Raw genomic sequence first — 144,179 nt, 5'->3', positions numbered from 1 at the left:
TAATAATGATAATAAAATGCGAAGTCAGCGTACGTTGTCGTGTGCGTCGAGTTATCGTTAAATATGTATTAGTAGAATGACCAGAGGAACAGGATAGTGACTGCGGAGACGGGATTTGCGGAGTCGTATTCCTTTATGGTCATGCAGCCTATCGTGGTTTGTGTAGTTAGAGGGATATGCGCTCAACCTCGTTTGTTACGAAACCGTATAAAGGCGTGATAAAAATACCAATACATATGATTATCGATGACGGCGGGTGAGACTGACTTGGATGTGACGAACAAGAGTGTATCTTTGAGAGACTAGCTCTAAACTCTATGTTCTGGTGTACAATGCAATGGGAATAGAAAATTAATAGCAGTAATCGAATAATATTTATGGGTAACGGATGATGCAGCATTCAGCTATACATGTGAATGAATAGATAATATGAACATAATCATTACAAATCGGCTGGTAATGCGGCGTCAAACACGACGGTTGCTGCGTACCAATGAGATGAATAGACATTAGTTGCGTCGAGAACATAAGTTTCTACTATCGGGAGTATGACTCCAAACTTATGTCTATGATAGAGTGTAATATTAGACCGAAAACGACATGAAAAAAATTGGAAAGAACTCACTTGAATCAGGAATAATTTACGTCATTGGATAATAAAAATAATCCAGTGAGTTTCGAATATCATAACGTGTAATGTTCATATAATTATAATTTGTTCGATTAGTGCTTCGACTGCGTAAATGCCATAGTTTAACGTTAATACGAACAAAAATAATAATTCCACATTAGTTGATGATATGAAATTATTGTAATAATGAGCATATAGAGGTTATTCGAATCATAACAGAATATGTCGTCGACGGTCCCATTTTTGGTTTGTGTTTGCTCGTTGCGGTCGCCAATTATGTAGTGAGTTCGTACGCAGAGGTTGTCGATTCTTGTCCGTGTTCGTTCGGCGAGGCATCCAATTATGTTGCGTGTTCGTAAGTCGGGCTAACCAGTTATGTAGTGTCGTAAATCTGATTCTGTCTATACTCGTATATAATAAATGACTTTATTCCGCGTTGGTGAACAACGGAGTTAAATAAGTCAAATACGAGAATGGAATTAGGATACATATATTTTCTACAGTCATTGATTTGGCCAGAGAATCAGAGTGATGAAGCGAACGAAGCAAAAATCACGCGCAATGGAGATGGCTGGGAAGCCAACTCGATTTAAGCAAGCGTTAGTCAACATTTATAGTCAGGCAAAAATGAGTGACAGACATATGATGAATAAGATACGAAGTGTACACACATATACGCTCATATAAAAGTATAGCCAAGGTTAATAAGCAAATGATTAACAAGATCAAAATATGACTCATGACAGGCGAATTGGCTTGGCCAGTAGCTAGGATAAAGTATATGGGCTTAACAAATAAACTGATACTACAATACAACCCCACCCACACACACACTGGACATTGTGACCATTATTGAACTCTATGTCTTTGGTCTGCTAAATGAGCTTGATATGGGTAGACCCATGACACTCAACGAAATGTATCATAGGTTACTAAAGAAATTAACAAATTTTGTCACAGTTCCCTCAAGCACGTGTTTTAATCTATTCGTAACCCGGGGTCAATTACCAAAAAACAAGAAGAATGCAAAAGTACGTCCTGTTTTCAAATCAGGTACTAAACATTAACCTGAGGACTATCGATCTGTAAGCCTAACCAGCGTGATTTTTACAACCAAGCTGGTCTCCCTGTACGATGCTCGACTGGCTAAAATAAACCTATTTCCATTGTCATACAGAAAAATGAAATGTGACTTTATCACAGCTTTTAAGTTAATTGGTGATAAATTTGCAACTGATATACCCTCAATTTTCTTATCTTCAGAAACAAAGAATTCACAAGGACATTTCGAGGAAGTTCACAAACCCATAACAAATTACTTGTCAACTTCTTGAATCATCATCGAGAGGAAGTCATTTCTTTAACACGTGATTGAAGCTCCATCTGTCGACCTTTTCAAAAGAAAGTTAGATCAACTGAGAGACCGCCATTGCCAGAACTAACACAGTGAACCTAGCCTCCTGGTATTTCTCAACTGAATCTGGATTAACGCGACTTGAGATGGGATATTCATGAATGAGATAGTTAAACACTAATAAAAGACAGGGTTTAAAATTTTAGTAGATAAATAACTTCAATATATTTAAAAGGAGAACCACTACCTGAACAATTCAAAGATAATTAAAAACAGTTCACATTCGTTGTGTACCGAGACCATGAACAACTGGTAATACTTTGGCGCTGTATCCTACTTTTGCGCTACAAGCGGTTAGCACGACCATCCTTATCATAATTTACCAGCAATATTAACAACACGGTAAGATAAGAACGATATTCGGTTTAAAATTGTTGATTGATTAATTGGACCAACTCATTTGATTAGTCAGTTGCATCTAGTTGGGCTGAGAATTTATATCCATCTCATCGTGAAATTTACTCCGACATCAGTTCCAGTCAAGTGGTCGAGTTGCTCATTACATCACCAAACATTTAGGAGATTACTTTTGTCGTTTTCGAATTTCAGGAAAATCGTATACCTAAGTAACGTTCGACCTAATAATAGCATTGTGTAAATTCTCTAAGCAATATGTCACTCACATATTTGGCTTAGTATTTCTTAATCCATTTGATTGACACAGTGTGCAGTCTCATTTTGATAAGAATTCTTATATCATAGTACGCATTTGGACTAAAAATATATACTTCTATGTATGACTGTACACAGTCGCTTAACTTGAGATTATAATGACAGTATAATTCTGCATCTTATTTAGATTATCCAGAATTCATACGACCTAAAACCACATGAACCTATATCAAACTTGCATAAAAGTCTAAGTCGCTCAAGTGTGTGTATATATACTCATTAAATTTCTCCTCCTTTTCTATTACAAGTCACTAGCTGTGGTGTAGGATTTCATCCATTTGACGCGGCAGCGTCTGTGCTATGAATTCATGATAAAGTCAAGAACCCCCCCCTAGTCGTGACCACATGACCTCAGTGTTTCTGGTGTAGACGCTTATATTAGGATCGAAGTTTCGTTTGCGCGCCACATCGCAATGATTGTTATCAAATTGCCGTAATTACGTGTAAGCTCTGCAGTGTTCGTTTCAGATCATTGTCTTCGATTCTGCATAATGTCTGGCGATAAGAGGACACCGGTTTATTCACGACGTATCGGACATGTATTCCTTGAATACTTCCACCATAAATACTGAAAAAACTGGAAAAAAGTCGGAGGAATCGGCACTATTCTGCTTTGACAGTCACACTTCAACTTTCTTGCATTAGTTCCATCTATTTCCACTATTTTCTCCCTACCAAGCAGAAGGTTTAAATTTAGGGTGATTTTAAAACATGTCCCGCAAATACCGTGACTATTATATTCCTTAAACACCAGTTACTTCATCTGAAAGCGTGACTAGTGTAACCGCTGTGAGGAATCGCATTGTTGTTTAGCAGCTTATCTAAACCATATTCATCTTTATAGTAAATCGAATTTGTAAAACCGATCTTATTAGACGGAATGACTAGCAAAACTTTCGAAACCTTGTGTGATGTCTGTGCTTACCCTACTTTATAGTAGCGTTCAATGAGCACTCCACTAGTACTTGGACTAAAATTTTCACTGATGCACGTATTGAAGAAAATAGCATCAAGAAATTCTTCTATGTACAAGCCATTAAAGGTATCATCTTATTGGGTTTCTCATATCCCTTAAACTTCGAGCTGCCTAAATGACTGCGATCGAAGACATTGTGGTGGTGGCCAATGAGAAACTTGGTTAAATAACGTTGAGTTAAAATTTGTGGAGAATATCAGATCCAACATTTCTCGTGTATTACTTCCAGCGGGACTGGATTATATTTTTAAAGTGCTCGTTTACAGATGGTGTTTAGACAACTGGATTTCGTTTATTTATTCACTACTGATAATTTTGTTAACATTTTGTGACTCCTCATTGCTTTATATAAAGTTATTTTACTTTCTCATATATTTAGATACCTTATTGTGACAGGGTTACGGGTCTGTCTTAAGTATGGCGGAGAATCTTAGTACTATTCTTTCTGAAATCACCACTTGCAAATCACCAAAAGAAGCTACGGAAAAGTTTGTTATAAAATAAAATAAATATTTTGATTTACTTGCAGGTTTTCAAACTTGCTGAAATCTCTTCCTCAGTCTTCCGATAGTTTACTAGCTGATATAACTACAATTGTCAACACAAGTAGTAACACTTTACCTATTATTGGTTACAGTTTCTCAGGATATGGTGACAGTTATAGCGGCCAGGAAGTTTTGTGATGAACTTATAAACTTTGTGAATCAAGTTCCTGATAATTCTTTAGCGATTAGTGCATTGCAAATCCTACTTTCTCGAATGCAGTCAAGAAATATTGCTTTTGAGTCTCAAGTAAATTTTATTTTGCAACTTAAAAATAATTGCAGTTGGTTGAACTACGTGATTCACTTTCTAAGCGATTAGAAGCCGTAGGAAACCTTCGTGAAGCCGCTACTGTTTTGTCTGATATACCATTAGAGAGTGGACAACGGTAAGTGATTTTTGTTCATCCAATTTTTTGAATAGTTTGATTTTTAATGTAGATGCTTATTTCCCTGAACTTAACTGTTATTTATAAAGGGATGGGCTGCGGGTTTATTATTTCTGGTTCTTTGTGGAAAACAGATAAATGTATGAATATAAATTCATTCAAACTTGCTTTGTAGTTAATCTAAATTGGTCAGGTGATACGGTGTAGTAAGATGCAATATTAAAGACGGCAGCTTTTATGTTTGTTTGAACGATGAACTTAATATTTTGTATACATAAACCGCTATTCACAAGAAGATTGCACTGTTTGTATCTTTCCTACCCTTGTTTTGTACATACAGGAGTTTAAATCGTAGTTTCTCACTACTGTCAATTTATGATGATTTCATTAATTTCGAAACCGATTGCTTTTGATTACAAGTTTTTAGCTTTCCTAGCTTTCATATTTGTACGTTATCTTACTAGGATATTGTTATTTAACTTGTTTCCGATCTAAAGTACCTCGAGTGGTGAACGGCAAACTGTCCACTATCTCCATTTTTGTTCATTTTCATCATAGACCTACTGTTGGGAATAACTTTCTCGTTGACTGAATTTTCGGGGATTGATCTCCTACCAGGAGGTTCACTTATCGACTTAGAATACGCAGATGACATAGTCCTACTTGGTGAGGATGCTGATAAAATAGTCTTTTAGTAGCATTGAGCAACAATGCTAGGATGTTCAGGATATATTTCTTCCCCTCTAAATGCGAACTTTTGCTTCAGGACTGACCTGCGTCAACACCTGAATTAAGGATAGAGAGTGAAGTAGTCGAACATGTCGACAACTTCACTTATCTTGGAAGTCTGATCCGCCCTAATAGATTGATGTCTGACAAAATCTCCGCATGGATTCAAAAAGCTCGTTTGGCTTTTGCCAACTTACATCACCTATGGCGAAGACGAGATATCCGTCTATCAATTAAAGAACGAGTATACTGCACAGCAGTTCGTTCTGTTCTATTTTACGGCTGAGAAAAGTGGCCATTAAAAGTAGAAGATACTCTTAAGTTACTAGTATTTGATCACAAATGTCTCAGAAATATTGCTTGCATCTGCTCGGATCATCGGGTAAGTAATAGTGAGGTCAGACACAAGGTATTAGGAAATGATGGTAAATCATTTGATGAGGTCATGAATCTTCATCGACTGAGGTGGTTGGGCCATGTGTTACGCATGCTCAGCTACCGACCACAACTGCGTGGAATACTAACTAGTGTTGGAGACGGTTGGGAGTTAGGGGTGGCCAAACCAAGACGTGGCATCAGTCCGTAAAGTCATTAACTTCCGGCTTGAGCCATGTTGGTAGATGCAGACTACTTGGTTGGGGTCCGCGTGACTATCGTAACCATTGGTTGGGGACTGTTTCATTGCCCAGAATCGGTCACAATGGCGTAAGTGTATACACTCTTTTTCTTTCTTTAAACCGTGAGATTTTAATTGCTGTATACTTTTCTTTCTACTAACTGATTCTACCTCCCTGTATCATATCGTTATATGAAATCCCTTTTCCTTGCCATTGAAGTAACTGCTTCTATGAATTCGGTCTTTATCTTCGTGTACTAATGAGGTATGACAACTTGAACTGATGCATATGTATACCCGGTTCTACTTTGTAACTGACTGACCATTTATTTACACACAATTACCACTAGACTTTAACTCCTGACTCTTCGGCCAGAAAATTGCTACGCCTTTCGCTATTGATTATTCTTTTTTTAACTTCTATTTTGTTATCTGAAATTGTAGCTAATCTACAAATTTCCAGAATCGAATCCCATCAAACTAAGATCTGTCTCAGAACCTAAATTATTAGATCCATTTATGAAAAACAGGTGGTTTACAACGACTAAATGCAATATGCGAAGTTTTTTTTGAGTTTTCATGTACTTAAAAAACCCGCTTAACTACTCTTTATTTTCAAAAATTCATTGCAAAGGCATTTAGTTATGAAATTCACCAGATATAATTGTATCAAACCCAATCGTGTTGTGTATTAGTTTACCAGCAGAATATTGAATACGATTAGTATATGTGCATTTGAATTATTTTATTGTTTTCTCAACAAACTGCCTTTAATTCTTTCTGTGAAAGTCAACCATTTCTTTTGAGTGATTTTCTTCTCAAAGCATCCACTTTAGCTTCTATGTAAATTCACGTGCACAGCTAGAAGAGAAAACGTAATTTTTTTTATAAATGATAACCACCAATTCTACACTCAAATTTTAGAGTCGATTCATTTCGTTCACTCTCAATCATTTAAAGCAATAGTATTTAATAACATAATATCGATGTATAATACAATGTTTGATCCTGCAAATCAAATATATTTTGCGGTTTGTACGTAAGTACTTTGTTTGTTTAACATCCTAATGAACTGCTGTACATTTTAAATACATCGATTGATGGTTTTTTCAATGAACACTGAAGTCGCCATCTAGTACGTTATTAATATTTTTCAGCATGTTAACATTTCATTCGGTGTAAATTTTTTTCTGATAAACTCTACCATGACATCTATCAATTCTAACCATTTGTGTTTTTCGAATTGACATTTTAAATAGAGTCTATGGAGTAAATTATAAATTGGATATCTATTTGAGAATAGCAGAATATTTCTTAAAAATTCATGAAATTCAAGAAGCTGAAGTTTTTGTAAATCGGGCATCTTTGCTGCAACCAGAATGTCAGAATCAACAACTGTTGGTTCGATACAAGGTGAGCTTAGAAATTAATTTATATGACTATCCTTACAATAACAATATAATCAAGTTTTGTTTTAAAGAATTCCTTAGTATTCTGTGAAATTTAGAGTCTTACTCTAGAAAAGGATGTTATTTGTTAAATACAATTTCGTTTCCTGCTAGTAGTGTATTCTAATAATGTCAATTAAGTTACAGTGGCTTGTAAAATTTAAATAATAATAAATAAAGTTTTTCTAAACTCTTGAAAAGTATCATTCACTGGGTTGAGCCTTTAGTTGTTCGGACTTAGCTTCAAACCCATTCCACTTGTCTAAACAAGGGTAGTCAAATAATATATGAAGGGATCGAACCTGTGTCTTAATTTTCAGGAATTTTTGATTTCTCAAATAAAACAACTGAGAAACATTATTGTATATAATAATCTATCCTCAGAGATTGGTTGTCAGGTTATTCGACTCCGTCATTCTCGAACTTAATTTTTCACTAAATAGGTATTTTTTACTGCAAACATAATAGTAGCGTCTAACATGAACTTACGAATGACATATCTCTACGTCCCACTTCGTCTACCACACATTCTGTTGAATATATTTAGGTTGTTATACCTCCAGCAATTCGCTACTTGAAGATGTGATTGATCGGTAAACTTACTTACTTGCTCCTGTCACGCCTCGTGGAAAAGCATAGGCCACCCACCAGCATTCTCCATCCAACTCTGTCTTGGACAATCCTTTTCAGCTGCTTCCACTTGCTATTCATCCTTTTCATGTCTGCTTTCGATTCCCGGTGCAGTGTTCTTTGGTTTTGCTCTTTTCCATTTCGATTCAGGATTCCAAGTAAGGACTTGCTTCGTGATACAGTTTGGTGGTTTCCATAATGTATGTCCTATCCACTTCCACCGTCTTTTCCTAAATCCCTCTTTGAGATGGAAGCTGATTTGTTTCATCCCAGAGTAAGCTGTTACTGATGGTATCCGGCCAAGGGACATAAACTACCTTGCGTAAGCGATTGTTTATAAATATTCGTACTTTTGATGATGATTGTAGTAGTTCTCCAAGTTTTAGCTCCGTACAGTAGAACTGTCTTGATGTTCGTACTGAAGATTGTGACTTTGATATTGGTTGACAGTTATTTTGAGTCCTATGTTCTTCGACTGTATGAATGACGCTCTTGATTTGCCAATCCTCGCCTTTACCTCTGCATCGGGTCCTCCTTGTACATTTATGATGCTGTCCAGGTACGTTTAATTCTCCACATCTTCCAAAGCTTCTTCGTTAAGTTTAATTAGGTTGGTGTTCTCTATGTTGCATTTGAGGATCTCACTTTTTCCCTTGAGGCCTACTGATGCAAAGGCTACCACTACTACACTGTTTGTCTTGACCTGCATTTGTTGATGTGTATGGAATAGAAGGACCACGTCATCTGTGAAGTTCAAATCGTCTAGTTGCATCCAAGCTGTCCATCGTATTATGTGCTTCCCGTTAGATTTGGAGGTTCTCATAGTCCAGTCAACCACCAGAAGAAAGAGGAGAGTAGACAACCTTTCCTGACTCCGGTCCTTATTTGGAATGCATCTATCAGCTGTCCTCCATACACAACTTTGCACTGTAGTCTGTCGTATGAATTCCGTATGATATTGATGATTTTTTCAGGTACACCATAATGTCAAAGACGTTTTCATAAGGTCCTCCTATCCACACTGTCAAACGCCTTCTCATGGTTAATGAAGTTGATATATAGTGACGAGTTCCATTCAACTGATTGTTCAACGATGATTCGTAGTGTCGCGATTTGATCTGTGCACGACCGATGCTTATGGAATCCAGCCTGTTGATATGGAATGTGGACGTCTACTGAATCTTTCATCCGGTTCAGCAACATTCTGTTGAAAACCTTTCCTGGTACCGATAGTAGTGTGATGCCTGTGTACTTTTCACATTTGCACAGATCTCCTTTCTTCGGTATCTTGATGAGTCTTCCTTCTTTCCAGTCTGTCTGTGGCACTTGTTTTTCCTCCTAAATCCTCCTGAAAAGAAGGTGAAGCATGTTTGCAGTTGCTTCTCTGTCTGACTTGAGTGCTTCAGCTGGTATATTGTCAGGTCTTACTGCCTTCCCATTCTTGAATTGTCTGATGGCTGGCCATCCTGATTTCTTCGATCGTTGGTGGAGTGACATCTATAGGAATGTCTGTGTGTGCTGCTTCGATATCCAGTGGATTCAATGGTGGTGACCTATTCAAGAGTTCCCCATCTGTTCCTCTGTTTTTGAATCTCAGTGATTGTCTTGCTCTCCGTGTGTTCGACTGGTCTCTCTGGTTTACTATATTTGCCTGTCAGTTTCTTCGTCGTGTCATGTAGTTGTTTCATATTTTCTGCTGTTGTAGCATTTTTCTCTGTTGTTACCAGTTCTTCCACATATTTCTGCTTGTCAGCTCTGATGCTCATCATCTGTGTAGTGTGATCCAGTGATACCCGTGTAGCGTTGTGTATAGGTTTGTGTGGGAATATTGAGCCACCTATAACCATTTCGCTGAATGCACGTAAATTTGCAAATCTCTCGCCATTCTCGTTCCTTTCTCTTAGTCCATGTCGTCCCATGATATAACCGTTGTTGTCCATACCGACTTGGGCGTTTGGATCTATCAGGATGATCAGGTCCTTTCCTGAGCACTTCTCCATGATCGATTGCAGCCTCTCGTAAAACTGATCTTTTTCGTCGTCATTGCTATCATTCGTGGGTGCATAACATCGGATAACATTCATTGTGATTCCCCCCTTCTTTATATTGATGGATGCTTTGATGATCCTGGATCCGCGAGATTCTCATCTTGTGTGATTTTTATGCTTCTTTGGATAGCATCAGAGCCCCCAAATGCCCTGGTACGGCCGAGAGTGGGGAGAGTCTACTCTCCCTCTCGAAATGCTCTCACATGGCCAGCGAATATATAGCCTCTGCCAGGGAAGTCCTACTCACTGCCTTCTCGTGGCAGGGGTGTTGTTTACGAAAGTGAGAGGACGAAAAGCGAATGTCCGGCGCTTTAACCGGGTTGGTGGACACGGAGGGTCCACCTAGGGGAGTTGGAAAACCCTGATTCCAAACCAATGGTGCACATGGGCTCCAGTATCCTGATGGAACGAATGGCGGACGAACCTGTCATTGGTCAACGGCTACCATGGGACTGCATCTCCTCACGATGCTCCACTGCCTTGTGGATCAGACCTTTTAGTCAAAGGCTCGGGGTGTGGCCCCCTAAGAAAACCACCTGCTTCGGTTTGGGCACCCGGGCAGTATCACAGCCCACACACAAATAAATGAAATGATGAACTCTATTGACGATACTATCCCTGCTCATACTAAAAGCAAGACAATTTACATTATTATTATTATTACCTTTATTATTATTATTATTATTATTATTATTATTATTTACCATATCGCTAATTCACCCCCTTTTATCCCCAATTTGTGTAACCTTACTTTTCGACTTATGCAGCAGCTCGCTCTTGGTGGAAAATCTGTCCTATCTAAACGATCTCCAGTCACTGTCAGGTTGAAAGTGAATGCTTCCACCGATTATGAATACTGAAGCAGTCTTTCTGAAACCACGTACGCCGTTCAAGCTGGCTTCCTTCAACGTTCGCACACTAATGCATATCAGACAACAGATAGGGCTGGCTATGTCTTTGGAAGGTCTTAATGTTGATGTTTGTTGTCTATCCGAGACCCGTATTCAAGACTCTAGTGAAGTACTACAAATCCGCTCTCCATCTGTCGCCTCGAAAAGCTTGTTCCACGTGCGCTTATCCGGGGACCCTGTGGCATCTTCGTCTGGTCTTGTTGGCGTTGGTGTCGCACTAAGCGCTAGGGCTGAGGCAGCACTAATCGATTGGATCCCCATTAACAGTCGGTTATGTGCTGTTAGATTAGAAAGTTCCATCAAAGTGAGAAGAAATCGGCGTGAGAAACGGTGTCTTTTCGTCATCTCCGCCTATGCCCCGACAGATTGCAGCCCGGATGCAATCAAGGATGAGTTTTACCATCAGTTAACAGTTCTTCTCCAGAAAGCGCGTTCGACAGATATTGTAATACTAGCCGGAGACTTGAATGCACAGGTCGGGCGTCTAGGCACAGAAGAAAGTCGTTTAGGTGGCCGATGGGGACTTGTTGGTCGCAGGACAGATAACGGGGACCGTTTGCCGCAACTGTGCACAGACCACAACCTATTTCTGGCCAGCACTAACTTCCGGCACAGTCATCGCCGGTGTGCCACCTGGCGTCCTCCCTCTGCATCCCAAGCCTGGACTCAGATTGATCACATCGCGATCAGCTACCGCTGGCGTGGTTGTGTACAAGACTGCCGCTCCTTTTGGAGTACCTATCTGGAGTCTGATCATGCCCTGGTCTGCGCCAATCTCACCTTACTTTTCAGTGGCCGAAGGATTGACCACCACCAACGGATTGATGTTAGTAAACTGGCTGCAACATCTGTTGCAAGTAAGTATGGAGCGGAGTTAGCCTCTAGGCTAGCTACCATCCCACCGAAAAGTATAGATGAGCATTGGTTGCTTCTTCACGACGCCATGAAAATGGCGAGTAAAGCCGCTTGCGGCTTCGCGAAACGTCCCGCTTACAAGCACTGGGTTTCTTCTGGCTCCTTACAACTGATGGAAGCCCGTCGGTCTACTCCGGGTGACCGTGAGTTTGACCACAAACGAAGGCTGTTACGTAATGAAATTGGGCAAAGCTTGCGTAAGGACCGGGAAGCCTGGTGGTCGGAGCGTGCTAATGAGATGGAAGAAGCAGCTGCATCTGGTAACTGCCGGAAGCTCTTCCAACTCATCCGAGCCACTGGCAGCAAGAAGTCTGGTGTGAGTGAAACAATCTACGAGGATGACGGGATGCCAATCACTAACATCTCTCGACGTCTTGGACGATGGGCGGAATTTTTCGAAGGGCAGTTCAACTGGCCTGCTGCTCCTGCAACATCAACCAGTTTGTCCTGCCCCCCATGGCCGGTGACGACTGATCCACCAAACGAGGCGGAAGTCCGCAAGGAACTCCAACTCTTAAAACGTTACAAATCACCGGGCCCAGATGACTTACCTCCGGCTCTTTTTAAAGATGGTGGTGACCTTCTGACTAATGAATTGACTGTGTTGTTTGGAAAGGTTTGGAAGCAAGAAAGTGTTCCAACATCATGGAATGAGTCGATAGTCGTCCCTATCTTTAAAAAGGGTTCACGTTGTTCCTGCAATAACTATCGGGGGATAAGTCTACTTTCGATTGCGTCCAAACTATTGGCTTCTGTCATTCTTCGTAGGTTGTTTAAAACCCGAGAACGATTGACTCGCGAGGAGCAGGCTGGTTTTCGTTCTGGTCGAGGATGCATTGACCACATCTTCACCCTCCGCCAAATGTTAGAACACCGTCATACTTATCGCAGGCCAACAATCGTAGTGTTTCTTGATATCAGGGCGGCCTTCGATTCGTTGGACAGGACTGTTCTCTGGGATTGTCTATTGAAGAAGGGTGTGCCTGAGAAGTTCATTAACATCTTAAAGGCCCTGTATACGAACACCTCAGGCAGAGTGAGGGCATACAACCACCTTTCTCCCTTGTTCCATTCGAGCAGTGGGGTTAGGCAGGGTTGCCCGATCTCACCATTCCTCTTCAACTTTGCCATCGACGACATCCTGGAGACAGCTCTGATGGATGTAAGTAATGGCGGTGTGGATATGTTGCCTGGAGAACGACTTCTCGACCTCGAGTATGCGGATGATATTGTCTTACTGTGCGATAATGCCTAAGGCATGCAATCCGCACTTAATCAGTTGGCAATCAGTGTCCGCAGGTACGGCATGTGCTTTGCACCCTCCAAGTGCAAAGTACTCCTACAAGACTGGCAGGATTCTCATCCTGTACTCACCCTGGATGGTGAGCAGATTGAAGTAGTTGAGAAGTTCGTGTATCTAGGTAGCTACATAAGTACTGGTGGGGGCGTGAGTGATGAGATTGATGCACGTATAAGGAAAGCCAGAGCGGCTTATGCCAATCTGGGCCATCTTTCGCGCCTTCGTGATGTTAGTCTGGCTGTAAAAGGTCGGATCTACAACGCGTCGGTGAGAGCAGTTTTGCTCTATGCTTGTGAAACCTGGCCTCTCCGAGTTGAGTATGTTAGACGACTCTCTGTGTTCGATCATCGTTGTCTCCGAAGGATTGCTGACATCCAGTGGCAACACCATGTTAGTAATGCAGAGGTTTGGCATCGTGTGTTCGGGCGCAGAGATGATAATTCAATTGGTGTCACCATCTTGAAACACCGACTTCGGTGGCTTGGACATGTTTTACGAATGTCGTCCCAGAGACTTCCACGTCGTGCATTATTTGCCGACCCTGGGACTGGTTGGAAAAAGCGGAGAGGAGGTCAGTGTATGACATGGTGTCGTGGCATGAAAGAGAGCTGCAAAGGGCTAGCTTCTGTTGGTCCTTCACGACTCCCTGGCTGGGGTCCGAGAGATGGTGCAACACAGTGGCTAGAGACGTTATCAGATATGGCTCAGAATAGAAGCCAGTGGCGATCCTGCTGCAACCTTCTTTTACTTTCTACATAAAGAATGGTTCTAACTTTCTTAACTGAGAGAGCTCTTCTGGTTGTACATTTCAGTCCGCCTTATCTTTTCATCCCTTCTCTTCCTACTTTCATTATTTTGTGTGGCGCATATGTACCTGGTGCCCTTTTGTACCAATATATATGTGTTTAAATAAATAAATAATAAATAAATAGCATCAGAGCAACTCCCTGAGTGTGCGGAGCATTTTCTTCTTCATAACCATAGCACAGTATCATCTCTCCCATATCTATCCTTTCCTGTTCAGCTTAATGGTTTTCACTGATTCCGATCACCGTTAAGTTGTATCTCCTCATTTCCTCAGCTATTTGATTAGTCTTTTCGGTCTCCCACATTGTCCGGGCATTCCATGTACCTATATTAATTGTCTCACTGCTGGTTGTTAGAGGGGGCATCGCTCTCGTTACTTTCGAAGAATTTCCGCTTTCACCATGAGGCGTCATAATTCTTCTGAAAAAAGATCCTTCAACTGGGAGGACAGAGTTTAAGTAGCTTAAATTGTTTATTCTGTTTAGCGTTTTTTCAATGTTGTTTTCTACAGGGTGGGGTTGCTGACCCAATTCCAAACCCTCCTCCTTTGTGTGGGCTTGGGACCGACAGTAACCCTAGATGAGCTACAAGCGGGGTTGATTGATTAGTAGTCATGTTTTAATTCAACCTTTTACTATATATTTGATACACTGAGAGAAAATCAACTGATGGTAATGTAAACTAAGAAAAAATCATACAAAATTGTAGAATTAGTATATATGTTTTAATATATTCAATATGTTTTTCATTGTCTACTAGATCGTTTATTCCCCTTATTGTTATTTAAAATTTTAGATAGCCTATGCACATTTATTAGATTTAAAGCAAAAATTTCTTGAAGCTGGTCAACGTTATGCTGAACTATCTATAAGATTTCCATGGCTTGATGATTCCGAGCGTTTGGCCTTTATAGAACGAGCGTTAGCAGCTGCTCTACTTTCTAGTGCTGGTCAACAACGTTCTAGGTTATTAGCTACTTTATATAAAGATGAACGGTGCCAAACTTTCGATGCCTATCCAATTTTAGAAAATATGTAAGTTCACTATTCAGTGTTTATATTAAATATTATGTTGATTATTAAGCAAGAATGAATAATTGATATAGATATCTGATGAAGTTTAAAAACTTTTCTTATCAATTAAACACTGGCTACACCTTTTTACTCACACGGGATAATCATACTAACAGTCAGTTAATTTTTCATCTTGTTTAGCTGATTTAAAAGACTTTTAAATTAAGAAAAACACCGAATGTTATTCGGATAGTGTGTTTCTTTTAGTTAAAGAATGATTATTTTAACATTCATAATTCAAGCTTGTTGTGTGCTGGGGATACTAGATCGCCAGAAATCACTTGGTAAACGTCTTATTTTTGGAATTTAAATTTCCCATCTTCGAGCTAAAATCGCCCAATTTTACCTTCAGACTGTATTTCCCACTTGGAAGGACCCTACATGTTATTGGTTCTTTGCCTCTTTTAATACGCTATTTTGTGACGTTTCCCAAGGACCTTTTTATATTGTATATATACGCTTGAGTTGTGTGCTTGGTTTGTTCGTGCTTATGGCTGCTTGTGGGATATGCCTTTCCTTCATCTGGTCTTCTCCCTCGAGTTAGCAGGGCTCTGGAGCCCCTAAATGCCCTGGTACGGCCGAGGGTGCGGGGATTCGGTTCCCTCTCAAATTGTTCTCACATGGCCACACGTATACAGTCACTGCTAGGAAAGTCCTAATCACTGTCTTCTCGTGGCGGGGATGTTTTTTTACGAACTTGAGGGCGGAAAGCGAGTGTCCGACGCTTTACTTGGGTTGGTGGACACCGAGAGTCCGTTTAGGAGAGTTGGAAAACCCTGATTCCAAACCAACGGTGCACATGGGCTGCATAATCCTGAGGGAAGGTTGGCATATGAACCTATTGTTTTTCACCGGCTACCATGGGACTGCATCTCACTACGTTGCTCCACTGCCTTATGGAGTCGACCTTTAGATCAAATGCTCCAGGTGTGACCCCTAAGAAAACAACCGGCTTCGGTTTTGGCACCCAGGTAGTATCAAATCCATCACGCAAATCACTATTAATTAATACTGGCCTCATAGTTATTGTGTGGCGCATATGTATTTGATGCCCCCTTGTACCATTGTTTATGTGTTCACATAAAAATATATAAGCAGGGTTGGGACGCGTCGGTATAACTTCACTTGTCTTGTCGTTGTGTTGCCGATCCTTCGTTCCATTCTCTTATTTAAGTGATCTCGTAATCTCTTCAAACATAGCATTGTGGTCGAAGTTCATTCCAAATCATATAAACAGTTTTCGGTGGGAAAATTCGTGAATATTATCATAAGCTGCTATTTATTTGTTTGTGAACCACTGCATTGCATTGTGTGCACCTAAAAACCACCAACGCTGTTGGAGTGTATGACTGATTTGATATAGCGACTGGTAACCTATATTAGGTTCACTATGATTTATCTCCTATCCCGACTAACAGTTGGAAAGTAAACCAAGACTTATAAACACTGAAGAGGTTCGTTAACCACTGCTATGGATAGTAATTACAATCGATTTTCAAGGGATTTGTTTGTTGAGGATCAACCAGTAGGACTAAAAATTTCTAAAGGTAATTTTCGTTTTTTTGACGAGTAGTCCAAAGTCTTCATTCTTAGCAAATTTTAGTTAGTTGTTTGGAAAACAAGGCATTTCTAAGCGGTATCTTGTATTCTACTATTCAAGAAATAACTTGGTTCTTACCGACGTATGCAGATAACAGCTGTCACTGTTTCATCCCTAATTTATTAAGCAGTGGGCTAAAATCGAAAGTAGTTTTTCTGTTGTACCTGGTGGTTTTTTCCCCTAATCGATCTTTCAGTCTGGATAATTTAATGTTACATTGTCTTTCAAAGTCACTCGGAGACTGACTATATACGAACATCTTGTGAAGTAATATTGCTTTTTTTCTGAATGCATACTGTTGGTGTTGTTGCCCTTCATTTTGTTAGATTGCCATTCAATATCTATCCACTTAGATGTAGTCGAGAATATCAGTTTTGTTAAAATAAAGTTGATGTTGAAACACTGACAAATGTGATAGGCTAGTCGTTGCCAAAATATAACACGTGGTAGTTTTTTTTTAAAAGAAAGTTTCCACAACAGGTTAAAATTAGGTGGAGAACCACATAAACTCAAAGGATATGGGACAGTCTATAAACAAATTACCATAAATACCAAATTGATTTATGACCAGGTTGTTTATAAAAGTCTTTAGTTCTCATTTAACCGGAAGTGAAACTCAATAAATCGCTCACTATTATATTTAGTTGTTTACAGAATCATCCTATTTTAAATTAGTTTGCACAAGTATCCAGCATATGCAACAGTTGATAATGTTGACGATGGAAATAATATCGTTTAAAAAGCTGTTTATAGATTTAGCAATGAACACTTATTTTTCAAAATAATAAACTAGTTCAAACAACAATTAGGAAGTTTGTAATTAACTGAGTCCTTATATTGTGTTAACACTTCCTGTTATAATATGATGAAATGAATTTCTGATTATCTTTTATCTGAAGGAGTAGTGTAATGCACTTTCTTCCTCTCTAAATCGATCTATTCCCAGTTGTATTTAGTAGTGATCCGGATTTTGTTATGCTTGAACTCGATAGTTAGATGTATCTTATTCCTAATGTGGATCAGTATTCACAGCAAAATGCGTACCTAGCAGTCATCCGTTCATACTACAAAAAAATTTTGAACTAAGTTATCGAGCTGTAACAGTCACCTTTAATGATTCGTGTTACTAGCATTGTGTATAATATTAGTTTGATATTCTTTGAATGAAAAATAGTAATTGGTAGCTTAGTAATAATGCATTCTTGAAGATATAGATCTTTGGTTCAATTTTTTGTAAGAATACTACTTCATTGACGTGTAGTAGACGACCAGCTCCCAAATGGGTTAAATATGTCCTAGTGGTTGCTAAGTATCATGCAATTCCCTTTTTGGTATGTATTTAAAAAGCTTATTCCTTTCTTTTGCTCACTTAAGGAATAAATAGAGTGTCTACCAAAAGCTGAGTATATTGTGTACTGGTCTGCTGTTTTCATAATTTTGAAACGTGACCTCTGAGAGTAAAACATGTGTGGGTTTCTAGTATATGATCTTAGATGTTTTTAAAGTACCCTATTTTTATTGTAAAACGAAGTGTATATGCCAAAAAAGCCAAATTAATTCACTTCTGTTAAAATCGCAACCTTAAATCGACATGTGCTTGTGTAAATTTTATATTGCATGACAATGTTCCACAATATCCATTGTTAAAATAATTTGTTCGTTTATTTATTGAATTATATTCAGGTTTATGGGACGTTTAATTAATCGTTCATCACTCTCCAGTTTGGAGCCTTTACTTAAGAAATATTATCCTCATTTATTACAATCTTCAATACAAGATGTTTCAGGAGTAACTACCAGCATTCAAGATCAGTCGGGGACATTGTCATCTACCACTTCATCTTCTGTACAAAAACTGCTTGAACGAGCTTTGATTGAACATAACATGTTAGCCGCCAGTTTAATCTATAATAATATCAGTTTGGAGAATTTAGGTCTTCTTTTGGAAATATCTGCAAATGAGGTAGGTAATTCAAAATTATTTTTAATATCATTTTCTGTATCATTATTGTTATTTAAAAATAGTTTCTGTAAATTTTAAAAGCTAAAGAGATGTAAAAGTGTTTACGTGATAGTCATTCATTTATTTAACTGTTGTAATGCTCTTCATTCGAAGTAGTTGGTTTTTTTCAATATACAATCCCTCACCTGTGACTTCAACATCTAATCCATGACCCAGTTGTACTGCATCAAAACGTTTCATGCTGATGAGTTACTGTTGACTGAAATAGGTTCATACACAATTTAATATCCTAGATCTTATATTTACGATAGGCATAAAACCAGGGTTTCCTAACCTTCCTAGGTGTACTCTTCGTATTCAGGAAAGCACTTTTAATACCAAACATCTTACTTTACCATGTGTAAAACACCATTACCATGTAAGTACAATAAATCAAATTTTTCCTGCAAAGTCTAAAATGTATATATTAAAGAAAAAGAAAACTTTACTCACTGTTGATTGAATTGCAGTATTGTATATTGTTACTTATCTAATCGATCTTAAATACAAGAAAAAAAACTTTTCAAAGGATATCTGAAGTAACCAATCATTACAAATTAAATTTTTCCTCCAACATTATTTGTATTCTTGTAAATTTTACAATAAAGATTGTCTTTGTAATGATTTTCAAATCAATTATTGCAAAATAATATAACAGCTTATGGTTTAGTTGACGACAAATACTAGTGTTTGCGTGGTTGAATTCTGTGTATGGTGTCACCCTGGTGGTGTATTAAAAAGTTTTTTTTTAATCCATAAAGTATAGTTAATTCTAGGCTCATGATAAAATTGTGGAACGTATTAAATATTCATTTTCGTGGCTAAAGTTTTATCTGATTAATTCTTGTTTCAATCTATCACAGTAATAATAATATTCCAACCGATAATAACATCCATAATTTTGTATCCACTGAATTGTAACTGTGTGTTTAATTTATTAGTTTTCCCATCCAGAAAGTTAGTTGGGTGAAATATCTTATGAACAACTTCAGTATTTGAATGTAAGACAATAAAGCATTAGGGTAATCCAATACAGATTTTCCTACCAATGATTATACATGATGCCTAATGATATTTGTTACAGAAACATGAGATTATTGTCTTTTAAATGTGTTTTTGTGACTATCTCTTGTTGTAGTCCATGGAATGTGTGCATTCTTTTCCTGACAGTTTAAATAGAATGATCTAATCGATCTAAGTTCTCTTATATTCCAAGAAATTGAAAATTTGTCTCATCCACGATTATGTAGCACATCATGTTTAGAAAGAAATTGATCCATATGCAAAACTGATTTAAATCAAATGTAGTTCAGTGAAACAATAAACAAACTCGACATAAACTGTTCACCTTCGAAGTTTGTTCAAGTAAACTCTTTAAATCAATTGTTTTTTTTGGCAGAAAGAGTAGTTTTTATTATTTTTTATCGAAAAACCACGTATTTGTCTAATTTTTTCATTTTAGGCTGAATCTATCGCCTCGCAAATGATTAGTGAAGGAAGATTAATTGGTAAACTTGATCAAATTGATGGTGTTATTCATTTTGAAAGTAAGTTTGTAGTTATTTGGTCATTTGAATATAATAAATATTTACTTTATGCTTAATTGTAAATTTTGGTTCGTTGTTTTGTTCTCATCCTTTTGAGGATGTTTCTATCAGTGTCTAAAATTCGGACAACCTTTATGTTGTCCAAAAACAAAGAATATTTGGGCGAACAATTGATTTCACTAACTTCATCATCAGGCTCTACAGTTTTATGTCCATAATTATTGTGATATTTTACAAAATAAGCCATGAATTAGTGAATTTGACAATGTTTTGTGTTAAAAAAGGTGAACTTTTGCATCTGTTACGACATAAATAGTTGTAAGTCAGGAGGATCATTTAATAAAGGTCAGAATGATTCGCAATAAAGTGTCAAGTTATGATCAATATAATAATGATACAATAAATAGTGTGAATAAAATGCATGGTAGGAGAATTTTGTCTTGTTAACTGAGGTAATAATAATAATGACGTTGTGCGAATATGTAATAGGAAATGTGTTGTCAAGAAAATTGCGCATTGGGAAAGATAAATGTGTAGACCAAGTAAGATAAAACCATAAAAAGGATTGGGAAGGGGGATATGAGGTTTATAATATTAAGTTTAGGTATCTGGTTATGCAGGTATGGACCAAGATAAACATATAAACCGAATAAACCTCTTCTGGATACATAATGGTGATTTCTGGTTTAACCTTTCATTTATATACATCTACTATCAATTTAACAATAAGTTAATTATAAATCGTCGAACTCATGTTTTTATTACGCCATACGCTCATTTCGTTATTCTTTTTATATATTTCAGACAGAGATCCTGGTGTTTCATCTTGGAGTATGCATATTCAAAGTTTATGTACAGCTGTCAATCGTATAGTTGAAGATATTGAAGCTGCACATCCTGATTGGGTTCATTCCCACTTGAATTCCAGAATGGTTATAGATCCACCAGTATGAAATAATAAAACATATTGTTTATCTTTTGTCCTAAAACCCATTACTAATTTCCCTTTATTTTTAAAAAATATAATTATCGTAAATTTATTGAAATTTGTGTTCTACTTTGGTCCTTTATTTTATCCGATCAGATACCGCTGTTTAAGGTTAATTTATTATGCCCGCTCATTTTTATTTCTGACTTAAAATGCGAAACTAGCTTTCTAAAAAAACACCAAGTGAATTAGGAGCTCTCATGAAATGTATATGGTACGATCCCCATGTTAGTTATTTGACGTTAGCTTCATTTGAAAAATTAATTTTCTAGCCCGTATTTGTTGTTTATTGATAACAAATGGTCATTTGTAAGTGTAATGTTATTAAAAGCATCATAACTCCAGATATGAAACATTTTCAACAGTGCAAGATAAATTTTAAGAAAAATTACTGGTTGTTCAACAGGACGAAGTAATTTTAGCAGCACAATCATTCATCAGCCCCTAAAGCTACTAAACATATATTAATATTCATTGAGAAACATTAGTTTTGGGTCATTGTGGAAATCGCTCATAAGTTAGATGTGAAATTTTCAACGATTAAAATAAGTTTCCCACTAAACTACAGGTTTGTTTATAAAAGCATCAACAGTAGGTTATAAAATGCGACGAAATTTGTTTATAAATAACAGGTTGAATAGCCATTTGGCAAATATGAATGTAGAGAATGAAATAAAATAAAGTAGGTAGAACTTGAAAACATGATAAATTTAGAGACTGAACAATTAACTTTTTCATTAAATCTCTAGCTCGAACGAGGGACTTTCTAAATCCTTTGTTTCGCACAAATTACAACATTACAATCTAGCAGTGTTATTTAACTTCGAAATAGTTTTGAAAAAACGGCTAGTTGAACTTTATGACCAGCTTAAACTTCCGTTGTGATAGTCAAATACCGCTCTTGGAATAGGCACTATCCATCCAACTAATAAAACTGGTTTTACTTTAGTAATTGACCTGGTATGCAAACTTTCAGTCTATCCTTTAATTGGCGTCAGTCAAATAATAGTGATAAAGTGCAATCGACCAGTTATCGAAATTCAGTTTTTCCTCACAGACCTGGTAAGTAGGGCTTTCGTAGCCTCTTTCAAAATGTTATCCCTAAATCCGACACAAGTATAGTCTTCAGTGACTGAGAGTCCATCAATTCTTTCGAGACTTTTCCAATAAAACTACAATAAAAAACATTTACAGTTTGTTGACAAACCTATTCATTTACCCGTAATCCTCTGATCATTTTAAGTCACAATGATCCCAACATTCGGAAATTCGTATTTTGCTTGGTAGATCAGTATCTGGTCTACTGCTCAGAAGAACATCCAAAAATTGCAAGTTCTACACTTATCTTCAGTCGCAAAATAAACTTTACTAACTGGTAGTCATAGTGTAGTGAACAGAATACTAGTTGGGACAATCGAATGTATTTTAGCACGAATTACCACTATCTCACTAAATTCTGATGATCATACAGTCAGCAGTTAATTTGAACAACACATGGGAACAGTTAATTTGAGAAATAACAATCAATTGTCTCAATCCTAACTGTTCCTTCTGCAAATATTAGTCCGTCTTCTCTGATTTCATTGTTCATGCATTTTCGTACCGATTGCACTTCATTCCTGTTCGTTCCTTATCGATCTACCAATATACATTCTATGTCTGACCATCACTATATACTACTTGTGTGGATATAAGTAGACCACACCACAATAGGCCTGTCAACTTTGCTACTAATGTGTAAGATGGTAATTGTATCACTACTATTATAAACATATATCACAATAATATGGTATTATGAAGATTACTCATGCAACGAGCTTTCAGTTATCCAGTGGTGAACCTCTTCGTTAAATCATGTTTTTCAGTTAGACTCATTCAGAGTTTCAGATTTAAGGAGGAATTCTTTAAAACAGACCGTTTATGACTTTACAAAGTAGTAACTTTTGAAGATTATTTCTGTCCGCGGTAAATTTTTGAGGTATGACATAACGTTGAAAACCGGCCTTTAGATGTATTAGCTGAATTGAATCAAATGAGTCGAGTGTGATTCTTCTTACTGTTTGAGAAAACGTCTGTGGTGAAAAGCTTGGACCAGATTGCCAGGTGAAACGGATTTACTTCGAATTCATTCGCTGAGATTTTACAAATATATTATTCCTATTTAATGTCATTAATTCGATGTTCTTAATTTAATGTTTGAATCTAATTAGCACTTAAAGAAACGGAATTATGGTTTCGTTCCGGTCAAGTACCATGATTAAGTCATTTAATTACACATCAGTCTTACCATCTTCGTATATCATTATCAATGTTATATAGTTTCCACCTTTTTAATTTAACAAAAACTTTCTAACTTTATGATTATTTTACGTCACAATATGTTTAGACCACTGAGACTGGAATTCAATGATCTAAATTTCCAACCTTAATTATTATTCTCATTATCAATGATTGTTTTTATGAATAACTTCCATTTTATCATGGTACATCTATAATTTCCTCCTGGTAATTGTTGACAATTCTAATAATGATGATAATCATAATACGGTTGCCGTTGTATTCAACAGTGATCTAACCGTATATATATAAAAATATGAACGAAAAGACTCATTAATTTATTAGTCTAAATATACGTAGTTTAGTTCTTCTTTGTCACCGACTAGATCTGAAATAAAATTCAAAAATAAAGAAAGGAAATGAATGATTCCCTTTTTTTTCTCTCACGAAAAATAGTCTCATGTAATAAAAGCAAAAATAATGAGAAAGAATTTCCATCAGAGAAGTCATTAAAATACTAGTTTAGCAGAAATAATAAAGCTGAAAAGTGGCTGAGTGAAAAGATTGAGAAAATAACTTTACTGTTTATCATACAGAATATTTTTTGACCATATCGTCTAGTCGTTACTGAAAGTTTGGGTTTAATACAAAATTATTGTTACTATGCCTTTTAAAAATCTTTATCCCAACCGGTTGTATCTTCTGGAGGCAATTCTTCTTCTTCTGAATAACTGTCAAAGTTTGATAAATCTGTCGGTGAGGAAATCTGAAGGTTTACAGAGAAACAAACAGTAATTGTATCGCTATACAAAAAAATTTGTAATAAAAGTATATGAATAAATTGTTTTTCATGCTAAACTAGCAAATTAGTTGTATAAACTGTAAAGAATAGTTCATTGTGAGGGTAATATCAGCCACAGAACTATTAAAAACTGCACGAGAATTGTGACAATCGTCACTGTGAACATTTTTTTGATAGTGATGCCGCATAGTCAGTTGACTGAAGTTAAAGATGTGCAACATGGGATTCTGATCCATTGATCTAAACCTGATGCATTCATTATATCTTTGGCGTATTTGTAGGTCCACTACTGTCAAATATTCTCACACCAGGATTAAACAACTTTCCAATGCTTTTTAATTTCCGAGCGTTCTTCGGCTTTTGCCGTTAAATTAATTGGTCGATTCACTAATATTTTAGGGTTTTAGGCAGTTAGAAAGAAACTCAAATAGTCTTCAGACTAAGTGAATTGTATAATTTGCTTTACGATTAATGTATCACTTGTAAGACAACTAACATTCAAATAGTACAGTATGTAGTTTAGTAGTATAAATTATTATAATTAAATGCAGAACCTGTAAATCATTTCGATCAATTATGTGAAGGATGACCACCCAAAGAAACGTATTAGTTTAAAGCTATGCTTTAAGATTAAATTTTGTTCTTGGGTTTTAAAATTACCCGATAGAATGTCACAAATGAACATTTAGTGTTTCATTTTAGTAAGATAACTTTTGATGACCTCACGATTCATCGGACTATCATTGTTTATTTACGAATTATCTCTTCTAAAGATAACTTAGTGAGTTGTTACATTTCACCGTATTCTATAAATATTATCATTTATGAGAAATATTTACTGAAAAGTATCGTACACATGAAACTTTTAGCAAAAGCAACAGAAGACAAGAAAACAATCTAAATACAGTTTGACAATCCATACGGCCTGTGATAATTCAAATTCATATTTAACATAATACTATTGAAAACTAATGAAAAACGTTTATTCTAACAAATGTAGCTGTGATGCCTTTCTTTTAACACTATCGAAGACTGATTTCTTACAGTTGTTGAGTACTAAATGATCCTTAAAAGCTGTGAAAGTTCAAACAATTGTTTTGGTTTATATTGCTTGTTCATAATTTGAAGTTTGTGATTTTGAATTGTAGAAGGATTGACAATTTTGTATATATGTAACCGATTATTATTATTACTATACATATCTTGATCATTTGTAGGTCAAGATATTAACTGATAGTGTAAAGCTCAGATGGTAAGTCCTTCCTAAATGATAACAAAGTCACTTCAAATTTAAACAAAGACATACCTATGATTATTTTCAAAAAATAATATTTTGAAATTCTTCAGTGGAACTTTCCTTACCTAGATCTAAATATACTCTTTGACCTCAACTCAAAGGTATCATGAATTGACATCCTGCTCATTTAGTGTCATATAAAGCATTTTTCCTGAATGTATTACTTATAAAAAAAGTATCAAAATTTGTCATACGCAAATGAACTCACTTTTGGTGTAATAGGAACCTGAATAGTTCTAGCAATAAGCCCGTTCCAGTCGAATCCTTCAAACCATGCATGATTTTTCACTTCTATTATTCCTGATTTTCGAGCACCGAGTCGCTGGGCTGGAGCGTCTCTACAACAATAAGTGAACTGATATATTGTTACAGTTGAATAATTAGTTTTCTAATATGTATATATACATATATATAGTTATGTTCTAATCGCCCTGTCAATTATCACTTGACAAAATCTCCAATCAGCATACCAATTTATATGACCTTATTCTTGTGCTAATCCGGTGACACGTCAACCAGCACTAGCAGCCTTGAGTCAATTCTGAATCCTCATTGGTTCTTTACGCCTAGCCCTGCCTGTCCAGTCAAGGACACAATCTCAGCTTTCAGTGTGTGTATCATGTATTTCAGACATAAACAAGCAAACCAGACCGCATCACACCATGAAATAGAAAATAACAGTTATACACGATCAAGTCAAAAGTGGCCGTGAGTGTGAGAGAGTGTAACTAATAAATCAGGAATAAGTTAAGAAATGTAAATAATATTGCGATCGCCACTAGGTCAAATGTAAGCAATACCAATACATATGGAATTACTACACCACTGTATTCCACCTTCCTCTTCTTCATTTAAAATTTTAAAACATTTCCAAGATATATTTAAAAACAATCTGGTTCTTCATAAATAGTTTAACAATTCAATTAGTCTTCTAAATTCCTAGAACGACTAGGGTGGCCAAATCAATAATCCCCTCATGAAACAAATCTTGAAATCTTCATCGTATAGAATTGCACGCTGACTAAATATCTGACAATATATATTCACATCTAAACGTGAATTATTTATCAGTTAATAAATAAATAAATAATCATGGATACAATTAGAGTTACGTAATAACTAATAGATATTTACTTTTACTCATTGTCTTATACAAAACTATTACGTATATACCGACTAAAATGAACCACAACAGTATTAAAAGAACATTCTTTTTTACCTGCATAACTTTTTAATAAGGCACTGTGCATTTCTTGTAATAGATTTTGGAAATTCAATTGTATTAATTCCTTTAAGTATAATATTGTATATTTTCATCGGGTCGGATGAAGTAAATGGAGGTCTACAATATATGAATTAACATAAAGTACTAATTATCATAATAATAATAATGACAGATAGTTTATTTTCTTTCAATATACATTTTATCAATGAAACTCTCAGAGTTGGTTCGTCATTGGAAAAGTATTTTGATTAAATGTCTTGATATCATTTGTCACTTAATTATGCAATATGAAGAATTGTTGTTTAAAACTTCATTTTCAACGTAGTTATATTGTTTATTTAGTAAACTATTATGTTTGAATTATATAAATTTTGTCACAAGGGGGTTTTGTAGAGACTTTAGTGATTTTATAATTGAATTCATGAGTCAGTTGAAGCTAGACCATCAAGGAAAACCTGGAAGCACTTGAAGGCTGTTTCCTCTTAGTATGAGACTCCTTATCAGTGTATACCCACGATCCACATGAGACCGATAGACCCTGGGTTCGAGTCCTGAGAGGAGGGATCGTGGATGGGCACTTCTGAGGAGTCCCATATTAAGACGAAACGACCGTCCAGTGCTTCCCTGTTTTCAATGGTAATCTAGCTTCAATTGACTCGTGAATTCGACCATAAAATTTTAAAAATTTGTTATTTAATAATGTGACATCATGTCGTCGGAATAGTTTGTAGTACAGTAGCATTTTTACCACTCTCGATATCTTGTTCTGATTATAATTTAAAGAGATATTACAGAGAGAATAGTATTTGTAAAACTCTTAGTGATTGAACATAAAATAAATCGAACGTTTTGTCTACCATTTCGGTCCAAGCGTTTTCAAAGAAAAATGAAAGTCTCTGGATCACACTGCTGAGGGAAATACTGGATTTATGTTCAATCATCAGTATGAGATTATGTAGATTATTATGTTTTTGATTGAGATCATGAACCGATAACCGATAATTACCAAGTTCTCACTAGTGACTAGCTTCGTAAGGAAATGCTCGGAGTTCTAATGAGAAGTCGTGACCAGTGGAGCTAAGCCGTGTCAGGTTAAGACAGGTATCTACCTCAGTACAGTAAAAGATGGGCACGTAATGTCTTGAACTGAATGAAGTTAGATATTAACGCCATTGGAGCTGATTCAGTGATCTAGAGGTTCAACGTTCACGAGTGAGACCTAAGGTCCCGAGTTCGAGTCCCGCATGTGGGGTCCCAGATATGTACTGCCGAGGAGTCTTATGCTAGGACGAAACGGCCGTTCAATGCTTCCAGGTTTTCAATGGTGGTCTAACATCAATCGGTTTATGTCTAATCGTTGAGATTTCTACAAACACAATTTCTTCTTTACTATATTTGCTAATTTGATAGAAATTTTAATAGTAAACGAAATTAACTTCAAATATATCTACTATACGAAGAATGAACAAAATGGTTGTGGTTTCATTTACACATGAGAAAACATGTAATCATATTTTGCAGCTTAAATTCCCAATACTACAAATTGTTTGTGTTAAGATTTTGAGACTATTTTTTCAATACGTTTGTATATAGAGAAATATAATCTCTTTCAAGTTTTCCGAACTCTGTCTCTTAGTAAGAACCGCTGTATAGTTTATTACAGTACGTTTCAAATATTCTTACTTCAAAGAATATATACTTTCGGTAATGTTTGATTTTAATTTTCAGTGAGACTTAATAATTTTGAATGAATTCAAATTTGAACACTCTTTAGAATGAGACAACGTTTTTATAATGGTACTCAATAAAATTGAATGAAACAATAAAAGTAATTGTGAATTCAACTTCACACAACCAAAAGTATTAGATGAAATAATAAATCTCTTCTTTGACTTACGTTCCAGTTAGTAATTCAAACATTAAAATACCAAGTGCCCAAAAATCAACAGTGAAATCATGTCCTTTATTCAGAATCACTTCAGGTGCTACATATTCTGGAGTTCCACAAAATGTCCATGTTTTATTGCCGTATCCGATTCGTTTTGCAAAACCGAAATCAGTCTGAATTTAAAAAATCATTCAATTAAGTTACACAATTCTGAAAATAAGTGTACATTTAATATTAACATTCAAGCTTACATATGCCTTTGTACAGCAAAAACCCAGCTATTCAGAGCTTTATTGCCTTCAGTTAAATACGGTTAATTTCTAAAATACATATTCAAATGCCAATAATTCAAACTCAAATTAAATTTAAACCTTTATCAGATAAAACTCGTATAGTTAACGATCATCAGCTTTTGTGCTTGCATGTCAAATCCAAGATTTAAACAGCCATCTATTGCTAAATTTCCACATGGAAGACGAAAATAGTCAAATAAATAATTGGCTGTTGACACATTTTTCATCAAGACTTGATCACAGTCCAACTTTAATCATCCTAAATTGACGAACAAATCATTCTATGGGGTTTATTCATACGAAAGTGGTCGTTTGAGTACTTTAGCTATAAAGCTAATTTTCAGAAATCGGATTGCAAGATCGTACTGCCGACCCTAGTAAGCTGTTTCCAACCGAAAAGCGGCATTTTTAGGGCCCGAAATGAATAGAAAGTCCACTTGATCCACAGACTGCCAACCCCGTTGTTAGTAAGTTAATTTAACGATAAACGTTTAAAAGCTATCCTAATTGACTGACTGATCACAACAACACTTCCTGATCAAACCAGTAAAAAATGAATTAAGAGCAATCAAGGATTGTCAACAGGCTACATACTTTTAATAGCCTTTAATTTAATTACTTTAAAATGCTAAATAGGCTTACAATCATTATTAACAAACGAGATCAATGATTGTAAGTTGATTATCAACTACAATCAGTTATACAATACTCAAGTGGAATAATAATTACTTTATTAATTAAAATAGTCATCTTTGAAATAAGTAGTTAGAAAATGCTAAAATTAAAACAAGAAGTGTATTTTGCATAATGATGGTCTTAGAACGGAGAGATCATTTCTTTTTAATCAATTACGATAGATTAAATGTAGAAAAAGTTAAACAATTTGAAAGATTTTATTGTTACATTTATTATGCATATACAGTTGGCTACGGTATAAAAAAGTTAGTAAACTGTAGTGGCTTTGCTTCGTTAATCCATCATCTTTGTAAGTGTTATTATGTAAATCCCAACAGTGTTTGAAATCGAAAGGCAATAAGAAGCGACAACCACGGTTTATTAGCGGACAGCACAGATAACACAGTTATACGCATATCTAGCGAATTTGAGCAGAAAGGCGAATGTGTGTATGCAAGCAAATATAGAGGAGAATCTATGGTCAAATGGAATAAGGTGCAGCGAGGCAAGGCAAAAACTAATAATAGGATTCGATTACACAAATACATGGGGAAGAGAATGATTCATCGAGCGATATTTAAGATACCAACATTTAAGCTAGAGAGAGCTATGTGCGTAGTCTATCACATGTGATCACGCCTACTCGTTTATACAGACAAGATAGTGACCATAATAGTACAAAGAAATATGAGAATTATTACTGCTTGAATAACTCTGTTTGTTAAGTTAATAAAATGTCTTGACCGAAATTAACCATAATCGAAGTTGACTGTAGGATAGTTGTTATAATATTTGATTAATCCAAATAAATCCCGTTGATTATGATAGTAAGGTTTATACTCATCTATTTGTTTCTCACATAACGATGAATCAATAGACGAAATGAACTACTTCTCATATTTTCGATTTTATACATTATATGCACAACACAGTATATTGTAGATCAACCTGATGAAGTTATTTACAACCATAATGAAAACTTCATAACCATCTCATTCGAGAAAGAGGAAGAAACACTATCAGAATCAACCAAACATGTACACAATATACACATTATGCATAACTTTCCATGTCCAAAATGTATGTAGGAATGTTTATATGAATATATATATTTTTTCAAATCAAAAGTAAAAATTCCTCCTATTAATAATTAATTCTATATATCAAACTAAATAAAATGATAACCATACACTAGCCAGATTATTTTACTGATATAGAGTAGGAATTCACTTGGTATTGTTTGTTTAAATCTTCCCATTGTTATTTAGGACTGCAATTGATCAGTCTCTTATTGGCATATGTGCATACTGTGTGTATTGCCTCGATATAGCCTTAATTCACAAGCATTATAAGCAAAGATGGACAATAGCTAGCAGTGGAATCCATTGCTAACCACTATCCATTGTTATAATAAATTAAATAATTTAATTTATGAAATTTCTTTATTGAATTGTAATTGAATAGAATTATTTGATAGAACATTTTTTGGTTGTTTTTCTTTTGGATCAGAACATATTTCTATTTGTTTACAAGAAAAAAGAAACTCTTCTACAATGTTTCCTATGTATTCTGTTAACGTTCAGAGTTCAACTCTGTGTGTATATGATAAATAATCATTCCTACTGTTTCATCATAAACTAAATTTTAATGTGTTTTTAATTACTATGTAGCGATTTCAATAATCCCTAGTTTTTTTCCAGTTATTTAATATTTTGCTTAAGTATACAATTTATAGTCCACCTAGAAGATGTCAATAATATATTCAGTTTTTTAAGAAAAATAAGTCTGCTGAGAAACAGTTTGATGTTGTATGAATTACTGTAACTTTGTAAGCAAAGATGGAAAGTAGCTTGTAGTGAAATCCAGAACGCGCGTTTCGTCCTATTCGAGACTCTTCAGCTGGATGTACCTGCACTCCATTGCATAAGCAGGTGGCTATCAGGACTCAGTAGCTAAATGGATAACGAGATGGCGTTTGAAGCGAAAGGTACTAGGTTCGAGTCACAGAGTGAACATCAACTCTGAGATGTTGGTACATCCAGCTGACGATTACCAAAGAGGACGAAACGCGCGTCATCGATTCCACTGCTAGCCACTATCAATCATTGCTTATAAAGCTTGTGACCTAAGGCACTATCAAAGCAGTCCACACAGGATGCACATATGCCAACAAGAGACTGATGAATAGCAGTCTTAAATAACAATAGGAAGATACAAGTAAATAACATCAAGTGAATTTATTTTAATTTTATTCTACTGAAAATTTATAGCTTACAACCATATCAGGTTGAAGTATACTACTAAGAAAAGTATTTCAGCAGCTAAAACAAAACTCAGTTTTGTCCTTGCTAGCAAAAGAAAATTAAAATCATAGTTTACATAGAGGATTAACCTTGCCTAGACAACCATTGAAAATAAGCAAACACTAAACAACCTTTATATCCAATATGAGAAACATTAGCAGCAGTTTATGTGATCTTTTAGTTAATCACTCTTCTCGAGGTCTGAATACGTTGCGTTCCATTAATAGTAGAGTGATAGATGCCCATTAGTGAGGAGTCACATTTTGGGATGAAACAGGTTAACTTATGATGCAACCTATAAAACTCAACAATCTTTACAATCAACTAAGATTATTCAGGTTTTGTAAATGACTTGTCGTTTATAGGAATAAATTTATCATTCATGTGATCAATATCAATACGAAACCATTGGAAGAAAATGTAAGAGTTTTGAAACTTTGTACCCAGTTTATGGTCAAATAACATATATTGAATTATATGAGTATAGATCAGAAGGGATTTTGTGGAGAATTTAGTATTTTCATAGTTGAAATCATGAGTCAATTGAAGTTGGGCCACCATGGAAAACCTGGAAGCACTGGACGGCCGTTTCGTCCTATTATGGGACTCCTCAGTAGTGCGCATCCACGATCCCGCACTCGCAAGATTCGAACCCAGGACCTACCAGTATCGAGCCGGAGCCCTTAACCGATAGACCACTGAGCCGGCATCCAACGGTGTTAATATCTAACTTCAACCAATCCACGATTTTGAGCGACCGTTCACTAATTGTCTTCAGTGAGTTGATATCTCTACAACAGACTTGGTAGAACTCCACTGGTCACTGCTTCCCACTAGAACTCAAGGAAATATCTCTTGAAGTCAGTCACTAGTGAGCATATGATTATAGATCAGAGGGGGTTTTGTGGAGAATTTAATATTTTCATAGTTGAAATCATGAGTCAATCATGAGTTGGATGCCAGCTCAGTAGTCTATCGGTTAAATGCTCTGGTGTGAGACTGGTAGGTCCTGGGTTCGAATCTCGCGAGTGCGGGATCGTGGATGCGCACTGCTGAGGAGTCCCATAATAGGACGAAACGGCCGTCCAGTGCTTCCAGGTTTTCCATGGTGGCCCAACTTCAATTGACTCATGATGTCAATTATATGAGTATGTCAGATGCATAACAGACAACATGAAATAATTAAATAATTATGATTAGAAGTAAATAAATAATACTCATCATACTGGTGTCGAATAAGAAATTTTCAATCTATTCATCTTGTAATGTTGACTATGTAAATGGGAAATAAGAGTGATTAGTTAATGAGCTTTATTTTGTAAGTGTAATTAATTTTTAGTTAGCCTTATGATCTGATTCCCAATTTGGTCGTATGAATGGTCGATTGTCAAAATATTCATCTTGTCTGTCCTCGTATGTAATACATGACTTAATCCGCGCTGGTAATAACGGAGTTAAATAAGTCAAATACGAGAATGGATTTTATATATATATATATATATATATATATATATATATATATGGACAGGAAATCAGAAGTATGAAGCGAATAGAAGAAATCGAAACGAAAATGACACGCATTGGAGATGGCAGGTACGTCAACTTGCTTTAATAAAGCGTTAATCAATATTCATAGCCAGATAAAAATAAATTACAGGCATGTGATGAATAAGATAAAAAGTGTACACACACACGCTCATATAAAAATAGTCAGGGTTGATAAGTGAATAACTAACAAGGTGTAAATGTGCCTCATGATGGGTAGGTAAATTGGCTTGTCCTGAAGCTATAATAAGGTATATGGGCTTAACATATCAACCGACAACACAATTTCTTGAGAAGAAAATTCTTAATGTAAAGACATCCTTCTCATACCTCATTGTCGACATATTCATCATATTTAATGATAAAGTATTTTAAGTGAATCAGTGACACTGTTATGGGATTGCCACTTGATCCAGCAAATGATCATATGATCAATCTAAAGAACACTATCGTCTTAACAGCAATTAATAGATTTGATTTATGTAATAAATAAATGTATGAAATCATCGTCTAAGACATAAATAGTGAACAGTACACTAGATTAGTTCAAACATCGCAGTTCTGTAATACATTAGTGTATATTTTGAGATGGTGGAAACATTTGTAGCTCAGGTAGATGACTTTGGGTGCAGTTTCATTCTCTGAGCAGAGAGAACAAAACTCCATCATAAATGAGGGTATATTTATCAGTCGAGAAATAAATGATGTCTTATCAGCCTCAAGAATAAGTTCTCCAAGAGAATCGCAGAATATTATCTTGTTTGACTAACAAAAGATAAATGGCAATTAATCAACATCTTGACTTTTAAATATACATTGTCAACTCTAACATCATTAAAAATTACCACTAATGTTAGCGAAGAAGAGGTTGATAAGAATATAGATGAGGAACTAGTATGATGTAAATTTCTAGTTATTGATCACTATAGCATTGAATTCTGTGTTTTAGTGAATAAATATCTATATTTTCAAATTGTTATACTTTTTATCCCTCTAACTAACTCTCTACACCTTTTAGGTTGCCATTACCACATGTTCATTTCTTCAATTCTCTCTAAGTGGAAAATTAAGTTATACACTTGAGATATTCACCATAGTGTTTTTTACTACCTTACCTTTAGTAAATACTTGAAATTTTCATTCAATGTTTTTCTAACTGGAGAGTCATTTATTATAGAATATTATATAAATACTAATATACAACTCTTATTATTCTACCTGAAACTAATTATTATACATTGCTCCAAACATTTTAAGTAATTGACTATAAGGATAGACCACATTCAATCTACACTAGACTTAATCATGTACGAAAAATTAGGTTCACTAGTAGTATATTCATCATGTATATTTACATAGTTCTATATATATTTTTTTAACCAATATTACACTTCTATTATTCAAAATGTTGAAAGAGACATGTTGCTAACATGTCATATATATGTAAAACACTGTGATCTTGGAATAATACAAACTAGTTAAGTTTGTAGGGTTCTAATTTTTGGATTCATGTTATTTTATTAATGAAGTAAATATTTGTACAACTTCTTAATTTACACAAACAATACTACTTATTTTTAACTATATGATTCAGTGTTCTAAATGGTTATTTTTAAAATAAAGTGAAAATTTTACTCATGCATATACTGATGTATATATAATAGAGAATATATGTTAAGTTAATTTTTTGCCTTGAAAGATAAACGCAGTAGATGGAATATCGTTTAGTATTTATTACCATATTGTTCAAGAGGTATTTCCTGGAGTTCTAGTGAGAAGCAGTGATCAGTGAAGTTCAACCGGGTCTGTTGTGAGATGGTAACTTACCGAAGACAATGGTGGATGGGTGTTCAATTTCGTGGATTGATTGAAGTTAGACATTAACACAGTATGATACCGGCTCAGTGGTTTAGTGGTTAAGCAGTCGCGCACGAGACCGATAGGTCCTGAGTTCGAATCTCGAGGGGCGGGATGGTGGATGCGCACTACTGACGAGTCCCACAACAGGACGAAACGCTTATCCAGTGCTCCCAAGTTTTCTATGATGGTCTAGCCTCATATGACTCATGAATTCAACTATAAATTTACAAAAATCTTCACAAAACCCCTTCTGGTTATTTTTAATACTTAATATAAATAGAAAATGATATGCATGAAAGTCACAGTGTCAATATAATGGTTAATAAAGCAACAAGTCATCTGAAAATGAACTCTTTCTGTCTCTTTCTCACACGGCCACAAACTTTTATTCAAAAGAAAACACCGATGGTTTTAATGTTGTAAACAAGTAAAACTGACCAATGTCCACTTATCTTTATTATTATTATTATTTCTTAAATATAAATAAAATAAATTTTAAAACTTTACTATAATAACCAAATTGTTCACCTTATTATTATTATTATTATATTTTTTGGCAATTCCCTAGTGAATAATAAATCAAATATATAAACAGATACTTTGTTACTCTCAGTTTATCATAGAAACTTTTTTTTCTAATGTTGATTTTGATTGAATGTACCAAGAGAGAAAAAAAAATTAAGTTTGGTGTATCCATTGAAGCTGATCATTATAAACTATATGATATTTAAAATTAAATTATAAAAAAAAAGAATCAATCCACAGGAATTCCTTATCATAAAAATTATAAAAACAAGTAGGTAAACAAATGAATTTGATTTTACTTTCATAATGAATATTCAAATGAGGTGGTGTTGTTTGTTTGTTTGGTTGTTTGGTTGTTTGTTTGTTTGTTTACAATTCGATGTAGTTTATGTGATGTGTCTATTTGATGTTAACAAAAAGTTTTTTTTTAATTTTTTTTATTTTACATTGTTTACTGGGTAACAATTTTCTTTTTTTTTCTTTGAAATTCCATATCTCATTCATTATTTAGATTTATTTGTCATAAGGTAAAGTTGAATCTATTTTTGATTTTGGGTCAGGTCAAGCAAACTAGATTCTGACATGTTTAAATACTTGTCTAAGTAATCATAATTTGAATACTAATATGGAACTATGTTCAAGAAGATGAAACTGCTTTATTCTTCTTTTTTTTTCTGTAATTAATAACAATAGTCTAATAGGTGTTTAACATCACTGAGATACTAATCAAAATTGATAAACAGTTACTTTAATCTTCCTTTAAATTGACTATTTCAGAGGCCGGAAAAATGACATAAATCACAGGATAATAACCTACTTTGTATAAATTAAATAATACGAAATACTTTTGAGTCAGAATGTAAATAATTTCATACATAACCAATTTTTGTCAGTATGGGGATTTATGGAGATTGTAGTATTTTCACGGTTCAATTCTTGAGTTGATTTAAGCTAGACTACCACTAAAAATCTGGAAGCTTTAGACGATCGTTTTGTCCTAGTATAAGACTCTTCAGAAGTGTTCTTTAAGATGGGTTTCATGGAGTTCTAATGGGAATCTCTGACTAATGGAGTCCAATCCGTGTCGGATGTGAAACAGTTATCTACTTCAGACAATGAATGAAGGCTTGTGCAAGATTATGGATCGATTGAAGTTAGACATTAACACCGTTGGATGCTGGCTCAAAGGTCTAGAGGTTAAGCGTTTGCACGCGAGACCGAAGGTCAAGTCGAGCCTGCAGGGTCGTGGATGTGTACTGTTAAGGAGTTCCATACTACAAAGAAACTGCCGTCTAGTGCTTCCGAGTTTTCGATGGTGGTCTAGCTTAAATCGACTCGTGAGTTCAACTATTATTATTATTTGGTCTTTAATTTTTGGCATATCTAGTTTAGTGGATTACAGTGATAACAGATTCATAACATATAGATAACTAACAAGCATAAGAAAGCATCGAATGAGTATTTCATTGCTAGTGTTTAACGCCATATGAGATGAAAGGCTAAACATCTAGAGCTTACAGAAAGTATATTTTCAAAATATTTCTTGTTAATGCAATGGTTCTATGTCAATTATTACTAACTGAGCCTGGGACTTTAGTCGCTAACATTTTATTGTTTATTAAGAGAGTATCAGTAACGTAATCCTCATTGTGTTAATAATTTTATTTCGTACAAATATCAATAAAAAGATCGTGGATCTAGCTTTCTATAAAACAGAATTCATGGGACGCTATATTCTTCATTTGAAATTTAGAAATATGTTTGAAATCAAAATTTGTAACATCAATAATAATGTGAAATGACTAAGGTAAAATTCAGTTATCATCTCAGTTAATATCGTTTACACTCGTTTAGCATTTTTGTTCCTTGGTACGATCATTATATCATTGCCTTTATTTTGATGCAGTTATTTATTCTCTAATAATTTCTATCAAATAGATCGGTGATTAGTTGGACTGAACCATCCTACTATTTATCTCGCTGAATACCACTACATAACATTTTATGATATTTAATGACTTAGTATTAGCAATGTTCTTTTAATCCATGTTAACCTAGAAATCTCTTCAAAGATATGTATACCTTGACTTTGATCTTCGATTGAAATGCAACAAATATATACACAAAACAAATCACTCGGGTACACTAGAATTTACATCGTAAATGCAAACAAGTGACCATCTTGATATGCAGCTCGGTACAGAGTGAAGTGAACCATGTTATCTTGCCTATACCGAGTAATTTGACGCTAGACGGTATTCTGCATGAAAAACATCAATAATTTGTACTATCAAAATAATCAATCCAAACCAGATCATTAGATGCTGAGAAATTTTCTAACCAAAATAGCCAAATGTAAGGCAACTAGTAAGATGATGTAATAATTTAAAAGTAAAAGCATCCTAGTTACACTGTCGAGATGTTATGATTACGGCTATAATAGTCATTTCAGTTATATGGAACACCTGGTAGCGAAAATTAGAAAACACTGATTATGTGAACTTACCATTTTGCAGAAACCTTGACTGTCTAACAGTAAATTTTCCGGTTTTAAATCACGATAAACAATTCCTCTTCTATGCAAATAATTTAATGCTTCAACTACACATGCTGAATAAAATCTTGCTGTCGAATCATCAAAAGCTGTAGAATTACGTAACAGTGTCCACAGTTCACCACCTAGACAAACTTCTAATAAAATGTACAAATAACGTTGATCTTTATAAGTTCGGTATAATCTGAAAAATAACAAAAAAAATTTAATGAAGTTATAAAATACTTAAGTTATTATCAAAATATTGTGATATACGAATTTACATCAACATTCTATGCTTCAACTATATGATGAGTTATAAAACTCAGATAAAGCATGTACACCAATTGCTTTCAGTTATCGTCAGCACAAAGAATGGATCGCTACCAAAATCCTCGTCAAAATTCAAGGAAGGAAGATTAAGAAGACAGCAAGTAACAACAGTCGAACAAGAACAGAGAAGGTCAAGACAAAAGCTGAATATACAGTAGCAAACAAGCAAATGATAAACATCATTAGAAATGGCGAGCAGAAATACGTGGGAGAACTAGAAACAACAGCGGAAAATGCTGTAACAGAAAGAAATATGAAGCATTTATATGACACAAAGAAAAAGACTAGCAGGCAAATATAATAAACCAGAGAGACCAGTCAAACACACGGAGATTCGCTGAGATTCTAGAACAGAGTAAAAGATGGAGAACGCTCGAATAGGTCACCACCATTGAATCCACTGGATATCGAAGCAGCACACACAGACATTCCTATAAATTTCACTCCACCAACGATCGAAGAAATCAGGATGGCCAGCCATCAGACAATTCAAGAATGGGAAAGCAGTAAGACCTGACAATATACCAGCTGAAGCACTCAAGTCAGACAGAGAAGCAACTGCAAACATGCTTCACCTTCTTTTCAGGAGGATTTAGGAGGAAAAACAAGTGCCACAGACAGACTGGAAAGAAGGAAGACTCATCAAGATACCGAAGAAAGGAGATCTGTGCAAATGTGAAAAGTACACAGGCATCACACTACTATCGGTACCAGGAAAGGTTTTCAACAGAATGTTGCTGAACCGGATGAAAGATTCAGTAGACGTCCACATTCCATATCAACAGGCTGGATTCCATAAGCATCGGTCGTGCACAGATCAAATCGCGACACTACGAATCATCGTTGAACAATCAGTTGAATGGAACTCGTCACTATATATCAACTTCATTAACCATGAGAAGGCGTTTGACAGTGTGGATAGGAGGACCTTATGAAAACGTCTTTGACATTATGGTGTACCTGAAAAAATCATCAATATCATACGGAATTCATACGACAGACTACAGTGCAAAGTTGTGTATGGAGGACAGCTGATAGATGCATTCCAAATAAGGACCGGAGTCAGGAAAGGTTGTCTACTCTCCTCTTTCTTCTGGTGGTTGACTGGACTATGAGAACCTCCAAATCTAACGGGAAGCACATAATACTATATATATATATATATGCTTTCCAAACGAAAAGTTATCACAATGCCTAATATAATTTGATAGGAGCTAAACTTCAAGTTATTGTAGTCACTTGTTAGCTTTATAATTTTTTATTCGGTTCATTCTTCTTTGTAACTTATTCTTCAGATTTATGTGACAGATAATTAAGTTGTCTTCGCGAAGATACTAATTTATTTTATTAACTAATCTATGAGTACAAACCATTTCGAAATTACAAAAACCACAAACATAATTAATCCACATAACTGTATTGAATTATGACAGTACTTTAATTATTAATAAAAACACACGTCTAAATCATGACAAAATATTGTAAACTTTATGCCAAACAATTATAATATGGCTGACTTCATGAGTAAACGCATGCTAGACCACTATCGAAAATCTGGAAGCACTAGACGGTGGTTTCTTTTTAGTATGGAACTCCTCAGCAGTTCACATCGACGACCCTGCAAGCTCGACTCCAATCCAGAACCTTCGGTCTCGCGTGCAAACACTTAACCATTAAACCTATGAGCCAGCGTCCAACAGTGTTAATATCTAACTCCAATCTATCCTTGATCTTTTTGAAGAGTCTCATACTAAGACAAAACGGCCGTCTAGTGCTTCTAGGTCTTCGATAGTTATCTAGTTTATATTGACTCATGGATTTATTAATTAAAACGACTGCAATCACCACAAACGTCCATCATAATACTTATATTATAATTAGCGTCTTTCATGTGTGACAAATATTGAAGTGGATCTTAAAAATGAATGCTCACTCGATATTCATTGTATACTATAGGTTGTCAATCATATTGGTAAGTCTTTTCTTAGACACGTAGCTATTTTCAGACTTACTTTTATTTCTCTAAATTTTAGCTATTTCCTGAAAGCATCAGATTCATTTCTAAAAATAGTAATCATAAATATTTGTTATGCCACCTATATTGGCAAAGCTACGCTTACATTATGAGATGATATTTAAGAAAACTGACTTAATTTTATGATTTATGAAAAAGCCATATCTACACAATTACTACTTACATATGGGTATTAATGAAAATAAATGATTAGGCTAACATGAAACTTGGTTTTAATGCTTATTTATCATATACCTTTGTAATATTTCATATCCTATTAATCGAAGAACTTACGAAAACTTTACTCATACTCTAAACTGAGTAGGATTTACAAACTTCAAGAAACTTATTGTTCGTTGACAGATAACTTCTTAACTTTCCAAGCATAGTTATATTTTGAACTTAGCTTGTATGTATCTCGGGATAAAGTACAGATGTAGAATGATTTCATCGCGTTTTAAACTGTAATAGTTGCAACATGTTTATTTGAGAGATAGTCTTTAACCATTAAAATTCAGCTCTGACCACAGTTCCCTTTTGCTTGAGAGTTTAAATCAATACAACAAGTAGTAACCTTCTATATTTAACTGGTTTTTATCTTGCTTTCTATCTTTCATATATACATGATAGCAGTAATCTAATACTCAAATAAACTTAATCAACGCTAGTCTTGTGTAGTTCTTGCCTCAAAATACTATAGTATAAGTTTATATCTTTCCGCTCATATTTATAGGATGAATAGATATGGAAAGTGTATTCATTCACAAACCATATTAAAGGTACACATCTATAAGGAGTCATGAAATTCAACATATGTAAAGGAATGTACTGGTAAAAGCTATCATTTTATTTTGGATGGTAAAATTTATATTCATAGTAGTCAGCTTTTTTATTTGTGTTTACTGCTTATGAATCATAGAAGCTTCATTTCCAATTATCAGTAATTGTAAATATAACAACAAATAACTTCCGTAGTAAACGATATCTGATAATTCCTTGCCATGATCACATAACTATTGATTTGGATCGTCATTCACAAAGTAGACACTTTCAGTAACTTCTTAATTATTCTATGGATTTAAGTAGTACACATATATTAACATGCATATTTGAAAATAAACCAATATTGAATTTAAGTTTTCTGATTTCTCTATATTACCGAATATGTTGAACGAAATTGTAGTGAAATTTAATGAAGAAAGGAAAACAGTGCAATACATTTCTTTCGCAAACTAAAAACTATAGCGATAACATACCATAAAACAAATGCGGGACTTTTCAAATGGGCCCAAGTAAATTTTGATTAGAAGGAAAACACAAAAAGCAGGTAATTCTAAGTACAATAAGTATTCATACCAAACATCAAGAATACAATGATGTGTACATATTGAAAGTACAGTAAACTAGAAAATAATTTGTTTCTTAGTTATAATGATAACAATCTTCAAATGTTTAAAGCAATTAGTCCCTTTGATAAATTTCGATAATATAATAAGAAGACGAAGATTATCAGAACTATGTGATATAGTAGCGCAATACATTTCGAACAATCTGATCATATATATACTTGTTAAGAACATTTATATATAAAAATAAAAGGTCAACGAGACAGGAAATGGGGGGGGGTAAGAAGAGACCAGCATAATAGTAATGATAATAATAATGATCATGTGAAAACAATTTGAAACCTAATCACTCTGGATAATAAGCTAATATTACCAGGGTAGGTTTAAGGAGAGAACAAACTGTTTTTGAATACACAAAGATGGTTTGAATTTTCGTATGGCTAAGGCTTCAATAAACCTTGGTATACGCTCTTTTACACTTTTATACAACACCACAAAAGCTGAGTTAAGATCAATCTTATGTCCTGTTTCGATTGTGTTTGGCAATAGAGGATGATGGATGTTTATCCTCTACTCTCATCGGGTCATTTGATTCTATTTTTTTATGCAACCATTTTGGTACATGTTCACACACCCTAATTTTCAGATGGTTGATAACATAATTTTTTTTTCATTGGTTCTAAATAATCTGAAATGCGAAGCTTGTCAACTTCAAATTTACTCTTGTTTATTAATTGTAAAAATATCATTATCTTGTTTTTGATTCTATTATGCCTTCATAAAGTCTACAATGACCGGTAAAAACCTAATGTCAAATAACTAGAACAAATGTAACCATTTATAAGAACTCTCGTCTAAATTAGAGCGAATAGTTTCACAGTATTTGAGCTCCGAGTTGATGTAAGACATTAAAATAATTCCTTGAAAAAGCTTGGACCAGATTGCCAGGCGAAACGTTGGATTTACTACAAATTCATTCGCTGAGATTTTACAAATATATATTATTCCTATTTAATGTAACCATTGTTCATTGAATGTATATATATATATATATATATATTGCTTTCAACGGAATTTCAGGTACAAGTTACGTCAGTAAAACCATCAATATTCTATAAAAAAAACTGGAAAGTTGATTGTGACAGATAATCACTATTAGAATTTATTGTAATTAATCTCATGAGTAAGATTAAAAAGAATTTATGGTTTAAAGATTATTCAACAAGAATCAACCTATTTCGACTTACAAAAATAGCATCATTCTTCATCGCATTCTATAAATGTTGGTAATCCAAGAATACATCATTCAACAAATATAACTAGTAAATCTAAAAATCCTCATAGTTTTAGACATTGTACATCATTTTCACGTTTCAAACCGCGAACTAATCTTAGATAGACCGTCAATGAAAACTTGGAAGCACTAGGTGACCATTTAGTTTTAATATTGAATGCTCAGTCGCGAGCCTCCACGACTCCACACTCAGGAATCAAACTCTGGCGTGCTAACACTATCTATCAATGTTATAAATGCTATAAAAGCTTAAGTCTTAACCCATGCTTGGGAAGCATTAGGTATAAGTTGAATTTGTTTTTTGAAAACATATTACTCATATACCAATAATATCAATTAGCCATTCAAGACCATTATGAATAACAATAATATGTTGTTTATAACAAAGCTGGTTCACATTATTTAATAAGCATGAATAATACTTTATAACATGGGTGTGCAACAGAGATACTAACCCAGTATAGTAAGAAAGATTACATTCAGTGAAACCGTACAACAGAATAGGGATTGAGATATGTCAACTAGGTATTGAGTCAATTTTTGTGATAGAACTGTACGATAGATCCTAGTTATTATAAAATGCCTGAAACGGAGTGTACTGGACAAACTGTGACCCTGACGAAAGCATATATGGTCGAAATAGGGTGAAAGTTCAACCATTGAGTGTTACAAACGTGGTAATTATTTTAGTGTAGGTAGTGCCTCAGGCTCTCCATCCGAGTGAGGTGGGATTACAAGACATCTTATAGAAGTGAGTACAAGATAACGGATAGTTTCTACAGCATATTGTATCGTTTAAGCGACGACTTATTAAGGTATCTGTCAACTTTAAATAATTCTGTGAAGGAAATATTCACTGTTTGAGAAATATCAAGTACATCATTGAACTATAATAAAAACGTTTCTGCTGCAGAAAATACAACATTGATTCCCTCCATTTGTACAACAGAGGATATAAATATAAGTGATATCTAAAGTGTTAGATTTCTTGATTGTTATCAAGTACCAAACGAGTTACACTTAATATGAGTACAAATCATGTTTCATTTGTTTTACAATTTTGTAATATTCAACTATGATCAAATATTTTCTTTGTTAATCAGCTATTATGTATATCAGAAGGGGTTTTGTGGATATTATAGTAATTTTGATAGTTGAGATCATGAATCAATTGAAGGAGTCCCATAATACGACGAAACGGCCGTCCAGTGCTTCCAGGTTTTCCATAGTTGTCTAGCTTCAATTGATTCATGATCTCAACTATTCTGTATAGTTTGTTATAAATTCATTTGAGTTATTTATATAAACAAGTTTTGACTTTCGTCAGTAATCATCATACTATCGATTCATTGTATTCCTCTGTTTTCTAAAATCCATCTTATAATAATTTTAAACTTTCGTCAAATAATATGATATATAACCTCTTTCAGTATGAACTTTCATTCTCAACATAACGTGTGTTAAAATATAAACATATTCACGTGTTATCAGAATGGGTGGTTTGTAGAGATTGTAATAGTTTTTAATATTTGAATTAATGGGTCGATGTATGCTAAACCACCATCGAAAACCTGAAAACATTGGATAGTCTTATCGTTCTAGTATGAAACGCCTCAACAGTACACATCCACGATCCTGCAAGCGGGACTCGAACCCAGAAACTTCAGTCTCGCACGACAATGCTTAATCTCTAATCCACTGACGGTGTTAAACTCTAACTTCAGCCAAACCATGATATTGCACCGTCATCTTGTCTTCAGTGAGTAACTACCTCACAATAATGCTTCCAGGTTTTCCATAGTGATCTAATGATAATGAAACTACTTGTAATCAATACAAACCTCAAGTTGATATTAATGCTAGAATATTTAAATCATAGAAGAAAAACAACCCTTTAAATGTCAATCTAAATAGATCTTTAACAAAAATAATGTTAATTTATAGGTTTAAAGAAAACTTACTAGTTAAACTACAAACATTGAAAAACTATTTCATTCACTTGTTAGAAAAACACTCATATATATATAATTATATCTATATACTACTTATTATTGATACTTAAATAGATAAAAGATATTAATACTTGTATTTAAAAGTATTGTACATAAATAACAGAAAGTTTTTTAATTTAACTAATTAAATTAAAGATAAGAATAATTTATTTAGTTGGTTGGTTGGTTGAAAGGGGAAAAAGTCAACCAACCTGTCAATCTTGGTTTTGTTTTTTTCTAGTTTTTCTTCTTATTTTTATGTTTTGTATTTGTTTACAAGTTTCTTTATCTTTCTGTTGTTGATTAGTGAAATTTTTGAATAACAAATAAAAATTAGTTAGAATGCTTGTTTTTACTCCTTTTAACTTTTGATAGAAACAACAAACAAACAAACAATAAACAAATGGAAACTTATAAAACAAAATGAGGATGGAAATGTTTGTTGCTACTTATTTCATTTTTACTAAGTAACTATGAAAAATTTAGAAATTCAATGTTTTTATAATATTATTTAAAGGTTTCTTTTTCAAAAAAATTTATCAGAAGGGGTTTTGTGGATATTATAGTTATTTTAACAGTTGAGATCATGAATCAATTGAAGCTAGACCACCATGGAAAACGTGGAAACAATAGACGACCGTTTCGTCCTGTTGTAGGACTCCTCAGCAGTGCGTATCCACGATCCCGCCTCACGACATTCGAACCCAGGACCTATCAGTCTCGCGCGTGAGTGCTCAACCTTTAGACCACTGAGCCGGCATTCAACGGTGTTAATGCCTAACTTCAACCGATCGACGAAATTGAGCGACGCATCCACCATTGTCATGAGTGAGTTATTATCTCACAAGAGACCTGGGCAAACTACACTGGTTACTGCTTCTCACTTCATGATCTCAACTGTTAAGAAAAAAATTTGTGGTAATATAATGAAATTGAACAAATAAGATAATAGTAATTTAGTAGAGTGATGAATTTAGTTTAAATCAATCAAATCAGCGTCTATAAGTCTAACAAACTCATCATCTTGGTAAAGATTTCATAAGAACAGCAATTACATTTTATGAATGAAAGGTATTTCAATGGTGTTCAGATGTAATGAACGAGAAATTAGGCAGAGACAACTGATTTATTGTTAGATACAAAATTATAGAGTTATTTTGAAAAAATATGAAAAAAACATGCATTAAATACTTCATTTGCAAATACTCCATCAGTTTTCGCAAACTTCATCGTTCTCTCACTGTTTTTACAATTACTTTCTATTCTCGTTCTCGTCGATTCGATCTCAAACTTTTGTTGACAGGTTTTGCACTTCTGATTAGTGTTACATACTATTTATTTCCGTCAACATAAGTAGTATACATCACAAAAGCACAGTTTATGGCCATCAAATCAATGCATTTACACTTGTTTCTTGAAATTTAAGTCTCAGAGAAATAGCATCACTGATGTTTATCAAACAAGCTTCCCTAAAGCCTAAATATTAGCTGATTAAATTATTTATTATAAGTATTGAACTCAGTGATATCTTATTATTAAAATAATCGTGTCTTGGCAAATGCAATACTCCATAGAACTAACTTGAAAGTACGTGAACATAATTGTGAACTTAGTGAAATAGACTTTGTTTTTCACGGTCCCAGTTTGAGATTCAATAATTTACTATTTAAATATTCCCATTAGAAATCTTATGACTGCATGACTGCATTTTCACTCTTTTGACACATGACAACAAGTAAAATACTAAATTGTTAATTTTCTTACTTAAATCAAATAGGAGGGCATTTTTCGTTGGATGGCAACATTATGATTAGCAGTGGAAAATAAAGTGTGTGATTATTTTGATTTTGGACTCGTCAGCTTGATTTACCTGCACTTAGGTATTTATGTTTACACAAGAACTCAATACTAGTACCTTTCACTTCAAACGTCAACGCTTTATCCACTAAGCTATTGAGCCCAGATAATCGCTCACTTGTGCATCAGGTTTGATATTTATACAATTATTAGAAAGGTTTTCAATTATCCCGTTGTAGATATTCTTGACTAAATTTCGATCAATGAAAACCTACAAGAGAACGGCTAGATCAAGTCTATTCGCAGAGGATCCACACATATCAAACAAAACTGATCAAAAGTATCATTAACGAGAGAATTCAGAACTTTCCTAGTAATAAGAAGAAATTGTACTGCAACTATTTTTGATATGATCTACCAAACATGTATTAATGAAAAACGCAAAACTCTTCCTAAGATATTTGAAGGTAGAACTTTTAAGGATTTGAAACAGAAAAACCATGTAACAACTATTTAAGTAAATATGTAAATTAATTTCTACATGAAATTGGCAAAATCTGGAACTCATCCAGTATATAACATCAAACATCTTTGCACATCTTTAACATTACCATCACACAAGTAAACCTAACTGATTAAAGCATGTATTTAAGTAACACTGGTTGGTTTGCACAAATGAAAAAAAGGTCATTCAAACTGGATTTGAATGGTCAGTAATAACCAGTATCTGATACAATAAAAAGAAATGTTCATACTTATCAACAATTAAATCGTCATAACCTGTTAACAAAAAAACAAACCATTTAGTATAGAATACTATCAAACAAATATAATAATAATAACTCATTATTTCTCGTCAAAGAAATTCAGGCCAAATGTTTGAAGAATACATTCCTTATTCATTATGAATAGGAAGGTTAAATATTAATGGAAATCCATACATTTACCTATTAAATGATTCATTATCAATAATAAATCTAGTATATACAAATTATCTCATAATAATAACATAAATACTATAGAATACTAAACTATAATCAACTTATAGGCAAAGATGGATAGTGGCTAGCAGTGGAATCAAGGATGCGCGTTTCGTCGTATTTGGGACTCGTCAGCTGGATGTACTTGCATCTTAGATTTGATGTTCACCCTGGGACGTGAACCCAGTACATTTCGCTTCAAACGCCATCGCGTTATCCACTCAGCTACTGAGTGAACATGAACTTTGAGATGTAGGTACATCCAGCTGACGATTACCAAAGAGGACGAAACACCCGTCACGGATTCCGCTGCTAGCCACTATACATCTTTGCTTATAATGCTTGTGAATTAAGGCTATATCGGGGCATTATGCACAGTATGCACATATGCCAATAAGAGACTGATCAATTGCAGTCCTAAACATCAAAGGGAAGATTCAAACAAACAACACTAAGTGAATTTATAATAAACTTACTTCACAATAAATTCATGATTTGTTTCCATTAAAATATTTTTCTCATTTATAACATGTTCTTGTTGTTTTGTCTCTACAATATAATGTTTCTTTAATTTTTTCAATGCAAAACACTGTCGTTTATCTTTATTTAAATAAACCTACATATATAAAACAGAAAAAAATACAGTAATAACTATACTTATGATAAAAGAAAACCTATATCCGTTATATTGTGATATGGGTTACTTATATCCACATAAGTATTCTATAATGATGGTCAGGGATAGAATGTATTTCAGTAGAAAATCGATAAGGAAAGAAGGAAAACGAAACGCAATTAGTATGAAAATGAATGAACAATAAAATCAGAGACGATGAACCAATATTTGCAGAAGGAACAGTGAAGATTCAGACAATTGATTAATAGTTTGCAAATTAATTGTTTACTGTATGGTTGTAAGATTTTAGTAAGATATTCTGTAATTTGGTGATGATATACATTCGATTGTACCCACTCCTGTTCTTGTTCACTTCAATATTACTAATATACATTAGAAATTAAATGACTTAATAATTAGATCACTATGACTCAATTAACACAATTACATTATTTATATATAGTTGAAATCACGAGTCAATTGAAGCTAAACCACCGTGGAAAACCTGGAAGCACTGGACAGCTGTTTCATCCCATTGTGGGATTCCTCAGCAGTGCGCATTCACAATTACATTATTTTAAAATGAAAATAGAAAATAAAAACTAAAAATCCAGTTGCTATTTTATTAAAATTAAAGTAATTTAAATAATTTTAATCATGATACAGATAGAATTAGAAAGTATTACTGGTTTTGGATACTATGCAAACTAATCGATATAATTCTGAAATAAAAAAGTGTATTAAGCAACAAGGGATTTTCATCTTGTTAACCCGGAACGAATTTACAGAGGGTTAGATTTCTTATGTTTAGATTTTCTTATGTATTGCAGTGATAGAGAACACAAGTGAGAACAATGAAGTAGTAAATTACAGAATCTCTTAGTATAATGTGAGAACCATATATTAAATGCTTTATTTGTAAAATGTCCATCAATTGTCTTCAGACTTTACTGTTCCTTCATTTCCATACCTATTACTCTTTGTTCTCATTCTCTTCTCTTCCATCTTTTGTACCTTCTGTCTCCGGGCATTCCACTTTTGATTGATGATACTTACTCAATATATCTGTCAACATAAGTAGCACACACCACAGTATAATTTCCTAAATACTTAGACTGTTATAACTGTATTGTAGGTTGTTATTTGACTTGAAAAGTTTTACTTTCAACTTTACTGTCCTATAGTTATCATAAATTAATTATTCCCCTAATTTTATGATTTTGTATCACTGATAGCATGAGCATGTTTAAAGTGTAGTTTCTTAAATATGTTTCTGTTTGGTCAGGCTGTGGATGTCTACCTTCATTATTTTTGTGTACGGATGATAATAAGACGATTAAGGAGATATCTGCCTGCTAATTTTGGCTTTATATTAGATACTAGATTGGAAAAACGTCGAGAATTGATAAGCATCATGGTCTTGGTTGTTTGTTCATTGTCAGTGAATGAATGATCTGTATACGTTTGTCAGTCCTATGCCCAATAGGCAAAACAGTTAGTAAGTGGGTTCCACAGTCAGGTGTACTCACAATAAATAAACCAATCATATTGGTAGCAAACAGAATAAAGAAATGTAATTTTTATTACAAACTTTAACTTAATGGTTATCTGCAAAGTCAGATATCATATAATGGCTTACGACAGAATCAACGCAGATTTTGTGGTAGTTCTATAATATTTCTGAAGCGAACTCTACATATAGTCAGTTATGTGTCTATAATATCTTTGAACCATCATATTATTTCAATTTCAAGCTCAAACATAATCTTTTCATAATACATATCAACTTTTCCGTCTGCTCAACACTAGACTAATGAAATACCTAATTAATATGTGTACACTTTCATGAATGACATTTGAAATAACTTGTCTGTAACTCTTAAAAGTGATGGAATCATTTGAAATTGAGGCAATGATTGTACACTTATATACTTAGATGGTGATGTGTTTGAAGGTGACATTGACATACACGTCTCAAACTTCCTATGATTTTAACTTCAACTTTATTGAACATTAACCAGATTGTATACTTGTTTGAATACTTCCTTGAGGAATATTGTGTGATAAATGATCAGAATGGCAAAACATTTCCTCGACTATGGATGAATATACATTAGTTATTTCAAATGTGAAAAAAATATTTTATCTAGTGCTACATTAAAGATAATATATTAACTGTATACCAAAACAAAGTTTAATATAAAATAAATACTCACCAGTTGTACACGACCAAAACCACCGATTCCGATTGTTGATACAACAGTGAAGTCGGTAAGTTTGATGTCAGAAAATTGCTTTTCTCTTTGACTACAAAATTAATATAAGCATTAATATAAGCATTTAATGGATAGACAATGACTTAAATAGCTTTATAAGACATAATTAATTATCAGAAGGGGGTTTTGTGGAGATTTAAGTAATTTTATATAGGTGAAATCATAAGTCAATTGATACAGGCTCAGTGGTCTAGTGGTTAGGCGCTCGCGCACGAGACTGATAGGTCCTGGATTCGAATCTCGCGAGATGGGATCGTGGATGCGCACTGGTAAGGAGTCCCACTATAAAACGGAACAGCCATCCAGTTCTTCCAATTTTTTCATGGTGGTCTAGCTTCAATTGACTCATGATTTCAACTATATAAAATTACATAATTACTTAATTAATGATAAGTATTAACTTTGGTTTTTTCTTTAGCTTTGTATATTTTAAAAAACTGTCATTTTCATGAATACACAATAAATAGGCAGTCTGTAAATATAAAAGAAATACTTAGATGTAATCAGTATTTGAAAGTATTTTTTATATCCAGTTTCACAATAAATGATCCTTTGCGTGCGATCCATGTCGATATGATCCGATTCAATTTGATGATCATAAATATTTGTTTTATTGGGTTATCAACAACAATGATAGTTTATATGTTTTACTCTAGCCCTCATTAATCGAAATTATATATATATGACCTCAGGAAATTACTCAAGACAGTAAAATGTCAGTAATATGCAACTGAAAGCATTATCACCAAAACATTCGTGTATCGATACTCATTACATAGCCCCGAACAATTTGGAAACCGGAAATATCTCTTTCCAATAGAAATATATCAATGAAAATGTCCTAATGTATTTAGATTCTTGATAAATCATTATAATATCCCCATTTATTAATGGTATCTAATGAGTTAGTAGAGTAAAAAATAATATATTGTTTTCAAATATAATCTTTCATTGTTATAAGAGCCATTTGCTTTTAATTTTCTTATAGAATATTTCATATCTATTTACATTTGTTCAAATCACCATTAAATTATTATGTGAAGAGAACAAACCAGATTCCAGTGCTGTATATATGCTGTGTATGCTGTATATAAACGCTTGAATTGTGGTTGTTCGTGCTTCTGTCTGGTTGTGAAATATGTTTCCCTCTTCTGAACCTGGACTTCTCTCTTTAGTAAACAGGGCTTGGACGCATCGGAATAGTTAACTCATTTGATCATAGTGTCACTGAGTTATCGTTCCGTTCGCGGATTAGGTGAACTCTTATTCTCTTCAAACATAGCAGAGTGCTTTGAAGATGTCAAGTTTTCACTAAACATTGTTGAGAATATGTTGTTTCAACTGTATATCTTCTTTCATATCTTCTGACAATTAATGTAGAACATCTTCTGAGCACACAATCAACTATTATTATGTATATGTTTTAATTCATATTGGTTAATCCAAACTGTAATAATTAATGTTTGAGTAAAACATTGTTCACTTACCTAATAGTAGGTTTTTCATCTGGATAGCTTCGTTCAAAGCTGACTAGATCCTTAATGAGTACATTATATGAACTGTTAATTATAGAAAGAAAGCAGTAATACATTATTTTAAACACTCAACTGATTTACCATTACGATTATGGTAGTTTATATATTTATTATTATTATTGCCGTGGATGTGATTTAAATGTGGAAGGTAATATGTAAATTAAGTCTTATTTATTATAACTCTGATTTATTCTTTGTTGAATAATTACCATGCTGATCAAATTATATTCATAGCACATTAATAATAATAACGACTGAAGATATCAGTCAACCAAACTACTGTTACCAGATACCCATCGGCTAGTAAAACGGATACCTCACTCGATAATACTTTGATGCTCAGAATGATTGTTACTGGTTCGAGATTCTATGTAAATATCAGAATTTAAATCCAGGTTCATCCAGCTGATGCATCTCAATTAAAATGAAACATGTATTCTGGATTCCAATGTTAGACACTACTTAATTCTAATAAAAACTGTGTCAAAATGTAGCATTTTAAGTTTGTTAGACAGGTAATTTATCATCACTGATGATTATAACAATAATCTTATTCATGTATCTAAGCATTATTGGTTTCTGTATATTTGTGATTACACAAGATATACATTATGATCTGGCGACACGCATTTATTTTATACCTACGTCTATTTATTCAATTATGCAATGTAAAAGGAAGTTGCGAATAGCAATTAAATCTAATTATTAAATAGATAAAACATTTTATCATCATCTCAGATGCAATTCAGGTTCATCATTTGCAGAAAATTTGAATAAATTAAGAGTAAACTAGATTTTATTTGAAATAAATAGTGTCTGATACATTATAACAGCAAACGTTTATTGTTAAATACAAACAGTTATGAAAACGTATTCACTTACTCTCTGTCCAGCATTAGACAATCTACACCACGTGGTGGCATTGCGATTATATTTGCGGTACGAACATCTTCGCTTTAAGTAAGAGTAAAATTAACAAAAAGACATAGCTTTCAGGCAATAGTATGGTAGCACAATGGAATACTTATAAATAATAAACGTATATAGTCATGAAGTCCATTCAGTAAATATTTATTACAAGTAAAAGAAAACGTTATGGTTGCCGTGTTACGGTTTTAGTTTATTTGAATGAGTTATTAAGTTGTCTGACTGAATGTTTAACGTTATCTTGTATTTACATTTGTATCAATAAAATACTTGGTCGAGGTTGTCGTTAGTTCTATATGTTATTACCGATATGATCCAGTGATTGAGACTAAAGTTGTCGTACACTAGGGAATATGATTTAATAAATCTATCGATGTAGCCAAATGAAAATTGATAATCTTCTAAATCAATCAACTATTATACTGAAAATAAATCAATGATATAAATGGCACAATCACTTTAATTATAGGTATCGATGCCAAGGTTAAGGTTGTGGTAATCTAACTTCGGTCATATTTTTACTTTGATGAAGTGGCATATAACAGAAAAATATATTCATTATAATCATTTTAATTGTTTACCAGGAACTTACTCAGTTAAAGCTTTTTCTCCAAACCAATCACCACGTGTCATATAACGAATAAATTGTTCATTGCATTCATTGCCACGGTTTTTTGTCACTTTCACCTAGAAAGTAATCATTCAGACATTCACTATTCTATGGTAAGGACAATAATAATGATCAGGGCTAAACAGCAAGCTTTACAATGAAACTAAGAAATTAATCTATGCTAGATAGGAATCAATAAATGAAATATCCACTGTCAGTAGATCCCTAACATGTAAATTGTTGAAGTAATTCCTCGAAGTTTACGAAATTTAGGTTATACCAGCTAACTTGTCTGGACGAGACGTTGGAATTATTTAAATTTCAATCGCTGAGACTATTTCAAATATAATTTTTCACATATAATGACTTCTCTATATTCGGCGCCCAATTTTTGTCAAGCTATTCGTTCTAACCTTGACGAATATTCGTACAAAATAAATTATTACGAGCATATTAAGTTATCACTGCCTAAAAGCTGTTGACTTAAATATGTTCTCAATTAAAGCTTATTGAGTGTATCACCTTTTTGAAAGATTATTTTGCAAGCAATATATTATGACCATATAAAATCATATACTTACTTTTCCCCCTGTTATAATGTAAAATGTGTTTCCACGTTCTCCTTCTCTAATGACATATTCATCAGGTTCATAATGTTCTGATCCAAGTACAACAGCAACTTTACCAAGAACTTCTAAATTTAAATCCTTAAATGTTGGGACACTAAAAGTACAATGATAAAATTATAATTTATAGAAATTTATCCCATTATAAAGGGGGTATACTTGGTCAATTCGGATCTAAATCGAATAGATGAAATTTTAAGCGATTGTGATAAGTTTATATATACTGCATTACATACTCTCTGGAATGTAAAATTACGTCTGTCTGATTTTACAAACAGATCAACAAAAATGACACAAATGACGTAGTTCAGGATAATAAAAGTACATTTGGATGAATCTTTTGAAATTAAATTAGAAGTATTCATAATCGATAGAACTGATCAGAATAATAATTATTATTAAACACTTTAAACTCAATAAGAATGGTAGTAATGCGTATGAAACAAAATACTACTGGTCTATAGTACGTCACATTTCTATGTACCAGGAAAAAAGGCTTGACTTTAGGTTGATGATTCGTTCAATGGAACACAGAATGAAATTCAAAGTCAAGTATATAATTACCAGTGTAAAAACTGATTTCTATGTATCCATAAAATTAATCTCCAAAATATATTCACACCTCTTGAATTATATCAATTCTGTTAATTTTTTCTTGGGTGGTTTAGTAATGATTTTTCATGGGTAAGAAAATGTTTTTAACCATTTATATAAAATTCAAAAATATTTACGTGAATAATAACTATTCTTACAAAAAAATTCAGTCCTACTGTACGGAGCTGAAACGTGGAGAACTACTACATCCATCGTCATGAAGGTACAAGTATTTATAAACAGTTGTCTATGCAAAATACTCAACATTCACTAGCCGGATACCATCAGCAATAGCGTTTTATGGGAGAAGACAAACCAGATTCCCACTGAAGAGGAAATTAGGAAAAGACGTTGGAAGTGGATAGGACATACATTAAAGAAATCACTAAACTGCATCACGAGGCAGATCCTAACTTGGAATGGTGAAGGGAAACGGAAAAGAGGAAGGCTAAAGAACACATTACGCTGGGAAATAGAAGCAGATATGAAAGGGATGAATGTTAACTGGAAGGGATTGTCCAGGACAGGGTTAGATGGAGAATGCTGGTGGTCAGCCTATGCCCCTCGACGAGGGGCAACAGGCGTAAGTAAGTAAGTAAGTTACAAAAAATTGACAAACTTTAATAAAACTAATTATGATATATAAAGATTTATGCTTCATTCATTATTTGACAAAGGGTAAAATATTTCTGTAGCATGATGTTTGATAGATATCAGAGTCTAAATTATAAACTAGACTGTAAGATACCAAAAAATACTTGGAATTAAACATAACACTTACGAATTCTAGATCAAATCATACTAAAATATATTCCCAAGTTCACATGACAACAAATCAGTTATGACATTACTTGATGAAACACATTGTGGTATCAAATCATTAGGAGAAAACAAACATATACTCATTATACCGAAAAATTCCTAAACTGGTGTATGTAGCAATAGTTCAGTTCTATATCATTCTCGGCAATAATAAGAGATGATCAGTAGCAATATTAATTGTACAGTCACTTAAATCTATTGATAAAAATCGATAAGAATATGACAAAACAACTATTTAGTAACCAAGTAATAGATCAGCTGTTTGAAGTTGAAGGGTGGAGTGTTAATTCCTAAAACTTCATTAGCTGAGTCTAATTAAACTTATTAAATAGGTTCCACACAAATTTATAAGTGATCTGGTTGAGTATATAACATTATATAGTGAGAATAAATATCTCATTTTAAATCATATAACTGTAAGGTAGAATTGATCAGGGATAAGTCTTGGGTAACAAGTTTATATCTCCAATTATAATGAATTATTTTTCATTTCTTGTTGTCAAAGAAAATATTATGAATTATACATGCGTATTAATTACCTTTTCAGAAATTTCACATATTCTGTTTGTTTTTGTATCCCTGTAAACATCATAATTGATTGAAAACATGGACGATCTATTGCCCATAATTTACAATCGGTTATTGCTATAAATAATTAAAAGAAAATTAGAACTTAATGTCAAAATAAATAATTTTATGATCATACATTCATTCAATTCGATATAAATGATAAAACATATTTTTTTATTTAAAAAGGGTATCTGTCATGTTATTCTTACTTAGGAGAACCTAAGAACCTTTAAAAGCTGATTAAAATGTATCAATAGTATATACTCAGATCTATCTAAGAGATCAAACTTATCTTCATCCGATCAACTATGGTAGTGCTATGTTACCAAGTGATTAAAGTTTGAATATAGATCAATGGATAATGAAAAATTGGATAAGAGGTCTTGTACAAATTTCGAACTAGAAGATACAGAGTGCTATCTCTTCTAGAGCCACTGTTTTACTAGGACCAAATGGCTGATTAGTACTTTTTAGTTTTTAATATTTTCTCGGTTGAAATAGTTAAATCATGAAATCATCCTCCGTATTTCCTGTTTTTCAAAACTTTCATTATTTTGTAAACTCTCACCGTAACAAAATAAGATCTTAGAGCGTAATAACTTCGTTTCAATGCTTGTAAATTAAGGCTATATCGATGAAATACGCATAGTATGCACATATACCAATTAGAGACCGACCATTTGCAGTCCTGAACAACAATGGGAAGATTCAAACAAACAATACTAAGTGAATTTAAACTTCACCCTATCACACAAGCAAGTGGCTATCAGGACTCAGTAGCTAAATAGATAACGCGATGGCATTTGAAGCAAAAGGTACTAGGTTCGACTCACAAAGTGAACATCAACTCTGAGATGCAGGTACATCCAGCTGACGAGTCCCAAATAGAACGTCATTGATTCCAGTGCTAGCCACTATCCATCTTTACTTACAAATTCCACTATTGTTTTGAAAAACTACTCCACAGACGATAGTTCAAAGCAATCAGTTAACCAAGCTTGTCACAATAGCATATTTGATAAATATATTCTTCATTCATTTATCTTTTTTTTTTTCTCAAATTATAGTATTATTTCAGTTTATTTATTTCCCGTTTTGCTTTTTTTTTCACGCATTTTTGATAATTAAATAGTAGTATAATAGATTTCCTACTCATAATGTATCTTTTATTCATTATTCCATGATGTAAACACATTTCTGTATCTAAATAATTTTTGTAAACTCTTAGACCTCTGAGTTAATTATTTCCCAGTCTTGTAAATATGACGACAAAAAATGAGTCTAGCATTGATTAACTTTATTTGACTAGGTATAAATATTAGCCCACTAATTTATTCAAGTGTTTTTGTATAGATAATTGAAGGTAAATACAAGTCAACTATGAATGCAAATACATGTTACATCTATACATCATCACATGTATTTCAGTCGTATTCATTTTTATTAAGCTATTCAGGAAATCAGTTTTATTTCTCTGTACAATAATATGAAAAACAACTAGGTTACTATCAAGGTTTTCATCCTTCAATCGATAAATATGCATCCAAATTATTCACAATACATTATGTTCTAATTTTATCAGAATTCTTATTACTTGACCACTCAAAATGTAATGGAAATTTAATAATCAATGTTTTGAAAAGCATATATTTTTAGTTACCTCTTACACTAGCTGTTCTTGTACAGTTGTACAGAATAGCCAATTCTCCAAAAACTGTACCTGGACCCATTTCACGCAAACGTTCACCAGCTTTTTGTACTTCAACGTAGCCATCTAGCAAAGTTGGAAAACATATAACATTATATTGTTGGATAGCTATATGATAAAAAGGGAATATAATTTCCATGGGAAGTAAAAAGATTTTATTTAATACTCCTTTTGTTTCAACTCATTCTATCACTTTATATCTCAAGTTATGCGAAAGATGTAACAAAAAATTCAATGATGATCTTTGAGACCATGATCTCTAGAAATAGATAAATTTGACAATATCATATGGTCAGTAATCGATGAGTGTAAATAAGTCAGTCTTATGGTAAGTTGATATCCGGAAATCTCATAATGAAGGTCTCTGGGTGTAACAATGAGTGAGTTACATTAGAAACTAAGTTTCTCAACATTTTGCACACGTTCTTCTAAGGTGTCTGTTAGATAATGACTGATAGCTTCCTTCTTACTAACTTCAGTGACCTGAAAAATCAGTAAAATGAATTAAAGTGAAAATGAACTAGGTTGGTAGTATAGTCTCTTACCTGGATTAAGACTAAATTCAAATAATGATTTGATAGAAAGAATTAACATCTAAGATAAACCTTCCCTTTTTCATTACTGACTAAGTAATTTGCCCTCTTACCATCTAAGAATGGCATAAACACATAATAAGGGACAAAGTAACCCATGATTTTGTATAAATGTAAAGACTTGTCTTTACTTAGTAATCAAAAAGTGGTTAGAATGATCAAAGTTTATTATGATTATTTCACATATAGCTTTGGAAAAAATATAGATGAACTCCAAATTAAGATTAGTAAAAATAGATTTGAACTCAATAAAGCCATTATTTCAATCTATGTTAGCTATTATTGTAGCGAACAAGAACACGAGTGGGTACAATCGAACTATACAGACTATTGCACTAAAATTTAACAACCGTACAGTAAACAGTTAATTTGCAAACTATCAATCAATTGTCTCAATCTTCACCGTTCCTTCTGCAAATATCAATCCATCGTCTTCGATTATTATTGTTCATACATTTACATACCAATCGCGTTTCGTTACCTTTCTTTCCTTATCGATCTTCTACTGAAATACATTCTTTGCTTGACCATCATCATATACTACTTATGTGAATGTAAGCAACCCACACCACATTATGACTTCATATGTTTTTTTAGTGTAGGTTTCTCTGTTATTGTAACGAATCCCTCATCAAATTTAAAAAGGTAAGAAAATAATGAAATGAAGAAACTGTTAGGTACATTGAATATATCGGTTAGAATAATTCGATCAAAAGTAGACAGTGAGAACCTTCTATGAAATAACATTGTTTTCTTGTTGTATTTATAAATACATTATTGTTCACTATGGAAAAATATTGAATTTTCTGATGAAGATATACATCACGAAGATGAAAGTGTTCCGTTTGTTTAGTTCCTTATTTTTGAAAATATTATGAGAATTATTCTTTTGTAGTAAATAAGCAGAATGTTCTGATATCTAACGAGTGAGAATACACAAATCTTCATAAACAGCTGTTATCTTTCTTTTTAATGCATATTTAAATGGAAATAACAGGTACATACTATTTCAATTTATAAAACCCCATTAAAAGAAAAGATTCAAAGTTGCATTCTCCCTAATTGACTAAAATCTAAGTTTCTTTAGAAACAACCTTCAGGCAACTATTACCTAAATCAATAGCTAATTATTACTGAGGAAAAAAAAGAAAGAAAAGAGTTTTCTCGAAAATACTTAAAGACTCAACAATGTAAACGAAATTCTTGTAAAGTAATGTGAAATCAATCGATGGAGAAAAATTTGGTAACTATAATGAACTATATTTTTTTTCTAATGTAAAAGAAATCAAAAAAAAGAGAATTCAGCGAAGAAAATTTACTTTTCGACGAAATCATTTACTTAGGCTGTACATTGGTATATATAGTTATATGGAAAATGTATGTCTTTAGGAGGCTAGGAAAGAATGCATTCTAAATTGATTCGACTGACCCTCATCAAAAATGATTATCCACCTACGTTCGTCGATGGCAACTTAACACCTAGACTTCATCAGAAAAAAGCTTCGACAATACAGAAGAAAACTTTGTCTATGAATATGGAATTTAAAATAAAACGGATTTCAAAATCGTTGAATAAAACATTTTACGCAGCTAAGCTTCGAATTGTTTTCTCTAGCCGACCTACCGTTTTGGGGTATGTTAAGGATGAACTTTTGCTTTGGACCACATCAATGTGTATCTATAAATTTACTTGCTCATCACTTTTCAAACGCATCCCGGAACACTATCCGGCTTGGCTCTTAAAAGGAGTATGTAAAAGGATTACTAGTTCGATACAGGAGCATTTAATTAACTGTAAACAAATCGCTCCAAAAGACTTCTCTTTTAAAGTAATCCACAGAGTCAAAAGAACCGGATCAAAGGGGGGTCGAATCGATATTACTGTTTTGCATTTTAAACTCGAATCAGTTATTATTATTATAACATTGTACAAGCTTGCTTGATTATTATTCAGTCTATTATTATGACCTTTGTGTTTGTCGCTTTTCTTCATATCTGTCCATCAGATCCATAAATTATATTCTTCCTTACCCCTTGATTAGTACGTAACTTCATTTGTTATTTATTGTCGAATCAATTTATAATGCAATCTTTCCTAGCATCCTATTGATATATATTTCCCATATATCTACATATACGAGTGTACAGCTAAAGTAAATGATTTCACCGAAAAAAAATTTTCTTCGCTGAATTCTCTTTATTCTTATTCGATGGCACTATGAGTTATTTCAAAATAGAAAAATTTCATTAAACGATTAAAATCTGTAATATTAAGTTGTAATAATGAATAATGAATGCCGACTCAGTGGTCTAGTAGTTAAGCGCTCGCGCAAGAGACTGATAGGATCTGGATTCAAATCTCGCGAAACGGGATCGAGGATGCTCACTGCTGAGGAGTCCCACAATAGGACGAAACGGCCGTCCAGTGTTTCCAGGTTTTTCATGGTGGTCTAGCTTCAATTGACTCATGATCTCAACTATATAAAATTACAAAAAAATCTCCACAAAACACCCTTCTGACAATAATGAATTTATAGATATCAATTTCAATATTAGACTTGATAATTTCAAATAAATTAGGTATTAGATAGAGAGTTATTAATAATAAATGTATGTTTTGTTATATCTCAATGAGTAGAAAAAAATTGTATTTGTGACATTGTGTTTTTGGACTTGTCAACATGAGTTCCTTTTTTATACATTAGTTTTCATTTCGTCAACGATGTGGGCGAAAACATTGGAGCAAGCAGTTTTTATATACTAATGTATATAATAAAAAATGTGTTTATTTTGTATGGTGTTTCTCGTTTGTTTTTCTTTCTTATTAAAGAAGATAATGCAGTGAGTTGTATGTGTTATTTTTCTCTTCTTTTTTTCTTTTCATTTTGCCAAGTCCTATTATTATTATTGTTGGCTTATGTAGGGTTTTCCCATAGTATATATAAAATGCTTTTAAGGCATTAGTTAATTAAAAATGGAGCTTAATTCAAATTATTATGACAGATTTTCTAGCGCATTAAAAATTCACTAAATAATAATGTGTGTGATATTATTTTCTTTATTCCAAAAACTCAGCATAGTAATGAATTGTTTGATAGTTGAAATCATGAATCAATTGAAGCTAGACCACCAAGGAAAACCTGGAAACAGTGGGCGGCCATTTCGTCCTATTATGGGACTCCATAGCAGTGCGCATCCACCATCACGCGTCGCCAGATTCAAACCCAGTATCTATCAGTTACGCACGCGAGCGCTTAACCACTAGACCATTGTGCCGGCATCCAACAGTGGTAATGTTTAGCTTCAACCGATCCACTAAATTGAGCAACACATCCACCAATGTCTCCGGTGAGTTACTATCTCACAACTGACCTGGTTGAATTCCAGTGGTCACTGCTTCTCACTAGAACTCGAGGAAATACCTCATGGAGCCAGTCACTAGTGAGCATATGTTGATTATTATCAGAAGGGATTTTGTGGATATTATAGTAATTTTGATAGTTGTTATATAGAAAGCTAACATACACGTAACGTGACATATGTAAAATTAAGCTAAGGATATCTACAACGTTCACCAAGTTTGTGTCAAACTCAGATATTTTAACCAATTTTTGTTCAGTTAGGCAGTGACTGTTTCATATTCAAGTTTAGTTTTTGTATGGTATTTTGTTTCAAGCACTCATATTCAATACACTTGTGCTTTTCGTTCGACATAAGGGATGGCTCTACACTGAACATTCCCATAAAATATAAGATATAGAAAATAACTCAAGTTTAAAAGACTGAAATTGCATTATCTTGCCAAATCTTCGAAACAGCACATCAGATACTTGATTATAATATTTTTGTCCTAGATCCATGTTGTGGCAAATAGACTTAGTATTGTGATCGCGCTGACAAAATATATTTAAATAACATGCAAGAATAATCTAGTGATCTAAATTGTTTTGACATCATTATCAGGTCTGTAAAAAAATGCGACATCGAAGCACATAGCCATGCTGAATAATGTTTTTAAAAAAACCTTAGAAAATAAATGCAGTTCAGTGAAATGCCAAGATCAAAAGTCGATAAAGCTGGGTGCTCAGCAGCCCTATATGCCATTGCGACATCTATGATTTATTACTTACTTTTGTAATTCTATTTTGAAAATTTGAATTTCATTGTTTTCGCGCCAGAAGCGCTCTTTTCACACTCGAGTCGTATTTCCCATTTGGGAAAATCTTAAACGCTATTGGTCCGTTGTAACACGCTGTTTTGTAATGCTTCCCAAGGACAATTTTATGTTGTATATATACTTTCTTCTTGTTGCGATTGTTTGTACTTCTGGCTGCTTACAGAATATATCTTCCCTACTTCCAACTTGGACTTCTCACTCTAGTTAGCTGGGTATGGGATGCCTCAGTACAGATAGCTTATTGGTCTCTAGTCACAAGTTTTGTTCCGTTCGCTGATTCAGTGAATTCGTAACCGCTTCAGACATAACAATCGTACAAATATAAAGGTAGAAAAACTTAATATCTTGATAAAATGCTGATATTGTTTCTGGCTTAGATGTTTATCACAACTATGGAATAAACTGCCATTTAATAATTATCCAATGGAACAAGACTGTTATGATTTAATACAAAGAAGAATGCTTGTCCTTCTATGAAGATATATTTATACACCAAACAAACTTCTATACTTTCTAAGAATAACAATGTAAAAGGGTTTATGTTCAATTATCTAAACTTATTATAGATTCCGATTGACTCAATAATACAAATGTTTTTATTGATGTTATCAATAAAATTTTGTGACTTAAGTCAAGGAAGAGAGTAAATAAAGTATAGATGAAACTTTATTTCATGAGGAAATATAACGAAAAGTCATATTTCAACGGTGCACTCATTTCTATATTTAGATTTACTTTACATAAATTCTTAGTTATGTCTGCTTAACTAAATCAATTGCCTAGAAGCTGGGGAACCTAATCACAAATACTGTAGCAATACTAACGAACGTCATGCTAAAGTTCTTCATAACTCCCTACTGTAATAATGAAAATGTATAAATTGTAACTAACAAAATAGAGCAACCTAATTGTTGAATAATATGCCTGATCTCATCCTAGCACTGGATCAATGATAAACGCATCAAAAAAATTCCACTACCTTTTAATAAAGAAGATATGTCTAAAGAATGTTAATAAAGATGGTAGGGAAGATTTGCAGCTCAGGTAGATGTTTTTGATGGAGTTTTGTTCTCTGAGCTGGATAGTTTGGTAGTGCAGCTTTCATCATTCTTCTGAAAGATATCATTAACACAAACTTCAGGTATGAGTGAAGTGTTCAAATTTCTCGACGTATAGCACACAGCTTGTCCTGTAGACCTCGATCTTGATTGGTTATTGTTGACCTTCAACTTGTCATTGTTTACTTCCTTATTTTAATAAATTTTAATACATCTTTTCAGAAAAAACAAGTTATCAATTCAAAAATTAGCTACCTAGACAAGTTTATATAATTAATCCTTTCAAATAGATAACATCTACAATCCGATGAATAACTAAATAAAATTTAATTAATTATTTATATGCAGTGTAATACAATTAAACGATAAGGTTTAACATTTTATACTTCTTTTGTTTTAGAAAACCAAAGCCTTCCAAACATTTTAAAGAAATGCATGAAAGTTAGACAGTTTTAGCAAATGTTAATATAGACCAAGTACATAGCAAACATTAAGTTATATGTTAAATGGCTTCAGGTAATCAACAGGAAAAAATGAATCTAAATCTACTTATAGTCACACTGTAAATTAATCAATAGAATTTGTTCAGTACTAGAGGACTAGATAAAAGCACAATATTGACTACCACGTTTCCATGGTCAGTCAATTTTATATAAATGATATAATTATTCATCTTACCTTCTAAAACATAAACAACAGAACCAACTTCACCTTCTTGTATAATCCATGACAATCTAGCACAGCCCAAAGGACACATTGAATCCACAATTTTAGATATTTGCCTTTTATCTAAATGTTTCATAAAGTCATTGTTCAGAATAGCTTGAGTAATTAACGCCTTTGTACTAATGAATAAAAGAGAAAATAAACAGAGTTTTTTTGTAATTTATAAGAAATTGGTTAAAATTAATCAAAACTATCATTAATCTGTTACTATACTAACTAATTCTTAGTGATTTATACACTATGACTCTGGAATCCACTGAGAGCAAGTATAGTTTATTATACTTGATGAGCACAATTAATTCCTATATGACAACATGAAAATGACGAATTAATCATTCCAAAAGTTACAGAAAGTGAGTTGTATTATTAAGAGTAAAGCAAAAATTTGAAATCAAAACAACCAACTATAAATTCTTATTCTTTGGACAATTTAACAAATAGATATATGTGTATACATTTGTTAAACCATTGGTTATGATTATAATCAAGTAGCTTACACAAATTATAATCGCTAAAACCTAATGTTATTAAGTCCATAAGTTGATATCAGACCTTGATTTGTTTAATGCTACGTTTCTTCCGACCTACTCCTGTACTGATTGATATGCGAACAAAATGAAAACATTATACAAAATAAAACGAATTCAGTATGTACTTGTAGATTCTTCACTTTTTAGTTATGGTTATGTGTCCTATTTAAAAAGCAACCAAAAAAACAATATACTTTAAACTTTCTAGTGAGAGAATTCAGTATATAAAGCTATAATACGATGTAGTCAGGCTGTCAGCCCATTAGTAGCTTCGTTACGAATCACCTCGCACTTTTGCATGTGGACCTGTCGTTTAGTTATTTTAATAGTTCAAATCACTAGTCAATCTAAGCTAGATCACCATTGAAAACCTGGAAGCATTGGACGACCGTTTTGTCCTACCGTGAGACTCCTGAGCAGTGTGCATTCACGATCCCGCACACAGGACTCAATCCCAGGACCTTCGGTCTCGCGTGTGAACACTTAACCTCTAGACCACTCAGCCGGCAACCAACGATGTTAATGTCTAACTTCAATCGATCCATGATCTTTCTAAGTCTCATACTAGAACGAAATAGCAATCTGATGCTTCCAGGTTTTTAATGCTGATCCAGCTTAGATCGACTCATGAGTTCAACTGTGAAAATACTACAATTTCCACAAATCCCCATACTGTTTAATTATTTTCTCAAGTACGATTCAAAAGTTGATTTATTCCATATTGTTACATAGCTTTAAGTTGATTAGAAACCGTTACAACTGTCCGATTACTTAATCTTAACTGTTCGCATTTAAAAAGACACGGTATCCTAAGTACAAAGAACTATAATATGTATACGTAATACTGAACCTACATTGTAAGACCATTACATATTATTTCGTCACTTATAAATGCTATGGGTAAAATAGACTTTTTACCATGCTTGGATTCCAGCTACTCGGGTATCTGGACCAAAGATATTTTTTCGCAGTTTTTTTTCTTCATTTAAAATGTGTTTCTACACACTTTAACAATGAAGAATCACTGTTTTACAATTAGATTTATTCATATTAATTTCATCATAAGGTTAAACAGTGAATGAATATACGCGGTTAATTAATTAAATAACTATTCATATAAGCCGGTGTTAGTCTAACGGTCTTCAGCTATAATCGTAGCAATAAAAAGGTTAACATGTCTAGAAGTATCCATAATATAGTATGTACATTGATAGACTATCAAAAAAGATTCCTAACCGAAATAGACAATCATTCAATGTTACTGAATATTTGTGTGTTTTCTCAGCTAATATCACAGTCCACTTATAAACTAATAAACGTTCTAACTGATCTCTTAAATCGGTTTCCTAAGCTCTTCTAACAACCCCAAGCTAAATCAACACGACAAGTTGAACATAAAAGACACGAAATGTGGATAGAACGCCTTACTTAAAAGTTAGTTTTTGTACAGAAAATCAAAGGTATTTATAGCCCTTTAGATGGCCTTGGGTAGGATAGGTAATCATCCAATCAAGAATGATAATCATGGCTCTTCACTTCCTAGATGTTTCTAAGAAACTTTTATTCAGTTCTGACTGTATAAAATGTTTCTTAGCAGTTTCAGGGCCCTTCTTGGTTTTTTTTCGAGGAATACTCTGAATCCTCGCAACATAAATCTCTTTAAATATATTCAAAACTATTTAAATCTAGATTCACTTAGTATCACTTGTTTGAATCTTCTCATTGATGTTTAGGACTGCAACTGATCAGTCTCTTATTAGCATATGTGCATACTGTACGTATTGCCTCGATATAGCCTTCTTTCACAAGCAAGATAAGCAAAGATGGATAGTGGCTAGCAGTGGAATCCAGTTTGACGCGCGTTTCGCCTCATTTGGGACTCTTCAGCTGAATGTACCTGCATCTCAGAGTTGAAATGTAGTTTGTAATGCTACAATAGTCATCGTAACGTAATAAATTGGTTGTACAATACATTATACAGTGAATAAGTTTTATATAAATGTAAACGTTTTTTTGTATTATTATGAAAGGGTCAATCATAGAATAACATTGTTATCAAAACAATAATAATCACTACTGATAACTTTTATTTACATATATATATATCTATATGAATTTATTGAATAACTTAAATAAATAGTTTACATTCAGTCCTTAACATTGAATGAGAATTAAGTATCATAACAACTATCAGAAGGGGTTTTGTGGAGATTTAGTATTTTTCATAGTTAAAAGCGTGAGTCATTTGAAGCTAGACCACCATGGAAAACCTGGAAACACTGGACGGCCGTTTCGTCCTATTATAACAACATCCTATCATAACAACAATTTATTTTCAGTAATATATATGTCCAACATGAAAAATTAATATGATTATGGCAACAACAACAACAACAAAAACGAAATGTTGTATTTTCAACCTTCATTCATAGACAGAAATTGAGACAATTACATAAATTATTCTACCGGTTATTAAATTATATTTACATAACTACAAAGATCAATTTATTTGTAAATAATTCAATAACATATTTTTTTTTCAGTTTATCAACAAAAAATAGACAAAATTATGTATCCATGAGAAAATCTAATCATCTGACTCAATAACGTAAGCATTTTATAGTTGACTACCTGAGTTAATTGAAGCTTGAACACCATGGAAAACTTGGAAACACTGAACGGCTGTTTCGTCATATTGTGGGACCCTTCAGTAGTGCGCATCTACTATCCCGCTTCGGGATATTCGAACCCAGGACCTATCAGTCTCGCTCTCGAGCGCCTTAGCTCTTGTAGTATCAGTTTATATGTTAAGTCCATATACTTTATTCTAGCTTCTGGCCAAGCCAATTCGCCTGTCCATTATGAGTCATATTTTGATCTTGTTAATTACTCGCTTATTAACCTTGACTACCTTTTTATATGAGCGCATGTGTATGCACACTTCGTATCTTATTCATCATATGTCTGTCATTCATTTTGTCTGACTATAAATGTTGATTGACGCTTGCTTAAAATGAGTTGGCTTACCAGCCATCTCCAATGCGTCTTATTTATGCTTCGCTCGCTAACATTTGCTCATGTGCTTATAACCTTCTGGTCTGCATCAATTATCAATAAAAATGTAGTTGCCATTTCCCTTTGCCTTCTGATATTATGCACCGTTAAGATTGGTATAATAACGGTTATCGAGGTGAACTAATAACGAAGCACGGCACTACACTCTAGACCACTGAGCCGACATCCAACAGTGTTAATGTCTAACTTCAACCAATCCGCAAATTGAGCAATTGTCTTCAGTGAGTTCTTATCTCACAACAGACGTGGTTTGAACTCCACTGGTCACTGCTTCTCACCAGAACTCCATTTATTTAACAAAAGTCACTTTTATTTATTAAATGGAAATGATTCATTAATTCACCATGATGAATTTTCTATACTCCTGATTAGTGTGTAATCATTTAATAATAAATATTATGAATACATTTCACCATCGTAATGTAATTGGGAAAAACCACTAATCCGTTTAAAATAATGCATTTAAACGGTACGGCATAAACTCATTTGAAATTTTGGATAGAAAGTTTCTAATAAAACCCTGTTTAATATTATTATTAAGCTGTAACGATTCATTCAACTATAAATCAGTAGGTATATTTATTAATAGCTTGTAAAATCATTATGTTAAACTATATCAATGGTACATTATTAACAATAAAGTAAGTAATAATGTAGGTCCTGGGTTCTAATCTCGCTAGGCGGGATGGTGGATGCGCACTGCTGAGGAGTCCCACAATGGGACGAAACGGCCGTCCAGTGCTTCCAGGTTTTCCATGGTGGTTTAGCTTCAAATGATTCATGATCTCAACTACATAAAATTACTAAAATCTTTGCAAAACCCCCTTCTAATAGTGTGATTTTAAATTAATCATGACCAATGTATATACATTACGGTGAAAAGAAAATGATGTATAGTATCTGGAAGCTACTAAGTTGAATGCTGCTGCAAAATGGTATTATAACATTGTAAAATTATCAGTTTATCAAGAACAATTACTACCTACAAGATCAAGTTAAATATATATGTTTATAATAGTAGATACTACGTGAAAATGTTTTTTTCAACTGGTAGTTTCTAGCCTTATAATACCGCTTCAGATTGGTGATGTCTGTTATTATTTTATGAAAATCTGAAGTTTGATTTGAATGACTCCAATTTATATTGGTATCCATTAGTAAATTATGTATCTGTTACAATAATATACTTAATCTTTGTTTAGTCACTAATCTGTCGAAGTGAAAAGAAACTAAATCTGTAAAATTAATGATATTTATGTCATATTCCATCACGATATTAATGATATTTTGTTAGTTATTTCCATAGTGAATTTAAACTTCAACCCATTGTACAAGCAAGTGGCTATCAGGACTCAGTAGCTAAGTGGATAACGTGATCGCGTTTGAAGCGAAAGGTACTGGGTTCGAGTCCCAGAGTGAACACCCAGGACCTTCAGGCCACGAGAAAACAGCTTTGCGTTTTAGACCACTGAACCGATAAAAAGTGGCTTGTTTATTTTCGAAATTATTTGGTACACTAAATACATTGATTGATGAATAAATAATAGCTGACACAATCAAAATTTTCCGTCCATATTTTACTAAATAACTAATGAAGATGCTTAAATCTGTTATACTTGAAGTATTTCGTTAAATAATCGTAACTTAAGTAATGAAACAAGTTCCTTTTAAGAAATTTAAAGCAATTAGTCCCTTTGATAAATTTCGATAATGTAATGAGAGGACGAAGATTATCAGAACTATGTGTTATCTGTTATCAATCTGTTATCAACAAAACGTATTGTGCTGCGAAAGTCATTATCAAGGAAAGAACGAGGTCCATGCTTCATTCAAAACCTAGGCGACATGAAAACGATTGTGTCACATCCCACTGCGTTTACCAATTTGAATGTGTGTGTGATCACACATACATAGGGAGGAGCAATCGTGATCTGAAAATTAGGGTGGGCGAACATGTACCAAAATGGTAAGCATAGATGGATAGTGGCTAGCAGTGGAATCCAGGACGCGCGTCTCGTCCTATTTGGGACTCGTCAGCTGGATGTACCTGGATCTCAGAGTTGATGTTCACTCTGTGACTCGAACCCAGTACCCTCGCTTCAAACGCCATCGCGTTATCCACTCGGTAAGCAAGTTGCAGTCCTAACAAATCGATGGGAAGATTCAAACAAACAATGAATGCACCAAAATGGTTGCAAAAACAAATACAGTCAAATGACCCAATAAGAGTAGAGGATAAACATCCATCATCCTCTATTGCTAAACATATAATCGAAACAGGTCATAAGATTGATTTAAACTCGGCTTTTGTGGTGTTGTATAAAAGTGTAAAAGGGCGTTTACTGAGGTTTATTGAAGCCTTAGCCATACGAAAATTCAAACCTCCTTTGTGTATTCAAAAACAGTTTGTTCTCTCCTTAAACCTACCCTGGTAATATGTGCTTATTATCCAGAGTGATTAGGTGTCAAATTGTTTTCACATTATTTTATCATTATTATCCTTGTCTATTCTTACCCCTATTTCCAGTCTAGTTGACCTTTTATTTTTATATATAAATGTTCTTAACAAGTATATTATGTGTGATCAGATTGTTCGAAATGTATTGCGCTAATATATCACATAGTTCTGATAATCTTCGTCTTCTCATTACATTATCGAAACAACTTCCAGTAATAAATGACACTATAAATAGAAACTATTACCAATATATTCAATAAGTTTTGTTTATTACTAGTTCCTTAAAAAAAGCCTCGAAAATGATACATTCAGAAACGTTGATTATAGCAACTCTGCTACAGTCAATTTCAAAGGGCTTAAGCCCTTTTATTAACTTAACAAACAATGTTATTCAAACAGTGATAATTTGCACATTTCTCTGTACTATTATGTACTATGTACTATTATGTCTGTATAAACGAATAGGCTTGATCACATGTGATAGACATAACTCTAGCTTAAACGTCGATAGCTTAAGTATCGCTCGATGAACCATTCTCTTCCCCATGTATATATGTAATCGAGTCCTATTACTAGTGTTTTTCTTGCCTAGCTCCACTGAGGAAAAAAAGACACCAACTCCATTTCCCTACCCTGATACACTCCAGTCAGTGAATGCACGTAATGCCAACGGCAAATGTTTTGTAATTGCGCGGCCTGAGCAGATCATTATCTGAATTTCTTAATGTCATCTGTAAATGACATTGCAAACGGTACTTATTTAGAAAGTCTGGAGTCATTTTTCAAGTCATTGGTTATCTTTGTTAAACATAATAGACAAACAATAAAAAACTGTATGTACATTTTCCGTCATATGTGAATATTATTCTTTTTATGTCAAGCCCAAAATGGTTAAACGTTACAAAAATAACCATTTTTGACAAGCATTTGAAATATTGGTTTCATTAAGTGTAAATGAACAAACCTGCGTCTGACGAAATAAATTTCTATTTCAATTATACTACTTAATACGAATGAGGTTAACTGTATCAATTAACATTTAGGTATACTGACTTTTAATTTCAATGTAATAAATAAAACCCTACATTTACTTATCAAAAGTCAAAATGAGAAATATCAGTTGTTCTATGTCCATTTCTACAACATACAAATTTAAAATATGGCTTCCAATCTATATGGAAATGAAAATTTCTGACCGCATAATGGCAGAACGTAGCTCATTCATAAGGTCTGATGGTGCTCTTTAACGCTTCAAGTGATTGGAACGCTAAGAGATACAATGTATTCAAAAGTACGTTATCCGTTTCTGTGACAACGTGAGAAACAACAGAGCTTGTACTTCATACAGTACTATCGTCCATAATGTTAAGAAAATGTGCTCTGTCGACAGGTACTGACATTTTATACCATTTTTAAGAAATAAATAACCAATTATAACGAATTTAAAACTAGCCATTTAATTGGACGAAACGGATTGAAAGAAAAGGAAAATGGGACGAAAAAAAATTTATTAAAAAAGAATACAAAGATGGTCGTGCGCTTAATGATACTTATCGGACTACCATAGTAATGTTGTTTCATAACCGCTACATGAACATAAAACACGTTATTAATGGAACTTAATGCTTTTCAAAATAACGCATATATGTTACTAACCTCCTTAATGCGAAATTTAACAACTAGTTCTAATATATTCACAGTTTAACATTTTTAGATTAAAATCTCTAGGATAAATAATCACCATAAAGTATCTCCTAAGAAACTATTTTGCTACATAAGCGTATCTTTAAGAATAAATCTCCGAAGCAATATCTCCTTATAAAACAGAGATTCAAAGTAATATTGTGACTAGTAATCTACCTAAATATATAAAGATACGTCTGTTGATTTCCCGAATAAGTTTAGACACTGACATAAAACCATTTACAATACATTACAGTTTATAGATAAGTAACTATTCTATTTCACTTGTTTTTATAAATTCTGTCATCTGATAGTCACCGCATTTTTGTTTTATTTAGATGTTCAGCATTGAAGCTAAATATTTATACAAGCTTTGTTTTAGGGCTTACTACCACTGCTTACTTACTTACTTACGCCTGTTACTACCAATGGAGCATAGGCCGCCGACCAGCATTCTCCAACCCACTCTGTCCTGGGCCTTCCTTTCTAGTTCTATTCAACTTTTGTTCTTACTACCAATGGGATAGATATATATACTTCGTTAAAGAACAAAAGATTATATATGCATCTGACGATCGTGAAATGAGTCTAAACAAAATAATTCTCATGTTCAGTTAAGTCGATAATCTCTTTTATACCTATTAGTGAAAAACAATAGTTTAACCTGTTTTTTAATATTATGCATTATACATTCATCCCTTTTACTGCTAATGTAAAATGTTTATCATTACGATTGATTATCAACGTTAAATATATATCTTACTCTTTTCAGTAAAATTCACTTTTAAAGAATTTCTGTGTTTTGTTTATTCATTCAATAATCCTTTCTTGTAAAAAAAAAATTAAACATGAAATTCTCAGTTTCGAGTCTCAAATGTATATAACATTTCTCTAAATCCTAATAATTTAAAACTATATGACAAATCTCTATGGAAACACTGACAACATTTTACTGCCGATGTTTTGTTTACACTAACTTTGAAATCAGGACTGGATTCATAACCAGATGATTAGTTACAATTCAACGAATATAGCAGAAGAGCCAATCCAAATACCAGTCTCCTCATTTTATGTATATCTAAATTAGTCTCCGAAAAAATCCTAGCATACAAATGATCAGCGATATATTTCATTAATTCAATCTCTCAATGATTATAATGTTTGTTATATACTGAGTAAACCTGAAATGTAATACTTAACAAAGTGATGTTATTTAGGTCTACTGACCTGACAATTACTACTTCATCTTATCTGGAATTTCTTCATTTTAGTGATTAGATATTCCATTCCATGTATTCTTCCAACATATATCTTTTATTTTTGAAGTTATTTGAAACTTTCAAAGTAAATATAAATCTTATAAGCAAAGATGGACCGGCTGACGAGTCCCAAATAGGCGCGTCCCGAATTCCACTGCTAAATACTATCCATCTCTGCTTATAATGCTTGGGAATTAAGGCTATATCGAAGCAATACTCATAGTATGCACATATGCCAATAAGAGACTGATCAATTGCAGTCCTTAAAATCAATGGGTAGATTCAATTAAACAATACCAAGTGTATTCAAATATCAATCTTGTTTCATTTAAACAATTTGGCTGTCCTTTTTGGATTTTAAATTCTCGAGTTGTTGTTTTTTTAAGAAACCACTGAGTTACATCCAAAGCTAAACACAATTTATTGAATATAAAGAACATTTTTCTACTTAACTGACAAATCAATATACTCCATTACATCTTCACAGTACTTTGATTTAGTTATAAAAACACATCATACAATTTTGCTGACAAGATTTCTATTCTTATGGTATGATTATATGTGTATGTATATTATCAACCTTGGTTGTAAGATCGTAATTATCTCCTTGCTATCATAAAACAAGATATATATACATATATGTATCCATGATAGGTTTGACAAGATGTAAAAGACTGAAAAACTTCATTTTACCGATATCAATTTAAGATATTTAGTCCAATAATATAACGAAAAGTTTTATTGTTAACGATTGTAAATAGATTGTTAACATAAGTTAATAAATCACTTTATAATATTGAACTAAGAAATCGATGTTACCGCTGAAGAGTGAATATTTACAGTTTCGTATAATGCATACAATGAGGTCTGTTTAATTTATATACATAATTGTTTTTGTTTTATGACATCATTCAATAATGACATTTCTTTGAAAATGACCTTATTCCATTTCAGGTAAAAGAAAATTTAGTTTAAACACGATAAGTTATATATGGTTAGCTATTCAAAAAGACATTTATTTTGACTACGCTAGAAAGAATATATCTCTTCAAATTCTTGATTTTTTATAGCATAGTTCAAAATCTTTGATTTCTGCCTATAGATTCAATGTTGTGTTAGTAGGTCAGTCTAAAAACTGAATGTGATGGTAAAAAGATATCAAGAATGTTTGATTCATTCAGAAGAAAAAAGGATATCATAATGACTTTGACGAAGCCAAACTCTTTTAATACTATTTAATCATTAATGAAGTACTTCTTATGTATGTGGTTAAATCATTGAATTCTTAACAAAATACAAGTAGTGTAACTGTTTAAAAGTCATGAATGACTAATTAGTCAATAATGCAAAAAAATCATCTATATCACTGACATTTCATTTGCATCTCGAGCAGCATGAATAGAGGCAGTTTGATTGATTCAGTCAACCACTATGCATGAATTGGTCTACTACTTGTAAACTTAATGTTACACAACTGGACAGTTATTTTTGTTATTCAAACATACCCATTTTGGTGTTACGTTTAGTTGTTAGATTACTAGAAAGACCATTGTTACACTGTTCTTATTCTGAGGCCAGATATTATCACTTGATTATAATAACAATAATCTGTACACACTCAAAGTCACATGCTGCAACTAGAACATATTTTTTTAAATAAAATAACTCTAGTTTAAACTATAAAAAATATAATAAACACTTGAACACAGTTGGATAACCGTTTGATGTCTAGCAGTTCTGACATCATATGACTTCATTTATGTTGATTTTAGTTGTTTTCCTAAAAATCTCAGACTGGATAACCGTACGAAACTCTGGGACTATTCAATTTCAATAGTTTACGCTCTTGCAATCATAATCTTAAATTTTGTCTCCAGGTTAATATCACTAACTTGTATCTGATTACATAGTATTCAAAATGATATCCTAATAGGATAGATAATCAGTGCGAACCTCTCAGTGATCGTAACAAGCCTGTTATTTTTATCATATTATAATATAGTTTTAAGCTAGAGGCTGTTGTACATTAATCGCTGACGATAACATCTCTAGTATAAAAATCAGTAACTTGACAGGTAAGAAACGGAAGTAGATAAAGTATAAAATTTAAAAATATACTTTATTTGATTGTTGTTTTTCAAGGTTGTTGGTTGTAATTAAATCAATAAATTGTTTTTTTTCCTTGTAGACATTATTACCACTATGTTATCTGTTTGAATGAAGTTATTTATACTTGAATAACACAGTAGCACAATTCAGCACAGTATTTTAGATGAGCAAACTAAGAGAGTAGAAAATTTATTAAGCTATTGTTGATATTAATTAAAGTGTAACTTTTCAGGTGTCCATGTATTTAAAACTTATTTTTAAGTATGCTGCTAGTCCATTATAGAATATAGTCTATAGTCTATATACTTATAGACATACATAATTTTAAATTATTTTATTCTGAGTAGATCATTTAAAGGTTACTTACAATGTACATTAAAAGGATACGAATAATTGAAGTAAAAATGTTTAATGTATTAGACTGAAATGTTTGAGATTTATTTTCTACACCATGTGTTAATAAGTATTTAAAAACAAACCTAATGAATATACAAATCACTATAGAAACGTATTTTGTCACTTATGGAGTGTTTTATTCAAATTGAATTATTCAGTAATGTGAACTTATGAATAAATAAGTAATTGAACTCAAAAACCTGGTGTTTTGCAGTAAGTATACCAATGTTAGACCATTGAATCGAGCTTTGAAGATCAAAACTTCTACTTTCACTCAATGACCATATATCATCTTTTATTTTTACTTTTATGATTTGTTTCATGTAAAATGGATTTTTAATTGACTTAGAGAAGATTGGACTCTGCATAAGTGGTATATCATACAGCTAAAAGACTCTGTTTGTTTTATACTATTGTTAACATATGTTTAAACAAAGGATTTTATCACTTAGCTGAAAAAGTCAGAACGCCTCCTGGAGCCCCTCCGAGGTTACTGCCAGTCCCAAGCCCGGATAAAGGAGGAGGGTTGGGCATGGGGTCAGCGACCCAATGATATTATATTTGTTTCAGAACTTATTCCAATTAGATTCTGTAATGTAAGTTACCGAAATTTTTGAAGATTTATTTTATACAAAACCAATGGGTTAGTATCATTTATGAATAGTTGAAGAATAGGTCACAATGAGACAATGATGATTAAGAAAAAAAACTGGATTATAATCAAAAGATTATAATCTATAATTTATCTAATAGTACTGTATACAATTATTCCATTGATTTCTCTAAGTTAAATATAGTCATTACTGAATAAAATTAATGAATTTACCTGTTACTCATTTTTATAAATAATAAAATGAATGGAAATAGTGATTGATGTTGTATGGTCATTGAAAGCTAATGGAATGCCCTGAATCTAAATGTCGATTTGACTAGTAATTGTACTTGAAAACTTGAGGATATTGATATCAATGCTGTCATTCTATCCATGGATTCATGGATCTTAAATAACATTTAATTGACCATAAGCGTTCATTCAATTACAAACAACCATGTTATGCCCAAATTCTAAATAATAAAAAGTACTTCTAACCGCTCAACTGGCTGTCTACAATTTTGATTGTATATTTATTAATGTAGATATCTGCAACGAATATAATCATAGAATTCGTGAACAGTTGTTAATTAAAGTTAGGCAAATTACAATATATGGTTGATAATGAGCATGTAGTTAAGTATTTGAACTTATTTTATCAGACCAAACCAAATTTAATGGAAGCTGTATGTATACATTTCCTTTGCATTCCAGAAGCTTTAGCGATACTCTATATAAAGCTACGTATGTTTGCACAGATCCAGTCTGTAGGATAGTTTTCCTTTTTCCAAGGCCTAGTTTGTCTTACATTTCTGTATCCTATTTTGTGCTTTTCCTTCTCGTTTCTTTAAGTCATACATAATTTTATTCTTCTTAATTCACCGGCTTTATTCACTTTGCTGAGAAGTACCATACCAGGAAGAAACAATCATCCAGTGCTCTCAGGTTTTTAATGGTTGTCTGTATTAGATTGGTCCATGATTTTGAAGAAATTTCAGTCTATTGACTCATGATTTCAACCGTGAAAATACTAAATTCTCCACGAAACCCCCTCTTATCTATAATCATATGCTCACTAGTGACTGACTTCAAGAGATATTTCCTTGAGTTCTAGTGGGAAGCAGTGGCCAGTGGAGTTCTACCAAGTCTGTTGTAGAGATATCAGCCCACTGAAGACAATTGGTGAACGGTCGCTCAAAATCGTGGATTGGTTGAAATTAGACATTAACACCGTTGGATACCGGCTCAGTGGTCTATCGGTTAAGGGCTTCGGCTCGAGGCTGGTAGGTCCTGGGTTCGGATCTCGCGAGTGCGGGATCATGGATGCGCACTGCTGAGGAGTCCCATAATAGGACGAAACGGCCGTCCAGTGCTTCCAGGTTTTCGATGGTAGTCTAGCTTCAATTGACTCATGATTTCAACTATGAAAATACTAAATTCTCCACAAAACCCCCTCTGAACTTAAATGTAATTATTCACAATCCTATGCAATCGATTCGTATTCTTTGTTACAATAAGCTTCACCTATCTACATTGAAAATTGTCTCATAAACTTTTGTTATATAATAATCTATAGTCTCTAATATGTTTCATACTTTTATGCTCATCAAGTCAATTATTCACATAGATACCAACATATGAAACCACTTTATCACATTGTTTATAAATACGACTATATTTATCAGTGGTCATACATAGTAACAGATAAGATGATTATCACTTCAATATGTCTTATGGAAGTGAAAGAAAGTAGAAACTTTTCATTATATATATATAGGAAGATAAGTAGTTTGATTGCTAAGGGTTGCATATCAAATTGTCTACTTAAGTAACAAATTGAATTATATCACATTTTTTTCAATGACGCATTACATTTTAACTAATAATCTTTCACAGTTGATTAATTACAAACCAAGCGAAAATGAAAACTATTACTTTTTCTTTTTATACTTAATCCCAATTGATTAAAGTGTGTCTATCATAACAAAAAGGAAGCCAAAAAAAACAAACAAGCATTTTCTTAAATATTACTGATCATTTTCATCTAATAAAATCAATTTGGTCAGTTAATCAGTAGAATTCTTTTATTACAATCAACAGTGTTCTAATATCTAGATCTATAGATATTACCTTTGAAGTTCTTTAGGAAATATCATTTATTCTAGTTAGAATAATTAATATTATTGTTATTCATCAAATAGTTTGCATTGTCCATAAACATAATTAAAAGAATTTGTTTAGTGTTATTGTGTTCAACACTTGTTGAGAGATTGATTATGAATACGGTGATCTTGAGTACTATTAGAGGTATAAGGACAGTTATCACTTCCTGGTTGCTAACACCGTGAAAGGGTTCTTCTAAAGGTACCTGAAAAGGAAATTGGATTAGAAGTGGTCTTAGTGACCTGGGAGCGTGACTGCAGTGCCCAAGGGACAACTGCTTGAGGTCGGTCACACACGACCTTTTTGTGGGTAATTTTTGTGTTAGCTCCGTACTTGTTGGGATCTTACTGCCGGAGGTGGATATCTGCAGGATAAGGCGAGGTGTTCATTTTTAGGGTAGACCTTTTTTAACCCCACTCCTCCATGTGGGAAGGCAACATCGCTGTTATGCTGGTTGGCTGAAGGAAACACTTTACTGTCGTCACATCTCTGTACAATCAGCAGTATGACTTCGCCATCGGACCTTGGGTTTGGTGCTTTCAGTCTTACCGCTCTTCGACTGACCTGCCTGGCATGATAAAACCTTGAGTAACGATTGTTCCAGCCAGTATAGCCCGGCTGGTTCATCATTATAGGCAAGCTCGACCACCACGTCAAGGTAGCAGCAACGGTCGGGACATTTGTTCAATAAAGTATAGATACTGACGGCTATGGAATAACTACTTGAGTTACCTAATATCCTCATCGATTGGATATTTTTTCCGTTGTATACATTAGCGAATTAATTAGTATCACATATTTATGTACTATTGTTGTTTTGTTTTCGAATTCAAAATTACTCAATAATAGTTGTTGAATGTTTTATCAAACCTTCCGAATGGAATGATTATTTTTTTAGCAAAGTATTGCGTAATAATACACAAAGTTTACCGATACTATTAATTCACTTTCAAAAGACATAATCTAAATAGTTATTATGAAGTGACAAACGCTTATGAAAAAATACTATATTTCATTCTTCTGAATGAAGTTAGAACTAAGTCCTTTTCTTTATTATTTTCTAGTCTATGTGACAACATATAGTTGATTGTGTGAAAATCGACAGGGATGGAAAATATGTTCAACACTATGAATTTAATGTCTCAATGAGAGTTCATCATTCATATGTGAGTTTTCACTATGCCAAAACATAATTCATCAGAATTTAACATTGATTAAACTGTTTTCAATTAATCTTAATAATAGTGTGAAGAAAACAATAAAATGAAGTAAGGATCTAGAAATTTTTATATTGCAGGTGCCAGCTTGTCAAGTGCACAACAGATTTTTGATCATCAAACTGTTGCATAATCCAAATCAAACAGTTTAAATAATCGCCTTAAATGAAGTTGAATTAGCAAGTATAACTCTAATCTATCCTATGAGAATATTTCAGTTTTCCGTCAGACTGAAATGAAAACCAAAGCAGTTGTTCATATACGCAAATATTTTTGCTAGAAGTAACAGATCACCATTAATAATAAATTACTATCGGGACACAATATATTTCAGTAATTAAGATGGTTTCCATCATCTCGTTGTAAATGTTCAAACCAAGATTTAACTAGCTCTCTGAATATATATTTTGATGTTAGGTTTTTTCCATAGATTCCACTGCTAGTCAGTATCCAAAGATTTAAATCCAAGTGATATAATGACATTTATCCAAGAAATCCTTACACCAACAAAGAATAATCGAATTCAGTCCTCAAAAAATACTTACAATTGATAAAATGTTTAATGAGTGCCTTCAGTAGAATGAACTGTAGTAAAAGTGTTGCAGATCCCTTGGAAAATACAATTTACAAACCGTATATAAAATAATTACAAGATTAAATTCTTAAGCTTCTCTTTTCAACAGATCACTAAACATTTTTACTGAAGTCAATCTGTAACCTGAAAATTAAACTCGATCTCCATGTAACCCTTTCAATCAAACCTCTGTTTCACTTTCGAACCAGCATTAAGCTATGACTCAATCCTTTATAGAAGCAACGTTAAATTAAATTTTAATTTCACCTCAAAATACTAAGCAAAGTATCTATGTCGACGAATGCAATCTATTATGCAGAATCATTCATAACTCTTCATCAAAAATGAAATTATCTCATAATAAATCCACTCGCTATATGAATAATTTGCAAGTAAATTTTCGGGACTCAAAATAATTTCTCATAATTTACCCAAAAATCAAAAGAACTACCATAATTTATACTCTATATCGACTTTTACCTATCCTTTAATATTGCTTTAAGAGTGCTTATACCAGTAGGTATTTCTCATTCCGCTAAGAAAATAATAGGGACATCAAACTTTTAGACACTGAAATTACTAGTTAAACTATTGAAACTTTCTTATTGATTTTTTTCTTTTACACCATCCAAATCAGTAGTCCATGAAACAAGGTAGCACATTTACAATTGATTGATCCCTCAGTAGTGATTAATTTCATGCATGTCAGGTCCTTCTTAGTTCAGACTGAATACTATGGATCACGTTTGGATGTAGCCTAATCTAGTCTAGGTCTAGGTGACTAGACGTTGCGTACAACGGACTCGTCACAGTAATTTTAGCTGTTGTTTCTCCGTACTCTCCGTTTCCGTCTCCTTCACTCTAGTTCTAGATGATTGCAGGTACCTTGGAGCGGCACTGAAATCATTCTTCGATGCATCATTTATGAACAAAAATGACAGCCTAGTCTATCTAGTAAAAAGGCACTGGTCTACATAGTAAAAATCCTTGTGACAAGTACTTTTTAAAACCAATCTATAAACTAATCCTTTTTAAGCAATTTACTTTCATACTCCCATTCATCACGCATTTTATTCCATTTTGTATCAACCAACTCATGGTTTTAGACTTTTATGTGTTCTGTAATTTCTTTTTAGAGTATTATATATAAATATTTAATGTATATTACTGACTAACTGAGATTTACGTTTTGGTGTATATTTCAATGACTCTAATCATCGTTCCGAAGGCGAAATCTCTATAGAGCACTTCGAAAAATTCAAACTGTGGATAACTGTGACTAAAGTTCAAATGTTCATTTGTTATTATGCTTAATGTGCCAGTAACATTTTTTGGTAAACACAGTTTACATTTATGTTTTGCATTGGATAACAGATATTCCTATGGTTTATATACATCTTAATATATTCGGATATGATCACAAAATTATCATTCATCGAGGCTATCAAATTGAATTTCTAACCATTGTACAGATAAACAATTCCATAATTCTGTAGACTGGTTTAAAAATTTCTTTTTATAGCCTTATAAACATTTAGAAGAAAACTGACATCAAGACCTAAGTGACATAATTTCTGTACTAAATAATGATTGTATATCTTGACAAATACATTGTTGAGTTTAAGATCAACAATTAAACAAGATATAGGATGTTGCCCAGCAGAGTTGGTTTACGGAACCACTTTACGTCTACCAGGAGAGTTTTTCACCTCAAGTAAAAGTGTTCCAACTGATTTAGCCAACTATGTACAACGTCTAAAGCAGCATATGAGTAATCTAAGAGTAACACTTCCGAGGCAACATCAACACCATGTGTATATACCAAAACAACTGAGCGACAGTACTCATGTATTTATCAGAAGGGATAATGTGCAACGTCCCTTACAACCGGCTTACGATGGTCCATTTAAAGTTATTAGAAGAAATGATAAAACTATAACGGTAGATAAAGCCGGATAAACGGATGTAATTAGCATAGACCGAGTCAAACCAGCTTTTATCGAAGCTGACGATCAGCCAGTGCATACAGATTATTCGAAAATCGTCGAGTCACCGAAACGTGAGTCTCAATCATCAACGACATCGACGAACAAAAACGAAGAGAAGCCAGTAACGACAAAATATGGTCGAAGAGTAAGATGGCCTCAACGATACATAGCTACGATTTTGAACTAATAATTTCTTTCCTCTTCGTTTTGTATGTGCACATGGAAAACTTTAATTTATCTATTATTATATTCAACAAATTTTGCATATTCTAATGTCAATGTATATAAACCTCTAAAAACACTAACACATTATTTTGATCTGTTATTTTATCTGGCCTTACGCACATATACGAACCCAAGCTTACACGTACTTGTAATAATTCACACGATAGTTCTATCATACATTTTAATTTCATAAATTTCGATATTTACTGTCCTGTTAAGTTTAACATTTTTTTATTCGCAAACACAGACACTGTTTTGTATCCATGTTTGCTGGGGGGGAGCTATTATAGCAACTCAGATACAATTGAGTTTGTTTACACCTAATCTGGTTAAGCCCTTTTTATTAACTTACTTAACAGACATCGTCATTTGGATAGTAATTTGCATATTCTTTGCACTGCTATACCACTAGAGCACATGACACTCTATCCGAAATGTTGACTGCTTAAATATCATTCGATAACTCATACCCTCCCCATATGTGACGCACGCAAATATTATTATCAGCCTTTGTTTTGCTTTGCTGTGCCCTTATTAAATTCGACTATAAATTGCCTATGTAATTGCTTGCTATTCGTCTCGTTCGTTTCCTTCGCTTGTTCGCCTGTTCACTCGCTCTCTCGCTTGCCGCTCGCTCGCTCGTTGATATTCGCTCAGGTGTTGTTAGCTTTTTGACCTGAGTTATTCGACAATAAACTGTAGTTGCTGCTATCCTTCGTCTTCTGATTTTACGCACTGTTAAGTTTAGAATTATAACGGTTATCGAAGTAAACGATTAACGAATCGCGGCACTACAACATAAATCAAGTGCAAAATACAGTATACAAAAATTTCTTTATATTTTCAGGCCCATTCTGATAATAATCATATGCTCACTAGTGACTGACTTCAAGAGATATTTCTTGGAGTTCTAGAGAAAAGCAGTGACCAGTGTAGTTCAACCAGGTCTGTTGTGAGATATCAACTCACTGAAGATAATGGTGAACGGTTGTTTAACTTCGTGGATCGGTTGAAGTCAGACATTACTGCCGTTGGATGCCCGCTCAGTTTTCTAGTGAGGAAGCGCTCACTCACGAGACTGATAGGTTCTGGGTTTGAATCTTGCGAGGCGGGATAGTGGATGCGCACTACTGAGGAGTCCCACAATAGTACGAAATGGCCGTCCACTGTTTCCAGGTTTTCCATGGTGGTCTAGATTCAATTGACTTACAATTTCAACTATAAAATTTTTATGATGAATTATCAATTGAAATGATCCATATTTTCATTGATGTAAACAATCCCATGATCATTGAAATATTCTTCAAGTCAAACATAACTTAAGCATTATGTAATATAATTTTATTCTTTTACAAATGAATTTGACTAACTCTATTTATTTGTATATTCCAGTAGATAAGATAAATACAGGTGAGAAACCATAATCATTATCATCAGTTGAAAGTATCAAATTAATGCTTAATAACGTTTTCATAGAAAAAAAAATTATCAAAACAAAACATTTCCCCTTATTACTACTATTATCATTTTATTTCCCTTCTGTTTATTTGGATTATTATTTTGTTTAGTAAAAAGAATATGATATTCTTTTTTAAGGAAAATAATAACAGTTCCATTTGTCTCTTATCAACTCATTGTCCTTGGATAGATAGATATATATTAAATAATATTGTTATTGTTTATAAGGCATGCTTATATATATTTATATTTATATTATTTGCTTTTAAGGTCATGTTATTTGAAAGAAAACAAACTAGAAATAGATATAGATATCAGAAGGGGGGTTTTGTGGAGATCTCAACTATATATAATATATATATATATATATTAATAAACAATGAAAATGTCATTTTCATTTCAATTTCTTCTAGCATAAGGTAAATATCATTCTGGGAAATCAACTTAAATTAGGTTTCTTCAAAATATTATTTTCTTTTTGCCTATTGTTCAACTATATTCATAGTTTATGAATGAAACTAACAGAAATATCAAGAAAAGATATAATCTTATACAAAAAATTTACTTTAATAGATAGGTAATAATCGTTTAGAATACAATAAAGTACAATCAAGTATCATATTTCAAAGAGTCAAGCACCAGTCTAGTGACACATATACATTGAATCAACAAAAGAAAACATTAGCAGGTTGATTTTATCAAACAATCTTTTCCTCTATATTTTAATCATTCATTAATGTTAATAGTTAATTGTTAGATGTTCGGTTTTATCCTTGATCTCGCAGTTTAGATAAAATAGTAATTTGAAAACCATGTATTTATATCTTGTCAGTAAATAGGTTCATAAATGGCTTCAGTCTTTATTCTTATTTAATGATAAGCATATATTTGTAAAGATCTTTCTAACCGGTATAAACTTTAGACCGCGTTTTTTTGAACATTCTGTGAACAAACACAGAGATGGTTATCATCAGAAACCGATATTGTTTTAACCGTCAAAAAAGGAGCTGTAGATTAGTTAGTCCGTTTTATTGTTGATTTCTTAAAAGTTACACTTGAATCAGATTTTCAGATTTAAATCAACAACAGTCATCTTCTACAGTAGATGTAGTACAGTTTGAAACACCTACATAGATATACAAATATTTCTCAGTAAACTCATCTTATGAAGTATGTCAATTCACATTCAAATAACATTTGAGTCATACTAATACAAAGCATTAGATAGATTATACCTATCGTTGATAGGGTTTTATATTCACTTTTCAAAACATGTATACATATGTACTGTTATCTGTTTTGTAAATAGAACCATATATCATTATTTTTTTCTTTGAGTCAGACATTTACTACTAATTTTGTCTATAAATGCCACTGAAAACTTTAATTCTAATACTTTAATGATCACTTTGAAAATAAATGGTATTATATTAGGAAAAAATTTCGACAATCTTAAAATTAATTTTAATCATGAACTAACGTCATCAAGAAAACTAATGAAAACCATATAGTCTTGGATAGTTGTTTCGTCCTAGTTCTAAACACTTCAAAATTACACATCATCGACATTGCACATAATCAAATCCGGAATATTTATATCTCGTGATAGTTATCATATCTTCCTGCAACTACTGAGCTGGAATCCAATAGATTGTTTTCTCAGCTTTAATTCTTTTAGTGTGACGAACTGATTAGATGAAGTAACAAGTTCAACTCATATTATTTTTAGTATAAAGAGTTTACTAAGACTGCTGAATTTCATAGTTTAAATCACAAAGTGACTGTATTTAGTCAGCTGTTGGAAATCAAGAACCATTGAGCAGTTAGTTCATCTTGGTATAGGACTCTTCATAGATGCTTATTAAGGTCGTGAATGAACCATACTAAGTAGTTCTATATTAAAAGGAAGTAAATATCCATTGCTTCCTGGTTAGAATGTTTATCAAAAGTCATTTAGTGATGTTATCTATATCATTCTACTCTGTGTTGCATATATTGAAAACTGAATGTATTTCATGTTTCAATTATTTGTATACATGATATTCTGTTTTCTGTAGGTTATACTTCAAAATGCATTATGTAATAATCAGAAGAGGGTTTTTTGGAGATTTTAGTAATTTTATATAGTTGAAATCATGTGTCAATTGAAGCTAGACCACCATGGAAAACTTGGAAGCACTGGATAGACGTTTCATCCTATTATGGGACTCCTCAACAACGTGCATTCACGATATATTTTAACTGTGTTTTTTTTTCATCTATTCAACAAACTATTTGCAGAACCTGTTGAAATAGTTTACAAGTTTCAATATTATTTTTTCGTTTGTTTGTTATTTATATTTCGTATTCTGTTTTCAAGATCATATATATATATGCATAAGATCATCTATCATATCGATATTTTATTTGTTACCAACTAGAGAAGAAAATTAACTCTCGTAACATTTAATAAACAATTAATAATGAATTTTATGTCAAATATAACGTTGTTCTCAATGAAAAAATGAAAAAAAAATTCAATTAATTATGATAAATGAATAGACGTCATAGTGAACAGAATAATATGAAATAATAATTTAAATATAACCTATGTTTTTGGTGTTTTTATCATAATAACTGTGGGGGGGGCAGGGTGTGAAGGGAGTTAGTTTTTACTTGTATCATCAACATACAACAAAATATTTCAGTACAGTAATTTTTTTCCTTTCTTTTTGTTTTTTTTACTATTTACGTTCTACTTAATGTACGCACAAAAAAAAGATAAAAAAAAAATTATGTTTCATATTGATAAATTAAAATTGATTATGAGAATTTTTATCGATTACAATTAAAATACTGTTTGGAGATGAATAGACTCAATGTCTGAGGTTGAAATGTTATGGTCAAGCTCTACTTTAATGAATTGATCTATAACATTCAAAGGTACACTGTATAAACAGTTACATAATTTTATTTTGTCTACCTTTAACTTATTTCAAATCGAATGAAAATTCATATTTCATAATATCTTTAATATGGGACAATAGTAAATATAGCAATAATAATTTAAGGGGGTTTTGTGGAGATTTTAGTAATTTTATATGGTTGAAATCATGAGTCAATTGAAGCTAGGCCACTATAGAAAACCTGGAAGCGCTGAACGGCCGTTTCATCCTATTGTCGGACTTCTCAGCAGTGCACATCCACGATCCCGCCTCGCGAGAGTCCCACAATAAAACGAAACAGCCTTCCAATGCTTCCAAGTTTTCCATGGTGATCTAGCTTCAGCTGACTCATGATTTCAACTAAACAATAAATTAAATTATTAATTAACGTAGAAACGCATGCTATCTTCAACAAGTAAAGAATTATATAGTTTAAAAATACAATTCTAATAGATATGTAATGTAAACAGTCATTTGTTATATATCTATTAACCCATCAGAATACTGATTTACAAATGAAAGTTTAGTTTAGATGAGAAATAATTTTTAGAAATTTTCTAATAAAAAAAGACAATTTTAACTTTATTTCTTTAGATTGTAGAGAGCCTCAATTTACGAAGAAAATTTAAAATTAACAAATACCTTTTAAATGATATTTCTGCTTAGTTCTTTACACTATATAACAACTTAAATAATTTAATTCACTTAGTATTACTTGTTTGAATCTTCTCATTGATGTTTAGGACTGCAACTGGTCAGTCTCTTATTGGCATCTGTGCATACTGTGTGTATTGCCTCGATATTGCCTTAATTCATAAGCAGGGTATGAAAATATGGATAGTGGCTAGCAGTGGAATCCATGACGAGTATTTCCTCCTATTTGCGAAAGGTACTGGGTTTGAATCCCAGATTGAACATCAACTCTGAAATGTAGGTACATCCAGCTGACGAGTCCCAAATAAGCCGAAACGCGCGTCCTGAATTCCACTGCAATCTACTATCCATCTTAACTTACATAATTGTCATAAAAAACAGTTATATACATAGATACCTTTCATACATTCCCGTATTGTTTTTACATCTTAATCGATGAAACATTTATAATTTGTATAGGAATACAGTTATCCATCATAAGTCACATACCATTGAACAAACAAACAAAATTAAAATGATTTATATAGTTATCTTATATTACTTTATAGTCCTTAATAGTAATCCCTGATATGTTATCTAATATTCCTTAATTTATATAATACGTGCTCTTTTCTCTTGTTTGACGAATCATTTTGGTGCAAAAAAATATGAAAAATTAAGCTGACAAATACAAACAATAATCTTAAATGAGCAATAATAATAATGTTTGTTTTTCTATTATTATATTTATTAATGTTGTTTTTTTTCAAAAAACAAACAAACAAAAACTGATATCCACTTCAGTATAAATATGCAAATAAAAACAATTTAACTCTTTCTAATCATGATTTATCTGTTTTCTACATGTTCAGGTACATGATTCACGTGTTTCAATGTTTCAAGAAATATTTACCGTATAAATGAGCCTATAACCAAATGTACATAGTGATAATGATAGAAATTAATACGTTTAAGTAAGTCATATAATATTGCCGATATGATTACGTTGATAGGAGATCTATATCAATACGGAAATAAATAAATAAATAAAAACAAGTTTTACCGATAGGATACATTAAGACATTTTCAATGGGAAAAAAATAGGAGTTAGATACTAGGTGATTATTGAGAAAAATATTTTTTTGAAAAACCTTAAGTAAAAGTTCACAAATTCTGTGTTCATTTCCTATTCCTTCTTTTGTGCCCTTTTGAGTTGGTTTTATTAAATGAGTGATTTATATTTTTGTTTGTTTTTTTTTGTATTTAGGTAAACAAATCTTATTTGAAAATATTTCAATTAAAAATTAAAAATAATAATCATTAAAAAAGATGTAAAAAAATTGTGATTAGAAAACAGGTAGCTTGCATTGAATTCAAAGGATTTTGATTAGTTTATTTGATTAAAACTATGACTGATCAAATGGTTAATCTAACATAATGTTCCATTGAATTCATTAGGCTATGAACAAATAAAACTGGAACCTACAACAATATATCAACTACATTATTATGAAACCTTAAACTGTACTGATCCCAATGTGGTTCATAGTGTAATGTATGCAAATTATGTTGACAGGCATAAATATTATGTAACACCAATCAGGAATGAAATACCTGGCAGGAGAATGTTGAGAAGATTGAACTGGAGAAAACAGAAAGGAGAACAAAGAATTGAGAATCGAAAGAATCATGAAGGATGTAAAAGACAGTTGATGGAGGATTTGTGAATGATAATAAATATATATTTGTTATATCGCAGTGAACTGAAAAATTATATTCCTGACGATTCGTGACTTAATGTAACACACTTCTTCAGAGTTAATAAAAAACCAAAATAAAATTAACGTAAGTTTAAATAGTCCAAAGGAGATAATGCGGAATATTTTTGATGTCAATTTAGCCATATACCGAAAACTGTCAAAATTAAATCGGTATACTGATTTTAACTCTGCATATCCAATCAGTATAATTTTTATTACTGATGAATATACTATCACACTGAATGTAATATGCGGTTATTCTCTAATTAATGCACTTGTTTTAAAATCCTCATCATACTAAAACACGGATATTATAAACGAAGAATGTTCTTTTCAGTGGATTCTTTTCAGATTCCAGAGTTGCATAACAAAATTTATCATTCAAAAATTGACCAGATTTAAGGCAAAATACATCATTTTTAATCATAACGTGTGAATTTAGGACTGTTTGTAGAAAAGGAGGAACCAATTGTTAATATTAAAAATGGCTAACGTGTAATGTTAACTTGGCTACGTCTACACGTTATTGTCTTTATTTTTTTATTTACTTGTATTAAGATTATTCTTATTGTTTCAACAACACTATTAATCTTTGGTACACATAAGTAATCCCACTTTATTATCTCTGATGGAATTCATTTAACTTCTCACACTGAAAATTTGATTTGACTAGTGAGCGCGCTACTGTCTCTCTTACGGCATGTTACCATAAATATTCTGATAATTTATCAAACAGATTCATCGATGAGCACTAATGAGAAGTTTCAAACTAGAACGAAAAACTCATTCAGTGCTTTCAGGTTTCTAATGGTGGTCTAACATTGATCGATTCATGATCTTAACCAAAAACTTAACAATCTCCACAATCCCATACTGAAAATTCATTTTATATAAAAACTTATTTAAGTTAACATAACGTATCAGTCATTTTAACATTGACAATTTTGTTTGACTTTTTGACGAAGAATCCTTAATTCCCATTCTATAGTTTTAAATAATATAATTTACCTTGAACCTGGTCACTGTTTGAATTATTGATTTGAATACAAAACTGTGGAATCTGAAGAGATTTTATTCAAAACAATTTTCACCGTTCATATATCAGTGGACTGATACATTGAAAAATGTCATCTTCATACTAAGTTGTTTTTATTTATATGATAACATCTGGTCTAATAGATAATTATTCGTTTGGAACATAAATAAGAATTTTTATTGAGGGAAATTTTTTTATGTTAACCTGACTTTGTGTGGTTTGTATAGTAATAATAATGACAAATGATTCAATGAAATTTTTATTAGTTGACTTCAGGAGTCGATTTAAGCTAGACCACCATTGAAATCATGGAAGCCCTGGACGGCCTTTTCGTCCTAGTATGGGACTGCTCAGCAGTGCACATTAACACTGTTGGATGCCGGCCCAATGGTCTAGAGGTTAATTGTTTGCGTGTGAGACTGAAGTTGACTGGCTCGAGTTCCATATGCAGGTTCGTGGATGTGCACTACTGAGGAGTCCCATACTAGAACGAAAAAGCCGTCCAGTGATTTCAGGTTTTTGATGGTGGTCTGACTTACATCGACTCATGAATTCAACTATTAAAAATTACTGCAATTTCCACAAACATTAATTCTAGTTTAATAAAAGCCAATATTTTTCACATTGAAACGGTTCATTTTCAACATCTATAAAGTTTTGTGTTACACGATCAGAATGAAAACGGTTAGGTGTCCTGTTTTAATCTTATAAGTTTAGCATTTTTCTAATTTATTACAAACAATCACCGCTATTTGTATAATACTTATAATAACATTACAAATAATTTGTATAAGAGCTTTCATACAATTTTGTAATTTAATTATGCAGTCCTAATAAATAAATTAGATTATATTAGTTATGGTAAAAAGTGGTATCCTTTAAACTTTCAATTGCAAATTAATTTGTATATTGGGTATATTTTTATCTACCATTTTATGTGAACATCAAAGAGATATTCATTTTGTAAGTGTATATCTAACATTACAGTTCTATCCCAAAGTAATTCAATAATTAGTACCTTCAAATTAATAAATTCATTGTGTACAAAGTAATCGAGGTATTGTTCCAATTATGTATCCGAAGACAATAATCAAATGATTCTATGAGTGATTGGAAACAAAAAGGTTTCCTTTTCTACTGTCTATGAACGCGAATCGTAATTAGGATTGAGTGAAGTTGAAAGCCAGCCATTTACATTGTATTCACAATAGTAACAGATGCACTCAAAAGACGTTGGGATAAATATTAGTATAATTTATCGATATATGTACACAGTATATTGACAAACTAAATAATCAGTAAATATGTACAAATGAAGTCTTTCTTACTAGGAAATCGTATATCTGATAAAGTTTACTCAGCTCACTAACTTTAATTTATCGTTCTTCATGTGATTTTTAAGAGAACGATTAGTTCTTTATGAATCTGTTAAAACTAACTAACGAACCACTGTAAACAAACTAAAGTCAAAGAGGTAATATCACTAATTGTAAGAAGTTTTGTCAGGTATAAAAAACACAAAGAACTATGATATACAGTTCAAGATAAATTAATTGTTTTGACGAATAAAATACTGTTTTTCTATCTATTCTATAAAATACAATAAATCTTGTAGTACATTACAATTAGATTTACATTACATTTCAGTCCACAATCGTAATACTTCACATTCTAAGTGATTCAATAAATAACTAATATAGTTGAGATCATAGGTCAATTGAACCTAGACCACCATGGAAAACCTGGAGGCACTGGACGGCCATTTCGTCCTGATGTGGGACTCTTCAGTATTGCAACATCCACGATCCCGCCTCGCGAGATCAGGTTTTCCATGGTGGTCTACCTTCAATTGACTCATGATCTCAACTATATAAAATTACTATAATCTCCACAAAACCCCCTTCTGAAAAGAAGTAATATCTTAAAAGGAAGAACAAAACTATTATAGTTTGATATGCATGTAACATTGAAAGTAAATAGAAGTTAGATATTTGTGACTATATGTCCTTTAGAATTTACCAATCAAATCGATCGAGTCATAAAGGTTCGAATGTACATCTGCTGTCGTTTTTTTTAACTAAGTAAGTTTTCTCTTTCATCATAGTTATAATGGACAATTAAACAAAAAGTTGAGACTTCTAATTATCTGAATCCATTGTTGATTAGGTCATGAGTTTTGAAAATTATCTACATTTGGAAGTTGTATTATATCTTGATTGATTGTCATGTGTCAAATTTTTCTATCTGTTGAGGTTTCTAACTAACTGCCTAATATATCCAAATACTTTACTTTGCTTTAAACTCGAATTTATGCGAATGACGTTTTGTTATATTATCAAGTTTCTCAACAGTTCTTATTAATGATTTCATTTTGTGATCTTGATAAGACTACTAAAGCAACAGATAAAATGCACTTAGTATTGTTTGTTTGAATCTTCCCATTCATGTTTAGGACTGCAACAGGTCAGTCTCTAATTGACATATGTGCATCTTGTGCGTATTGCCTCGATATAGCCTTAATTCACAAGCATGGTAAACAACGATGGATAGTGGCGAGTCCCAAATAGGACGAAGAGCACTTCCTGGATTCCACTGCTAGCCAATATCTATCTTTGCTTACAACAGATAAAATGATTTAACTTTTCAAAATCATGACCAAACTTTGAATGTAAAAGTTGAACTTGTCATTCTAAAATCATATTCAGCTTAATCTACAGAGGAGTGTTTAATGAATGATACCCAACCGTTCGGGAACATAAGTATATATATATAATCGTAGAATAATAGTGAAAAACTTATTGGAGTGAAATAATTCGTTGCTCTATTATTCTTTTTATATGAATATGAGTTTCGGAAGATGATATTATATATAGAGAGAATAAAATGAGCAAGATTAATTGTCTTGAATATTACTACAATATAAAGTAGGCAAAGAAAAAAAATAACAGAAGAACATCAACTAATGTACTTTTATTCTTACCGACTTTTAAGTAGACACAAATAAATGATTAGATAATAATTGTAACATCTGAATCGTTTTTTAAAGCTTGTAATATCAGTTGTCATTAACATTTCCTTTATATTTCGTTGATAACTTTATCCACTTCAAAAAGTGTCCCTTCCTCATAACTACGACTTATTTATTTTTTTATCACTATATAAACTTACAGATTACATAGACGTTTAGCATATACTAATATATTTTCATTTCACTATATGTATGTATACTAATCTACGTTTATTTTCTATTCATTTCAGACAACGGATGCTTCGTATTTGTACAATATTTTAAAAAATTTTAACATTGTTATGTGAACTATAAATCTAACTGAGAACGTTTACATTTTGTACTAAGTTTCCGACTAGACTGTTGCAGGACACGATTCATAGAATTGTCATTTAGAATTAAGAACTTGAGCTCCAATAATGTTTTACTTCATGCAATTATAAAGTAAAGAAAAGATCATTGTGTTTGTTCTCATTCAGAGCTCCTAAGGATTAATTGAGAGTTAAATGTTTAAAGAATACTTCACATTACCCTAAAATAAACAGTAGTTATTCATCGATAGCTTTATGAAGCTACAGCGTAATAATGAAAACTGACCGAAGCTAACAAACATTGATTATATTTGTTTAAATTCATATGGTATTATTTGTGTCAATCTTCCCATTGATGTTTACAACTTCAATTGATCAGTCTCATTGACATATGTGCATCCTCTGTGGATTGCCTAGGCATTATCTTAAATCACAAACATTATAGGCAGAAATGAATGGCATCTAGCACTGGAATCCAGGACTCACGTTTCGTCCTATTCGATGCTCATCAGCCGGATATACAAAATGAATTTAAACTTCACCCCATTGCACAAGCAAGGGGTTATCGGGAATCATTAGCTAATTGGATAACGTGATAGTGTTTGAATTGGACGATACTGGGTTCGTGTACGAGTGAACATCGACTCTGAGATTCAGGTACATCCGGCTGACGAGACTCGAATAGGGTGAAACTTGCATCCTGGATTCCACTGCTAGTCACCATCCATCTCTTTTTATTATGTATCTGTTTAGTTCTCGCATTTCGACATAAATATGTTCCTGGTATGTCAGTATTATTTTACAATAGATTTCTTTGGTAAATTATTTTCTTACTTATTTCAGTTCATACTGAATTAAGTTTATACATTATTTGTTAGGAAACAATAACTTCATATAAAATAATATATATATATGACATTTATAACCATAATGCTTACTGTGCTGGTTTCTCAATTTTAGGCCAATTTGACAAATGACTTGCTGGAGGTGGAAGATATTTTTCTGATTCACCAGATATAGCATTACGTTTAACACGTGATTTAGATATAATTTGTAAATTCATTCCAATCCCTGGTGTCTTGTTATCATTTGTTTCCATTCCATCTGTTGCATTACTGTTAATAACATTTCCAACATTATATTCACTGGTATTATTCAAACTAATAAGTGTACCTGATTTAGAATACTGTAACTTACTAAACGGTAAATCACATTTATTGTAAGAATTGCTACTTATAATCGGACTGTTGTTAGTAGTATTAACCGGAGTAGGTGTTATTATTTTCACGTCATTTGTTTTATTATTTTCTCTAGAATAATTTTCATGCTGTTCAACAAATCCAGAAGCATTAGCTTTAAGATATGAACTTCTGTTATTTTTATAATGGGATACATGTTCTGAATCCCATCTTGATACATTCATACTGGGTACATTTGATTTATCATAATGTTTTACAGCTTTATGATACATTTGTAATTGTTTTGATTTTTGACATTCAGTATGAACAACTTTTGTATGTCCTTCCAACTCATTGATGGACTCATAGTATTCTTCCGGAATATATGATTCAGGAACTTGTTTTATAAGCTGTTGAATCAGTTGATCACGCCTGAATATGATACTCTGCAAGTAACGTATATAAGAGTCTCGTTCAGAAATTTCATTCTCTGCTTCTTTCAGCTGAATATATAATCTGTGTAACTCATCAAGTAATTTGTTACTCCTTTCTGTATCTGTTACCTTACAAGAGTTTCCTTGTCTTGGTGAATGATATAATACAGAATTACAAGATCTTGATAAGTTATTAAGTTCAACGGCATTATTCCAACATTTAGAGTATGGAGTGTTCTGCTGACTAGGATATGTTTCGTTAGAAGGAGTAGCTAAAACAACATTTCTTACGGTAGGTATTTTAAAATCAATACAGTCATTTGAAGTACCGTATTGATGTGGTCTACTGCTTTCCATAAGATCATTATGAACTCGTCCAAACTGGTGGTCATTATCACTGAATATTGGATAGTTATCATATTGACAATGACTGAAATTAGTAATCCCTGACCTATTCCTACTTGATGTTTTTATATTCCTTGGTGATGAGTCATTTATAGACGTCGACAAAATATTTGATTTTGGTGCAGCTTCAAGGCTAATATATGCTATGTCTCTATAACCATGAACAGTTTTTGAATGAGACATTGAGTTTATTTTATCACCTGAATGTAGTTTGTGAATTGTTTTTGATGGTGAACGTTTTTTAACTACTGATCGTGTTATCTCTATATCTTTGATTGATTCATTTGAAGGAAATAATTTCTTGTTCTTCATATTATTTTCATGTTTTAATGAAGAATCAGATTGTTTTGAAGTTGAATTATCGGCAAATGAAATATCCTGTATTCCTGTCTGTAAATCAACACTCCGTGAAAGTATTGAGGGTTTAGTGATTTGTTCTTGCTCTTGTGATGGTTGTTGAAATTTTCGTCCATGTTCTTCGCTTCCCATGGATTTATTTGTTGTATTCAGTTCAGACAACATTGATCCCATTTTAAATTTTTCAACAAGACTTAAACTTTTATTAATAAATGAGGAATTCCTTAGTAATGCTATGTATGAATTAGAGTTATTGTTTGAGCCGAAACTGATTTCAGCTTGATTGGTTGATGATAAGTTAGTAGGTGTGCCAGTTGCATAATTGGAATCTAAATGAGAATTCATGATAATTGGTTGTAGTTCTGAATTCATTTTAACTGATACAGATAAATATCAATAGTAGCATGATGTTACCATATGGTCTAATAAAAGTTGACTTTTTATGTATATCGTGTTTATATTTAGGGCATCGTCATGAGAACAACTATTATTTTTCTGTTCATATCAGTTGAACAAAGTATTAACATGTGAGTTTAACAGCGACAGGTCACCATATATAATGACAAGTTTTGATCTTTATATCATTTTAGTAAAATATCTGTTAATCATAATGAAGTAATTCATTTGTATTGAATTATAATAATTTGTGTCCTCTTCTTTGTTTAATTATGAAATTAGGATAAAAACCAGTCTTCACCGGTTGATAAATGAACATTGAACAACCAAATAAAATTTTCAATTTTATGATTGGCCAATTTGAATTCTGAGACTTTAACGGAAACAAATAAAACAAATAGAGAATAGTAAATGTTTAATGAGAAATACACTTTCCTTATAAACGATTGGTAGCTAGTTTTACCTGATATGCATATATGTTTGTAGCCATATATAAATGTGTTATTAATTAAATTAATTTTGGACCGGGCTATAAAACAATTACTCATTTTGTCAACTTTCATCTGAAAAAAAAAATTTTATACTTGAAGAAAACATATAACGCTTGTTGATGGATTTACGTTCAATTATTTTCAGTTACCAAGATATTGAATGTTTAAATGTTTGACATAACTGTAATGACTTTATTGAGATAAAGGGTTTATATAGCTTTATCAGTTCGAGCTTCGCTCTCCCTCCCCCCCTCACATTTATGTAGACGCCAATTGGAAATCCATTGAGAAGCATGGAGCATTAAGTAATGGTTTCACGATCTAATAGGATTCCTCAGCAATGTACAACTGTGACCCCATACCTGATAAAACCTAGAACATCCAGAATGTACGTCAAATACATTAAATTTAAACCACTGAACCGTAATTCTATGACCAGTAACCGTTTTTTTAACTATTACGATTTAATGGACTGCAAAAAATATAGCGTTTTAATGTACAAACCTATTCTGGCAGTAAATATAAAAACCAATTATGTGTAAATACAATAATACATTGCATAAAAAATGAACTGTATAAAATTGAGCTTACTTATCAATATTAGCAAAGGTGGATGATGACTAGCAATGGAATCCAGGATGCAAGTTTCACCCTATCCGGGACTCGTTAGTCGGATGTACCTGAATCTCACGGTTGATGTTCACTCCGGTACACAAACCCAGTACCGTTCACTTAAAACAACATCACGTTATCCGCCCAGTTAATAATTCCCTATAGCCACTTGCTTGTGCAATGGGGTGAAGTTTAAATTCAGTTTGTACATTTAGCCGATGAGCATCGAATAGGACGAAACGTGAGTCTTGGATTTCAGTCAGTGTCGAGGCAATCCATTCAGGATGCACATATACCAATGAGACTGATCAATTGAAGTTGTAAACATCAATGAGAAGATTCAAACAAACAATACAAAATAAATTTATGTAAATATTTGTTACTGAAATTAAAACACCGTAAAATGTGCGTAAATATTCTTTCCTCACTATTGAGGAGTCTCATTTGTGACAACATAGTTATCTTGTGCTCAGTTTTATTTTAGAATATATCGGTGAATTCTTGACAAAGATTAGTTCCAGCTTATAAAAGTGATTTTAAACTGGAAAATAGTATGGTATTATCACGGATATGTAACACGTCTAGCGATTAACTAATGAAACCGTGTATATCCTGAAATAAATATCATCACTTTAGTTCACAAGTCCATGACATGAATCTCAGGAAAAGTGGATAAAGTGATGGCGTTTGAAGTGAACGGTACTGGGTTCGAGTCACAGAAAGAACATCAACTATGAGAGTCCTAAGTAGGATGAAACGTGCATCCTGGATTCCACTGCTAGCCACTAACCATCTTTGCTTATAAATCTTGTGACTTCAGGCAATATCGAGGCAGTCCGCACAGTATGCACATATGCCAATAAGAATCTGATCAATTGCAGTCCTAAATAACAATAGAAAGACACAAGTAAATAACACCATGTGAATTTGTTAAATAAAATGTCTAATAAGTCAAATCATTTGATTTTTTTTCTAAAAATCAATTTCAATTCTTATTAGTACTGTCATAATTTACTTTCTTCTTTTTTGTAATTTTAATATTATTCATTCTTATAAAATCTCCTATGTTTGTTATTATTGAGAAACAAATTGAAGTAGGTCGTTGTTTTCAAGTTCCCTTTTATTACTTTTTTTAATTAGAGAAAGCTTTATTTTTTAAAAAAAAAAGGAAAACGTCTTTTTTTTCTACAACCACCAGGAATTAAATACAAGTTATTTTATTAACTGAATAATTTTTTCTGGTTAGCGTTTTCTTAGCGAGTTGGTTTTCTACGGGATGGGGTTGCTAATCCCATGCCCAACCCTCCTCCTTTAACCGAGTATGGGACCGGCAGTAGCCCATGGAGGAGCTACAGGCGGGGACGTGGAGAACTATCAAAACCATCATCCAGAAGATACAGGTGTTTATTAACGGTTGTCTACGCAACATATTTCGGATCCGTTGACCAGACATTATCAGCAACATCCTACTGTAGGAGAGAACAAACCAGATTTCAATGGAGGAAGAAATCAGGAAGAGGCGCTGCAAGTGAATATGACACACATTGGGGAAGTCACCCAACTGCGTCACAAGACAAGCCCTCAAACGGAATCCTGAAGGCCAAAGGAGAAGAGGAAGACGGACGAATACACTACGCCGAGAAATGGAGACAAACATGAGAAGAAGGAAGAGCAGTTGGATACAACTAGAAAGGAAGGTCCAAGACAGATTGGGTTGGAGAATGCTGGTCGACGGCCTATGCTCCATTGGTAGTAACAGGCGTAAGTAAGTAAGTATTTTATTTATTGTCTTGAAATGAATTTGTTGCATTATTCTAATAAATTGATAAATTTTTTTTACCAAACAAGTAAATGGATACCTAATATTACAATCTCATTTAGCTGATCAGTTTTTTATTTTATTTTTTAACAGTTCATTTTAGCTCAGTTTTTAATGGAAAAACTTGGAACACAAAAACTAGTAATAAACTGAACAAAAAACAACAAAAGAATAGAGATTCATTGAAAAGATTACAATGTGGAATTTTTAGAAAGAGTTTTGTGGATATTTTAGTAATTTGATAGAGTTGAGATCATGAGTCAATTGCAGCTGGGTTCGAATCTCGCGAGGCGGGATCGTGAATGCTCACTGCCGAGGAGTCCCATAATAGGACGAAACGGCCGTCCAATGCTTCCAGGTTTTCCATGGTGGTCTAGCTTGAATTGACTCATGATCTCAACTCTATAAAATGTGGAATTTATTAAAAAGAAATTGTAAAGTTCAATTTATCAGAAATGATTAGAAATTTCATATTAACTAATAAATACAAGAACCTAATACATAATAAATGAATTCTATTAGAATAAAGATATAATCTAATGTAACTACTAACAATCATTTATGGCTTAAAAGAAAGAACAATGATTGACTCGTTAGCAAAATAAAACAGAAAATTATCAGTATAAGGTTGTGAAAATTGTTGAGTTTCAATTAAAATCATGAATGGATCAATGTTAGACCACTAGATTTTAGTTTCATTTTCAAATGGGACTACTCATGAGTGTGCATCCACGATCCTATGTGTCGGATTAGAACCCAGGACCTTCGGTCTTGCGTATGAACGCTTAACATGTAGACCACCGAATGCACACTGCTAAGGTATCCAAGGTATACAAGGACGAAACGGCCGTCCAGTGCTTCCAGATTTTCATTGGTGATCCGAAATTGATCGATTCATGATCTCAATCAAAACAGAAAATCATGATCACTCTTTTAACATTATTTAAATAAAGAATAATACTTAACTAATAATAATCAACTACAACCAATGAAGAAACTGTTAAGGCCTATGTTTAGATACATAAACATTCTTTATTATAATCTTTAAATATGCTGTTATTATATTCAAACACTCGGTGCAATAATCTAACCATTTAATTATTCTGCTTTCATTCTTTATTCAATCCATTGATGTGTTATTTTATTTGATGCTATGGACACATTTTCCATGTATTTTTAAAATCCACTTTCGTGTATAATTTGATTAAATTTTCAAGGAATTTTATTTTGTTTAGGTTCATTAACAATAGCTTTTAGTAAATGTTTTTATTGACAAATCAATTGATTGTTTGTTTAAACTGAATTGAAATTAGGTCATCAAATCTGATAGAATAATCATTGTGATTGAAAGAAGAAAATCAGTTTTATGGTTCATTTACAGCTTCACAATGTGAAACGACCTCATTGATCTGTTCGGGCCCCAAATGACCTTAAAGGGGTTCAAATCCCATTCAAAGCTACAGTTTGCTCAAGAGTGAAGGTATAACTTGCTGATTACCGCCAGAAAGCCCAAAACCTGGACCCTGAGATTTCTGTTAATTGCCTTCAACCACCTAATACCTGCACATGATTTTGAGTCACTATGTCCGGTGGCTATATTACAACCACTAAATACCATCAATAAACATGACACAACACTATGAAGTGACTAGTTAATTGAATTATAATCATCTTTAGTGCAACAGTTATCAAAATTTTAATAATATGGGTTGTGCTGTGTTGTGATACAACATTTTAAGCTCCCTAATATTAAAGTTTAATAGAAGTCGCCTTATTCTATCTTACTCTTTCTTGTTACAATAAATTTTCGTTTAACATATAATGAGTAATGTTACAAAAATATTCATTCAACCAGTATGTATCGTGAACACATAAAGAAAAAGAGTTTTTCAACAATTATTAGCTCCAAATTCCCTTAGTATTGTTTGTTTGAATCTTCCCATTGTTATTTAGGACTGCAATTGATCAGTCTCTTATTGGCATATGTGCATACTGTGCGGACTGCCTCGATAGAGCCTTAATTCACAAGCATTATAATCAGAGATGGATGGTATCTAGCAGTAGAATCCAGGACTCAGATTTCGTCTTTTTTAGGACTCGTCAGCTAGATGTACCTCCATCTCAGAGTTAATGTTCAATCCGTGACAAGCCAATATCTATTTTATTTATTGGCTCCTTTTCTTTTTTTTTTATCCATATACACTTACGATAATTTTAACTCCAATAATGTTTTATTTCATTCATAAAATATATCGAACACAAGAATTATAATGAAGTCACACCTTTTATTTTTTCAAACAATCAACGAGGAAAATATACCAACTAATTAAGTAATGATGGTTTCTACCAAATGTTGCAGTGTTCATATAATATATAAACATATTCAAGGTTTAATAAACATCCTTAGCTTAAATAAATTAAAAGAAAAGAGAAAACATTTTTTACAGAATTTACGAATGTAGTGATATAATGAGATGAAAAGGTAAAATTAAGTTTTTAACTCGCCATGATTCCTACTCATTATTACATCCGTTTTTAATTCACTGTAATGATTACTCAGTATAAATTCACTTAGTATTGTTTGTTTGAATCTTCTCATTCATGTTTAGGACTGCAATTGATCAGCCTCTTATTGGCATATATGCATACTGCGCGTATTGCCTCGATATAGCCTTATTTCACAAGCATTGTAAGCAAAGATGGTTAGTGACTAGCAGTGGAATTCAGGACGCGCGTTTCGTTCTATTTGAGACTCGTCAGCCGGATGTACCTGTACCCCATTGCACAAGCAAGTGGTTATCAGGATTCAGTAGCTAAGTGGATAACGTGATGGCGTTTGAAGCGAACGGTATTGGGTTCGAAATTTCACTATAAATTTTGAAAATATTTTTAAACACTAAATATCGTAAGTTAGATAACCACTGAAGTAGATTTCCGAAAATTGTTTCCTTCCAGTCGTTATTCAACTGACATTATTTGTCATAATAACTACCTTAAAACGTCCTATTCATCATGATAAGCTATTCTACTGGGTAAAAGCAAAGATGGATGGTGGCTGGCAGTGGAATCAAGGACGCACTTTTCGTCTTATTTAAGACTCGTCTTTGCTTATAAAGTTTGTGACTCATGGGAATATCGAAGCAGTCCGCACAGGATGCACATATCCTGATCAATTGTAGAATTCAAACAAACAATACAAAATGAACTTATTCTACTGATTGTATCATTCATCTACGCTTAATAAAATAATCAAACAACATAACTAGAAGACCCATGAATTATTCATCTCGAAACACAAATCTCCAGAAAAAATGTTAACGGATCTCTTTGTCTACCCTGTTACTTTACTAGTCTAACTAAAGTATATTCAATAATTCCAAAGCTGTAAAACAACAAGTAAAAGCAAATCATTAGTAGTAGTAGTATTAGTTTTATTCAATATTCTATTTTTGGTACAATATAGAATTCTCAGCAAAAACATCTCAACAAGTTTCCGTTTCTTCCTTCCCCGTCGATCCTGACGATAAATATTGAGTAATAGGCAGTTAGAAGTTAACAGTCCAGTCAATCGACATCTGAAAAGTGTACATTGTTTTCGTTGCATATTGCCAGCAGCCACGATACCTCTGATTAGGCCTATTGTAACCTTTACAGCGAAAGGTTGTACACTTATCATCCAACAACAACAATAAAAAGACTTCTAACTCTTCTCATCTTACATAATATATAAACATAAATATCATATTCTGTTGAATAATGTTAGTAAAATGTATACAGTTAAACAGATCAACAATCATCCTAATCATTATTCATTTATCTAAATCCAAACTTAACAAGAATAATTTAATTTGACTAATAATGAAGTGACGAAATATACAATAAGTAGATAGGAAATAATATGCATACATATATGTATATCAAACTTCCGGAACAATGAAAGCAAATTATCCATATATATAAATATAAATTATATATGCACATTAACAAACAGTTAATTAAATAATAAAGATGATATAGAAAAAGAAATGAAACATTGAACGGATTCTTTATCAAAAGAATTTTCACCTTTATTCATGTTAAGAAAATCTTTTCCTTTTTTCGTTATTTATTCATTTATTTTCATTGAAGCTTCGCGTGTTTACGTATAATAGTTGGAATTAATCCAATCTAATCTCTTATGATTTTTCTATGGTTACTTTTTGTATCTTTCATCAACCAGAATCAACCCATCGTTCTGTTTTAATGGCTATAATTTTTATGATTATATGTATATATAAGTTTTTCTCTGGTTAGCGTTTTTTTGGCGAGTTGGTTTTCTACGGGATGGAGTCGCTAACCCCATGCCCAACCCTCCTCCTTTATCCGGGCCAGGAACCAGCAGTAGCCTCCGGAGGAGCTACAGACAGAGTTAGTTACAAGCGGAGTCAACCAACACCAATATTAGAATTCTTAATACAAATGTCAAGACAGTTCTACTGTATGGGGCGGAGATGTGGAGAACTATGAAAGCCATCATCCAGAGGATACAGGTGTTTATTAACAGTTTTCTACGCAAAATACTTCGGATACGTCTGCCAGACACTATCGGCAACAAGCTACTGTGGGGAAGAACAAACCAGATTACAGTGGAGGAGGAAATCACGAAGAAGCGCTGGAAGTGGATAAGACACACATTGAGGAAAGCACCGAACTGTGTCACAAGACGAGCCCTCACATGGAATCCTGAAGGCGGAAGGAGGAGAGGAAGACCAGAGAACACACAACACCAAGAAATGGAGACAGACATGAGCAGAATGAACAAACATTAGACACAATTAGAAAGAAAGGCACAGGACAGAGTGATTTGGAGAATGCTGGTCGGCGGCCTATGCTCTAATGGGAGTGACAGGCGTAAGTATATATATATATATATATATATATAATTTCATCATAAATTCAGCTAACATACTTCATAGTTTCCTTTATTTTCATGACCGATCACAAAAGAAATAAAGATTAATTTGCTTAATAATTAGTAAATATTTTAACCACCAATCGGTTCAATAATCAAGTACTGTTGATCATTTCCGTCTTATTCGATAAGCAGTATGGTAATTTCTGATAAATGGGCTTGAATATATTATTATTCATTACAAAATGAAAATTAATGCTAATATTTATGTTTCAGTATTTTAAAAATGTTTGGTTACGGGATTTACTTAACAACTAAGTTGTTAATAATACAAATTTTATAACATTATCAATGTAATGTTTGAATGCTACTGAACAGCGATGTTTGACCATTAAGATAAGTGATAAATGTATGGTATAAATATAGGCTTAATTCTAACCAGTTGAGATGATCAAATGAAAACTCTAAATGTTATGTTTCATGATACTGGTCAGTAAACAGTCTCTAAATCAGGATAATAATTGACGGTAATGTGTGCTGGAATTCTATGGAGCATGTATTTTTGAATATCCTTAAATACTAACTGTTGATAAATCCAAACTGAGGCTTTCCTGGGCCCAAGAATTCCCTTTGGCTGCCTCTAATCATTCTATACCAAACAAAATGCACTTTATTGTCCAGTCACTTGCACTAATTACCCTGCTACAGATACAAAAGATAGAGTTTAATCCCTACTAAGGACTAAACAATATGACATTGGTCAATACTCTGTGACACATAAGTGATAATCCCTTCTTCCGTTTTGTAATTTCATAGTCTCCAGAATTCGAATGTTCATTAAACAACCATCATATAATATCCGAAAAGTTTCCAATAGAACAAGATTTATAATAATTTATAATATTATTAGCTTTTAAGTTTGATTCCTAAGTGGAAATAACTTTACTTCAGTGTTACTAATGTAATCAATCAAATAATTACAATAATGTCAAATGGAATCCATCTAACAAACATGAATAAACAACGATATGAATATCAATATCAACAACTTATATCTTCCTGACCCTTTAGAATATCACAAAACAAATCCAAAACTTTCAATTGCTAAAAAATTAATACCTAACTAAAATACAATTCATTATTTATATCATTAACCAACCCTAATATCATAGCATAGCAATGATTGAATGTTATACACTGACAGGTTTAATCACTAAATAAACTATTCAATAGGATCAGATAAACGTGAAATATGAATAAGTGATAATTTTCCTAACATTTCTAAATCAACAACTGAAAAGAAAAATATTGTAATTTCTATCAAATTCACATTGTTATTCATTTCAGTATTATCTTAACTGATCTTATTGAATTATGTAAAATAAATCGTTCTATATATATATACATATATATGAAATGATAATGTCATAAATAATAATTAAAGGATAATGATGATATAATCTTCTAGTTTAAAACATAACATTCTTGTTTATTTGAAGTTAATTGAATAATAATTGACATATTTTTTGGAGTACCTAAGCTGTCATATACCCTGATAGTGCTGTCTCGGCTTTTGGGTTACCTGATCTGCTAAGGGTGAGGGGATAGTGCATGACGGTATTGTTATGTGCTAAGTTCAAAAAGAATAGTTTGCCATATGTGTGTAAATCTGCTCCGTTATTGTTCCTATTTATCAACTCTGTGACCAAAAAATAAAGACTTAACTGTATATTGTATTTCCTTTAATTCAATTATTAAACTTATTAATGATTAATGACAATTAGTGTATATGTTATTTAGAATATTGACAATATCAATATTGTAATTAATTATCAAAAAGGATGAAACGATTTATATGATGATTGATAGATAGATTTATATTCCTTTATTTAATTAATTCATATTCTAAATTCAGTTGAAAAGATGAGTTATGTATCCAAAGTCGAAACCCCTAACAATCAGAACAAAACAATTATGATTCAATCTGATTATATATATATATAACTCAGTTGCATTTTGTCAACTAACTTATGCAGTTTCATATGGAAATACCTTTCTGCTAAATAAATTTCTGCTAAATAAAAGAATTTTATGACTTAATAAATTGTTTTTCGAAGTAGTTAAAAAAATATGTTTGCATTAAACATTCAGTCCGCTTGTAATTCTTCTAGGGTTACTGCTGGTTCCAAGCCCATAATATGCAGGAGGGTTGTACATGGGTTCGGCAACCCCATTCCACAGAAAACAATCTTGTTAAAAACCGTTAACCAGAGTAAACAATTTAAACCATTTAAATTCTGTCCTCCGAGATCAAGGATGAAATATGACGTCTCAAGATTTAAGCAGATATTCTTCGGAAGTCAAGAGGCTGATGACCCCTCTAACAACCAGTGCAACAATCAATAAATGTACATGGAATGTCTGGACAACGTGGAAGACCGGAAGGATTAATCAAATAGCTGCGGACATGAGGAGATACAAATTGGCAGCACTTAGAACTTAACGGTGCTCGAAATCAGAGAAACCCATTGGATACAAGCTGGACAGAAAAGGATACTTCTGTACTCTGGTCATAAAGAAGAAAATGCCTCACACACTCAGACGTTTGCTCTAATACTGTCCAGAGAAGCACGAAATGCACTTGTAGGATGGGAATCTCATGGATCCAGAATCATCAAAGCATTTTTCAAAACAAAGAAGGAGGGGATCACAATGAATTTTATCCAATGTTATGCACCCATCAATGATAGCAATGTTGACGATCAAGATCAGTTTTACGAGTAGCTGTAATTGATCATAGTGAAGTGCTCAGAAAAGGACCTGACCATCCTGATAAATCGAAATGCACAAGTCGGAATGGACAACAACGGCTATGAAGATATCATGCAACGACATGAACTAGGAGAAAGGAAAGAGAATGACGAGAGACTCGGAAATTTATGTTCATTCAACAAAATTTTTATAAGTAGAACAATATTCGGAAACAAACGCATACACAAAGCTATATGAAAAAGAACACAGAAACAAACAAGAGAAGAAGAGCATTAGAGCCGACAAGCAGAAATACGTGGAGGACATAACACTGACAGTGCAAAAAGCTGCAAGAGAAAGGAACATCAAACAACTAAATCTCATAAAGAAGAAACTAGAAGTCAAATATAGTAAACCAGAGAGACCAGTCAACAACAAAGAGGGTAAGACAATCAGTGAGATTCAAGAACAGAGGAAAAGATGGATAGAACGCTTCGAGGAACTCTTGAATAGACCTGCTCCACTGAACCTACCGGACATCAGAGCAGCACACACAAACCCTCATATTGTTGTCACTCCACCAACGATTGAAGAAATCGGGATGGCCAGCCATCAGACAATTCAAGAGTGAGAAAGCAGTAGGACCTGGCTATATACCAGATGAATCACTGAAGTGAGACACAGAAGAAACTGCAAACATGCTCCATGTTCTATTCAGGAAGTTCTGGGAGGAGGAATAAGTGCCGATGGGTTGGATGGTAGGACACCTCATTAAAATTGATAAGTCTTGCTAATTGAACGCTATACTCGGATCATAAGCTAGTCACGTAAACCCCAGGCTAAATTTACACAGCGACTTGAACACGATAGAAAAGGCACAAAATATGCGAGAAGCACTTTACTTCAAAGGTTCATTTATGTACAGAAAATATAGGGTTTTTATAGTATTTCAGAAGTCTTTGGGTTTTCCCGAAATTCGCGAACGCTACTAAACATAATAGCAATGTAGCAATCAGCCAATCAGAAACTCTACATGTGACTTTTCACTTTCGTTGTGTTTCTAGCAAAACTTCTAGTGAACGCTGATCGGATAAAATGCTTCTTAATGTTACCCGAGCCTTTTTTGTCTATTGCGAGAAATTTTCTGGATCACCCCAACAAAAATACCAAAGAAAGGAGATTTGAGCAAATGTGAAAAGTAGACGGGCATCACACTACTATCGATATCAGGAGACGTTTTCAGTAGAGTATTACTGAACCGTATGAAAGACACGGTAGACGTCCAGATTCGAGATCAACAAGCTGGATTCCTTAAGGATCGGTCGTGCGCCGACCAACTCTTGATTATGAGAAAGCATTTAACGGTGTGGACAGGAGAACATTATGGAACCTTCTTCGATACCATGCAGTGATTAATTGAGAAGATCGTCAACATCATCCGAAATTCATACGACGGACTACACTGCAAAGTTGTGCATGAAGGACAACTGACAGACATATTTCAAGTGAGGACCGCAGTCAGATAAGGCTGTCTACTCTCCCCCTCCTTCATCTTTCTTCTCTCGATTGACTGGATTATAAAGAACACCTCAACATATGAAGGGATGCTTGGAATACGATGGAGAGCTGGGAATCAACTAGACAATTTGGACTTCACAGATCACCCAGCACCTCTATCTGACACACATCAATAAATGCAGCTCAAGATAGCCAGTGTAGTATCAGTAGGCCTCAACATACGCAAGGGAAAAAGCGAGATCATCAAATACAACACACAGGACACCGACCCAATCACACTTGTTGGAGAAACTCTAGAAGAGGTGGAAACATTCACGTACCTGGGAAGCATCGTTGATAAACAAGGAGGATCGGATGCAGATGTAAAGGAGAGGATTGGCAAAACACGGACAGCATTTACACAGCTGAAGAATATATGGAACTCAAAACAACTGTCTGCAAGCCAATATCAAAGTCATAATATTCAATGCGAACGTCAAGACAGTTAGTTCTACTGTATGGAGCTGAAACATGGAGAACTAACACAACCGTCATCAAGAAAGTACAAGTATTTTTGAACAATTGTCTACGTAAGATACTCAGTGTCTGTTGACGGGATACCATCAGTAACAGCTTCCTACTGAAGCGGAGATTAGGAAAAGACGTTGGAAGTGGATAGGATATACATTTCGAGAATCATCGAACTGCATCACGAGGCAAGCACTAGCTTGTAATGCTGGGGGGAAACGGAAACGAGGAATACCAAAGAACACACTGAACCGAGAATTGAAACCAAACATGAAAAGGAATGTTCCGGACAGAGTTGGATATAGAATCCTAGTGAGTGGCCTATGCTCCTCCACGAAGGGTTATAGGTGTAGGTAAGTATGTAAGACCTAAGAGATGTCTATCTCAAGTAGATAAATTCTATTTATTAATTAAGTGGTTCTAATATATCGAAAAACGTAACATTTCAAAATTTCATAGTTGAAAGCGTGAGTCAACTATGAAAAATACTAAATCTCCACAAAACCCCTTCTGATTTCAAAATTTGTTTAATAAGTAATGAAATAAACGTTTAAGAATGGAGTAAAATAAAAAACTAAGAGATTATCTTTCTGACTAAAGCTCTTAGCTAAAAATGAGTTTAAGAACCAGATAGGAGTTGAAAGAAGTGATGTAACGAAGTAATCAAATAAGAGAACAATAGTTACTTTGTATTTTTAAAGTTCTTAGCTCATATGCTTACTTCGTTACATAACGTTTTTGGATTTCTTTCTTGTTCATAATATTATTTTTGAATAATTGAGTTAAAATTATTCCAAACTATTATCAACTTTTGATCATCATGTGATCATTTATTTCCAGATCTGTAATTTTGGTACACTATACCGATGTAATTGTACATTAACTTCTAAGTTCATTCATTTTATGTACGTATTTTCAACTTACTTGGGAATTTTGACTTCAAAAAACTACAAGTTGTGAGTTGCTGATGATACTACACATGATCTTAGCTCAGAGAGCCGAGAAGCGATAAGCGAGGCTCACTTGTTGACTTAGAATACGCCGACGACATAGTTTTATTTGGTGAGGACGCTGGCAACATCCAGAGTCTTCTGACCACTATAAGCAACTATGCAGGCATGTTCAGAATGTGATTCTCTCCCTCGAAGTGCAAAATGTTACTTCAGGATTGGGTTGCATCGACACCTGAACTAATGATAGGGAGTGAAGTAGTTGAGCGTGTAGACCACTTCACTTATCTTGGGAGTCTCATCAGCCCTTGTGGTCTGGTGTGTGACGAAATCTCAGCACGGATACAGAAGGCTCGTCTAGCTTTTGCGAACTTGCGTCATTTATGGCGTAGGCGAGATATCCGTCTAGCAACCAAAGGACGGGTTTACTGTGCAGCAGTTCGTTCCGTCCTGCTTTATGGAAGTGAAACATGGCCGATAAGAGTAGAGGATATTCGTAGGCTACTAGTATTTGATCATAGGTGTCTTCGAAGCATTGCTCGTATATCCTGGGACCACCGGGTAAGTAATGCAGATGTTAGGAAACGGGTACTAGGTAAGGATGGCAAATCGATTGATGAAGTAGTGAAACTTCATCAGTTGAGATGGCTGGGACATGTGTTACGTATGCTCAACCACCGACTGACCCGACGTGCAATGCTTTATGGTGTAGGAGTAGGTTGGAAGAAAGCTAGGGGTGGCCAGACCAAAACGTGGCACAAATCAATGAAGTCACTGACAATTGGACTGAGCCATGTTGGTAGGTGTAGACTACCTGGTTGGAATTCGCGAGATGACAGCAACCGATGGTTAGAGACCTTGAATGACATGGCTCAAAATCGTTTGCAATGGCGAAGGTGCATCCACTCTTTGTGTTCTACCAACTTCTAATCTTCTGAATTCGTCAGGTCACTATCCTTTTCTCTTTTCAACTTTATTTCACTGTATTATACTCCTTCAATAACATCTTCTAACCCTAATCTTTCACATAATGCTTATACTCTTACTACTTCTACCACTATGGGATTTGAATCGACAAGTGCATCTCTGTGCTAATGTGGTATGGCAACTCGAACTGATGTACGTACGTACGAAGTTCTACGTTGTGACTGACTGACTGACTGCTGACGATAACTTGACCACAAAAAAAATGATGAACTCATTTTAAATATCAAAATCTATAGACTAAATTTATAGGTAATCTGTGTCACAAATTATCATCAATTGAAGAACCATTTAAAAATACACAAAAGAATGTATTTAATTTCTACATATATTTCGCCAACTTGAAATGTATAGGATTTGCAGACACAACTACTCATTGCTAACCGATTGTGAAAGGTTCTACTAATGATCATAGTGTGGCAGTATATATGATAATCAAAACTATATGTAATAGTTTAAAGATTTCAATAAAATATTCAAAAACAAAGAATGTTTACTCACCTAAGTGTCATAAATAACTTTATCATTAGATCCTAATAAGGATACACTCAACAACTACAATAGAGTAAACAAATTGATGTAGGTTTGTTCTCTGAGCTGGATGGGTTGGTCGTGAAGCTTTCATCGTCCTTCTGAACGACATCATCAGCACAAACTTCGGGTAGAAGTGAAGTGTTCTCCATCATCTCAAGAGTATACATAAATAAATCAATGAATTAAACAACGGTACTTGTTAAAAATAGACGACTTTTTTCATGGATTACAGATGGAATACAACACATTGAATAAATTACTATAGATCACTTAACCAATTAATCATCTACATGACTCAAAACACATTTCCATGATTCTGATAACTACAATTCAGTAATTGATTACTTTATTATGAAAATTTTAATATTTTTCAAAAGATTTAATGAAATAAGACTTGGGATATTTCTGAGAACCTACAATAAATAGTATAAATAAGTTTCTGTAGCGCAGTACTTCGCTAATCTTTCACCTCGATAACCGTTATAATACAAATCTCAACGGTGCATGAGATCAGAAGGCAAAGAGAAGCTGCAACTACAGTTTATTATCAAATAAAGCAGGCCACAAAGCTACAAGCAAGCGAGTAAAGCGAAAATAACGCACATTGGAGATGGCGGATAAGCCAACTCACTTTAACTAAGAGTTAATCGGTATTTACAGACATATGATGAATAGGATAAGAAGTGTACACACATGTGCTCGTTTAAAAAACAGTCAGGGTTGATAAGTAAACAATTAACAAGGTCAAAACATGAAACATGATGGATAGGTAAATTGGCTTGTCCAGAAGCTAGAATAAGATATAAGAGCTTAGCATATCAACCGACATTACAAAGTAATATTAACAATCTAATGGTTCAAGATATTAGGAATCGAAAATTGTAACAATATTCTCATCTCTTAATACCATGTATTATCCAAGTTTATTTATGATTTTCTTCTATAATAATAATTATAATAATGTAGTGAACAAAACACGACTGGGGACAATCGAATGTATTTAAGCACAAATCTCACTAAATACTGATAACCATACAATGAACAGCTAATTTGCAAAATAACAATCAATTGTCAAAATCTTGTCTGTTCCTTCTGTAAATATCAGTCCGTCATCTCTGATTTCATTGTTCATGCATTTTCGTAGCGATCGCGCTTCATTTCTGTTCTTTCCTTCTCGATCTTCTGCCAAAATACATTCTATGTCTGACTATCGCCATATACTACTTATATGGATATAAGTAGACCACACTATAATAATAATAATAATAAGAAGAAGAAGAAGATGAAGAAGAAGAAGTAGTAGTAGGAGTAGAAGTAGAAGAAGAAGAGGAAGAATTAAAAGAAAATCTTATCATTATTTTCAGTTCGACAAAATGTGTTATTGTTGTTTTGTTTTGTCGTCATTTTTAAATGTGAAAACAATGTAAATAGAAACAGATGGATAAGTAATTTTCATAACTAACATTACAACTGTCATTACTATTAGTATTATTATTATTATCAGCAACGTTATGTTTCGCTCTTTGTCCTATTGTCAATAGATTTACAACATTGTAAATAAGAAGGGATAAAAAGGGATGAGTAACAATCTGTGATAAGAATTATTTACTTATCATTAATTCTTTATTCTTGTCCTTTTTTCCAAATTCTTCTATGATCCATTAGAGAGCAAGCTTATACACACTTACACACATGTACAAATAAACGAATACATGAACATATTTAAGGACTGCATGGAGTTATTTAACACAAATATTCATTGCCAATGTTTCGAAAAAAATTGGAGATGTTATTCTCTTCCTTATGAATTAGATAAATAATTCCATATGTTACTATTGTCTTATAACCTTATTTATTATATATAAAAATATTTTCTATTAGATGTTTTCTGGTAAATTATTTTCAACTGATAAAATTGCTACATTCTCTACAAATCCCTATTCTAGTAGTAATTATGTCCTCATTAGAGATTAGCTTCAAGATGTAACTCATATAGTTCTAGTGAGATGCTGTCACCAATGGAGTCTAATCCATGTTGGGTGGAGATAGTTGTCCACCTCAGACAATGGATAAAGGGTTGCGAAAGACTATGGACCAATTGAAGTTAAACATTAACACTGTTGGATGCCGGCTCAGTGGTCTATAGGTTAAGCGTTTTCAAGCGAGATCGAGGGTTCCTGGTTCGAATCTCGCACACAGGATCTTGGATACTCACTGCTGAGGAGCCTCGTAACAGGAAGAAACGATCGTCCAATGCTTCCAGGTTTTCAGTGATAGTCTAGCTTAAATCAATTCATGAATTTGACCATTAAAATTACTACAATCTCCATAAATCCCCATTCCGGTAAATTATTTTACTTGTTACTATAGGGATTTTGTGGAGATCATTGAAATTTAGAGTTTAGAACAGGGATTTTTCTAAATTAGATAACCATTGCAAACCCGTTAGTGATGAAAAACTGTTTTAACTCAGTATGAGATTTCAATGGTGAAGATTCACGATCTATCTGGGATCAAATTCCGGATACGCAGACCTCACAACAAGTCATCAATCTTCAACCACGGATTCAGTATACAACAGTTTCATATCTAATTTGTCTTCATTGTATTTGGATAATTATTTCTCTAATCTTTACTATAACTCTCCATTTGATATTGTACAAAGGGAGTGAAAACTAATCAGTACCTTGGTTTGTAAATTTCCTACCCATTCTTTTATTTTATTGTTATGCTAGAATACTTTTACAAAGTTATACAAAATATCAAAAAGATCAGTTGAAGTGGTTTGATAATCATAAACTTGAGTATGGTTGTAGGTCTAGCATTTCACTAATTTAGCCAAAAATTGGGATACTCAATACCTGAGTTTATAATAGTCACAGTATTTTTTCCAATTTTCGTTCATGATGATATATTTTTACTATTACTTATGTATTTCTTCTTCACTTTCACTTGTAGTCATTAAATAAGTAAAAAAAAAGCCTATTGGCTTATCGATTAACAGATTGTTCAGTAGTTATCCGGGTTACACAAAGAATATTCCCTAGAAAATAACATTGTCAATGAGATATTTTCCGTGAGCGAATCGCAATCAAATATAGTCGCAAATTTAGAATTTACCCAATATTTCATATGTGAATGACTTTATTAATGAATATGGTGATTAATTATTAAACATTTCGTTTTAAGAAAGGAATTAACTGAATAAAAGTATTTTTATCCCATCGATAAACGAGCAAATAACAGAAGCCTGGAAAAATCAACTACTTTGGGTTTAAATGTTACACTAATTTAGTTAATTATTTAGTGCTTGATTAAAACTAGTAATTAGAAGTCATGAAATAAAAGTCATTCAGACAGAATCACAGACAGGACTATCAGGACTCAGTAGCTGAGTGGATAACGCGATGGCGTTTAAAGCGAAAGGTACTGAATTCGAGTCCCGGAGTGAACATCAACTCCGAGATGCAGGTACATCCAGCTGACGAGTCCCAAATAGGGTGAAACGCGTGTCCTGGATTCCACTGCTAGCCACTATCCATCTTTGCTCATAATGCATAGACAAGTCAGTTGTTTATTTTAGGCCCGACTACTTGCTTAATTATTTTTAGGAGTTGGATACAAATAGATCTCTTTTCAACGAATTTATTATCAAGCTGTACAATCGTATATATATGAAAATGTTTTGTTAAAGTACTCATTCCGTGAGGAAATGTGTACACGAATAACATAGATGACGTAATAGAAAGATTATAATACTAGATTACGTAATACGAGTAATAATAAAAGATTTAGTGAATATAATAAGATGATTAAAATGAATAAAATGCTTTTGTTACAATAATTAAAGGTCATAAAGGTGTGAAAATAAATAAGGTGATATGATGAGTTTTCATGAATAAAATAATAAGAATATTAGACATAAGGGGAATGCAGTAATAATAATAATTATTATTATTATTACTATTATTATTATTATTATTATAGAATGATAATAATAGTCTTAAGGCCATGGTAACGATAACGATAAGACGTACTTCTTTTGTATGCATAGTTCTGGTTTAAGCTCATGGATGGTAAGAGCTTCGGCTATTTTTTAGGAGTTGGATACGAAAGGATCTCCTTTCAACGAACTTATTATCAAGCTGTCAACAATCTGAGTGAGCAATAAACCACGTGGTTGTTCAAATTACTGAACGTTATACGCTTAGAGTTCGTTGATTTCATCTTGGTTGGGACAATTTTCTTATTTTAAATCTGAAGTAATACAATACTATTTATAATGAAGTGATCAAACATCTTTCATAACCAAAATAAACCCAATCAGTCAAAATTGAGTACTTCAAAAACTTTCAAATAATTCATACTTATTATTTTATAACTGAAAATGTTTCTTATTAGTTCTTTTGAACAATCAAACGATAAATTTGATTACAATAACATCCCAGCTCTGGAAGTGGATAGGACACACATTGAGGAAATCACCCAACTGCGTCACAAGACAAGCCCTCACATGGAATCCTGAAGGCCAAAGGAAAAGAGGAAGACGGACGAACACATTACGCCGAGAAACAGAAACAGATATGAGAAGAATGAACAAGAATTGGATAGAAGTAGAAAGGAAGGTTCGGGACAGATTGGGTTGGAGAATGCTGGTCGACGGCCTATGATCCATTGGGGGTAACAGGCGTAAGTCAATTAAGTAATGTAAAAAAGAGAGTGCATATCAGTTTGTAATGATAACTGACAGCAAGTTCAGCAGTTTCTGCAAATCCTTAATTTTAGCGATCCTAGAATATTGAAAAAATATTACTTCCTATATTTTTGTTCTTTAAATAGAAAAAACACTATTTGATTGGAACTGAAAATTAGAATTATTAATCTTTTAATGAGTCAGTATGTAGAGGTATTATTCAGTAAATTTATTTTACTTACATTCTATCTTTCTGCACACATAATTATGGAGGTAATGATAATTAAACAGTTGAAATCACGAATCGATCTAAGCTAGACCACCATTGAAAACCTAGAAGTCGCTTCACCCTAGTATAGGACTCCCCAGTAATGAGTATCCATGCGACTAGAACGCAGAACATTCGGTCTTGTTGACGAACGCTTAAAGTCTAGCCCACTGATCTGGTATTCATGTCTAACTTCAGACAATGCATGGTCTTGAGAAACCCTTCATCTATTGTCTGGGGTGGATATCTGTCCCACACGCAATAAGAATTGGACTCCAATGGTGATTACATCTCACTAGATCTTCAGGAGCTATATCTTAAAGCTGGTCACTAATGAGCACATGGTTGTAATTAGTATGGAGATTTGAAAATACTATCATCTCTACAAATCTCTATACTGATAATATTATTTAACTTAAGATTTAGATAAAATTCTCATGCATTTTTTATCATAATTAAAGTGTTATTCCCTTATGAAATTAAGTATCAATTCAAGATAAACACATTCAAATCGGGCTAGCTGACGTAGTTAAAATTGGTTGCAAACATAGCTCACTATCGGTATATATATATTATATTACAAAGTTGTAGAAACGCATGAAATGTTTCAAATGATTGTGTTTATAAAACTTAATACACGTTCCCATGGTTATTTGCTAGTACATTTCGATACGTTGTCATATATGGTTAGGTGTGAAAGTCAACTTGAAATTTATTGTTTCTAAAACGCAATAAAGTGGTACTTGTAAAAAAATAAATGTCCTATCACCAATATCGGTAACTCTAAATCCTACTTTATTTATTTATTTATTTCTATTCTTATTATTTTGAAATTTGTACTTTTCGTATTGGTTTCAGTTTATTTAGAAAAAACAGAAGTCACATTCAACTGACTTCATTGTTCCATGCTAAATCAAAGCATCATTTTACACTTAGAAATTTCTTCTGATTCTATTGAAGAAAATCATCCACATAGTTATGTGATGTCAATTTAATTTCTGTATGATATTGAATTGTGTAAACTTTAACAGATTGTTTTAACATTGTAAGTTTATAATCATTCCATAATAGTGTAGTGAACAAAACACAACTGGGGACAATCGAATGTATTTAAGCACAAATTACAGACTATCTCACTAAATTCTGATAACTATACAGCAAACAGTTAATTTGCAAAATAACAACCAATTATCTCAATCTTCACTGTTCCTTCTGTAAATATCAGTTCATCTTCTCTAGTTCCATTGTTCATGCATTTTCCTACCAATTGCGCTTCATTTCAGTTCTTTCCTAATCGGTCTTCTGCCAAAATACACTCTATGTCTGACCATCACCATATACTACTTATATGGATATAAGTAGACCACACTACAGTAGGAGTATATACTCAAATGTTGAAAAAACTCCAAAAATGTCAATACTCATCACCTGTTACTGGAGGAACGAAGTGTTAAACATCAGCTTTAGATTAATTGCTTTTGTAAACATTGACTTCACGAGTAATTAATAAGGCTTCGTTCAATATTTTGAGATAGCTGACAGTTTACATATCATTCCTATAATAGGTAATTGTTTCTTACTTAAAATATTCTTTGACAATTTAGTAAATTGACCTCCTATTACCATTTGTGTCGTGAACTAAATGTGAACAAACTTTATATTCAACGTCGAAACTGTCTAAACCAGTAGTGATCAAGTTGTTTTCGATCTTCTGTCCAACGCTGTAGAGATTTGCCACAGATTATATCAAGCCACTAGGCTAGAATAGATCTAAGATCAGAGGACCATGTATAAAGAATTGTATTGATCTTGAGAGATCAAAGAAGTTACACTTCCATAGGTGTTGTTCAAATCTCAGCTATCACTTCATTTTTTAGCTTTATTTAAGTGAAATACATAACAACTTTAAGTTATTTTAGTATATACTTGTACTTAACAACGTTCATAATATTTGATTTCTGTATTGGTTGTTTGAATCTTCCCATTGATGTTTAGGACTCCAGTTGAACAGTCTCTTATTGATATATGTGAAGCCTGTGCGGATTGATTTGGTATTGCCATTAAGCCACAAAGATTATAAGCAGAGATGGTTGGTGGCTAGCACTAGAATCCAAGACTCACGTTTCGTCCCATTCAGGACTCGTCGACTGGATGTAACTAAATCTCAGAGTTGATGTTCACCTCGATACGCGAACCCAGTACCGTTTGCTTCAAACGCCATCATGTTATCCACTTAACTACTGAATCCTGAGAGCCACTAGCTTGTGCAGTGAGGTGGCTATCTGGGCTCAATAACGAAGTGGATAAAGCAATGGCGTTTGAAGTTAAATGTACTGTTAGTTAGTAACTTTTTGTTTTAATTCCGCGTAATTCAAATAATAAAGCTCTAATAATCACTAGATTCTAGGAAATGTCAGTCTTACAGTCAAAAATCATAAAGTAAACACTGTGAGACAGTAACTCACTGAAGACAATGGTGAATGTGTAGCTCAATTTCGTCGATCGTTTGAAATTAGACATTAACACGGTTGGATGCCGGCTCAGTGGTCTATCGGTTAAGCGCTCGCGCGCGAGATTAATAGGTCCTGGGTTCGAATCTCACGAAGCAAGATAGTGGACGAGCACTGCTGAGGAGTCCCACGATAGGACGAAACGGCCGTCCAGTGCTTCCAGGTTTTCCATGGTGGTCCAGCTTTAATTGATTCATGATCTCAGCTATTGAAATAAACATTATTTTTTTATATGATTCACTGTTGACAGTTGTTTTATTTTATTGAATCCAATTTGAAGTTCAAATAGTTCTCATATTTCTCTACTTAAGAAAAGAAAAACAACATAGAAAATCTATCTCCTACACATTTTTTCTATTTGCTTAAGTTTTGAAATTGAATACAACTTATGATAGTTATTGGTTTTCATTGTTTTGTTTTATCAATGTCCGCAAATTAATAGTTTTTTAAACTAAATATCCAGGCTGGTGAGAACTAAAAAAAGAATGTATTTCATTATAAAGCTTACTTTAAACAGATGTCAATACTCTAAACTAACAGTTAATGAGACAAAAGTTTTTCTACTTTGAATTTTAATTTATGCTGTTAAATGGTTATGCTAACCTCACCAAACAGTTTTTTCTGTTGTTGTGTTATTCAACATAAGTTGTTCGATACATTTCCTGTTATATTCAGAACTTGGATTTTTGCTATGCCGCATACAAATTCAGCACTCAAACTCTTGAACACTACAAGTCGCAAGTTAGAAGTCAGAAGACGAGTGGGAAAATATCCTTTTCAAACAGTGTCAAATATCGTACAGACCACTCAGGTATTTGTAATTTTTAGTAAAAACGAAATCATCATTATAGTCATCCAATCCGCATGTAGTGAGTTTTAGTATTTGTTCAATCGGGAAACTACACGTCGAGATTCTGGAATGTCCTTCCAAACGATGATTGGATGGAATGTCTTCGGCTCTTTCAGAGCTTCCTTGAGTTTATCGGGGGCTGTCCGCAAATTTCCCATCGTAATTTTAAGTTGACTAAAATACATTCGATTGTCACCACCCGTGTTCCGTTCACTACATTTGGTGTCGCTGTCAACCAGAGGGTGAGGGTGCTGTTCTGCGAACGCCCGCAGTTGGGGCAGTCTGGTGCGGGGGTGACATCGAGTGGAGTGTTCTGTCAGGGCGGCATTAGCTGTAACAGGTGCTGTTGACAGAGAGGAGCGGTGTGATGTGCGGCTGCTGGGAGGACTTCGGATGTAGATGGCTCAACAGGCCGGTGGAGCACGGGTGTTGAGCATCCCAGGTACTGGGTAGATGTCGGATGTTAGTGCCCCGGCAGGTCGACGGAGCTATAGATGTCAGCGCGCCGCAGGCTCGACATTTTGACGGAGAGCTTGGTACAGACTGCAGTAAAAGAAGAAAGTGTTCACGGCGAGCAGAACTACCGCAAGAGCGAATGCTTTAAAGGGGGGACGAGTGTGGTTTGGTTTACCTATATTCACATAAATAGTATATCACGATGGTTGGGCATTGAATGTATTTCAGTAGAAGATCGATAAGGAAAGAATGTGAACGAAGCGCGATTAGTATGAAAATGCATGAACAATAATAATCGGAGACGATGAACTGATATTTACAGAAGGAACGGTCAAGATTGAGTCAAGTGATTGATAGTTTGCGAATTCAGTATATTTTATTTAGATATTCTGTAATTTTGTGCCTTAATATATTCGAATGTCCTCACTCGTATTCTCATTCACTACAACGTAACTAGCATAATGAGTATGCTACTTGTGTGCTGGAAATTCATTGTGTCATTGAGTAAGAAATAAAGACAATTCAGTGTACAAAGTTCTCATTTCTACAATATCATTTACTGAAGTTTCACAATCATATTTATAATGATTTAGCAGATATTATAATCTATTGAGAAGATTCACATATCAAAGTAGGGTTACACTGTGATTGAGAAGTTAAAAAAAACAGTAAAATGAAACGGAATATATGAATGATAAGTGTAGACTTGACAAATATAAAAATCGTAGGGAAAAAACTAGAAACGTAGATGTAGTAGTAACAAGCAATTCAAAAATCGAAAGATGTTATGAACAGCACATTTACCAAGTATGAATACCATACCATAGCGGCATAAACAATTGTAGCTCTTCTAAAGCTACTGATGGTCCCGAGCCCACATAAAGGAGGAGGGTTGGACGTGGTCAGCAGCCCAATCCTGTAGAAAATAACAATGACGCTTCATGATGAAAGCCGAAATTCTTCGAAAGTCAAGAGGCCGATGTCCCCTTTAACAACCAGAGCAACAATTAATAAAGGCACATGGAATGTCCGGACAATGTGCGAGACCGTAAAGACCAGTCAAATAGCAACAGAAATGAGGAGATACAAGTTGACGGTGCTCGGAATCAGAGAAATCCACTGAACTCAAACTGGACAGAAAAAGATAGATGCTACTGTACTCTGATCATAAAGAAGAAAATGCTTCACACACTCAGACGCTTTCTCTGATGCTATCCAAAGAAGCACGAAAATTCCTTATAGGATAGGAATCTCATGGATCCAGGATCATCAAAGCATCTTTCAAAACAAAGAGGGAGGGAATCAAAATGAATTTTATCCGATGTTATGCACCCACCAATGATAGCAATGACGACGATAAAGATCAATTTTATGAAAGGCTGCAATTGATGATGGTGAAGTGCTCAGAAAAGGACCTGGTCATCCCGATGGGAGACTTGATATAGCTTCAGATCACCACCTGGTAGTTGCAAAGACGAAGCTGAAGCTAAAGAAGCACTGGACAACTGGACAAGTAGAGTTACAAAGGCTTAAAGCAGCCTTCCTTCAAGTTAGTGACAAACTCAACGAATTCAAGATAATTCTTAACATCAGGTTCCAAGCACTACAGGATCTACTGAAAGAATAAAAAACTGCTATGGAGGACGACTAGAAAGGAATTAAAGAAGCACTAGCTTCAACATTTCACGAGGGCTTGGGCCTCAAGAATCACTGCCATAAAAAACGGATCTCTATGTAAACCCGTGACAAAATTCAAGAATTTAAAAACAAGAAGACAGTAATTAACAACAGCCGAATACGAAAAGAGAAAGTCAAAGCACAAGCTGAAAACACAGAAACAAGCAAGAGAGTGAAGGAGAACATTAGATAAGGTGATCAGAAATAAATGGAAGACCGGGGAATGACAGAGGACATAGCTAAAATAGAAAGAAATATCAGACAACTATGTGATACAACGAAGAAACTGACAGGCAAATATAGTAAACCAGAGAAACTAGTCAACGACAAAGAAAGCAAGCCAATCACTGAGATTCAAGAACAGAGGAAAAGATGGGTAGAACACTATGAGGAACTCTTGAATAGACCTGCTCCACTGAACCTACCGGGCATCAGAGCAGCACACACAGACTCTCATATTGTTGTCACTCCACCAACGATCGAAGAATTCAGGATGGCCAGCCATCAAACGATTCACGAATGGAAAAGCAGTAGGATCTGACGATATACCAGCTGAAGCACTCAAGTCAGACATAGAAGAAACTGCAAATATGCTCCACGTTCTATTCAGGAAGATTTGAGAGGAAGAACAAGTGCCACAGACAGACTGGAAAGAAGGACAACTCATCAATGTCTCGAAGAAAGGAGATCTGAGCAAATGTGAAAAGTATACAGGCATCACATTACTATCGGTACTAAGAAAGATTTTCAACAGAGTGTTGCTGAACCGGATGAAAGACACGGTAAACGTCCAGATTCGAGATCAACAAGCTGGATTCCTTAAGGATCGGTCGTGAGCCGACCAACTCTTGATTATGAGAAAGCATTTAACGGTGTGGACAGGAGAACATTATGGAACCTTCTTCGATACCATGCAGTGATTAATTGAGAAGATCGTCAACATCATCCGAAATTCATACGACGGACTACACTACAATGTGGTGCATGAAGGACAACTGACAGATACATTTGAAGTGAGGACTGGAGTCAGATAAGGCTGTCTACTCTCCCCCCTCCTTCATCTTTCTTCTCTCGATTGACTGGATTATAAAGAACACCTCAACATATGAAGGGATGCTTGGAATACGATGGAGAGCTGGGAATCAACTAGACAATTTGGACTTCACAGATCACCCAGCACCTCTATCTGACACACATCAATAAATGCAGCTCAAGATAGCCAGTGTAGTATCAGTAGGCCTCAACATACGCAAGGGAAAAAGCGAGATCATCAAATACAACACACAGGACACCGACCCAATCACACTTGTTGGAGAAACTCTAGAAGAGGTGGAAACATTCACGTACCTGGGAAGCATCGTTGATAAACAAGGAGGATCGGATGCAGATGTAAAGATGAGTATCGGCAAAACAAGTACAGCATTCACACAGTTGAAGAATATGTGCAACTCAAAACAACTGTCTGCAAGCCAATATCAAAGTCATAATATTCAATGCGAACGTCAAGACAGTTAGTTCTACTGTATGGAGCTGAAACATGGAGAACTAACACAACCGTCATCAAGAAAGTACAAGTATTTTTGAACAATTGTCTACGTAAGATACTCAGTGTCTGTTGACGGGATACCATCAGTAACAGCTTCCTACTGAAGCGGAGATTAGGAAAAGACGTTGGAAGTGGATAGGATATACATTTCGGGAATCATCGAACTGCATCACGAGGCAAGCACTAGCTTGTAATGCTGGGGGGAAACGGAAACGAGGAATACCAAAGAACACACTGCATCGAGAATGGGAAGCAGAAACCGAAAGGGTGAATAGCAACTGGAAAGGATTGCTCAGGACAGAGTCGGATGGAGAATGCCGGTGGGCGGCCTATGCTCCTTCACGAGGGGTAACAGACGCAAGTGAGTCGTGGTGGCATGAAAGCTTGGATTTTCTGCTTTTGTATACAGAATTGCGTTTGAGTTGTTGACACCTCTGTGACACAAGTTGGTTTTTTGCCCATTTCAAACACAATCGCTTAAGCTTGTAGTAGTTTTGAAAGTTATTCATTTTTGAGGTAGTGTGATCAGAATCAACAAAATATCCCAGAATTCAGACATCGAATTTCGTATACACATTTCGAAAGCTGAGTAGTAGTACGTAGAGACGCTTGCAGAAAGCGCTCAGTTAAGCAGCTGTTGGAGATGTCTTACAAGTGCTTTATTAAATGACAGGAAACACCTACTTTACGTCACTAAACAACGAATAATGAAACAGATCATAGGATACGTAGATAATATAGTCGTGTTTGGTGAAGATGCTGATAAAATGTAGAGTTTTTTGGTATCGCTGAGCAACAATACCAGGATGTTTGGAAAGCGTCTCCTCCCCTCTAAGTGCAAGTTGTTGCTTCAGGACTGGCCTGAAGGATAGAAAGTGAAGTAGTCGAACGCGTTGATAACTCCACTTATCTTGGTAGTTCGATCAGCTCTAATGAGTTAGTGTCTGACGAAATCTCTACACGGATTCAAAAAGCTCGTTTGGCTTTTGCCAACCTACATCACCTATGACGGGGGCGATATATCCGTCTATTAATTAAGGGACGAGCACACTGCGCTGCAGTTCGTTCTGTTCTATTTTACGGCTGCGAAATGTGGCCATTGAGAGTAGAAGATACTCGTAATTTACTAGTATTTGATCACAGATGCCTCAGAAATATTGCTCACATCTGCTGGGATCACCGGGTAAGTAATAGTGAGGTTAGACACAGGGTATTAGGGAATGATAGTAAATCAATTGATGAGGTTGTGGATCTTCATCGACTGAGATGGTTGGGCCACGCCTAAACACCGATTACCACAACGTGCGATGCCGACTAGTGTTGGGGATGGTTGGAGGAGAGTTAGGGGCGGCCAAACCAAAACATGGCATCAGTACTTGAAGTCACTAACTTCTATTCCGAGCCATGTTGGTAGATTCAGACTACTTGGTTGGGGTCCGCGTAACTATCGTAACCAATGGTTGGAGACTGTGTGACATGGCTTAAAATCTATCACAATGGTGTAGGTGTATACACTCCATGTCTTCCCTTAAACTGTCGGATTTAAATTGATTAATGTCTTTCTTTCTACCAACTAAATCTTTCGTCCTGTAATATATCCTTATACACAGTCTTTCTTTTACATATTACTACCATTGAAGTAACTACTTCGATAAATTTGGTGTTTATCTTGTTGTGTTAATGAGGTATGACAACTTGGACAGATGTATAATGTACCTCATCCTACGTTGCAGCTGGCTGACTGACTGATGGAATGTAGATATGCAGGAGAATAGAGCAACTAATTATTGAGTGTATAAAATCAGTAAAAACAGTCCTATTTTCAACGTTGACCCTGCCCTACAACTATCCACGTATAAATCAAATTTTTTTGAAAAAAAAATCATTTCTTTTCCTGAAAACAAACAACTTTTTTATATTAGAAAATATTGAGAAAAAGAAAAGAATTTAAAGATATGATAATTAGCACAACACAATATTTTTTTTTGGGGGGGGGGTTCATTTAGAAAAAAGGAAACATCTAACCTAAAATATCAAATGAAAGAAAAAAAGAAAATCGTATAAAAGAAAGTTAAACAAATTAACAATTAAATAAGGTAGATTGACGCATTTACATAGCGGAATGAATCAAATAAGAGAAATGTATGCATCATTTTGTTTACATATGTGGTGCATTAAAGAAATAGACAATTAAAACAATTTTTGTTTAATGTATAATGTTAGAATTCCTTAAATTTATCCTTTTCTCAATTAAAGTTTTATTATTATTATTATTATTATTATTATTTATCATTGAAATATTGTGGTATTTGTATATGAATTCAAATGATCATTATTGAATGAATTCGATGATATTATTGGATAATTATTAGTAGAATAAAATATTACTGAATTGGATGATTGTGAACATGGATAGTTTTGTGTTACAGCATTAAAATATCCCTGTGGATAGTAATATTGATTTGTTGTTGGTGTTGTTGTTGACATGATTACATTTTGTGCAGAATTAGTATGAGATAATAATGGAGGTGGTGATGTATGAAGTAAATTATTATTATTATTATTATTATTATCATTATTATTGTACACACAATATGATGATGGTGTTGAAGTACTTATTGAATTAGATGATAAAGTTAGTTCAGAAGTTGTAAATGAGAAATTTGCTGGACATTGTAATGTATCTAATGGAAGAGTTGATGGAATTGTTCGAAAGGTGGATAGTGATTGATTAGTATTTTCTTCACTTAATTGATTATGATGATTATCTGTAACTTGTGAATCAATGACATTACCTAATCCAATATCGTTTGGTATCTACCAAAAGAAATAATTTTGAAATACAACGATGAAATATATAACACAATAATTTGGCGTGTTTTTTTCTTGGAAAATGTAAAGGAAATTTGATATATTTTATGGCTTTGATAAATCAAAAATAACTAGAAAATGGACACACACAAAATACACCGTTGATTTCTTTCGTTCTTTTAATGTTGTTGTTAACATTGAAAATCATCAAGTACTGTTTTTAATTTAGATAATTACAAATAAAGACTCAATGTGCTTCAGTATTTTTTGATAATAACATTTCTATAACTCGGATTTGATGTCCTTCTCTACTAGAACGTCTAATTTGAACAAATTCACTCTACATGTAAAATCAATGATAATTTACTTGCCCCCCAATTCCCCTGGTACGGCCGAGAGTGGTGAGAGTCCGCTCTCCCTCTCGAAATGCTCTCACATGGCCACGTGCGTACAACCACCGCTTGGGAAGTCCTACTCACTGCTTTCTCATGACGGGGGTGTTGTTTACGAAATTGAGAGGATGAGAAGCGAATGTCCGGTGCTTTAACCGGGTTGGTGGACACGAAAAGTCCACCTGGGGGAGTTGGAAAACCCTGATTCCAAACCAATGGTGCACATGGGCTCCAGTATCCTGAAGGGATAAATGGAGTATGAAACAATTATTGGTCACCGATTACCATGGGACTGCATCTCTTTACGTTGTTCCACTACCTTGTGGATCAGACCTTTAGATCAAAGGCTCCGGGTGTGGCCCCCTAGGAAAACCACCTGCTTCGGTCTGGGTATCCGGGCAGTATCACAGGCCACACACAAATCAAGTGACTTGTGTGGCGCATATGTATTCGGTGCCTCTCGTACCAATATTTATGTGTTCAAATAAATAAATAATAAATAACAATTTATCAGACAAATTCAGTGATTTCAGAAATAATGTGATGGAGAAAAATGACGTAAAATCACCCGAACTTAGTACAAAGTTTCTAAGTGGATAATGGAACTTTTAAAGTTACTTAGTTGATTAGTCCCAGTAAAGTTAAACTAAGGGAATAACAAGTACACCAAAAAGCCCACTAATAAATGAAATGTGTCACAATAGAATGTTAGTTGGTTTATTGAATAAATTATATTCTCTGGACAGGAAAATAAAGCATTTGATAACCATCCATTGACTTAATCAAAACATAAATACTGCAATCAGAACTAAATTTAATGATACTAGACTAAAAGTAGGACAAACTGAATAATGAATGAAATTATTGTCTGTTATAACGGAACAAATAAGATGATGGAGAAGATTTTTAGCTCAGGTAGTTGATTTTGATGAAGTTTTGTTCTCTGAGCTGGACAGTTCGGTAGTGGACCTTTCGTTGTTCTTCTGAACAAAATCATCAGCACAAACTTCAGGTAGAAGTGAAGTGTTCGAATTCCTCTACATATGATTCACAGCTTGTTCTGTCGACCTCGATCTTGATTGGTTTTCATTGACCTTTAACCCATTGTTTTCTACCTCTTTGTTTTGATTTCATCTTCTTTTCGATTTGATTCTTCGTCTGATACTTGCACATGATTCTTCAGATTTGTCATGGCGCCATCATATATCGTCGCATATATTAATAAATGTAGACACACATTCAACTGGAAAAACAATGAGATCTTCGATAGAGTGGGGTGAATTTGAATTGATATTTAGGACTGCAATTGATCAAATAATTCAATCAGTGTGTAAAACGTAATATCAAGATTGAGATTTCACTCCACTCATTAAATTAAGTAAAACTATATACAACGACGTAGGCATCTTGTATTACATTTTACCCGCCATTGTTAAATAATCAAGAACAGGTGTAAGTACTCAGTTGGTTAGATCCAATTATGTACAACAAGCCTAGAATGTACCCAACCCGATCAGTCCATTATATTTGAAAGCAGAGTTCTATAACCACTAGCCCACCGCCTCACTACAGGAAGCGATAATAATAATAATAATAAATTTAACAGTAGATAAATCAATACTTCATCACTATCAACTTACATGACCTCCTAACTCTCTAACAAGTTTACACAATTTCATAATTTTCACATCTTGATCATTTAGAAGTAATAATAAATCTTCATGTTCACCACGTAGATTATCACGTTCTTTTTCAAGCATTGAACACTTCTGTTCTAAATTCTAGAAAATAATGGGATTTGAGGGCAAGGGGTTAGAGAAAAGAGAAAAGTATACGACACACATTGTGTAAAACAATGCTTTCATTAAAGGAAAAATCAATAACGACATTAACAATAATGAAAAACGTTAAATATTTATTAACGAACAATAACATAAATATGCTCAAAAACTATTTGGCAGCAAATTAGTTTCAGGTTAAATAGCATAACTGACTGGCTGATCAATAGATTCTCTTCAATGCATCATTGTAAAACAAAAAAAGGAATTGTATTTTTGAAGGGTAAATTAAAAAGAAAGAATAATACTAATAGTGTGATGTGTGCTACTGATGACGATAGATATAAGTACCATGTATCACCGATAGAAGGTAGAATGCCTGGAAGCAGAAGGTTGAGAAAATTGAAAAGAACGAGGACAGAGAATGATATGGAAACGAAGGAACGATAAAGTCTCAGATAATTGATGGACATTTTATAAATGAAGCGTTTACTGTATGGTTGTCAGATTTTACTAAGAAATTTCGTAATTTTGTATTCAAATACATTCAGTTATCTCCGTCTGTGTTTTCGATTACTACAAGAGGAACAGTTACAAATAATAACATCACAAATTGGGATTTTTAGAAATATATATATATATATATATACATTCAAAGTTCCAATTCTTATACTACACATTCTTAGTTAGATATTTGAATTTGTATAATTTCACTTCTGTTAGTGTCTCTCGTTAAAGTCGAAAAAATCTTACGGCAGTGATTATCTAATAATTCTTTACAAAACAATCTAATCACTTTACTTTTATGATTCATAAAGACAATGAAATAAAAATCAGTATTGTTTTATGCCAGATTTTAACGAGAAATAGCTTACTGCCATTGAAGCATTTACCTTTCAATTACCAGATTCAGATGCATTTTCCCTATGTCGCCCGAGTCAATAGGATTGTTACCACACATGAAACACATGTACTTGGTAAATATGTTTTAGGTACGTATCCTTATGTGTAAATGATTTCAAACGAAAGATTAACAAAGTAAATTCAGTTAGCAGGTTCTATATGAACCGAAATACACAGATAATAGACACCGTTCCTTATCTTCCCTGATGTTATTATTAGTAAGGAGAGTTATGGCGATCAAGACATTGTTTAGATGAAAGTGCAGAAAACAACCAAACAAAAAATGTGGTTAACAGTCACAAATTTGAAGACTGACTGTCTTTTTGAAACCTATTATATTTCATATAGGTTATCGGTGAATCATCCACAATATTATTATTAATGTGTTCGTTATAGAATTACAAAGATACTGATTATCAGAAGTGATAATAGCGGCGATTTATTAGGTAAAGAATGGTACACTATCAAAAACTTTCAGTTGGACAGTGTGATACTCTACAAATAACCATGAATGGAACAGAAGGAAATTAACAGTTACTAATAATTTGTAATAAGAGAAATTAGTGTGTGTATTTTGAATTACTCTTTCCATTTTTACACTAACGAATAATACATCCATACATTTTAAATGGCATCGTTTTGATAATAAAACAATAATAAGTAGCAGTAATACAACAATGTACAACAATAAATAAAACATTAAAAAAATGGTTTGTCATAAACAATTTTCCCTATTGATTGAGATTTATTTATCTACCTAATAAATCAACACATACAAAAAAAACAATTATTCAATAAATTAAAATTAATAACTAGGGATAATTATTTTACTACTATTATTATTACTATTGTAGTGAATGAAAACACTAGTTGGGGACAATCGAATGTATTTAAGCACAAATTACAGACTATCTCACTAAATTCTGATAACTATACAGCAAACAGTTAATTTGCAAAATAACCATCAATTGTCTCAATCTTCACTGTTCCTACTGTAAATATCAGTTCATCTTCTCTAGTTCCATTGTTCATGCATTTTCCTACCAATTGCGCTTCATTTCAGTTCTTTCCTTATCGATCTTCTGCCAAAATACATTCTATGTCTGACCATAGACATATACTACTTATATGGATATAAGTAGACCACACTACACTATTACTATTATTATTAACATAATTTTACAATAATTATTTATACCTCTTTTTAGAAATATTGATTTAAGTTAAAACTGACAGCTTACCTGAATAGTAATATTGTCAGTTATGGTTAACTCTAGAAAATAAAGCAGGAAATGTCGTAAAAATAACAATTATGTATATATATAAAAAAATGTTTAATTGACTAGAAAGATAGATACAAGGATAATAATTAAGATATTAAATAGTTATTTGACTGGGAAAAGTAAGGAATAAACAAGAAGTCATTAAAATCCGTACATAGTTAGCAATGAATAATATGCAACTTATAGATTATCTTATGCAGTCAGTCATCTTCAACGTAACAGCTGGCATGAATATTGATATGCTTGATGCTATTATGAGTTCACCTTACTTGGTAAAAGGAACGAATTCCAAAGCTACAATAACACGATAGGCCATTCTAATCTGTTGTCCCCGGCCCTGCTAACTAGATCAAGACGTCTTGATGAGGCGTACAGAATGTATTCTACAAGCCCCCACAAAATACGAGGTCACTAAGCATACAAATCAAGCTTATTTATGCAATGATAGAAACGCCCTTGGGAGAGCCACGAAATAGCGTACTGAAAAAATCCGCCAGCCAATGCCAGTTAAGGATTTCCGACTGAGAAATGTAAGCGTCTCTTGGCGCGAAAACATAAAATTCAAACTTTCAGAATAAAATTACAAAATTAGGACCTTTTCCAAGCTAGTTCTGGGGACCTAACGTCCTCAACAAATATGTATCTGTTCAAGTTGGCATATCTGACTATCGGCTTATAGAAAGAGGAAATTTACAGGATGAAAAGGAAAACAGACGGACTAATTTAAGCTCTAATGGACACCTAAACATAAGAAGCACAATTCATTTGTATTGACTTGAACAACCACATACAGTTAACGAGTCCTAAACAAAACGCACGTCCTGGATTCCACTGCTAGCCACCATATATATATATCACTGCTTATAAAAAGCACAGTTGGAAAGGAAGAAATCAAATAAAAAATGGTGAGTTATAAATGATAACTCAAGATCTAGATGAAGACAGGTAATGAATCCAATTGAAATATTACGACAAACAGCTAATAATTTCATATATTGATATTATGTATTGATCTCTTAACCTTAAGTATTTTTCTCAGATTACTCCAATCACGATCAACACATAGTGTTCTGAACGATAACACAGGTGGGGACAACCAATGTACTTTAATACAAAATTACAGAATATCTTGGTAAAATATTAAAACCATGCATTGAATACTTCATTTGTAAATTTCCATCATTTGTCCTTCACATTCTGTATGATCCTTCCTATTCTCGATTCCTTTCTATTTCCCTTTCTATTCTTTTCAACTTGATCTCAGCCTTCTGCTGTCAGGGTTTCCACTTCAAGTTGGTGTTACATACTACTTATATCTGTCAACACAATAAGTATACACAACAATAGTATGTCGAGGTAGACAGTACTTTGGGGTAATTCTGCATCATCTTAAATTAATTTAAGCTAATCTCACATTAATGAACGAGAAAAGTGATGAAAAATTTCTCGCATAAAAAAGCCAGCTGAACCAATGAAATATTAATGATCGGACCAAGTTATAACTATTTTGTAAAATAAAGAGGGAATTCATCTTGAAACCGTACATTGTTAATCCAGACTCACTTTGTAGTTCACCTTCATTGATCATATTATTCCGCTTTGTATCAGTTGGAGTATTACCATTAATTGTAGAACGACAAGTATTCAGCTCAGATTCTAATACACTTATACGATTACGCAACATCGCTATCTCATTCTCTTGTCTTGCCAACTTTTCATCATATTTTTGTTGACTTAATGTTGTAATTGTAGGATCAACAGGTTTACTATTTTGGTGATTGTTACCAAATGAAGTACAACTCCTAACTCCATTAATACTACTGTCCGACTGGAATGTATGCATTACTTCATCTAAATAAACAAATGAATAATTAATCAATAAAAGGGGTATCATATGCATGACTTTTATGTAGTTCAGAAAAGCTTCTTAACTAAATTTATTCACAATTTAGGTCTAGCTGTATATAACAAAGGTTATTAACAAAAATCAGGAAAGCATATTAACCGGGTGAAGTGTAACTGGCAGTAAAACGTATTACAATGAAAGTGATAAGACAATATTGATAGTGTTTTACATATTTTACTTACAATACTGTTTCACATGCAAAGAATTAAAAGATAAATTAAAAAATATATAATTTCCTATTTTGGAAGTTAGTAAAAAGACTATAAATATACTGAAATCTTCACCACGGCACAGACCAATCCACTTTGTGCACCAAAAGAAAGTGTGCTATCGACTTAACGGTCTAAGTATTCATTATTAAGCCAACTAGTCAGAAATTTAGGGTCAACTCTATGCTAAGTTAAGCTTGACGAGTCCAGTATTGTACCTGATCTTCAAACAATAATTATGGGATAAAGACTTGGTTATAAACATGTAATTGGCTACTGCTTTCTAAGATATTAATAAACAAACACCAAAAGACACGTTAATCAACCAAATGTTTTAATTTCAAATAAAACTTTGATAAATCACAACTAGGAATAGTATTTATTATTGGTTAGATACTACTGATCAATTCTCCTACTACTCATTACATTTGGGACCCAACATAAACAGTTCCTGTCCAATGATGAGTCTAAAAAAACTGATATTCATTAGTCAGTTTTTGTTTAAATAATCTACAGACCAAATTCACTAAAACATTTCTTCTATTTCATAAAATCGTTTAAACATTGAAACAAAATTGTCAATAGTGTAAATCATTACCGTAGTAAATGAATCACTAAGAAAATAATAAAGACTTACATTCTAATCGTTTGAATAAACGTGTGAATGTATAATCAAATATTAAATCATCAGTAGACTGAACAGATATTTGAGGTTTTTTTGTAGCTGTAATAAATGATTCAGCTTTGGATATTTGACTTAGACGTTCTAAAATCATATCTATGCCGATACGTTTCTCCAGGGCATTATATAATGTTGATCTAGAGTTTAAAGAGAAAAACAAAACGGATCAATAAGTTTAACAAACAAATGAATGATTGTATGATATTTTTTCTTCAAATACTCTTGAATTATCAACATTCTTTACAGTAAAACGTAAACTTGTTAATATTTAATCATATCAAAACATTTTTGTGTCTTAAACTCAGGACTATACCTATTGAGTGATAACTTATGGTACTATAGAGATAACAAAACAAGAGTATATGGAGTAGGTTTTAAACTTGAAACATAATGATTGAGAAAGGAGATTACCTAAACTATTAAGTTACAACTTCATCAGATTACGAACTTCAACTAATGATTTCATGGTTAAACCACTTCCCGGAACGAAACTCACAGTGAGTACGAAGTACGAAAGATCTCGATAGTTAGAGGTTTACAAACCACTGTCAGTATTACAAGAATACAAGTAAATCATTAACCATGTAAAAGTTCTTACAAAAAATGATAAGCTAGATCTATTCAACTGTGGAAATTAACAATACCAAACGAATTTTTGAACCAGTTCAATTGGGCAGGGCTTGAACGGGGAACTTAGTGGTTTCCAGTAGGTTGGTTGGACAACGCATTTGATTATGATACAAATCAACGAACTGAGAGTCTTAGTAATTAACATAAGAAGGTGGAATTCATATCAGACTGCAGGAAGAAAACTTTTCTTCGAAAAGATAAACTAAACTTAAATCTCATTTATTATTGATGTTGACAAATAAGTTCACTTTAAAAATGTTTATTAAGCTGAAAAAATAAGGTACTAAATTATTCAACAGTGAAAAAATCAATCAATTTCAAATTTATTTAAGCGGAATTAATGTAAACTCTACATTGGAAAATACGACAGTATGAGTACACTTATTTGAAAAACGAGGATAGTATAATTAACTATTAATTAAAACAACACCAAAACTATAGACAATAATAAGTAATAAAAACTTATGTAGAGTACAATTAGCTTTTATTCATTGTCTAATAAAAACATGATAGGTATAAATGTTTTTTCAAGATTTACGTCCACATTTAGGTAAAAAAGACTAGGGGTGAGAGCAAATCGTTTACTAAACGGTTGCACGAACACAAACACTTCAGACATGCGACATATAAAATATCAAAGTGTTTTTAGTTAACTAATAGTTCTTTTTTTTTAGAAAATACTACTTAGTTACACAATCAGCGGAGTTATCAACGTAACATTGTAAATGAAATTGGTACAACTGTGCATAGTTTTTTTCCCTAATGTGCTGCAATCACCATAGATCACTTTACTTGTTGTAGTCGGTCAAAATCCAAAATTGAAATCATTGAAAATCATTCAAGAAAATCCTTGTTCACGAAGGTAAGTTGATTTAAAAAACGCAGATATTCTAAAAGCAAAATATCTCAAATCATGAAACTCATATATTGTTAACGACCAATCGAATTCAGTCAATGTTGCCTGTTCGAAACATATAAAAAGAATATTGTTAACTTTCATTTCTATTAGTTTCATCTAACGGTTAGGATTACCAAAGGAAAATAAAGAGGTCACTAAATTAAACTGTGATACAAACCCAGAAATCTGAAAAACATTGCGAAAATTTATTCTTTAGGTTTGAACACTAGTAATTATTTCCCTAGGCATATATAAGAAATACCATCTATATTTCATGTCAGTATTATAGGTTTAGTTAGGAATTTAACTTTAAAAATCTTAGTACAAAGTGATATGTTTCCCTTAAATTATTTCGCCGTTGACCGCTTTTACTCATACTTCTAAGTAATTACAAGCGTCATACAGAATCTGATGACGAGTCGGATTTGATTTATTTGCTCATCAATGCTGTAGATAAACTGCATTATTATGTCATTCAAATGAATTAAGTTTTAAATTGTAGCTTGTTACAGTTTGGACTATTGCGAGATAATCCATGCAGTTGCTGTCCAACTGACTGACAAAGGCGTTTAAAAAACCAACATACCAGTTCATCAGTTCAATTTGTAATACATTTGTTATGCCCCGATAACAATAGTGAATGGTAACTTAGGGATCCATTTATGGACCAATATTATGCATATAATTCTTATCGTATATTTGCTAAATAATTAAACTACTCATATTCATGTTCCTTTCATTGTCAGCTTTATTTTGACCCTTGGACTATTATTGTACGATTTACCATTCCTGAGTTATACCCAGTCTATAAATTACTGCTCCCCTTATTCACAGCCACATTTGGCTAACTCTTGTACAAATGTTATTCTCTATTTTATCGGTACGTTGTGGTCAGTCTGTTTGGTATATAAACTCAGTATGTTTGAAATACAAGGATTCATATCACAGAGGCTGTTATTGGTGTTTTGGACTTAACTGGCTAGGCTAGGCAGAAGCAGGATCGATAAGCGCTCTAGACTGCTCGTACGGTTTTCGTGTGTCACTGTTCCAATCGATAACTGCTGCTCTCTGATTGGCGGTTTTATCACATCATACATTAACTAGGCATCAACTCGGCCACAAGTTATAACAACATTGTACACGAAATATTAATAAGAAAGGTATGAAATAACATACAGGAATAATCCAAAAAAGCATCAGTCTCGTCAAAAAGTCAAGAGTAAATATAAACAAGCTAGTGATACTGATCTTGGAGTACTTCATCTTAAGAGGCCGTAACTGAATGGTTTTATCGTTTGACTTTGCCTACGGGATTACAGGGCTGAAATTGTGTTGCACTTATCGACTTCCGAGCAGTCAAATGATGTTATTGGTTCTAATGATAGACATAATTCTTAAACTAATACACACTAATACACTAGTTTCTGAGATGCGTTTCCATTTTCTCATCTTTCAATGTATATTCTTACCGGTTACAAGCCGAACTCCAACCACAGGGGTTTCTGATGTTCTCACCAAAAATCAATGACTTCATGAGTAGATCCCATGTCTCTATCTAATTATTTTAACGCTTCTTCCAGCCTACTTCGACTGGGGAAACATATCAGAGTGTTTTGCGACTAAATACTTAAACTTCACAACCACTTTCGTCAATACAGGTTCACAACTGCTTCAACTAATTTCCTGTAAAACCCTAAGATATTGTATTAATTACACAGCAGTTTTTTGTGAACGTAGGGAACCTGTAAAATAAATACTTTCAATCAATACACTTAAAATTCTATTAACTATCCTAAAAACCAATAAAATTGGAAATTGACCAAGTTATTTTGTATACTTTAGTTTTACTAACAAACGTGCCAGTGATATAAATAAAATATTCATGTCAAGCTCTACCCCCTACAATCACGAAGTAAAACATTTACTAATCAAAACTCAAAAACTGTTACCTTCTTTTTGGTTAGACATTAAAACCTTGTATAAATAAGAAATTAGAAAAACTTAACACTGGTTAAAAAACGAGGAAATTCACATGACTAAACAATCACAACAAATAATTACTTTTCAAATCCATTGACATTCCCAGGATTGTACATTACACAAATGCAAACTAATAATGTAGTCAAACCGTGAACTAATGCTTCATTTTCGTCATTATCTACTGCACACGCTTCTGCAATAAGAGTCCATAAATACGAGCTACGATTCACTGATTCTGTCCGATCATTTCCTGTACTGGATGATGGATTTAAAAAACATCTTACTGCTTCAGAACAGTTTGTGAACCAAGTACATAATAATTGCAGTAAACCCATGCGAGTTTGAAAATGATTACACTGTTTTAATTTGATAAATAAAGAAAGAGAAACAAAATACGTTGAGAGTTAATTACACTACCCGGTTACGCGATCGAAATGAAGCAGCTAGATTCCAGCTTTTAAGCTACCGGGGTTAAAAGCAGAATTCTTTGATCAATACCACTTGAAAAATACGTCTTTTTCACGAGTGCGACATTTGAAATATTAGATCGCGTATGATAATACTATTTGTAATTTGTAAATTCAACAAGGCAATAGTTGACGCACTAGTTAGAGAAGTTTACATTAGTGGACTGATATCATATATTGAATCTCTCAAGTCCTAAATGAATACTAAGTTCAAATCTAATAACAATATTGCAATTATAAATAAAAGCAACTGTTACATTCACATTGAATTACATAATTTCTCAAATAGTTTCCTATCTTAGGTTAATAAATAGCTATAGTATATGAAGCGGAAAATTGATATAACAGTTTTATTACGTGAAACAGAATAATGACTGCGGTTTTATGACAATGTATATAAACTGAATATCAAATCTTATAAAAAAATAAAAACAAAAGTCATGTAAACATTTAGTTATATAGTTTCCTAAAACGCTTGTCGTCTTATACATAAGTAGCTACAGTAAGTGAAGCTGGAACTTCATCGGACAGACTTTCAATACAGAGAAGAGAGTAATAAATGAGGTTTTATGACAACGTAGATAGACGTAAGTAAAAATATCAACAAACCAGAATGTTATGACAACTTTCTCCGTATCGGCAAAAAATTGTCTAATTAGGAGAAATTGAGAAAAACTACACATAGGAGAGAGACAAAACATTTCCGCAGTTTTCTGACACCAATGGATACAGACCTCTGTTCTCTTGAAAAGGAACGTGTTTTGCTGTCCTGAATAGGCACACCTCACCGTTCTAAATAAGGCCAACACAATCCTCCATATTTGTGCTGATATTGCAAATGCTGTGATTAATGAAGCCAATTTATCAGAAGATTTGCGTAACAAAACACCATAAAACTCACGACACTTCAGGCTCCTCTATTTAGAAAATTTGTTAAAGTAAAGAATTAAAACGAACTAAAACAGTTGAACAAACAGTGAATAAGACGGTTACGGCACCAGGGAAGATGGAGACTTGATATATTTTCCCAATTGTAATTTAATTTTCTAAATCCTCAACTACGTTCACCAATTCGCAAAATCACACAGTTACTAGTCTATCTTCGTTAATAAATATATTGCTATAAGATAATCCTCAGCTAGAACTTATCACATATAATGCTTTTATCTTTACGAGCTGACTTTCAGATGCAGCAGTGCAAAGGACAACTCAGAGCAACTAAGCGATGAAGATATGGGAAAAAACGAACACAATAAATATTTGTACGTAGGATTTATATAAGTTGGAAAACTCATTACCATTAAGCCTATTTTTTTTAGTTTGACTTAATAAATGTTACACAACTAAAATCTTGACCGGCACAACTAGTAGTTTGAGTTGCCACAGATATCTATATTTTCCCATACCTACCCGGTGCCGCAAAACAACAACCTCGAGAAAACCAAGTGTTTTAAATCTTTATCAGCTGCTGACCAGATATTTTTAGTCCCATACTCTTTGATACATCCCCTATATATATTCCTCAGCACAAAGATATTCGGATTTTCACGTCGAACGGTTTTATGGTAATGTTTATAACCGAAACAAGTTTAACAATTACATCACACTAGCACTAAAGACTGATTTTTCGGAAAGTTGTACTCATATAAATGATTGTGGCAAATTAATGCCTGAGGCGGTTACGTCTGTTGGTATTCATCATAGATAATAACACAAAATCTTATCCAACATTGAGTAACATAAAGGTCCTTTTTCTAACTACTCAATCACTGGTCTACATGAAGAACTGCTAAATAACCTAAAACATGTAGAAGACATGGTTCTCTAAGTTGAAGATAATGAAAAATCTTTAGAATACCATAAAGAATAATGCAAGGATTTCGGAAAGTGCTTTTCAACTATACCTTAAATTCAAATGGAGCATCACATTAGCATGTAGTTCAGCCATCAACAGTGAAATAGTTAAGTATGTTTACCATAGTACAGCCATTACTTAAGTTGGCCTGCTATACTACTTTGTCCGGAACTTGTTAACAAAAGAAGGTAAGGTTGATATTATTGACAACTAGTCGGATTTCTAAGAATAAGTACGAAATTTCTTGTTAGAATCAGAGATTTTACATAACATAGCTCAAAATCGGTTGAGTGAAGCAAATTAACTCACTTTTTTTATCTTTTTGGTTTGTATTATCTTTTTCTAGCCCTTTCCTTTTAGATTTCTATTACTACTGATATTAAACCTGATATATTTTTTCATTTAACATACATATATATAAGTATCGATTGAAAGTAAGTTAACAAAGACCACTAGAAGTGTAAAAAAATATAAGAACTATTCAGAGGATTGATTTTCGATTAGATAATAAAATGATAGTATATTCAGTTATCCAGGTTACGATTTTCATCGTCATTCTATCTGAGTCCACTAGCATTCAACAACGTAAGGTATACACCCCTGCACATGAACACATAAAAAATGAGGTAGAACTAAGCAAAATGGAGAAAATGTAGATGCCCATTTTCTTCTTTGTTCGTCTGTTCCCATATTATTTGATAATAAAAAATAATAACAAAAAAGAATTTCAGGTACCATGCTATAAGTGAATTGAACAAGTTTAAAATAGATACAACTCCACTTCAGCTTCAGAACCATTGAAAACTAGAGAGCCCTGGGAGTAGAAGGAAGAATTATGACGCCTTAGGATGAAAGCTGAGATTCTTCGAAAGTCTCCGAAATCTCCGAAGGACAATTTAAGATGTGAGAACCAAGAGAGGAGCTGACATAGCTTTAGATCACCACCTGGTTGTGGCCAAGATGAGAATGAAGCTAAAAAAACAATGGACAACTGGACAAACAGCACTACAAAGGTTCAATACAGCCTACCTTCGAGATATTGACAAGCTCAATGAATTCAAGATAACTCTCAACAACAGGTTCCAAGCTTTACAGGGTCTACTGAAAGAACAAGAAACTACGATGGAGAATAACTGGAAATTGATCAAAGAAGCATTAACTTCGACATGTCAGAAGGTTCTGAGCTGCAAGAAGTATCATCGTAAGGAATGGATCTCTATGGGAATCCTGGACAAGATTGAAAAAATGAAGAACAAGAAGACAGCAATTAACAATAGTCGAACACGAGCAGAGAAAGTCAAGGCACAAGCAAACTAAGCAGAAGCAAACAAGCAAGTGAAGAAGAGCATTAAAGCCGACAAGCAAAAATACGTGGGAGAACTAGCAAGGAGGGAAGGAAATATCAAACAACTATATGATACAACGAAGAAACTAGCAGGGAGGTATAGTAAATCAGAGAGACCGTTCAAGGACAAGGAAGGAAAGACGACCATGGAGATTCAAGAATAGAGGAAAAGATGGGCAGAATACTTAGAGGAACTGCTGAATAGACCAGCCCCATTGAATTCATCGGATATCGAAGCAGAACACACAAACCTTCCCATAGATGTCACTCCACCAACGATCGAAGAAATCAAGATGGCCATAAGACAAATCAAGAATGGGAAAGCAGTAGGACCTGACAACATACCAGCTGAAGCACTGAAGTCAGACACTGAAATAACTGCAAACATGCTTCACCTTCTATTGAAGAAGATTTGGGAGGAAGAACAAGTGCTAACGGACCGGAAAGAAGGATACCTCATCAAGATACCAAAGAAAGGAGATCTGAGCAAGTGTGAGAATTACAGAGGCATCACGCTACTACGTTGTGACTAAGTGACACACTACTGTCACTACCAAGAAAAGTTTTCAACAGTGTTGCTGAACCGGTTGAAAGACTCAGTAGACTCCCAACTTCGAGACCAAACGGCTAGATTCCGCAAGTATCGGTCATGCACAGACCAAATCTCGACACTACGGATCATCGTGAAACAATTAGTTGAGTGGAACACATCACTATACATCAACTTCATTGACTATGAGAAGGCATTTGACAATGTGGACAGGAGAACATTACGGAAAATCCTTCGACCCTATGAAGTTCCTGAGGACATTGTCAACATCATTCAGAGCTCATACGATGGACTAAAGTACAAAGTCGTGCATGGAGGATAGCTGACAGATGCATTTGCAGTAAGGACCGGAGTCAGACAAGGCTGTCTACTCTCCCCCTTCCTCTTTCTTTTGGTGATTGAATGGATTATGAAAACCTCGACATCTGAAGGGAAGCACGGAATACAATGGACATCTCAGAATCAACTAGACGATTCGGACTTCACAGATCACCTATCCCTTCTATCTCATACACACGAATAAATGCAAATGAAGACAACTAGTGTGGCAGCAGCCTCTGCATCAATAGACCTCAACATACACAAAGGGAAAAGCAAGATCCTCAAATACGACACGGAGAACGACAACCCAATCACACTTGATGGAGAGACTCTGGAAGATGTGGGAACATTCACGTACCTGAGAAGCATCATCGATGAACAAGGAGGATCTGATACAGACGTAAAGGCGAGGATTGGCAAAGCAAGGACCGCATTCTTATAACTGAACAACGTATGAAACTCAAAACAACTGTCAGTCAATACCAAAGGGAGAATCTTCAATACGAAAGTCAAGACAGTCCTACTGTATGGAGCTGAAACGTGGAGAACTACTACAACTATCGTCAAGAAGGTACAAGTATTTATAAACAGTTGTCCACGCAAAATACTCAACATTCACTGGCCGGATACTATCAGCAACAGCGTTTTATGAGAGAGGACAAACCAGATTCCCACTGAAGAAGAAATTAGGAAAAGACGTTGAAAGTGGATAGGACATACATTGAGGAAATCAACAAACTGCGCCATGAGGCAAGCCCTAACAAGGAATCCGGAAAGGAAGTGGAAAAGAGGAAGGCCAAAGAACACATTACGCCGGGAAATAGAAGCAGGTGTGAAAAGGATGAATAACAACTGGAAAGAAGCGGGAAGGATTGCCGGGGACAGGGTTGGATGGAGAGTGATGGTGGGCGGCCTATGCTCCTCCACGAGAGGTAACGGGCGTAAGTAAGTCAGTCAGTATCCGGTGACCAACCTTTGCCATTTTTTCAATAGTTTGAATGTTGAAGTCAACTCGTGACGAGAACTATCTGTAGGTCGGACAATTTTCATAGATTATGTCTTAATGATATTAAACTTTTATGTTTCGAAATGATTATGGTAACTACAAATAGTCGAGAGATTTTTCTCACATGAACGGAAATCCATGTGACTAAACAGAATGGATGACTAATGAACTATAACAGTTCAGCGTTAACAATCCAAACGCAAATAAAAGAGAAAGGAGACTTGTAGAGAAGATGTGTTTCATAGAGACCACAAGAAGACTTTTCGTTACATTGAAGCTAACTAAACTATATCCCGACCGTTGCTGCTACCTTGACGTGGTGGTCGGGCTTGCCTATCGTGATGAAGCAATCGAGCTATGCTGGCTGGAACAATCGTTCCTCGAGGTCCTACCATGCCAGACAGGTCGGTTGAAGAGCGGTAAGACTAAAAGCAGCAATCCCAAGGTCCGAAGGCGAAGTCGTACTGCCGACTGTACAGAGGTGTGACAGCAGTAAGGTGTTTCCTTCAGACAACCAGCATGACAGCGATGCTGCCTTCCCACAAGGAGGGGTGGGGTTAGAAAAGGTCGACCCTAAAAATGCACACCTCGCCTTATCCCACGGATTTCCGTCTCCGGCGGTAAGGTCCTTTGAAGAACGGAGCTAACACTTCAAAAATCCCCCACAAAAAGGCCGTGCGTGACCGGCCTCAAGCAGTTGTCCCTTGGGCACTGCGGTCACGCTCCCAGGTCGTTCAGACCAACACTAATCCAACTTCTTTTTCAGGTCCCTCAAGAAATACCCTTCCACGGTGTGGGCAGCCGGGAAGTGATAAATGCCCTCATACCCGTAACAGCACACGAGACCAAGTTGGTCACTTTCAAATCCTTCCTACACCTCCTAA

General features: G+C 33.5%; 3 protein-coding genes and 2 non-coding genes across 6 annotated transcripts in view; 2 read left to right on the top strand and 3 right to left on the bottom strand.

Annotated features, from left to right (window-relative positions):
* Positions 1-2,331: 2,331 nt before the first annotated feature.
* Positions 2,332-21,203, top strand: Smp_085640.1 (cop9 complex subunit, putative; the record flags this gene model as incomplete). 2 transcript variants are annotated; one of them, XM_018790951.1, is made up of 10 exons in its annotated part: positions 2,340-2,387; positions 4,073-4,181; positions 4,223-4,299; positions 4,331-4,485; positions 4,521-4,624; positions 7,229-7,382; positions 14,824-15,062; positions 18,385-18,664; positions 20,166-20,250; positions 21,055-21,203. In XM_018790951.1, the coding sequence occupies exons 2-10, from the start codon at positions 4,111-4,113 to the stop codon at positions 21,201-21,203; spliced, it is 1,314 nt and encodes a 437-aa protein (XP_018645830.1). In that variant the 5' UTR covers positions 2,340-2,387; positions 4,073-4,110. The 2 variants fall into 2 exon arrangements, with proteins under 2 accessions (XP_018645829.1, XP_018645830.1); XM_018790952.1 differs by having other exon boundaries at positions 2,332-2,387; positions 4,223-4,485.
* Positions 21,204-24,185: 2,982 nt separating this feature from the next.
* Smp_168670 (cGMP-dependent protein kinase,putative) lies at positions 24,186-97,198 on the bottom strand (the record flags this gene model as incomplete). The annotated part of the gene is made up of 15 exons (XM_018790950.1): positions 24,186-24,281; positions 25,823-25,952; positions 26,834-26,956; positions 28,737-28,900; positions 38,435-38,666; positions 48,693-48,832; positions 51,049-51,139; positions 52,596-52,667; positions 53,526-53,597; positions 54,163-54,257; positions 54,762-54,903; positions 56,762-56,867; positions 58,453-58,566; positions 65,007-65,173; positions 95,391-97,198. 15 exons carry the CDS (start codon positions 97,196-97,198, stop codon positions 24,186-24,188), a joined length of 3,552 nt encoding a protein of 1,183 aa, XP_018645828.1.
* Positions 48,379-48,453, bottom strand: Smp_tRNA_00717_Pseudo_TTG.1.1. Its single transcript has one exon. It is a non-coding gene (tRNA).
* Positions 70,012-70,078, top strand: Smp_tRNA_01458_Gln_TTG.1.1. Its single transcript has one exon. It is a non-coding gene (tRNA).
* A 28,969-nt stretch (positions 97,199-126,167) lies between the features above and the next one.
* Smp_168660 (vesicle docking protein P115, putative) overlaps positions 126,168-144,179 on the bottom strand; it is a gene marked incomplete at its 5' end in the record, with an annotated part of 26,576 nt that continues 8,564 nt past the window's right edge. Inside the window, 6 exons of the mRNA XM_018790949.1 lie at positions 126,168-127,096; positions 129,123-129,263; positions 131,405-131,436; positions 133,010-133,297; positions 134,199-134,380; positions 137,833-138,107. Of these exons, the coding sequence (XP_018645827.1) occupies positions 126,569-127,096; positions 129,123-129,263; positions 131,405-131,436; positions 133,010-133,297; positions 134,199-134,380; positions 137,833-138,107 (1,446 nt within the window). The 3' untranslated portion in view covers positions 126,168-126,568. The remainder of the gene's footprint in view (positions 127,097-129,122; positions 129,264-131,404; positions 131,437-133,009; positions 133,298-134,198; positions 134,381-137,832; positions 138,108-144,179) is intronic.

The sequence above is a fragment of the Schistosoma mansoni genome (assembly GCF_000237925.1).
Source record: "Schistosoma mansoni, WGS project CABG00000000 data, chromosome W unplaced supercontig 0231, strain Puerto Rico, whole genome shotgun sequence".
NCBI classification, from domain to species: domain Eukaryota; kingdom Metazoa; phylum Platyhelminthes; class Trematoda; order Strigeidida; family Schistosomatidae; genus Schistosoma; species Schistosoma mansoni.
Note: the sequence above shows the minus strand (reverse complement) of the source record. Positions and strands in the feature narration are given on the sequence as shown.